General features: G+C 43.3%; 1 protein-coding gene across 1 annotated transcript; it reads left to right on the forward strand.

Annotated features, from left to right (window-relative positions):
• Nucleotides 1–20,712: 20,712 nt before the first annotated feature.
• LOC145349500 (uncharacterized) lies at nucleotides 20,713–114,797 on the forward strand. Its single transcript, XM_080198044.1, has 6 exons — nucleotides 20,713–20,840; nucleotides 47,811–47,964; nucleotides 73,232–73,344; nucleotides 76,579–76,681; nucleotides 100,018–100,131; nucleotides 112,190–114,797. Exons 1-6 carry the CDS (start codon nucleotides 20,786–20,788, stop codon nucleotides 112,254–112,256), a joined length of 606 nt encoding a protein of 201 aa, XP_080054170.1. The 5' UTR covers nucleotides 20,713–20,785; the 3' UTR covers nucleotides 112,257–114,797.
• The last annotated feature ends 29,382 nt before the right edge of the window (nucleotides 114,798–144,179 follow it).

Consider the following 144,179-nt stretch of genomic DNA (forward strand, 5'->3'; position numbering starts at 1 on the left):
GCAAGGGATCTAGTACCAAGTCCCACAGAACACCATTGGAAACGACCTTCCAGTCAGAAAAATTGTCATAGATTTCTGTTTTTACTTGTGAAGAAGTAGATTCTTCTACTCTATCACTCACTTCCATTGTGCTATTTACCTCCACCTTTTTTTATTACTCCCACTCATCCATCAGTATTCCTCTATCTTCCTTTCTGAAGTAATGCTTAAACCCTGCATCCTCCTCATTACTCACCCTTAACTGTCTATTCAAATTACTTGCCCCACCACCATCCCCTCCTGCCCCCACCGTCCCTATACTTTGAGGTCAGATGCCAAACCCAACTTCAGTCTGTTTCCATTGCTATTGTTTTTGACTTGAAGATGTTTAGTTAGCTTTCAGAATTGAGCTTCTCAAAAATGGATCGAGGAAAGATTGTCTACTTCCCTTTATCCCGATTCCTGTTTCAGGTAGCTAGTAATCAGGACATTAATCTTGCAAATGTACATACTCATATACAAGTTAGTCCAAGGTAGATAATTCATCCCCTGGAGCCAATTCTGAGATTTGACAAGATTATGGCTGATCTGATTTGTGGCTTGAACTTCCCTGTCTAAACTTTGTACTCTTTGATTCTCTTGTCAGTCAAAAATCTATCCAACTCATCCTTTAAAAGCAATCCAAGACTGTGCCTCCACTATTCTGTGGAAGAGAAACCCACAGACTAATGACACTTGGAGAAAGAATTTCTCATTGTCCCATCTTAAATGGGAGATCTCTCATTTTTAAACAATAAACTCTAGGTTGGGATTTTCTGGCTGTTCACATCTGTGGGATCTTCTGCACCTGCTGCAGGTTTCTTGGCAACGTAGTCAACAGAAATCCCATTGTCAGTGGTGTGACCAGATGATCCTGCTACCAGCAAACGGTGTGCCTCTGCTGCAATAAACATGCCGCAGGGAGGCCAGAGAATCATTCCCCCCACCCATAATGGGAAACATTTCAATATCCATCCTGTCAAGTCACTTCAGGAACTTAAATGTTTCAACAACATAACCCCTCATTTTCTGAGCACCAATGGATACAGGCCAAACTTTCTGCATTGAAATCAATTGGGTGAAGCTTTTGTGCATTGCTTCCAAGGGACAAATCGTCCAGTCAATACTCTGCCCTCCTTGATGCTCCACAATGTCCAAATATTAGACAACTGAGCTGAAGTTGTGCAAGCTGCAGTTATCATTATCGGGAATTACAGCGCAGTCCTCAGATACTCATGTTGCAGTCATGCACACCATCGGCCCTGCAATTTCTTCAAACTTATTAAATTGGTGGTGGAGTGGTAATGTCAGTGGACATCTAAAGGTTCAGGGGTGGTAATCTGGCAGCTGGTGGAATCTAAATTTAATAATCTGCAATTAAGAGCTAGTTTCTGTAATGGTGACCATCAAATTACTATCGATTTCCGTAAGAAAAAAAATCTTGTTCATTAATGTCTCTTACGGAAATCTGCCATTCTTGCCCTGTCTGACCTCCATATGACTCAAGTCTACAGCAGTATGGTTGACTTTTAACTATACTTTGAAATATCCAAGGAAGCCATTCAGTTCGAGGGAAATTCAGGATGAGTAACAAAGGCTGGCCTTTCCACGAAGGAATAATTTTTTAAAAGGTCAATTAGTTAACTTACATAGCTGAAGGAATAGAAGGTTCTAGCTGTGAGGTAAAGGAAGTAAAATCAATGACTATTGGAGACTGAAAGAAAGAAGAAAACCGAGTACTTATTTTACCCTGTGCACCAGATTCCCGCCTACGCACATTGTTTATGTGTCACTCTGACGTAGTCTCCCCTCCATGGACCACCTTACTTAGAAAACAGATTTTAAAATTCACAGCCAATATGATCCTCCTTTGGTTGTCCCACACGTGCAGTTTCCAGCAGGGGTCACTGTATAACAATCAGGAGTAGGAATCCTGATTGCTAAATTTCATTCCACTCAACAGGCGTCAGAGGAAGTCTTGCCAGTTGATCCAAGTATCTAAATGAGCTTTCTCAGTGTTGGAACATCATTAAATTGATGCAATTTGTCAGGGGGTGGGGTGGGGGGGGGTACATATTTATTGTATACCTACATGCGGCTTTCTCTGCTGGAAACCCGCACCCCCCCACCCCAATAAACCAAATTACTAAATGTACTGAATCACTCCCAAATACCAACAAGATTCCACTTCTTGTAGTATTTTTTATTTTTCAACATGATTGAAACCAATACAAAATGAACAACAATTAACAGGCAAATTTTGGTTTAAATATTGAAATAATACAAACATGTCTTCCACAACCATAAGAATCAGTGTCACTTCCTGCAGGCATGTGCCACAATACACACTTCAACAATATGCTGTCCCTTATTGGTGGAGGGGAAGTTAGGAGTCCTAGCTGTCGACCGCTTCTACCTCTGTGTTATATGGGTGTGATTATCATCAGTAAAGCATACTTCTTCAAACGCCTTCATCCTTGGGTCATAACAACTTTGGTGTAGCTTTCCTGAATTCCTTTTCAATAGACCAACCGGTAATGCCTTGATTCATGGTTTGGTCACTTCTGGGAAAACATACAGCTGTTTAGCATCTCTGAGCTATTCGCACAGCGGGTGGAATTTTACAACCTCATCACACCCATTTTGCAGCAGGAAAAGTTGTAAAATCGGGCGTGATGCAATTAACGGGAATGGTGACCATTATCACACCCATTCCCATTTTACCAAGAAAAATATTGGCATGATCGGGACCCTGCCCAAAACGGGCAAAATGTCAGTTTGCATTTTTTTTTGTTCCTCACAATGTAAATTAGTAAGCTTTATTCCCAATCATCCCAGCTCATCTGCCTTAACCATCTCATTCGCTGCAACTAGATCAGTCAGGAAAATATGATATATAAAAGTCACATTCAGGTGCTTGAGCAGAGAGGGTGAGCAAAGAGGTAATTCTCTGCTTTCAAACTGCTCTGTGCAGCTTGGATAGGGAGGGGGCTTTGTTTTTTGGCAGCCATGTTTGGGTTGGGGGGGGTGCTGCTGTTTTTCATGGAGTCCGATTTCAGCCCCTCAATGGACCCAGGTCAGAATGTTCAGCTCGGCTCTTCGTACTAACTCTCGGTCCTGGTGCAGGCGGCAAGCACTGTTGCTGGTGGGGGATAGACTGGAAACTCTTTGAAGTGGCAATGTTGTAGCCTCAGGACCTGTCTACCAGCAATGTCTGTGGCCCTGCTGCATGGGTTCTGGGTGTGTTTTTGTGAGTGGAGGGGAGAAATGGGATGGCTGTGTTGCCATTCTGGTGGTTGTGGGTGGGGTATGGGGAGTGTGTGTGTTGTGGGTGGTCTGGGTATGGGGGAGCGTGTGTGTTGCGGGTGGTCTGGGTATGGGGGAGCGTGTGTGTTGCGGGTGGTCTGGGTATGGGGGAGCGTGTGTGTTGCGGGTGGTCTGGGTATGGGGGAGCGTGTGTGTTGCGGGTGGTCTGGGTATGGGGGAGCGTGTGTGTTGCGGGTGGTCTGGGTATGGGGGAGCGTGTGTGTTGCGGGTGGTCTGGGTATGGGGGAGCGTGTGTGTTGCGGGTGGTCTGGGTATGGGGGAGCGTGTGTGTTGCGGGTGGTCTGGGTATGGGGGAGCGTGTGTGTTGCGGGTGGTCTGGGTATGGGGGAGCGTGTGTGTTGCGGGTGGTCTGGGTATGGGGGAGCGTGTGTGTTGCGGGTGGTCTGGGTATGGGGGAGCGTGTGTGTTGCGGGTGGTCTGGGTATGGGGGAGCGTGTGTGTTGCGGGTGGTCTGGGTATGGGGGAGCGTGTGTGTTGCGGGTGGTCTGGGTATGGGGGAGCGTGTGTGTTGCGGGTGGTCTGGGTATGGGGGAGCGTGTGTGTTGCGGGTGGTCTGGGTATGGGGGAGCGTGTGTGTTGCGGGTGGTCTGGGTATGGGGGAGCGTGTGTGTTGCGGGTGGTCTGGGTATGGGGGAGCGTGTGTGTTGCGGGTGGTCTGGGTATGGGGGAGCGTGTGTGTTGCGGGTGGTCTGGGTATGGGGGAGCGTGTGTGTTGCGGGTGGTCTGGGTATGGGGGAGCGTGTGTGTTGCGGGTGGTCTGGGTATGGGGGAGCGTGTGTGTTGCGGGTGGTCTGGGTATGGGGGAGCGTGTGTGTTGCGGGTGGTCTGGGTATGGGGGAGCGTGTGTGTTGCGGGTGGTCTGGGTATGGGGGAGCGTGTGTGTTGCGGGTGGTCTGGGTATGGGGGAGCGTGTGTGTTGCGGGTGGTCTGGGTATGGGGGCAATGGGGAGTGTGTGTTGCTGGGCTGGTCTGGGTATGGGGGCAATGGGGAGTGTGTGTTGCTGGGCTGGTCTGGGTATGGGGGCAATGGGGAGTGTGTGTTGCTGGGCTGGTCTGGGTATGGGGGCAATGGGGAGTGTGTGTTGCTGGGCTGGTCTGGGTATGGGGGCAATGGGGAGTGTGTGTTGCTGGGCTGGTCTGGGTATGGGGGCAATGGGGAGTGTGTGTTGCTGGGCTGGTCTGGGTATGGGGGCAATGGGGAGTGTGTGTTGCTGGGCTGGTCTGGGTATGGGGGCAATGGGGAGTGTGTGTTGCTGGGCTGGGGGCGAGCAGAGTTCTTTAACCTCTCCATCTGTCTCCCTCTTTCCTCAAATCTCCCTCACTACCTCCCTTCAGATTGACAAGATGGCTTTTGCACTGCAATCAATCGATCTTGCTGTTCTTTTAGTTGCTGCTGGAGCTGAGGAGGAGGAGCAGGAGGATGAATTGCAGGCAGAAGAGCTCCAGGACTTACCATTCATGGGAATAAAGGGAGATGAAGGCTAGAGCAGGGCATGGCTGCCATTCGTCTGGGCCTGGGGTGGGGGGTTGGAGGGCAGGAGACAGAGGAAGTGGAGACCCCATCAATTCCGCACTTGAGTGTCCTTTGAGCAACTGTCGGACGTTGTGTGCCACCAACGGCTCCAAAAGGAGACAGTGTGACACCTGTGCCATTTGTTGCAGGGCCTGGCACCTCGGGACACGAGGCGGGGAGGGGTGAAATGATGGCTGCCTTAAAGTTGGACACCACTGGTTCTTTCCAAATCCCCAGTGGAGACCTTTGTGGCATTTCCCAACTATCCGTCCACAAGTGTGTGAAGAAGGTCATGGATGTCCAGTATACCCGGGCTGGCCAGTGTATCAAATTTGACCTGGACCAGACGCAGCAGGAAGCCCGGGCTGCAGGATTTGCGGCCATTGCAGGAATGCCAAGCGTGCAAGGGGCTATAGACTGCACCCATGTCACCCTCAAGGCCCTGGTGAAGAATTAATGAACAGATGAGTTTTCATTCAATAAATGTGCAGTTGGTGTGTGACCATCACCTGAACATCATACACATCTACACCAGACACTCCCTCAGCACGCATGACAGTTTTAGACTGAGGAGTTCTGATGTCCTGGAGGTCTTTGAGGAGGAGCCCAGAGTGCAGGGATGGTTCATGGGGACATGGGGTATCCACTTCAGACTTGGCTGATGAGGCTTCTGCGGAGGCCTGAGACTGTGGCAGCAAAGGTCAGGCATTGTGAGGGCAGCGAATCTCCTGTAAGTTCTCGAGCCTCTCAGCCTTAGGCCACAGAATCTCGAGAAGCCTGTTCAGTCCCTCAGCTGTGGCCTGCTGTGACTCGGCCATCGCTTGGAGCCTGCCACTCATGGTGAGGAATCCCTGCCACCCTTGCAGTGTTTGCCTGGGAACCACGCAAGATAGGCAATAGCTGGTCTGCCTGAAAGCTTTGGGACTCCTTGCAACAGCTTTGTAGTCCAGTGTGGCCATTAGCCTCAGTCAGGTCTCTGAGATCACTTCTCCCTCAGCTGCTAGAGATGCAGCATCACAGCCAGGGGCCAGCTGAGTTCTCGCCTCCGGCAGGCACACCCCCGCCACGCCAGAGGCCTCAGATGTTCCCTCCACCACCCAATGTACATCTGTAGATGTGTCGTGCGCATCAGAGAATGACCCAGATGCCTCGCCACTAATGTGACCCACAGGTGAGAGTCTCTGGGATGATGAATTGCAAGGCAAAACTAGTGTCGACCTCAGAGGTTCCTTTATTGCCTTCCTCTGAGCTGTCAGGGGCAGGATGTGTGGGAGTGGCACTGGGGGCTATGATGCTAGATGACCCAGGCGCATTGGGGTCCCTTCCTGCAACACATAAGATGAAGTACAAAGGAGGGAGAGGAATCTGGGCTGTATGCAACTTAATTGAGATGTCTCCAACATATGGAGGATTGGCAGGTGCTCATTTCTATGCTCCAGCCCAACCATGCTGTCACTAACTGTCAGTGTCCCCTCCTCTCCCACAAGCTCCAGTGCCCACTCCTCAAAAGGAGTAAGGACCTGAATCTCAGGTACACCACCTCCTACTTTCACCCTCTTTCAGCAATCACGGTGTTCTTCTCCTGTGGGGACAGAAGGAGCCATGTAAAATCTGTTGCCATGAAACCTGAATAGTAACAGGAGTGGCTCTCAGCGGGCAAGGGTTGTGATACTCTGGGGAAGCAGGAGGGAGGTGCCCTGCCATGAGCTGAAGGCATGCAGAGTGCTGGGAGTGGGGTGACCTGAGGGAAGATGCTCGATGAGGTTAAACACTCACCCTTGCTGCCCGGATGAGGTCATTCAGTTTTTTGCGGCACTGCTTCCCGGTTCACCTGGCCAGTCTCCTGGCACTAATGCATGCTGCCACCACCTCCTAGGCTGTGTTTCCATCCCTTCCCTGGGATGGCACCCTGCTGGGGGGAAAGCGGACGTCCAGCCTTTCCTCCACCACCCTCAGCGGCCTGGCCAGATCAGCACCAGAAAAATGGGAGCTGTTTTCCTGGAGGCCATTTCTTCCTGCACTGCTGGCCTGTCTGTCCATTCTGGAGTTTTTATGGTGCTTTCTCTTGTGAGGGCAGGTCAGCTGCAGTCAGTTTGGGTGAGTCACGCACCGGTTAGATCATTCCAGTGAGTTTAATGCAGTTTGTCTTGTTTCCTTGGAGAGGAAGCCAAGACAGCACTTGCAGGTGTGCTGATGAAGGGAGTGGCGGTGGGGGAGGGGGAGGGGAGGGTTGGAATTTGTGCCTTTGTGATGATTGGGAGCAGGGGAGAGAGCGGGTCATGTTAGTCAGCTATCGGGGATGGGGGGGGGGGGGTGATGAGAGGACCATGTGCAAGGGGGTCTGGGAAGGTATGAGGGGTGGGGTAAGGGGGATCAGTAATGTTGGAGGGGTCTGTGATGGGGGTGGGGGGAGGGGAAGGCTGTATCTGGCCTGGGAGGGGCGGTGATGGGTGGGGGGAGGGGTGGATTAGATGCAGCTATTCTGTGAGGAGATCTGTTTATTTAAGCTTTTTCTGTGCATGCTCAGTTTGTGGCTTTGATCTGAGCTGCAGGCAGTCTGGTGAATTAAGCCCCACCCTCTGCCTCTAGTGGCTAGAAATGGTCTAGCCCATTATTTTCAAAGACTGAGTGCACACAATTGGGTGTGAAAACTCACCTGAAAAATGGAGCTAGCTGGACGCTGAGAAAAAAATCTTGTAAAATTTCACCCAGTATTCCATCTTTTATTTAGCCAACTCGCACATTACCTTCAGGAGCTTCTTTTTCCTTTATCTGCAGAAAAACTGACCACTTGCTGAGAATTGTTTCTTTTCCACACAAGAATTCAGTGCATTCCTCCTCCTGTTTCAGTAGGCTTTCTCTTTTTGTGTGTGTCTCTGTGCCCAGCTCCTTTCCTTTGTGTTTGGCAATATGGCACCCAGATCTTGACCTGGAAGCAATAACAGGAAGTTGAGTTGCCAGGTCATTTGGATCAGTATTACTTCTTATCGAAGTACTATTGATCTCTTCACAATTGATGTAAACTTTTAATAGCTCTTTTCAAACATTCTTAAAAACAGTGGCAGATTCCACAGGCATTGTTGGAAGATTGCTAACATGATTGGCTCTTGGAGTCATTCAACATTGATCTTTTTTCTGAGCTGTATCTTCATCTTGCACTGCTATTAGTGGAATTTGGTGGACATAGAGGAGTGGTCAGAATGGATAAGCCAGTGCAATTCAGCAGTCATCTCAGAGTCAGAGATGTTAACAGCATGGAAACAGGCCCTTCGGCCCAACTTATCCATGCAGTTCATTCTTTTTTAAAACCCCTAAGCTCGTCCCAATTGCTCGTATTTGTCCCATATCCCTCTATACCCATTGTACCCATGTAACTATCTAAATCCTTTTTAAAAGGCAAAATTGTACCCGCCTCTACTACCCTGGCAGCTTGTTCCAGACACTCACCACCCTCTGTGTGAAAAAATTGCCCCTCTGGACAGTTTTGTATCTCTCCCCTCTCACCTTAAACCTATGCTCCCTAGTTTTAGACTCCCCTACCTTTGGGAAAAGATATTGACTCTCTAGCTGATCTGTGCCCCTCACTATTTTATAGACCTCGATAAGCTCACCCCTCAGCCTCATACTGTGGCCAAATAGGCCACGTAAATGCCAATTTGTAAAGCACTCTGGGAAAATTGGACAAAAACTAAAACAACAGGCTGCAGCCTAAAAGACAGAGATAAACAAGCTGCAACCCAGACGATTGACTACACAGGATATGGGTCATCTCTAGAACAAAAGAGACTTTCTGGTCAAACTGGGTTGTTTACCAGACAGAGGGGTGCTGTAATCCCTTATTTGGAAGGGAGGTGTGTGTTCTACATGCTCCCAGCACCTACTTCATGGCCACTGGGGACACACCCAGAGAAGGGACACACCTGATTGCACTTAATCGATCAGGGTGATCAAGTCCTGCTCAATTGATTGGCAATGGCCAAAAGGGATGCGAAAGCTAACGGGGTATAAAGGGTGCTGCACAACCAAGAACCTCCCTCTCTGACCCCACGAACATGCTACAACAATGGTGACAATCGCCAGCGACGACCAGCACAAGGAGATCCATCACAACCGAGAAGGAAGGAAGACCAGAGCCAGAGTGCCAGACCAGACCAAAAGACCAGACTACGCAGAGGACAACTGAGACCAACGCACAGATAAAGGTCAATATCTTCTTGGGTACTTGCCAGTCACGCAAAATTAAGTCAAGGTCTTTGTATTCGACTTGAACTCTAGTATTTTCTGTAAGATAACTTATTGTTGGTTGGTGTGGGTGATTATTGATTGTGTGTCTTAAACAAATATTGGTTGAACTAACAAGACATCTACTCAGTTATTTGCCTACCATGTAAGGGTTAAAACAGACTGTGCGCAAGAACAACACTACGGTCCAGAGAAAAATGTCCCATTCTATCCAGCCTCTCCTTATAACTCAATCCATCAAGTCCTGGTAGCATCCTAGTGAATCCTTTCTGCACTCTTTCTAGTTTAATAATATCCTTTCTATAACAGGGTGACCAGAATTACACACAGTATTCCAAGTGTGGCCTTACCAATGTCTTGTACAACTTCAACAAGACATTCCAACTCCTGCATTCAATATTCTGACCGATGAAACCAAGCATGCTGAACGCCTTCTTCACCACTCTGTCCTCCTGTAACTCCACATTCGAGGAGCTATGAACATGTACCCCTAGATCTCTTTGATCTGTAATTTTCCCCAATACCTTACCACTAACTGAGTAAGTTCTGCCCTGGTTCAATCTACCAAAATGCATCACCTCGCATTTGTCTAAATTAAACTTCATCTGCCATTTGTCAGCCCACACTGCACTGGTCATTGCTTTAGTCTTGAGATTGGACAATGACAAAGTCAATTATGTGCTAGTGCTTTGATCATGCATGTTTCCAGGAAATCTTGAACTTGTTTTCTTGGAGGAACAGTGTATTAGTAATGACAAGCTGGTGTTCTGTGCATTTGGTAAGCAAGAGAACCTCACTGGAGTTGCGATTCGCAACTCCTTCCTTTCTAATGGCTCCTTTCCAGAGTTGGGAGTCATTTACAACCTTGGCATTAAGGCCTCCAAGGGGATGGCCTTATTTTCCTTAGGGATGTTACAGGGTATGCTGTTCAGAGTGGAGTAGAAGCCTGCTTTGGAGTCACCATTGGCATCAAGGGTTGGGATGTAGGCACTCATGATTGTTGCCTGTTGATTCTTGGCAAGTTGTAGACAGAGTTATGAGGTGCTCATTGATGCTGACGGGGATCTCTGAGAACAGTTGATGAGTTTGTTCTTGAGGGTGAATCCAATTCCATGGGCTGATACTTGAGTATTCCTGTCCAGAAGGTTTGTTGGTTTACTCTAGGTAGACACCTTGTGCGGGACATCTTTAAATATGAGAAACATTCATATGGTCCTAGAAAGAAGAGTAGGTCCAGTTCCAGTGACAAGGGAACCTCGATGACTGAGGTTCTCCTTACTGCTGAAACTTTCATTGGCCAGTGCAACCGTTGTTACCACACGAGTATCTTCTACTTGATCCACCATTGTTTTAGATTGTGCTTTGCCTGGGCTCTCCTCCGATCTTACTGTCATGGGTGACCCTGCCAGGAGTTTAAGACTCCCAGTGATGGGGCTAACGTATGAGGAGAGATTAAGTTGGTTCAGATTGTAATCCTGGAGTTCAGAAGAATGAGGGGGGATCTTATAGAAATGTATAAAATTCTAACAATACTAGACAGAGTAGACTCAGGAAGGATGTTCCCAATGGTGGGGGCATCCAGAACCTGGGGTCACAGTCTGAGAGTATCGGGTAAAACTTTTAGGACTGAGAGGTGGAGAAATTTCTTCAGCTAAAGAGTGGTCAGCCTGTGGAATTCATTACCGTAGAAAGCAATTGTGGCCAGAGTATTGTATGTTTTCAAGAAGGAGTTAGACATAGCTCTTGGGATCAAAAGGTGGGGGGGTGGGGGGTGGGGGGAGGGCAGTAGCAGGAACAGGCAGTTGAATTGGATGATTAGCCATGATCATGGTGAATGGCAGAGCAGGCTAGAAGGGCCAAACAGCCGCCTCCTGCTCCTATTTTCTATTTTCTGTTTGTTTGGTATGATTATTGTGTTGAGTTCTTTTTCTTGGGAGTGGCACAGTGGTTAGCGCTGCTGCCTCATAGTGCCAGAGCCCCAGGTTCAATTCCAGTCTCGGGTGACTGTGTGGAGTTTGCACTTTCTCCCCATATCTGCGTGGGTTTCCTCCGGGTGCTCCGGTTTCCTCCTACAGTTCAAAGATATACAAATTAGGTTGATTGGCTATGCTAAATTGACCCTAGTGTCAGGGGATTAGCAGGGTAAACGTGTGGGGTTATGGGGATAGGGCCTGGCTGGGATTGTGGTTGGCACAGACTCAATGGGCCTAATGGTCTCCTTCTGTACTGGAGGATTCTATGATTCTTCTATGAAAATGAATTGAGACAATGGTCAGGTTCTCAACTACAAAAGGCTACGGTGATAAATCAATAAAATGTGTGTTCAAAGATTAGAAGCATGGGAACAGTTAGTACTGAGCTGAATAAATGAGGGAAATGTTCTCATTTTCCTTCTAATGATTGTTAAAAATGGCACATGATTAAAAACAAGTTTTAAAGGGCATACAGTTCATCCAAGCCTTATTTATTTATAAAAACAGAGGTAGATGGATTGTGGTAAACTTGAAAGGAAGCAGTAAATGTAATGTGGAGGAGATGAGGCATGGTTTGTGTTCAAATATTGAAAACAATAGGAGCACTTTTGCTAAGAATATTTCGAGTGATTGTAGAAAGATTACTGAAAGAAATTACATTGTTTAGTAAGTTTTTAAAGATACTTTTATGCACTCAAGGGGTGACAAAGTCATGGTCTAATTGATAGTGGGATACTTGGATCAGATTTTCCATTTACAAATGCTAATCTATACCTGTAACTATTTTTGGTGCACTCTCGAAACCATCTCATGAACACGTGGTTCAGAGGCCCTGCTGGGGACCACGTACTGCAGCCAAAGTACAATGCATATGAAAGACTGGATCCTGAGACTATCAGCAGGAGCACCAGTCACACTAACAGCTCTTGACTAGGCATTGTCAAGATTGTTCTGTTGCAACTGCACCTCTCCAGGCAGGTGGTGAATAATCCAACATACGATACTCCCTGGCATGAGCTCTGTCAATGATGGCGGTCAGGAGATGAGCCACTCATTGTGTAGTTCCCAGCATCTGTTCTGCTCTTGTAGTTACAGTGTTGACTGGTGAGATATTGATGGGGGAAGGCTCGAAAATTTGTACTTCTGCTGAAGGTCAGAAGTTGCTTTGTCTAGTTAAAAAAGAAAAAGAATGATCTGCTTTTATATATTGCTTTTCGTGACTACCAAATGTCCAAAGCCACTTTACATCCAACAAAGTAATTTTGTAATGGATAAGTAGCAGCCAATAGATGCATCACAAAGCAACAATGTGATAATGATCAAATAGTCTGCTTTTGTAACCAAAGCAAATTACTGCGGATGCTGGAATCTGAAACAAAAACAAAAAATGCTGGAAAATCTCAGCGGCTCTAACAGCGTCTGTGAAGAGAGGACAGAGCTAATATTTCAAATCCAGATGACTCTTCATTGGAACTTTGACAAAGAGTCATCCAGTCTTGAAACATTAGCTCTGTTCTCTGCTTTTCTGCTGATGATGGAGGGATAAATACTTGCCAGGACATCTGAGAAAACTCCCCTGCTCTTAGCTGATATAGTGCCACAGGACCATTACATCGCCTGGGAGGACAGACAGAGTCTCAGTTTATTGTCTCATCCAGATAACAACACCTCTGACAGTGCAGCACTCCCTGAAAACTGCACTGAAGTTTCAGTTTTCCTTTTGGTTAACACGCCTGAGCACTTATGTGGCATAAATGTGATTTGCTCCCTCTCGGCCCTTTCCAGGTTGTGGTGTATGCTGAATGAACTGCTTCATATGCAAAGGAACTGAACACTGAAAGCATCAGTGAACTGTGCATTGCTGAAAGGACAATTATTGATGATTGGGCCTTGCAGATCTCTTAAATGACTAATTTCCAACAATCATTGCCATGTTCCGTTTTTATAAACTACATCTCCAGTCACTTGAGATTTTTCCTTTGTCTTCTTTCCCCTCAAACCTGCCCTACTGTCACATGTTTGTTAAAGCTCCTTGTGTCATTTGTAGTAGAATGCTGGAATCCAAAGAAACATACTTCATCAGCACTGTTTACATTCCTGATGCTTTTGGGAAATTATGTATAGCACAGGTAGTGAGAGTTCAAGATACTGGATAGGTGGCCATCTGGAAAAGTAGGACAGCAAATATATTTGGTGTGATGTGTGTGTCCTTCTCAGACTGGTACTCAGCATTGGAGGCAGTAGGGAGTGCAACACCTTGAAGTGCAGTCCAACTCATGGCATCAATAGGCAAGGGACTGCTCTGCAGCAAAAATGCAATGGTTATAGGAAATTTCAGGGGAACAGGCAAGCATTGCTGCAACCATCATGAGCCCCACATGGTGTGCTGTGTCGCTGGTGCCAGGGTAAAGTGCTCTGCAGGAGGGAGGGAGTGAGCCAGGAATTGCTGCAGTTGTTAGTATCAATGACATAGAGACATCAGATGTTCAGGTCCTACAGTCAGATTTTTAGAAGTGAGAGAGGAAACTAAAATGTAGGAATCTCTGGATTACTTCCAACTCCTTGTACTAGCAAGAGCAACCTGAGATTGGGGTGAATCAATGTGTGGTTTGAAACATAGTGCGGGAGGAAGGATTCCAGATCCTTGGAGCATTTGGAACAGTTCTGAAGCAGAAGGCATGTATACAAAAGGGACAGGTTAAACCTCAACAAAACTGTGATCAATGCCCATTTTGGAAGATTTACTAGTGTTGTTGTGGGATGGGCTCAGTGTATAGAAGCAGAAAAGAGGAATAAATAAGATGCATAAAGTGAGAGTGTTGAACTGCACTAGAAAAGGAAGTACAAAGAACAACAAAGAACCAACCCAGCACGGGAAACAGGCCCTTCGGCCCAACGAGCCTGTGCCGCCGCATCCTCCTCCACCTACCCGGCCCTGCGTGTCTGCGAGTGGAACCCCTAACTTAGCCAGATTCAGGGGCGAATAGTGTCAATTTGGTATACCAATCAGCCTAAGAGCACATCCTTGGGGTGTGGGAGGAACCCGGAGCACCCGGAGGAAACCCACGCAACCACAGGGAGAATGCGCAAACTCCCACAGACACAGGCCCAAATCCATGTATCTGCACAGCTAGCAGTGCTAGTCACTGAGCTGTTGCGGTGCCCGTCTACCGGTCCAGGATCAAGCACACACACCGACACGAAGTACTAGGCCACTCCAGGAACCTCCAAGAGCAGCCCACGCACGACCCACCGTGTGCAGGCCCCTTGTTTGACAACAAGGTGGACCGCCACCTGCGGAATAAAAAGACAAAAACGTTAACATGTAAGTCTGCATTTCCAGTGTCTCCCGAGGCTCTGACCCTATTTAATACCCCCTACTATAACCCTCCATCCTTGTTTCGCTCATGTGTCTATCTAAGTAAACCTTAAACAAGTCCAGCGTTCCTGGCTCCACCACCCTACTCGGTAGCGCGTTCCATACCCCCACGACCCTCTGTGTGAAGAACCTTCCTCTCACATCCAAATTATACTTCTCCCCCCTCACCCTTAGATCATGATTGTATCTCGTAATTTTACCCAATCTAGGGAGCAGCTTATCACTATTAACTCTATCTATTCCCTTCAGTATCTTATATACCTCTATCATGTCTCCCCTTAATCTCCGTCTTTCCAAGGAGAAAAGTCCCAGTTTCTCCAACCTTTCCTCATAACTCAGCCCCTCCATGCCAGGCAACATCCTGGTAAACCTCCTCTGCACCCTCTCCAGAGTCTCCACATCCTTCCGGTAGTAAGGTGACCAGAACTGGACGCAGTACTCCAAATGTGGTCTAACCAACGTTCTGTATAACTGAAGCATTAGACGGCAGCTCCTATACTCTATACCCCTTCCTATAAAGGCTAACATTCCATAAGCTGTCCTCACAACCTTCTCTACTTGTGTCGCTACCTTCATAGACTTGTGAACCTGCACTCCCAGGTCCCTCTGTATGTCTATACTCCTAATGAGTCTACCTTTTATCACGTAGCTCCTCTCTGCATTATTCCTTCCAAAATGCATCACCTCGGATTTTTCAGGATTAAATTCCATCTGCCACCTATCTGCCCACTGCACCAACCTATCTGTATCCTGCTGTACCACCTGACATTCCACCTCAGTATCTGCCAATCCTGCCATCTTGGTGTCATCCGCAAACTTGCTGATCACACCACGTACGCTCTCTTCCAAGTCATTTATGTATACTACAAAGAGGAGAGGTCCCAGTACTGAGCCCTGCGGCACACCACTGGTGACTGGCCTCCAGTCTGAAAAGGTCCCCTCAACAATTACCCTCTGTCTCCTATTGCCCAGCCAGTTCTCAATCCACCTAGCTACCTGGCCTCGTATCCCATGCGCCTTAACCTTTTCTACCAGCCTACCATGAGGGACTTTGTCAAACGCCTTACTGAAATCCATATAGATGACATCAACGGCTCTCCCATCGTCAACCGTTTCTGTCACCTCCTCAAAGAATTCCACCAGATTCGTAAGGCAAGACCTCCCTCTAACAAAGCCATGTTGCGTATCCCTAATCAGATCGCAACGCTCCAAATGCTCATACATCCTACCCCTAAGTACTTTTTCCATTAATTTCCCTACCACCGATGTCAAACTCACCGGTCTATAATTTCCAGGGTTATCCCTACTACCTTTTTTTAAACAGCGGTACAACATTAGCCACCCTCCAGTCTTCTGGGACCTCACCTGTGTCCAAAGAAGAGACAAAGATTTGTGCCAGAGGCCCAGCAATTCCATCTTTCACCTCCCTAAGCAGCCTGGGATAAATACCATCAGGCCCCGGAGCTTTATCCGTCCTTACGCTACCTAAAAGCCCTAGCACTTCCTCCCTCGTAATAGATATTTCCTGCCACTGATCTACAGCTCCCTCCAAGACACTGCACGACACCGAACCCCTCTCCTTCGTGAATACCGACGCAAAGTATTCATTCAGGATCTCCCCCATTCCCTCAGACTCGATACATAACTCCCCTCCTTTGTCCCTAAGAGGACCAATTTTCCCTCTAACTACTCTCTTGCTCCTAATATAGGAATAAAATGCCTTTGGATTTTCCTTAATCCTACCAGCCAAAGCCATTTCATGCCCTCTCTTCGCCCTTCTAATTCCCCTTTTTAGCTCCCTCCTACTCTCTCTATATTCCTCCAGCGCACTCTCCGTACCCAGTTGTTTCGACCTAACATACACCTCCCTCTTCTTCCTAACCAAGTCTTCGATACCCTCTGTAATCTACGGCTCTCTAATCCTACCTTTCCCATCCTTCCGCTTAACCGGAACATGCCTTTCCTGCAACATTTTCAGTTTGCCCTTAAAAGCCTCCCACTTGCCAACCGTGGACTTGCCAGCTAACAGTCCCTCCCAATCAGTGTCCTTCAGCTCCCTCCTAATCCGGCTATAGCGCGCCTTCCCCCAGTTCAGCACCCTCCCATTCGGACGGCACTCGTCCCTTTCCATTTTTATCCTAAAGTAGACGGATTTGTGGTCACTGTTAGCCACATGTTCGCCTACCTCTACCTCACCCACCTGCCCCGGCTCATTACCCAACACTAAATCCAGTATAGCCCCTTCCCTAGTCGGGCTAGTTACATACTGCTCTAGAGACCCTTCCAAAACACATTTCACAAACTCCTCTCCCTCCGTACCCCCAGCTCTAGGCCCCCTCCAATCCACTCCAGGAAGATTAAAGTCACCCACTACAACCATCCTATTCTTCCTGCACCTATCCAAAATGCCCCTGTAAATGCCTTCCTCCACTGACCTCGGGCTGTTGGGTGGCCTATAGTACACCCCTAGCAACGTAATCTCTCCCTTCTTATTCCTCAACTCCACCCACAGCGACTCAATCCCTAACTCCTCCATATTGTCCTCCCTCTGCACTACTGTGATGTTTTCCTTTACTAACAGTGCCACCCCTCCACCTCTCTTTAACCCTCCTCTGTCACACCTAAAACACTTATACCCAGGAACATTCAGCTGCCAGTCCTGCCCTTCATGTAACCACGTCTCCGTTACTGCCACCACATCTAACTTCCTCATAAACATCAAGGCCCTAAGCTCATCCATTTTTCCTGTCACACTCCTTGCATTGAAACAGACACAGTTCAACCCACCAGCGTCCCTCGAAACCTCCTTCTCCCTGATAATTTTCCTTTCACCCAACTCTCTCCCGGCCCCAGTGTCTAATGAGCTATCAGCCACATCCCCACCCCTCCTCCTTATTATTTTAAACCATTCCTAAACACACCAGCTAACCTCCCTGCTAAGACACTAGTTCCCCTCCCATTCAAATTCTCCCCACCCCTCCTATACAGTTGCCATTCTCTCATAAATACCTCCCAATGGTCTACAAAAGTAAAGCCCTCTACCCTACACCAATCCCTCAACCATGCATTCAGAACCATGTTAGATCAGATCAGACTGAGCAAGACTATACTCAGGAATACGAAGACAGATTTAGAATGCATGTACGTAAATGGACAAGCACAAATAGCCATGTCGGAATGTGATGTAGCAGCAATAATGGAAGCACAGCTTAAAAATGGTGAGGACTGAGCAATTAATACTTAAGAATAAAAAGCATTTTGAAAAGATAGGGAAAGAAGGAAAGGAGATAGTGCAGTAGAATTGATTGTTGAAGACATTGCAATACTAGAAAGAATGGACATCCTTGAGGGAGCAGTTAAAGTGGAGAGGCAAAAAGGGCATAACTATTTTCGGTATTCCAAAGGCCTCCAAATAGTAAGATAGGTAGAGAAACACATTGGTAGGGAAATCATGGAGGTGAAAGAACTAAGGCAACTTTAATGACCCAAATATCTTTTGGGATAATGTCAGAGTAAAGGGAAAGGAAGGGTAGGAATTTCTGAAATGTGCCCATGAGAACTTCCTTGATTAAAATTGTTGCAGGCTTTGATGTCAGTCTTTTAATTGATATCAACTTTACTTTTCAAGTAACCAGACAAGTAACAGAGTTCTCTTAAGCAGATGGTTTAATACAAGCTATGGCAAGGATGCTGGAAGCTACAGTTTCCAGCTAGCCAGAGTGGCATATTCCAAGATACAAAGGCAACTAAAGTTTTCAAAATCGATTACAATTAATTGCATAAACCAATTGCTTTATGCTTCATTATAATATCTAATCAGTATGAAAAATTCACAGTACAGTTCATTTCTGCATCTGTGGATCATTCCCATTTTCCAGTTACAGGTGACTGATTTATGTGCATTGCCAGACTAATGGCCTTGGTGTCTGTTGGTGAAGGCTCTTATAAGAAGACCTTTGTTGTTCAGCCTGTGTGATTTTTAAATTTGTGTGATTATTAAACCTTTCAAATATGTCCTTTGTGCAACTCAGAATGAATGGGTTCGATGCACTTGCCATCAGAGTGAAAGCTGGATATGGTGCTGGAGAATCAGGTACACCAAGAATCTGTGGGGGAGTGCTTGAGTAACAGCCATCATAATATTGTAAGGTTTAGATGAATAATAGAGAAGGGCATGGAACAATCTAAAGTAAAACTTCTAAATTGAAAGAGGGCTAACTTCAGCATGATGAGACAGGATTTAATCAGGGTAAAATGCAACAAGTATGCAGCCAGGGCAGCACAGTAGTTAGCACTGCTGTCTCAGTGCCAGGGACCCAGGTTCAATTCTGGCCTTGGTCACTATCTGTGTGGAGTTTGCACATTCTCTCCATGTCTATGTGAGTTTCCTCTGGGCACTCCGGTTTCCTCCTGCACTCCAAAATTGTGTGAGTTAGATTGATTGGTCATGCTAAATTGACCTTACTGTCAGGGGGATTAGTAGGGTAAATATGTGGTGTTACAGGAATAGGGCCTGGATGGGATTGTGGGCAGTACAGACCTGATGGACTGAATGGCCTCCTTCTGCACTGTAGGGATTCTATGATGAAATTTAATAGGAAAAGCTGTAATAGAGCATTTTAAGGACATTTTTGAGGTACAGGTTAGGTACATTCCAACAATGGCTAAAGGAAGGGGAAACAAAGCCATGGCTCATTGGATGACAAGGGAGATGGAGAATATAATGAGATGAAAAAATGAAGGTGTATGATACATGTCAAGTAAATTTCCAAGTGAGAACCAGGATCAGGTTAAACAAAATAACTCCAAGGAGAAGCAATGAGGAAAATAAGACTAGCAAAGAAAGGGAAGGAAAATAGAATGCAGTTAGGGAACCCAAGCATCTTTGGTCAGCATGTAAACAATAAGTGATGGGTACGTAAGGATAATATATGCTTCTAGGCAAGGGTAAGGCTAGAATACTCAAGTACTTTGTATTGATGTTTACTAAGGAAGAATAATCTAATAAAATATTGGCAGAATCAGAGATGGTATAGGTAATGGATGGAGTGAAAATTGTTAGGAAGGGTGTAGTGGAATGTTGGTTATATTTAAAGTTAATAAGGCACCTGGTCCTGAAGATTTGCATCTAGGTTGCTAAAGAAAGTGGCAGTGGAGATAGTAGAAGGTCTTGCCATAATCATTCAATCTATCCTGGATATGGGGGAGAAGCCAGGGGATTGGAGAGTGAGAAACGTAACACACCTATTCAAGAAGGTCTTCTAAATATGCTGGTCAGTTTAACATCAGGGATGGGTAAGGTTTTAGAATTAATAACAGGGAAGAGAACTGCAGGCACTTGGGTCACTGTCTGTGTGGAGTTTGCACATTCTCCCCATGTCTGTATGGGTTTCCTCTGGGTGCTCTGGTTTCCTCTGAAAGACGTGCTGGTTAGGTGCATTGGCCGTCTGAATTCTCCCTTAGTGTATCCAAGCAGGCACCTGAGTGTGGCGATTAAGGGATTTGCACAGTAACTTCACTGCAGTTTTAATGTAAGCCTTCTTGTGATACTAATAAATAAACACATGGGCGGCAGATTTTTGGATGGTAGAATTTACCGGAGTAAAAGGGGAGGCTAGCTATGAGTGCATTGAGGTATCTAGAGGAATTACTTCACCTGACCAAGGAACAGCGCTCTGAAAGCTTGGAATTTCAATTAAACCTGTTGGATTGTAATCTGTTGTGAGGTGACTTCATCTGGAGGTACAAGGATATAGCTGAAGCTTTTCACCAGATGAGAAGCAGCAGCAAGTTGCTCTGTGTCAGTGTGGTATAGCAGTCTGGGTGAAGAAGCAGAGTGGTCAGAAGCTCATCTTGAGGTCAACTATGAGACCGAAAGATAATGCAGAGAACAAGTTTAATTATGTTGGTGGAAGATTTACTTTATTAAAAATTTCAGTCACTAAAAAGCAGAAAGCAATTTGAGTACAAAAGGCAAGTATGTCCCGTTGGCCAGATTGTGGGATAACAAGTTTCCTGGAATGGTTTTAGTTTATGGATCATGTGGAATTTGTAGGAACTAACAGATTGTTACGACTGAAAAAAAAACATTTTTTTTCTAATCTTGCTCCGTGATATAGAAACGGTTCAGGAAGGTTCTCCCCGCCCTGCTCACTCAATGCTAAGGGGATGCAGTGGCAGTTCCAGCTCCGCCTCGCGTGATGACAGGAGGGGATGAGAGGGCCAGTGGCGCACGTAGCTGGCAGCCTGCCCGGGGGACGGCCAACAGCAACTGCCCGGAATGGAAGGCAAGCTCTCGGCAGCAAGAATACTCTCCACCGCGTCCCACACAACATGAGCCTGCGCTGCTTGCTCCTGCTGTCCTTAGCACCCATCGTATGCAGTGAAGGTAAGGGCTGAGCAAGCAATCTGTCTCTTTGTAGCAACACTACCACCCAGCTCACTCTCTCCGCTCAGCACAAAGGCGAAGTTTCCATCCAGTGGGGAATGATTGATGCGCTCAGTATCTAATTAAATAACTGACTACAATACAACGCCTGACACTGGACGAATGAGGGGCGAATAGGCGGGTCTTCCTGTAAATTTGTTACATCGCTAAACAACTGTCTAAAAAAATCTATCCCAGCAATTTTCACCGAGTTATTTTAGAAGTGAATTTCGCGTGCTGTCACTTACTTATACGATAGGCAGAATATTATAATTCCTTCCTTCCAATTAAGTTGCATGTAGAAACTGGAGGGGGAGATACAACCTCCACTCAGAACGCGGTAGATGTTAGAATCCTTGCATTGGCAGAGCAGTGATTGTATATAATTTACATCAACCTGTTTGGTGTGTCCTGTTTGAGTAACTGTAGACAATAATTCCACATGGAACACATGTTGGAGGCTCTTTAAGGATTAATATTTAGAAACAAAACCTCAATTTAATCTGTAATCTCTAGACCTGCAACGCTCTGAAGGTCCTTCAATTCTGGCCTCCTATGTTTCTTTAACCCCCAAGCTCTAGTTTCTCACGTCTCACCCAATAAACCTTGCTGCTTTTCCACCACCCAACTCCTTAAACCCTACCCCGACAAGGCTTTTGGTCATATATGTCCTAATACTACTTTGGGACAATCTTAATTATTTTGTTATATTACATCCTGTGAAGTGGCTCCTGATGCTTTGTTTTCATTCTTTGGATGTGGACGTCACTGGCGAGGCCAGCATTAATTGCCCATTCCTGGTTGCCCTTGAGAAAGGTAGTGGTGAGCTGCCTTCTTCGCAAAAACCCAGCCTGCAGGTGGTCAGGAAGGCGAATGGGATGCTGGCCTTCATAGCGAGGGGGATTGAATATAAAAGTAGGGAGGTCTTGCTGCGGCTGTATAGGGCATTGGTGAGGCCGCAGCTGGAGTACTGTGTGCAGTTTTGGGCACCGCACTTACGCAAGGATATTTTGGCCTTGGAGGGAGTGCAGAGGAGGTTTACTAGGCTGATACCGGAGTTGAGGGGGTTGAGCTATGAGGAGAGGCTGAATAGATTAGGCTTGTACTCGTTAGAGTTTAGAAGAATGAGGGGAGATCTCATTGAGACATATAAGATGATGAGTGGGATGGATAGGATAGAGGTGGAGAGACTCTTCCCGCTCAGAAAGGACAGTAGGACTAGGGGGCACAGCCTCAAGATAAAGAGGGGGCGGTTTAGAACGGAGTTGAGGAGGAACTTCTTCACTCAAAGGGTGGTGAATCTCTGGAATTCTCTGCCTGTTGAAGTGGTGGAGGCTGCCTCGCTAAATATTTTTTAGACGCGGGTTGATGGGTTTTTGATAAGAGAGGGGATTAAGGGTTATGGGGAGAAGGCGGGAATGTGGAACTGAGCCACGACAGATCAGCCATGATCTTATTGAATGGCGGGGCAGGCTCGAAGGGCCAGATGGCCTACTCCTGCTCCTATTTCTTATGTTCTTGACCTGCCCTAGTCCCTGTGGTGGAAATATATTCTCAAGATAGCTCAGTGGGGAGTTTCAGGATTTTGATCCAGCTATGATGAAGGAATGGCAACAAATTTTGAAGCCAGGATGTGTGTGACTTGGGGTTGATCTTAGTGGTAATGGAGTTCCCACACTCTTGTCCTTCTAGTTGTTGAGATCAGGGGGTTTCCAGGTGCTGTTGAAGGAGCCTTGGTGAGTTGTTGTGCATCCTGGAGATATTACCAATTGCAGCCACTGTGTGCCAGTAGTGGAGGGAATGCATGTTTAAATTTGTGGAAGGGCCTCTGATCAAGCCAACTGATTAGCCTCCCGCATTTACTGCTATCATCCTTTGTTTATGTTGTGGCTGTAGCTAGCTTTAACCCTGCTCTGACAAACAGTCATCCAGACTCGAAACCTTGGCTCTATGCTCTCTCTGCAGATGCTATCATGCCTACTGAGATTTTCCAGCATTTTTGGTTTTTGTTTTAGCTTTACCCTTGGCTGTCTATCACCACTCCACTCTTCATCTCCTTCCCTTCCTCTCTGTACTTGTGAAGAAAACTCCTATGGTGGATGATTGCATCAACATCATGGTTTTGATTGGATGTGTGAACATACAACTTGGCAATGGGAGCAAGCCAACTTGGCAATGGGAGCAAGCCTACTTGGCCTCTCAAGCCTGCTCTGCCCTTCAATTAAATCATGACTGACAAATCACAGAATTGTTATGATACATAAGGAGGCCATTTGGCCCATCGTATCTGCACCAGCTCTGCAATTCCAGATCCATTCTCCCACGCATTCTTTCTTTTCAGGATTCTTCAATTGAACTGATTGCCCCACACTCTTCGGCTGAGATTTCCAGGCATTAACCACTCGCTGGGTGAAAATGTTTTCCTCAGATCACTATTGTTTCTTTTACTAATCTGTGTCCTCTTGTTGTCGAACCTTTCATGAGTGGGAATAGTTTCTCCCTATCTGCTCTGTCCAGACTTTAATGATTTTGAACATCTCTCTCAAATCTCCTCTTAGCCTTCTTTTGTCCAAGGAAAACAGGAGTAATTTTTCCGATCTATCTTCCTCAGTTCCTCATCAAAGGAACCCATTCTTGTGAATTTTTTCTATACTCTCTCCAATGCCTTCACGTCCTTCCAATAGTGTGACGCGCAGAACTGGACACAACACTGCAGCTGAGGCTGAACTATTACTGATACAAGTTCAACATAACCTCTTTGTTGTTGTACTTTATGTTCCAATTAATAAAGCCCAGGGTACTGTATGCTTTATTAACCACTCCCATAACCTGTTCTGCCACCTTCAATGGCTTATGCATGAATACATCAAGGAGTACCTTTGGTCCTGCACCCCTTTAGAGTTGTACCCCTATTTTATATTGTCCATGTTCTTTTTACCATAATAAATCACTTCACATCTCTCTGCGTTGAACTTCATTTTCCACCTGTTCACCCATTATACCAACATGTCTATGATTTCTTGAAGTTCCTCACTATCCTGTTCACAATTCACAATGCTTCCAATTTTTCTATCATCTACAAGCTTTGAAATTGTGCCCTGTCCACCAAGGTCTATGTCTTGATCTGACTGTGATCGAAATTCTACTTTCCTGCCTACTCCCATTAGCTTTTTTGACTCCCTTGTCAGTTAAAAATTTATCTAACACAGCCTTAAAAGATTCAATAACCCTGCCTCCAATGTTTTCTGTGGAAGAGAATTCCACATACCAACAACCCTCTGAAAATAACAAAAATTCTGTTCATCTCCATCTTAAATGGAAACTCTAATTTTTAAACTGTCTCCCGTTGTCCTAGCCTCTCTCACAAAGGAAAACATCCTCTTAGCATCCATCCCATCAATTCCTTCATGATCTTGTATGTTTGAATTAGATCACCTCTCATTTTTCCAAACTCCAATATAGACAGCTTCAACCTTTCCTTGTAAGATAGTTCCCTCATTCCAGAAATCAATCAACTGAACCTTCTCTCTTCTGCTTCTCGTGCTATTATATCCTTCTCAAGTGAGATGACTAAACCTGTACACAATACTCCAGATATAGTCTCACCAATACCCTGTAATTGTAGCACAACCTTCCTACTTTTCTATTGTATTCCACCTGTAATAAACATTCCATTTGCCACCTTAATCATGTATTGTACCTGTGTACTTTTTGTGATTCATGTACCAGAATACCCAACTCCCTCTGTACTGCTGAATTTGTGATTTTGCACCATTTAAATAATACACTCCTTTATTATTCTTCCTGCCAAAGTGGATGAGTTCACATTTACCCATTATTCTCTATCTGCCATTTATCCTATCTAAATCCCTTTATATGCTCTTTATTTCTTCCTCACAACTTACTTTTCTATCAATCTTTGTATTATGTGCAAATTTAGCAACCATACACTCAATCATTTCATCCAAGTCATTTATAAGATTGTAAATAGTTGAGGCCTTCATACTGACTGTTGCGACACTCACTGGTTACATACTGCCAACCTAAATATGATCCATTTATTCCTGTTCTCTGTTTCCTGCTGGCCAACCATTCATCTATCCATAATATGTTATCCCCATGCCATGACTCTTATTTTGCATAGTTAACTTTGATGTGGCATCATATCAAATACCCTTTGGAAATCCAAGTACACCACATCTACAGATTCTCATTTATCCATATTACTTGTCACTTCCTCAAAGGTATCAAACAGATTGGTCAAATATGATTTCCCTTTCACAAAACCATGTTGACTGTGTCTCATTGCATTTACTAAGTGCCTTGCTATAACCTCCATGATAATAAATTCTAGCACTACTTAGATGTTAGGCTAACTGGCCTGTAGTTCTGTGCCTTCCTCTCTTGAATAGAGGAGTTACATTTGCTATTTTCAGTGGAGGTGTCTGTAGCCCCAGGAATCGAGGGAAATGAATGAGCATTGCCGGGGTCACAGGCTGGAGGGTTAATTCCTCCACTGGGGGGAGGGTTCCCCTTCTTTGTGTGGGAGGGGCATGTTTCCTTACCCACCGGGAGGATCCTGATATCCATAAGGGAGGCAGTTGGGGGGAGGGGGGGGTGGGGGGGAGAATGTCCATCGGGGGAGGCCCAATGACCATGGAGGAATTTAACAAATTTAACTGATTTCAGGGCGCCCTTTAAAAGAGATGCCCAGATCTCAGATTCCTGGTGTTTTTAGGCCCTGCCCTTCCAGATGGCTGTGTGATCCTCGTCAACTCTCTGAAATTGTACAGCGTGATAGAACATAGAGCAGAGAAAAACTACAGCACAAACAGGCCCTTCACCCCACAACTTGTGCCAAACATATCTCTACCTACTAGGCTTACCTATAACCTTTTATCTTACTAAGTACCATGTACTCATCCAAAAGTCTCTTAAAATTGATGTTTAGTCAGGTGAGAAAAGGTGGCTGTAAAGCTAACAAGTTTCACACTGTACTGTCGCCTGATCCAAACTCTGTGTAGTTTTGGGAGATTAACCCTCGGTTTCTGTTCTATGTAGCTTCTGCTTCCCTATGAATAGCATGCTCTACAAACATCAGTTTCAAGCTTGCTGTGTGACTTGGTCTATGAAATATGCTGCTTATTAACTCTTTTCAAGCCACAACCTACAGTGTGATCAATGATGTTATTGCATTCTGATTGGCCTAAATGAGGTGAAATTATTCTTAATTGACTTAAAGGGTGATGGTCATCTGTTGGTTTAATTTTCCATTGTCTCCTGACTGGCCTTCTATGGTGTCAATTAGTTGTGGGACCATTCCTCTCATTAAAGTTTGTTTCTGTAACTTCTTGCTCAGATAAAGTAACATTCTATCATATATCTTTTGCCTATTTGTTCAGAATAGGGGAAATATGCTGTCATGTCTCCATTAATGATACTTTGAGCTCATTGTATCAATCTTAGTTTCATTGGTATTAAATCAGACCTTTATCATTGACTCTTTGTTTTGTACTGGCCATTTACTGGGTGATGTTATTTATCTCTATGGTTACTTAGAATGAGATACTTTCCTTTTAAAACAAAGGACAGAGTGGCGAAGTTGCTTATAGCCTTAAAACTAGTAAAGGAGATTATAAAGTGGGTAGTACTTAGAAGTTACATAGGCTATGTATGGAATATAAGTGAGAATGGTTTTGACGTCTGCTGTATTTGAGAAAGTCATTATGTTGAGATGCCAGTGTTGGACTGGGGTAAACACACTCACAATGCCAGGTTAAAGTCCAACAGGTTTATTTGGTAATAAACAACACCAGCTTTTGGAGCACTGCTCCTTCATCAAGCGAGTGTGATGTCCCCACTCACCTGACAAGGGAACAGTGCTCCAAAAGCTAGTGGCGTTTACTACCAAATAAACCTGTTGGACTTTAATCTGGTGTTGTGAGATTTCTTACTATTTGAGAAAGGACAGCATGTGGTGTCTGGGAACATGGATTAATTGGTCCAGATATCTAATTGATCTGGAGGTATCAGTATGTCTCGTGAAACTTTATTAAAATAAGCACTTAATGTATTTTTGTTGAGAGAACTGTTTGCCATACTGTGTTTTTGTATTTGTCAGTGCTTGGTACAGGTTAATTAAAATACAGAATAGCTTTATAAAATTTACAAAGTTACAGGAATTACACAAATTCTATACAAAATACACAGAAATCAGTGCTTGAATGTGATTGGCATACTAATTTTAGCTCAACACATTCAGCTAACAGATTTTAACATTTAAAAGAACTGTAGAGTTGCAAAAGCTAATTATAGAACTTAATTCTAAACTTATAAATTCAAAGATGGTTACATGATGAGAAAGAAAGTGACTTCTTTTAAATATTGCAAGTTAAACTGCATTTAATTTAATGCAGTAGGTCTTTGAATTCAGAGAAAGGAGCTGATAATTTTAATTGCTATGGAGTTGGATGGTTCCACATCAGTAGTTGTTCAATCTTGATGTCTTGCATCACTGGCAAAAGAGCAATATGTTTTTTCTCCCTTATCAAGTGTGAGTATCATGCCAAGACCAAATCATGTGACACTGCTGCCCCAGAAACCATATTGGGTTGACATTCTTTGATCATTTGATGAATGCCCACAACTGAACTACAAACTAATTGTAAATAGTTATCAAAATTAAACTTTTCTATGCTAGCTTTAATTTCCTTAGTTAGCTACAGATGGTGCATCCTAGAGTCTTTCTTTCACTGGAATGTATCCTTGAATGTTATGATACATCTCCTTAAATGTCTGCCACTGTTTTTCTACTGACCTACCTCCTAACTACTTTTCCAGTTCACCTTGGCCAGATCCATCTCCATACCCTTATAATGGCCTTTATTTAAGTTTAAAACACTAGCCTTAAACCCACTCTTCTCTTCCTCAAACTGAATGCAAAATTCAATCATGTTATGATCACTACTACCTGGAGGCTCCTTTACTGTGAGATCATTAATTAATTTAGCTTTATTGCACATTACTGGTCAAGAATAGCCTGCTCTCTGTTTGGCTTAGAATGAACTGCCTTAAAAAATCTGTTCCAAAAACAGATTATGTACTCATCTTCCAGGCTACTTTGCTGATCTGAATGAATCATACCTATATGTAGATTAGAATCACCCATGATAATTGCAGTGCCTTTCTCAGCAACACCCATTATTTCTTTCTGTATACCTTATGTTGCTATGTTAGGAGGCTATAAACTATTCATGCAATTAGCTTCTTCACTTTGTTATTTCTTATCTCTACCCAAACTGATTTGACAACTTGATCTTTAGAACTAAGGCAATTTCTCACTATTGTACAATATCATCCTTAATTAACAAATCCACAGCCCTTTCCTAGCTTCCTAATCTTCCGAAAACATGAGGAAAGATTGACTGGGTTGGGTTTGTGTTCATTGGTGTTTAGAAGATTGGGAGGTGTCTAATTGAAACTTATGAGATCCAGAGGGTACTTGATAGGGTGGATGCTGAGAGGGTGTTTCTCCTTGTCGGAAAAACTAGGTCTTGGAGCCACAATTTTAAAGTGCTCCCTGGTGAGGTTCATTGAATAATTATAAGGTAGAGGAGGCAGGTAGATTCCTGACTAACAAAAGAGTTGAAGGTTATGGGGGGTGGGGGAGTGGTTGGGCAGAATATGGAATGAAGGCTGCAATTGAATCAATCATGATCTTAATGAATGGTGAAACAAGCTCGGGGGTCCAAATGGCTTACTTCTGCTCCTAATTTTTTAAGTTTGTAGAAAACGTCAAGTACCCTTGAATATTCAGGTCAGAGCCTTGGTCACCTTGCAGTCACTTGCTTATATGGCGATCAGATCATACATGTTTATTTCTATTTAACTTGAGAATTCATCTGTTTTTCTAAGACTTCTATGGATGTTCAGTTAGAAGGCCTTTAGTTCTGTCTTTTTTAATTATTTCTGTGACCTCTAGCTTTAGCTGTTGTCATATTTGAGGGTTTGTACCCTGTCCCATGTTCTGATTGTCATTACTCTTATTGTTACCTTGCTGCCTTGCCTTATCCTTTTCCTGTAATTTACCAAATCTTCCCTTGCCTGATCCCTCACTGCCACCATTTAGTTTAAAGCCCAGTCTATTGCTGTAGTTATAACTCACCAGAATACTGATCCCAGCATGGTTCAAGTGAAGGCTGTCCCAAAGGTACAGCTCCCACTTCCCGCAGTACTGGTGCCAGTTCCTCATGAATCAAAATCTATTTCACATACACCAATCTTTGAATCACACATTTAACTCTCTAATCTGATTTACCTTGCATCAGAGATCTTTCTGATATTATAACCCCCTTGCAGAATTTTCTCTATTATAACTTCTTCTTGTAGAAATTTCTGTTATAACTGCATCCCCTCACAGAATTCTCTTTCATAACCTGTGACCTCCCTAATGCACTTGCCTGCAGAAGCCTAGGATATGCCACAAAGGCCACCAGTGGAACCCTGAAATAAACCACTGGGCTAGAAATATAGGATGGCAATGACCTTCAGGATGACAGGCAGTGGGTGGCCACCAAGCCCATGTGGCACCAACTCATGAAGAACCGGGCAAAGGTGAACAACTGTGTGGCGGGATAGTCATGGGCAATTTTACCGTTCCACCTGCCATGAGAATCGGAGTGGGTGAAGGGTGGACCATGGAAAGGTCTGTTGACCTGGGGCGCTCTGTTTTCTCTCCACAGAGGCTGTCAGACCTGCTGAGATTTTCCAGCATTTTCTATTCTTGTTTCAGTTTCCAGCATCTACAGTATTTTGCTTTTATCTTGGAAGTAACTGAATGGGGAGCTGGTTGTGAAAAGGGTTAACGAGTGAGTGGCAATCAGTGGCGCTAGTGTACATCAGAACTAAATTAGTGGGCATCATTGACTTGTCTTTTAAAGTTTTAAGAAGTTTATTTATTAATGTCACAAGTAGGCTTACATGAACACTGCAATGAAGTTACTGTGAAAATCCCCTACTCGCCACACTCTGGCGCCTGTTTGTAAGAACATAATAAGAACATAAGAAATAGGAGCAGGAGTAAGCCATCAAGCCCTTCGAGCCTGCCCCGCCATTATGATATATTGAGGGAGAATTCAGCATGGCCAATGCACCTAACCAGCACATCATTCAGACTGTGGGAGGAAACTGGAGCACCCAGAGGAAACTCACACAAATAAGGGAAGAACGTACAAACTCCACACAGACAGTGACCCAAACCGGGAATCAAACCTGGGTCCCTGGTGCCATGAGGCAGCAGTGCTAACCACTGTGCCACCCTTAAAAACTAAGCAGTGTTACGTGACTAGTGGATTTCTGACCTGGTAGGACTGTTTCTGCAGTGTTTTAATGTTTGATTTATATGCAAAAAGGTTGCTTGGTCTGAAACCAGTCAGAAACACTATATCAAAACCTTTTACTGGCTGTAGTCATGACTGAGTGCCGAAGGTGTGAATTTGATATCCATTGGGATTCCCCAATGCAGGTTCAAATCCTACCAACTGTGTGTCTCAACATTCATCTCTGTAGGTACCTTTGATGTGGCAGCCAAATGTAACCTTGTTACTGTCATGATTCCATATAAAAGCTTGTATGATCAGTCATTACATCTGTCAGAGGAATTTCTGAGGTGTGCCCTGGGATGCCCTGTATTTCTTGATCTCACTCGACCAATACATAGACTGCAAAAGACAGTATATGGTTAAAGAATAAAAAGGAATTTATTTGTTAATGCATGCGTCAGGAGGGAGACAGTCAATGAAGGTTGACTGTCCTCTTTGAGCTAATATTGCAAGGTAAAATTATTATATTCTAAACATTTCAATATCCCACCCAGTCTCATCAGTCAGGCTAGAGTGTCCAATCACAATATTAGATATTATTACCTTAGCCAATAATGTTCCACCTGTCAACAGGAATACATAAGAACATAAGAAATAGGAGCAGGAGTAGGCCATCTAGCCCTTCGAGCCTGCCCTGCCATTCAATAAGATCATGGCTGATCTGAAGTGGATCAGTTCCACTTTCCCGCCCTCTCCCCATAACCCTTAATTCCCTTGTCTGTCAAAAACCTATCTACCCGTGACTTAAATATATTTAGCGAGGTAGCCTCCACCACTTCAATGGGCAGACAATTCCAGAGAATAGGTGGTTATTAGCTCATTGCCCAGGTAGGTTCTTCCCCTGTTACCAAGGAAACCTAACTCATGTCATTACCAATGGCCAAAGCCATATCTAACATCTGTGATTTTTAATTGGCAAAAGGAGTTACTCTCTCGCTGGAACTGGGGTCTCCCTCATCAGCTTGAGAGACTCCTCCAGCCTCGCTACCCATGAACGAATGTATTCCTTTAAATACCAGGCTTATTAAATTTGATTTTGTGTATTAAAAACAGATAACGGAAGTTGCCTTTCTGTGCTCCATGGTATTAAAAGAATTCGGTCTGTCTACCACTGTGTTTCCCATCATGCTGCATTCAGAACGAAGCTGGCTAAGGCACACGATAGATATATGTTGAAAATACAGTTTAAGCTTATAATACTTGGGTAATTTGTGGTTATACAGGTTACAATACCTTTGCGTATTTTGTTCCAGGCAGATTGTGAGTTCTCACTATATATAAGGCACTTTATAATGACCTTAACCTTGTCTACTTATTATAGTAAAACTAAAACAAAAGGCTTCATACTAAGAAGTCTATAATTCCCCCCATTCCCCCCCCGCCCCCCCATCAACATCACTGGTAGCTCCTCAGCCCCCAACATTGTGGCTTCTCCAGGCTTTGCATTCTGGACACCCGTGCAATCCAGCTGCCTAGGCTTACCGGCCTAGTACCAAACACCTTGCAGAAGGCAGAGGCCCTTAACTTGTGGATTGCAGCCTCAGGGTGGCTTTAACGCTCTCTCATCGCTGAGTCCCCGCCCCCCTCCACAACCCCACGAAGGGGCTAAACCATCAATGCCTACCTCTCAGAGTCAGGCCAGTGGCAGATCCCATGCAATTGCCCTCCACCAGCACCCCCGCCTGTTAAGATTGCTCTTCCCCCATCCCATGAACACCTGTAGCCCTGTGGAGGGGCTGGCCTCTTGCACCCCTTGGGACTACTCATAGTTCTGCTGAGGGTTGGCCTCACTTTACCCCACCACGAACACTCACAGCCCGGTCAAGGGGCTGGCCTTGTTTCCCCACCCAAACAACCACTGCCTCTTTCCCACAACTTGCTGCTTCCATCTCTCAGATCCCGCAGCATCTCGCTGATCCTGTGACACCCTCAAACCTGCAGTCCCCCTCCCTAGGCAGAGCAACCCCTTTAACTAGTTTGTCCCCATGGCTCTCAGGTGTCTTTTCCCCCAGTGGACTTCCTGGTGGGTAGTGGCAACCTGCTGCTCACTTCTGCATGAGATGAGGTTGCAAGGTTTCCACTTTTCAAAACCTGGTGTGAATGCTGCTGGTGTGATGGTCGGACATTGTAATGAAGGGGGAAGTTACAGCGGGACTGCCGCTAGTTGGATCATAATGAGCTCAAATGCAGGAATCTCATTACATCAGTGACAGTGGGACGGGGAACAAAGGCATCATAAGATTCATTTTCTGGCTGCGCGTGAGTCTGTAGTTTCAGGTTTTGACTTGATTTTGATTTTATTTATTATTGTCACGTATTAGTATACAGTGAAGAGTATTGTTTCTAGTGCGCGCTATACAGACATTCATAGAGAAGGAAAAGGGAGGGTGCAGAATGTGGTGTTACAGTCATAGCTAGGGTGTAATAGTGCATTGTTAGAGAGTTTAAAAGAGTTAGAATAGAGTTTTAGAGGCACAAACGAAGAGCAAAGGATAGAATTAGAGAATATGCTGGGCACAGCTTGTAAGAAGTCACCTCGCTCTGGCGCCATCTTGAATCTCCTCATTTAGTGTGGCATTTGTACCTCACCTCAGGAGCTTCTGTTAACTTTTCATTTATAATAAGAGGGGTCATCACTTCATGCTGTCAGTAATTCAGATTTGGAAGGACATGACAACCAGAGGAATTCTAACATTAACATTTTTTAACATTTAACATTTATTTATTAGCGTCACAAGTAGGCTTACATTAACACTGCAATGCAGTTGTGAAAATCCCCTAGTTGCCACATATCCATATCTGTTTGGGTTCACTGAGGGAGAATTTAGCAAGGCCAATGTACCTAACCAACATGTGTTTTGGACTGTGGGAGGAAACTGGAGCACCTGGAGGAAACCCACGCAGATATGGGGAGAATGTGCAGATGCCGCACAGACAGTGACTCAAGCTGGGAGTCGAAGCCGGGTCCCTGGCGCTGTGAGGCAGTAGTGCTAACTGCTGTGCCACCAGAATTCTGGCACAATGCCAACAAGCGATGTTGTGACTTTCCTTCTTCCTGGAAATTCAGGTTTTGCTGTTGGTTTTACATAATTGGGGACCAGTTAGCTCAGTTGACTGGACGGCATTTAATGCAGAGTGATGCCAACAGCATGGGTTCAATTCCTGTATTGGGCTGAGGTTATTTATGAACCTTGCCCCTTGTCTGAGCTGTGCTGATTCTCAGGTTAAATCACCATCACTAACTCCCCTCAAAGGGGAGAGTAGCCTTTGGTCATCTGGGACTATAGTGACTTTCACGCTTCAATAACAGTTTGCAGCAACTGTATTTCTTAAACATAGTGCTAAGGCATAGTTTAGTGTAATATGGTACCTCAGTCATGTTAAAAATATTCTAATCACTGTGTGATTGTTCATTGTATTATGTATAAATAGAGCTCATAGGAAAGTTTCACGTGACAGCCACACCTACCCAAAAAATGTATTGATGCAGCATTAAAGTTTTGTGTACTGAGGTTTTCAGCATCAAAATTGCTTTCAACTTATCATAGAATCCCTACAGTACAGGAGGAGGCCATTCAGCCCATTGAATCTGTACTGACCACAATTCCAACCAGACCCTACCCTCACAACCCCACTATCTGCTAATCCACTGACACTTGGGTCAATTTAGCATGGCCAATCAACCTAACCTGCACATCTTTGGAGCGGAGTAGGAAACCAGAGCACCCGGAGGAAACCCATGCAGACACGGAGGATGTGCAAACTTCACACAGACAGTGACCTGAGGCTGGAATTGAACCTGGGACCCTGGTGCTGTGAGGCAGCAGTGTTAACCACTGTGCCTTCATGCTGCCCCTATATATCCTAGAGCTTCTTTTCCCGGAGGGTGGAGAATGGTGGGGGAATGTGTAGTGTGAAAGCATCCTTTTTTACTCAAATGAAAGGTAGCTTACAAATAAATAATGTGTAGAAATCTTCTCCAAAAAGCTTGACCTTAATGTCCTTTGCAAGGTGCGGCAGGTGATCAAGAAGGCAAATGGGATGCTGGCCTTTATAGCGAGGGGGATAGAATATAAAAGCAGGGAGGTCTTGCTGCAACTGTACAGGGCACTGGTGAGACCGCAGCTGGAGTACTGTGTGCAGTTTTGGTCGCCGCACTTGTGCAAGGATATTTTGGCCTTGGAGGGAGTGCAGAGGAGGTTCACTAGGCTGATACTGGAGTTGAGGGGGTTGAGCTATGAAGAGAGGCTGAATAGACTGGGCTTGTACTCGTTGGAGTTTAGAAGGATGAGGGGGGATCTTATTGAGACGTATAAGATGATGAAAGGGATGGATAGGGTAGAGGTGGAGAGGTTCTTCCCGCTCAGAAAGGACAGCAGGACTAGAGGGCACAGCCTCAAGATAAGGGGGGGGGGCAGTTTAGAACAGAGTTGAGGAGGAACTTCTTCACTCAAAGGGTGGCGAATCTCTGGAATTCTCTGCCCGTTGAAGTCGTGGAGGCTACCTCGCTAAATATATTTAAGACACGGGTGGATAAGTTTTTGGTAGGCAAGGGAATTAAGGGTTATGGGGAGAAAGCGGGAAAGTGGAACTGAGCCACTTCAGATCAGCCATGATCTTATTGAATGGCGGGGCAGGCTCGAAGGGCTAGATGGCCTACTCCTGCTCCTATTTCTTATGTTCTTATACAAATAATCAAAGAAATCCACAAATTCTGCACAAAAGTTAAAAGATTAATATTTGCTCATCTGGAAGTTTTGTGAGGTTTTGCTGAGCTCTCAGTCACACTTCTGGGGTTTCTGCTGACCTTCTGTTGGGATGTATGGGTGGAACAGTGGAGAACCCTCACTGATATCCATAGTCCATGTCATTGTAGTTTATTTTGTTATTTTCATTTAGCTTGCTTTGTCATGTCCAAGCAAATGGGACCGGTCCTGTCAGATCAACGTTACACAGAGATGTTAATATTTCAAGCAGAGAATCCAATTTACCAAATTAACATGGTCATTTGGAATTTCCACAAGGATCTTTCAACACTGACCTTGTAAAATGGCAGAAGATTGAGAAAACCCCTTGGAAATGTTATCCTAGAAGCTTCAGGTTTTTAGAGGTTTCTATGAGTTTGCAGTGTGAAATTTCATACACATTAATGACCACCCTATCACCTAGGTAACGAGGACACCTACGTCAGACTCCTATTTATTGACTACTGCTCAGCCTTCAACACCATTATTCCCATGAAACTCATCTCCAAACTCTGTGGCCTGGGCCTCGGCACCTCCCTCCACGACTGGATCCTGAACTTCCTACGTCACAGACCACAATCAGTAAAGATAGGCAACACCTCCTCCATGATCATCCTCAATACTGGTGCCCCACAAGGCTGTGTTCTCAGCCCCCTACTATTCTCCTTATACAGCTATGACTGCGGCCAAATTCCCTCCAATTCGATTTTCAAGTTTGTTGATGACACCACTGTAGGGGGCCAGATCTCAAACAATGATGAGACAGAGTATAGGAATGAGTTAAAAAAATCTGGGGAACTGGTGTGGCAACAATAATTTCTCCCTCAATGTCAACAAAACAAAGGAGATTGTCATCGACTTCAGGAAGCATAAAGGAGAACATGCCCCTGTCCACATTATCAGGGATGAAGTGGAAAGTGTCGAGAGCTTCAAGTTTTTAGGTGTCCAGATCACCAACAGCCTGTACTGGTCCCTCCATGCTGACACTATAGTTAAGAAAGCCCACCAATGCCTCTAGTTTCTCAGAAGACTAAGGAAATTTGATATGTGAGCTACAATTCTCACCAACTTTTAGAGATGCACCATAGAAAGCATTATTTTTGGTTGTATACATAAGAACATAAGAACATAAGAAATAGGAGCAGGAGTAGGCCATCTAGCCCTTCGAGCCTGCCCCGCCATTCAATAAGATCATGGCTGATCTGACGTGGCTCAGTTCCACTTTCCCGCCCTCTCCCCATAACCCTTAATCCCCTCTCTTATCAAGAACCCATCAACCCGCTTCTTAAAAATATTTAGCGAGGTGGCCTCCACCACTTCAACGGGCAGAGAATTCCAGAGATTCACCACCCTTTGAGTGAAGAAGTTCCTCCTCAACTCCGTTCTAAAATGCCCCCCTTTATCTTGAGGCTGTGCCCCCTAGTCCTACTGTCTTTTTTGAGCGGGAAGAGTCTCTCCACCTCTATCCTATCCATCCCATTCATCATCTTATACGTCTCAATGAGATCTCCCCTCATTCTTCTAAACTCTAACGAGTACAAGCCTAGTTTATTCAGCCTCTCCTCATAGCTCAACCCCCTCAACTCTGGTATCAGCCTAGTAAACCTCCTCTGTACTCCCTCCAGGGCTAAAATATCCTTGCGCAGGTGCGGCGCCCAAAACTGCACACATCACAGCTTGGTATGGCTCCTGCTCTGCACAAGACTGCAAGGAACTACAAAAGGTCATGAATGTAGCCCAATCCATCACACAAACCAGCCTCCCATCCATTGACCCTGTTTACACTTCCCACTGCCTCAGTAAAGCAGCTGGCATAACTAAGAACCACACACACCCCAAACATTCTCTCTTCCACCTCCTTCCGTCGGCAAAAAGACACAAAAGTCTGAGGTCACGTACCAACCGATTCAAGAACAGCTTCTTCCCTGCTGTTGTCAGACGTTTGAATGGACTTACCTTCCTTTAAGCTGATCTTTCTCTACACCCTAGCTATGATTGTAACACTGCATTCTGCACTCACTCTTGTTTCCTTTTCTATGAATGGTATGCTCTGTCTGTATAGCGCACAAGAAACAATACTTTTCATTTTATGTTAATGCATGTGATAATAATAAATAAAATCAAATCAAGGTTGGCCTGTCAATTCAGAATTTGGAGTGTGGCCTCAGGATCCACACACTGTAGGAGCCACGTGAAATGTACGTGCTGTGGAATCATTACTTTGGCTGAGGATATGTCCATTAAATGAATAAAGGCACTACAACAACAAGAATTTACATCAATATAGCACTATTAAAAAAATTAAAACACATAATTGTAGGCAGACCAAATTCAATGAGGTTATCCATTCTTGGAAAATTGGACCAAAGATTGGCAGACAAACTGTAATCGAACAGTGGACTGCCAAGAAAGAGAAGGTGATTCGGGTACAGTCAAAGAACATTACTATGAGGGGGAAAGACAGGGCAACCCAAACCCAGGGCTCCCTGAATGATGAAAGAGATAGCGAGCGAGATGATGCAGAAAAAAAGTGTTTATGAAGATATTAAATTGATAATAAAGTGAGAAACAGGCTGAATATAGAATGTCCTGAAAAGGGAAACAAAAGAGGAAAGCGAAAGTGTGAGAAGAGACTGCCAGCTAATATAAAAGGAAATCCAAAAGTTTTCTACTGTCAGGTAAATTGTGAAAGGGTGCAAGAGGAGTGGTGGCCAGGTTTGGATGCTCAGATTGAAGAAAAAGTGAGACAATGTCAATCCTGTGCACAAATGAGAAATGCACCATTGTTGTGACCTTTACATCCTTGGGAGTGGCTTACAATACCATGGCAATGGTTGCATGTAGGTTCTGTTGGTCCGTTTGAAGGTTCCATGTTCTTGTTCATAATTCTTGCACATTCAAAGTGGCCAGAAGTTCTTATCACAAGATCTACTGCAACTGAATGAACCATTGAAAAATGGTGGAACTTTTGCAAGATTGTTAGCGATAATAGTTCACTGTTTACTTCACTAGAGTTTGAGGATTATCTCTAGGTAAATGGTATTCAACATAACAAATCTTACCATACATCAGTCAAATTGGTTAGCTGAAAGATTTGTACAACTCTTGAAACATTTTTTAAAAGTTTCAAGAGAGCAAAGTCCATTATCGTGTCATGAGATTAGCTTTTTGACATTTTATAGAAACATTACGCATGCAAGTATCCAAAGTTTAGCTGCATTCCTGCTCTTAAAGACAAAATTGAGAACTATGTTTGATTTGTTATTACTTCCAGAAAATTCAGAGATAGTCGAGTGTCAACCACAATCGCAAATTGCTAGATGCGAAGTGAGGGCAAAACAATGCTCACTTCAACAAGGAGATTAAGGAGACTGGGGCTGGAATTCTACGATCGTGCCTGCCCTGATTCTGGGGATGGGCAAAGCACGGAGAGCGGCATTCTCCATTGGCCTCAGAAGGGATCATACGAAACTCGGGCGGACGTGCCGGTAAAATTCTGCCCTGGGTGTTAGCGCGTAATTATGCCAAGAATGAGAAATAGGTACCAGCAATAGTTTAGCAAAAACAGCTCCAAATTCTTACGCAGTTGAAACTGAAAATTAACTAGTTTGTCGATGCTTTGCTGACCAATTGTTGTAATCTTGAAATAATTTCCCGAATCATCTCCAGGAATACCAACTTCTTTTGTCCCTAGTGTTCTGAATACTACTTTGGAAGATTTAGTTGGATCTAAATTGCCTGATGCTTGTGTCTATAGTACTATACAATGTGAGAATGATGCAGAATTAGTTCCAAGAGAAGAATTGTATGCTGAAGTTCCAAATTATACTTATGGGATCAAGGATCAAATTCCAGAACATCGTATTCAACCAAAGACAAATAAATGTCCTCCTGATTGGTTTTCTTGACTATGTATAATGATTAATGATGCATAGTACTGTGTGTAGAGTATTACTGATTCTGTGTACAAGATTGTAGTAATTTGTTATCATGAGGTAAAGGGGAAGGAATGTTATATATTTAAGTAGTTGCATGACTGTTTTAAGGGCCAGTCACATGGTTTTATGTTGATATCATTGGGGTGTTTCACAGGCTTTTGTTTAGTTTCTTTTTCCACTCTGTACAAGTAATAGCTCTTACAATAAACCTTGTTAATTTGAATCTACATGTGCAAACCACATCTTTTTCTTTTTGTTTGAAATCCACAGCCTCTAACATAGATGGCACAGTGGTTAGCACTGCTGCCTCACAGCACCAGGGACCTGGGTTTGATTCCCAGCTTGGGTCATTGTTTATGCAGAGTCTGCATGGTCTCCCTGTGTCTGCATGGGTTTCCTCCAGGTGCTCTGGTTTCCTCCCACAGTCTGAAAGATGCGCTGGTTCATAGAGTCATAAAGGTTCACAGCATGGAAATAGGCCCCCTGGCCCAACCTGTCCACGGAGCTTCCCCTTCCCAAACCCCAAAGTTAATCCCAATTGCCTGATTTGGCCCATATCCCTCTATACTCATCTTATCCATGTAACTATCTAAATGCTTTTTAAATGACAAAATTGTATCTGCCTCTACTACTACCTCTGGTAGTTTGTTCCAGACACTCACCACCCTCTGTGTGAAAAAATTGCCCCTCTGGACACTTTTGTATCTCTCCCCTCTCACCTTAAACCTAATTTTAGATTCCCCTACCTTTGGGAAATGATATTGACTATCTAGCTGATCAATGCCCCTCATTATTTTATAGACCCCTATAAGATCACCCCTCATCTTCCTACGTGCCAGAGAAAAACGTCCCAGTCTATCCAGCCTCTCTTTATAACTCAAACCATCAAGTCTCAGTAGCATCCTAGTAAACCTCTTCTGCACTCTTTCTAGTTTAATATCCTTTCTATAATGGGGTGGTTATGTGCATTGCCCTTTCTAAATTTTCCCTCAGTGTACCTGAACAAGTGCCAGAGTGTGACAACTAAGGAATTTTCACAATAACTTCATTGCAGTGTTAATGTAAGCCTACTTGCGACACCAATAAATAAACTTTAAAAACTAGCTAGGACATTACTGTCCTCTTAGTGCGTGTGGGAGCAGGATGGGAAGGATGGGGTCGAGAGGGTATTTTCTTTAAATGGCGCCCCAACCTGACCCAAGATTCTCAGCAGTTGGCTTTTTCTGGTCTGACCCTGCCAGCATGATGGCATGAGCCACACCTGCAGATTTTTTTCTGTACCGTGGGTTGGATTATCTGGAGAGTAAAGTCAGCGAGGTGGGTTCTTATATTGCGTGCAACAGGCCATAATAGATAATATACTTTACCAAATTATTTACAAGTTTATTACAGAACTAACATACAGTACACTTTAAAGTGGGTAAATACATCACAATATTAATGACTATAAGAGATAAAAAACATAGTGTTAGTTCTAATGCAGGATTAAATACATTTCAAAAATACAATGTCACGGCTAGTTTCAATTTAAAAATACCCATCAATATTCAAAGTAATGCTTTATCTGAAGTCCCAAGTTTTGATTTTGTTTTGATTTGATTTACTACTGTCACATATATTAGTATAAAGTGAATGAGTTGTTGGTTTTTTGGATATAAAAGCTGTCTGCTTTATGATATCCAACCCCCCCGCCCCCAACAACCAGAAAAACACTGGGGGGTGTGGGGTCGGCTCCAGTACCCTTCTACAATATTCCTGACTTTCTGAAAGGAAACTAGAACAGTTATATCCTTCTAAACTAGATTATATCAATTCTTAGCAACAATGGGTGTTAACTCTTTAATTAACTCCTCCTCTTGGATGTGTCCTTATTATTAACTTTTATTTAACTGTTAAAATGGTTTTACTATTCATATTGTGAGTCAGATATATAGTCATAATGTTCTTAAACATGCCCTTAATATCTTTCCTGCTCACCTCTTTTTTTTCTATTTTCTGTAGAAGTGATTTTAAACTTTTAATAGGGGAATAGATTTCTTAAAGTCTGTTTGCCTAATTTGCCGAGGTAAAGATCTAAGAATAACTTTAGGATCGATAAAGAGAGACATTTGTAAAAACTTTTAAAGTGCCTTTGAAAATAACTTCAGAGCTTTTTCTTATCTTTGTTTAGTGTGAAGAAAACTTGAAAGGCCCTTGTGTTACTTTATGTGTGACACAGATGAAATCTCTTTAACACCTGCTGAGACCAAAGCTGTCAGCTAGATTTGCCCATGCATGTGCTTTAAGGCTTCTAGGTAAAAATTATACACATGAATATGTATCCACGTTCTCAATTCTGAAGCATAATATCCTAAATACTTATTAATTCTACCTATTTACTCACCTATTTCCTTCACAGTTACAACACAGGATTACAGGTATGTCAAACAGAGAAGTCAGCATGCAGTAGACAGAGCTAAGCAATCCCTCAACCAACAGATCATATCTAAGTATTGCAGTCCTGGACAATTAAACAACTCACCGGAAGAGAAGGTTTCACAAATATCCCCATCCTCATTGATGGGGTCCCAGCACATTAGTGCAAACAATTAAACTGAAGCATTTTGAGCAAGCCTCAGCCAAAAGTGCCGAGTAATTTATGTATCTGCCTCCACTTGAGGTCCCCAACATCATAGATGTCAGTCTCCAGCCAATTCAAGTAATATCAAGAAATGGCTGAATGCAAAGTCTGCAAAGTCTTTGAGCCTTGACAACATTCCAGCAATATTATTGTGCTCCAGTACCAGCTTCGCCCCACCCAGGCTGTTCCAGTCCAGCATTGGCATCTACCCAGCAACATAGAACATAGAACCCTACAGTGCAGAAAGAGGCCCTTCGGCCCATCGTGTCTGCACCGAACACAATCCCACCCAGGCCCTACCCCATATCCCTACATATTATACCCACTAATCCCTCTAACCTACACATCCCTGGATGCTAAGGGACAATTTCTTAGCATGACCAATCAACCTAACCCGCACATCTTTGGGCTGTGGGAGGAAACAGGAGTACCCGGAGGAAACCCACGCAGACATGAGGAGAATGTGCAAACTCCACACAGACAGTGACCCAAGCCAGGAATCGAGCCCAGGACCCTGGAGCTGTGAAGCAGCAGTGCTAACCACTGTGCTACTGTAGCGCCCTCGTGGAAATTGCTCAGACACATCCTGTCCACAAAAAGCAAGATAAATCCAACCTGACCTATTACTGTCCTATCGGCCTACTCTCAATCATCAGTAAGTGATGGAAGGAGTTGTCAACAGTGCTATCAAGTAGCACCTACTTAGCAGCAGCCTGTTCCCTGACATGCAGTTTGGGTCCTGCCAGAGCCACTCAGCTCTTGACTTCATTACAACCTTGCTCTAAACATGGACAAAACAGCTGAACACAAGAGGTGAAGTGATGATGACGGCCCTTGACATTAAGGTGGCATTTGACTATGTCATCAGGGAACCCTACCAAAACAGGAGTCAATGGGAATAGGGAGAATAACTCACCACTAGTTGGAGTCATTCATAGTCATGCCAAAGGAAAATGATTGTGGCTGTTGGATGTCTATCAAATCAAACCCAGAACATTGCTGCAGGAGTTCCTCAGGGCAGTGTTCTAGATCCAACCATCTACAGCTGCTTCATCAGTGACCTCTCTCTATCATAAGATCTTGGTTGGTGACTTCACAGTGTTCTGCATCATTTGTGAGTCCTCAGATTCTGAAGCAGTCTATGCCCATTTGCAGCAACACCTGGACAATATCCAGGCTTGGGCTGACAAGTTGCAGGTAATACTCATGCCACACAAGTGCCAAGCAATGATCATTTCCAACAAGGGAGAATCTAACCATCTCCCTTTCACATTTAATGCCATTACAATCACTGAATTCCCACTATCAGCTTCCTGGAGATTACCATTGACCAGAAACTGAACTGGACCTACCATTTCATCCTGTGGCTACAAGAGCAAATCAGAGGCTAGGAATTCTGTGGAGAATAATTCACCTCCTGACTTGTTAGTCTGTTTTCCATCTACAGTGTAAATCAGGGGTGTGATGGAACACTCTGCACTTGCCTGGATGAGTGCAGCTGTAACACGATGTGGGACAAAGCAGCTCGCTTGATTGACACAACATTGACGACCTTCAACATCCACCCCCTTCACCACTGGTGCACATTGGCAGCAGGCTCCTTCGACCGTACCTTCCAAACCCACGACCAAGAGACGGTCATAGAGAGATCATAGTCTTAGCATAAGGGGTCACAAATTTAAAATAGAGTTGAGGAGAAACTACTTCTCCCAAAGAGTTGTGAATCTGTGGAATTCAAAGTGCAGTGGATGCTGGATAGTGAGTAAATTTAAGAAGGAGTTAGGCAGATTTTTAATTGGTAATGGACTGAAAGGCTATGGGCAGAAGGCAGGAAAGTGGGGATGAGGAGCATCTGAATGGCAGAAAGGAATCGACGGGCCTAATTCTGCTCTGATATCTTACGAGCTTATAAAGGGCAGAACAAGGGCAGTTGATGCATTGGAACATCACCAAATGCAGGTTTCCCTTCAAGCAACACACCAACCTGCCTTGGGACTATATTGCTGTTCCTTCAATGTTGCTGGGTCAAAATCCTGGAACTCTTCCCAAACAGCACTGTGGATTCAAGCGGCTCAAGTTGCAGTTCACTACCACCTCCTCAATGGTAACTAGGGATGGGCAAAAAAAGTGCTGGCCTAGCCAACAACCACTATGTCCTGTGAAAGAATAGAAAAACAGTGTACAAATGTAGGTGCAAAATTGTCTTCCCAATGTGTAAGATTTTTCTTCCCAATGTGTACCAGATGGGCCATGTTCTCAATAGATGGAATTTAATGAATTTTTCTCCAAGGTGTTTTCTTAGGTGAGAAAAGGAGCCATCAGCCTGTCAGCTGCCTTACTGGCTTTTCCCGCCGATTTTAAAACAATTTGAAAGAAAAGTGGAAGTGCTGGGACCAAGGACCCATCCCGCTGGCAAACTCAGCCCCTGACAGATCAAAGGCCCTTTCTTAAAGGTGTCTCAATCTGGAAGACACAAATTTACAAAAAGGATCCTCTCCATAGGAACAGAACAGCGCCTCTCAACAAGGACCTAGGAACCCCCACCTGTCCTGAACCTTCCCAACAGAAGAACACCCTAATGGACGCACCACCCCAGGAACCACCCCCAGCCCCCCACCCCCCCCCCCCCCCCCCCCGCTGCATCTTGAGCCTCTCCAACTGAATCCCCCTTTCCATTAGAGAAGAGGACATAGTCTTGGAGTAAGAGATGTGCTATTTGGGACTGAGATGAGGAGAAATTTCTTCACTCAGAGAGTGATAAATCTTTGGAATTTTCCATCCCAGAAGACTGTCATTGAGTACATTAAAGACAGAGATTGGTGGATTTATAGATATTAAAGATAGCAAGGGATACTGGGATAGTGCGGGAAAAAGACAATGAAGTTGACGATAGGCTCTGATCTAATTGAATGATGGAACAGGCTCAAGGGGCCAAATGGCCTGCTCCTGTTCTTGCCCCTATTTCCTGTGTTCCTACGCATAAAGCCAGTGGAATGCCAAGCCACAAAGCCAAAGCAGTAAGGTCTAAGTAGGTAATGATCAAATGCTATTGTGCTCTGGTCACAGAGACAGGAGTCTGAGTTATGAGAAAAGACCGGAGAAACTTGTGTCTTTGCAGCTTGGAATGAATGTGTTGGAGAGTTGACCCGACGGAGCAGTTTTAAGGGCTGGGAAAATGTTGAACCAGAATGTAGCATTAGATTGATTTACAAGAGTAGATCTCGGTAACCCAGGTTTAAACTAGGGACGAGTACCTCTGTGATAGATATTGGGAAGGTTCTTTTCGCATACAGATTGATCTAGATGTGGAATTCACTTCCAGACTCAGGCAGAGGCAAAACCCCTGAAAACATTTAAGAAGTGATAAAAGGGATGCATCTGGATTTCTCTGGATGGGTGAATTAAATGGACTAAATTTCCTAACTCATCTGTAATTATCTAGTTATAACATAGAAACACTGCAGTGCAGAAGGAGCCCATTTGGCCCATCAAGTCTGCACCAGCAACTATCCCACCCAGGCTCTATCCCCGTAATCCCACATATTTACCCCACTAATCCCTCTAACCTACACATCCCAGGACACAAAGGGGCAATTTAGCATGGCCAATGCATCTAACCCACACATCTTTGTATTGTGGGAGACTGACATGGGGAGAACGTACAAACTCCACACAGGCAATGACCCAAGCCGGGAACCGAACCTGGGTCCCTGAAGCTGGGAGGCAGCAGTGCTAACCACTGTGCCACCATTCTGCTCGTATCTTGAGAAATCTTGCAAATTCGACTGCTGCCTTGGCAGATGCAGCCTGACCTGCTGAGTGTTTTTAGCATTTTTAAAAATGTTGCTTCAGGTTTTTCATGTTGTCTCACACTTTTTGTTTCCGTTTTAATTTAGATGGTTTACAGCATCACCTAGTGGCCAGGATCAGATATAACATCAGGCATGCAGAATGGTGGGAAATTGGATTCATTGAGAGGCATGTTACCGTGTGGTCAGCAGAATATTGTTTAAATCAAATTGAATTATAATCTCTAATGATTTTATCACTTGTAAGTTATGTAGGTAATCATATGATTAAAGAGATATGAATACAATCACACTGTTGGCCAAAATGAATGCAATTCACGGACACATAGCTGCCCGTTAAGTGGTGGCCTTGCTAAAACAACTAAAACCACAGAAAACTAAGTCATTCAGTTTCATCCAGATCTCACTTTTTTAGGTCATTTTTTGGATGTGCTGAGAAAATGATCTCAATTATCAGATGGAAGTTTGCAAAATTATGAGAGATATGGATAGAATGGATAATCAGAGTCTTTTTTCCAGGGTAAAATTGTCAATTACTTGGGGACAGAAGTTTTAAAAGTAAAAAGGGGAAAGGTTAATGGAGGTATGAGAGGCAAATCCTTACACAGAGAGTGGTAAGTGCCTGGAATGCACTGCCAGAGGAGGTGGTAGAAGCAGATACAACAGCAATGTTTCAGAGGCATCTTGACAGATACACGAAAAGACAGGAAATAGAGGGATACTGGCCTCGTAAAGGCAAAAGTTTAGTTTAGAAAGGTGTCATGTGTCGGCACAGGCTTGGTGGGCTGAAGGGACTGTTCCGGTGCTGTACTGTTCTTTGTTTTTGTTCTTTGTATCTTGCTTTGGAGTATGTTCCCATCTCTATAATCTTGGTTTAATCAGGGATTGGTGGATAGAAGATATTGACCTGGAATTTCTTGGAGATTGTAATGATGCAACAATGTAGCAGGCACTGCCAAAAGCTCCAGCAAATTGTCTTGTCAGTAAGCTCCATGATGACTTACTCCACTCGCTATTTTCCTCAGATGTTTACACCACTCCATCATTTCCCCTGACTGGAACAGTTGAAAGCTAACTATCATGGCTCAGCACCCCATTAACATCAATGGTGAGATCGAGTTCACTGACTTAAAGCCACTCTGATTGCCACTGCCAATTAGACCATCCCATTGCATCTTGCACTGCTCTCAGTAGCAAAGAAAAACGGAGGAGTGGCAGTACAATGTAAGCCTAGGGTGCCACACCGTGAGTGTGTGAACTGAAAAATTAAGTGAAAAGTCTAACAGAGACATGCTGCTGTGAGTCACTGTTTCAAATGTTCCATGTACTGCTTCTCTCTCAATGATATCAATCTAGTACCTAAAAGGTTAACAAGGGAAACAGTATCATCCACATGGTGATATAAGAAGGCACATGATCTAGAGCTAAGTAGCAATATGTAAGGAGCTCATATGCTCTCTTCTCCATATATTTACCATAAATGCATACTTGGTTCAGGAATGTGAATGAAGATTTATTTTTAACTTCAACAAGACTGCTTCATGATGTCCACAAGTAGCAGCAGCAGGACAGATCATTTACTTTTGAGTGCAAAGTTATTCTGCAAAAAGAGTAAGAGTGGGTTAGTGTGTGACATGTGAAAAGATTATGAAAATGTGCAAGACATCTTAACAGATTGTGATCACTAATAGGAAGAAGCAGGAAACGTGTGCAAGGGAGTGAGGGAGAGTCAAAGGATGAGAGGAAGTGGCACAGTGTGAAGTATAAGAAAAATGTGAAAATGAATGCAAGTTCAAACAAGGCAAAAGCAGAGTGGTATTTGTATGAGTAATGAGGGCAATAGCAGACGTTGAGTTTGTGAGCGTAGGCAGAAGGGAAAATACCCAGTTGTGATTGGAGGTGATGCTTATGCATTGGAAGAGGAATTGATTGTAGTGTTTGTTGGGAACCTGTGACATTATCGGACTGTATTCAGAGCAAGGGAAGTTTTAACTTGGCAGTTCTGATACAGTAAGAGGTCTCACAACACCACGTTAAAACTCAACAGGTTTATTTAGTAGCACGAGCTTTCAGAGTGCTGCTCCTTCATCAGGTGAGTGCAGGATTGGGTTCACAAACAGGGCATGCTCATGCTACCAAATAAACCTGTTGGACTTTAACCTGGTATTGTGAGACTTCTTATTGTGTTTACCCCAGTCCAACACCGGCATCTTTACATTACAGCTCTGATACAGTAATTGAACCTTTTCTTACACTGCAAAATCACTGGAATGTGGGGTGAGGGGGGTTGGGTGGTCAGTGGGGGTGTGATGGCCAAATTATTACTCAGTTAAAAACAACTAATATGACCAATTCTCGTAATTAGTCAGGCCCACCATACCTCCCTGATTGATTCTGCAGATGATTTAACCTAACTTCAGATTTGAATGTGTGTTACAGATGTCATGGGACCTCATGTTGATGTGCAGGTGGAAGTGGAAAACTCTACGACCATCCGTATTAAGTGGGACTCGCACCTGCATTCCGTATTACAATGTGTTCTTGTCGTCTTCGTAAAAGGAAGCAAGGAAGATGAGATATTTTTATTGCCCAGGTAAAACAATGCACAGAAGGAGTTGAGGGAAGGAAGGAAACATGGAACCTTTATGCCCTTTAGATTTTTTTTCTTAATATTGCTCTTTTACTTACCAAAAATTGATTAAGTAAATGCTTCTAAAACTGGTATAGATTATGTAATTAAAGGAAATTTTAGATTGGTGACGCTGAATGACAAAATATTTTAACGTCAAAGTACATTCTATAGATGCTTCATGATAATTGTATTTTGTGATTATATGAGTGCCCTAAATCCAGGTTTTTATGAAGTTGCAGTGGTGGAACAGGAGCCGCTTTGGCAGCATTCCCACTCAGAAAAATACATTGAAATCATAACACAGAAACAGGCAATACTAGTGCGAGCTTGGATTTATCCAAGTTTCAAATCAATTAGACCATGTACCAATGTCCCTTCATCTTTGTTTCCTCATCTATCCAATCTAATTTTCAATTTTAAAATAGCTTCTATCCTAACAAATGACTTTGGAATTGAATTCCACAGCTATACAACTTCCTGTATAATGAGATTTCTACTGCCCCTGTTCTATTGTATCACTTTGTACTTCTTCTTGATCCTTCAACTATTGAAGACAGTCTACTTTTATTTCCCTTTGACTATACCTTTATCATTTAAAACACTTCTATTATAGTGATTTGTAATTGCATTGTACTAATTTAAAAGAAAACTGATTTCCAAGTCTTTCATCATATTTGCATATCCTCATGTCAGGTAGTATGCTTGTGACTGTGTTGTACCTTCTTTAATATCTCTTTCCGGAATGTTCTATTTCGTGGAGCCCAATATTGCCCAAAGTTCTCTGATTGAGGTCATATGAATATTTCATATAGGCTCATCATTAATTTTTATATCCTGTTTGGGTTAAGTTGGCATCCCAGCACGTGAAGATGATGTTCAAGATGCAAGTGTACATTTTGAGCCCTGGCGGCATGTAGAGCAGACAGATCATGACTTATGACTTTGGCCTGGAACCCATTCATGCATGCGCAGCAGGGATATAATGAGAACCATGGTGCTGCAAGGAACATTCTAGAGCACCCTAGCAATATCCTCAATCAATGCTTCTGCTGCATTGGAGGAGTTTTGCAGTACTCAGCTGAACGGCTATCAGGTTGTCTATTAGTATTTTACATGCTGCACTACCTAACCACGATGAGAGATCAGCCTTTGTCACCACCTATCAGATAAGAAGCTGAGGAGCAGGACCAGGAGGAGGAGGAGGAGTTGAAAATGAAGATGAGAAAGGGAGGTGAGAATGTGACAAAATTATCAATGAGAGTGATGTTGGTACAACCACAACTAATAGTCTCACACTCTTATCTTCCCTGCATCAGTGGCCATTAAATCACCTCTTCTCACTGTAAAAAAATTAGAAAATGCACATTTATAAATTCATTCAGTACATAATGCAAACAAAAATAAGCTAGTGACCCTTGAACATTCCTTTTGTCACTGTCTTCCTTGTACCTTTGTCTATCTTAGTGCTACCCTGAAACACCAACCCAGTGGTTGGTGAGATCGGAGCCAATCGGAGGACTGGCAGCTCTGTTGTTAAGTTTGCAGATGATACAAAAATATGTTGAGGGACAGGTAGTATTGAGGAAGCAGGGGGGCTGCAGAAGGACTCGGACAGGTTAGGTAAGAAGTGGCACATGGAATACAAGGTGGAAAAGAGTGAGGTTATGCACTTTGGAAGGAGGAAGGGAGGCATAGACTATTTTCTAAATGGGCAAATGGTTAGGAAATCAGAAGCACAAAGGGACTTGGAAGTCCTTGTTCAAGATTCTCTTAAGGTTAACATGCAGGTTTAATCGGCAGTTAGGAAGACAAATGCAATGTTAGCTTTGAAATGGGAACAGGTTTAATACTCTGAGAGGTCTAGAATACAAGAGCAAGGATGTACTTCTGAGGCTGTATAAAGCTCTGGTCAGATGCTATTGGGAGTATTGTAACCAGTTTTGGGCCCCGTATCTAAGGAAGGATGTATTGGTCTTGGAAAGGATCCAAAGGAGGTTCACAAGAATGATCTCTGGAATGAAGAGTTTGTCATATGATGAACGGTTGAGGACTCTGGGTCTGTACTTGTTAGAGTTCAGAAGGATGAGGGGGGATCTTATTGAAACTTGTGGATACTGCGAAGCCTGAATAGCATGGACATGGAGAGGATGTTTCCACTAGTAGAAAAAACTAGGACCAGCAGGCACAACCTCTGGCTAAAGGTTGTACCTTTAAAACAGAGATGAGAAGGAATTTCTTCAGCCAGAGAGTGGTGAATCTGTGGAACTCTTCACCGCAGAAGGCGGTGGAGGCCAGGTCTCATAGAGGTAGATATGTTCTTGATTAATAAGAGGATCAGGGGTTATGGGGGAAAAGGCAGGAGAATGGGGATGAGAAAAATATCAGTCATGATTGAGTGGCAGAGCAGACTCGATGGACTGAGTGGCCTAATTTTGCTCCTGTGTCTTATGGTCTTCAGTCCAAGCTGGGACTGCACTCAGCACAGAGGACGTAGTGATGGACACTGATCTCACAGCAAGGTAACTGAGGTCAGGGGATGGTCAATAAGGAATGCCCAGCGAAGAGTGGGTGGGTGGTTGGTGAGGGTGGAAGGTGTTGTTCATTGCTGCAGTGAGGTTCCTCCATGTGCCATGCCACAAGGGATTTCCAGATGGTCTCCCATATAGTAGACAACTCAGTCATTGCTGGTAAAATGTCAATGCCAGTGGGAAGAGGCCCTTAATTGGCTGTTTAGGTGGTGCTCTGGATGGGTGTACCTCTCTCACCTTCACCATCATTGGCAAATGCCAGCCGCAAACAGAAGCAATGGAATCCCAGCCGGAATTCATCGCTGAGGAAGAACTACCTCCATGATACTGCAATGGTCATCCAGAAAGAGATTCTCGCTGATCCCACCCGACTAGGTAGAGTATGAAATAGAAAGAAGACCGTGGGCCAAGAGAGGAAGAAAGCCCTGGAGCAAGAGGGAGCCTCGGACTTGGAAAGGGAGGGGTATGATAATCCCCAGGATTTGCATTGGGAATCATTGATTGACCTTCCTGTAGGACTCATTGAATAGGAGCTCTCTGGGAATTCACCAGGTGGAGCTAATACACTGAGCCCTGTATAAAGCAGGCCCCTGATGGTCCATTATTGTATTTTCTGCTTGTGGCTTTTTTCAACAGTGCAATAAAAGCACTATTCTTTATTAGCCAACTCCTGGAGTTATTATAGACATGGCATCCTGTGGGACTGTGTGGTATATACCTGCTCCTAGTTCTTATGTTCTTAGAAGGTGGCTGAGGGTACTGCAGTTGGGTTTGTGTTTCTGGACTTCCAAAGGGCATTTGAAAATGAATCACGTATTAGGCTTGTTAATGTAATTAAAACCCATGGGATAACAGGTAGTATTTATGCAAAATTAACTAAGGGATAGTAAAACAGAGATTTGTGGTGAATAGTTGTTTGTCAGACTAGAGTGAGGTTCACTAGAGTGAAGTCTCTAAGGCCCCACATTTAAGACCATGGCTGTTTTTGACACATTTTAGTTTGAGTCTAGTTCTCAAACTATCTGACAACAGATTGTTCTTAAAAAGCAAAGATGGCCTAGCCTTCCTCTGCAGATGTTGTCTTGTTGTTTTTCTGCAGTCGCCAAGGCCTCTTCTGGCTATTGGATAGTATGGGATCTCAGTAGCAGAAGGAAGTTTCAATCACATGGTCAATGACTACTGACCAAGGGGTCAAGTGACCTTTACCTATTCGACACAGACGATCAAGCTTCTGGAAAGTTCTGAATTGAATAACCAAGAATGGAGGCCTTTATTATCCAGGACCTAGAAGAGACCTGAACACCAACAAGGCAGCAGCTGCAGAGAAAGGCTACGAGGTCCTTTAGGTATCAGTTAGCCTGAGAACCAGAATGGGACACTAGCTGTAATAATCAAACAGCCAAAGTATTTAACCTGTTCCCATTTCAAAGTTCACCCAAGAACCAACCTCCTAGATATTCAAGTTCAAGAACCCTCACAATCTGCAGTGAACCCCCTGCTTTACAATGTCCTCATTCAACTTTATCATCAAATCCACTCAAGAACCCACAGGCCTGTCATGTGGGAAACTGAAGATCGTAAATCAGAGACTGAATTAACTGTAATCTGTAAAAGTGCACTATCTTTATCTGAATCCAATCTCTGTGTATGTGCAAATGTGTAAGGGAATGCGTAAGACCAAGTGTGTAATGATGTGTTGATTGAGGATAATTGTGTGAGATTAAACAGCCATCTTTATATTAAACTCACAAAGTTTACTGCTGAATTTTTAATTGGAATAAACATTCCCAAAGGCAAGAGAAGACGTACCTCTTCCCATATAAAACACACTGCTTATGGGAAGTAAAGGAACAGATACAGGCTGGAATTCTCTGGCCACTCGCACCATCCCACCGCTGCTGGTGAGAACAGAGAATTTGCCACTCAGCCAAATCTCGGTTCACTGCAGCGGGACGGATAATCCCAGTTGTGGGCGAGGTTGGAGAATCTGGCCCACATTCTCCCTGTGACAGAATGATATAAGGTGACTGGCAAAAGAGGGAACAGGGGCGGCGCGGTAGCACAGTGGTTAGCACTGCTTCACAGCTCCACAGGGACCTGGGTTCGAATCCCAGCTTGGGTCATGTCTATGTGGAGTTTGCACGTTCTCCCTGTGTCTGCATGGGTTTCTTCTGGATGCTCTGGTTTCCTCCCACAGTCCAAAGATGTGCGGACTAGGTTGATTGGCAATTCCAAATTGCCACTTCATGTCCCAGGATGCATAGGTTAGAGGGATTAGTGGGTAAATGTGTAGGAATATGGGGATAGAGCCTGGGTGGGATTGTGTTCGATGCAGACTTGATGGACCGAATGGCCTCTTTCTGCACTGTAGGATTCTATGAGGCCCATTTCATTAACTTAATGAGTGGTTAGGATTTGGAATGCACTGTCTGATAGTGCGGGGGACACTGATTCAAAAGGGAATTGGATAAATAGTTGAAGTAGAAAAGGTTGTGGGAGATTTGTGGGAGAGATCAGGTTAATGGGGTATTTGCATTGCTCTTTGGAGAGTCGTCATAGACATGATGGTCCTTCACAGACTATGCTGTACTGTTCTATGATTAGGGAAATAATGTACTTTAGAATCACAGTTTATCCACACCTTTCAATACCTTTCCATTGAGTGTATATGCCCACGCCTTTTTTATTTCCCAAAAGTATATTGCTGCATACTTATCCACATTAAATAGTATTAATCATCTGTTTATCCATGCCATTCACCTGTCTGACTTCCTACAGTATTTACCAGACTGGCTAATATTTACCAAACTGCCTCTTTTTATCCTATCAGCAAATTTCATGATTATTTTCCCTGCACCGAAGTCCAAGTCATCCACGTACACTGAGAATATAAGAACATAAGAACTAGGAGCAGGAGTAGGCCATCTGGCCCCTTGAGCCTGCTGCGCCATTCAATAAGATCATGGCTGATCTTTTTGTGGACTCAGCTCCACTTACCCCCCGCTCACCATAACCCTTAATTCCTTTACTGTTCAAAAATTTATCTATATCTATCCTTGCCTTAAAAACATTCAATGAAGTAGCCTCAACTGCTTCACTGGGCAGGAAATTCCACAGATTCACAACCCTTTGAGTGAAGAAGTTCCTCCTCAACTCAGTCCTAAATCTGCTCCCCCTTATTTTGAGGCTATGCCTCCTAGCTCTAGTTTCACTCCCCAGTAGAAACAACTTCCCTGCTTCTAACTTATCTATTCCCTTCATAACATTATATGTTTCTATAAGATCTCCCCTCATTCTTCTGAGTTCCAATGAGTATAGCCCCAGTCTACTCGGTCTCTCCTCATAAGCCAAACTTCTCAACTCTGGAATCAACCAGTGAATCTCCTCTGTACCTCCTGCAGTGCCAGTATATCCTCTTTCAAGTAAGGAGACCAAAGCTGTACACAGTACTCTATGTATGGCCTCACCAGCACCTTATACAGCTGCAACATAATCGTGCTGTTTTTATACTCCATCTCTCTAGCAATGAAGGACAAAATTCCATTTGCCTTCTTAATTACCTGCTGCACCTGCAAACCAACTCCTTGAGGATCCTGCACAAAGATACCGAGGTCACTCTGCACAGCAGCATGTTGCAATTTTTTACCATTTAAATAATTGTCCATTTTGCTGTTATTCCTACCAAAATGGATGACCTCACATTTACCAACATCGTACTCCATCTGCCAGATCCTCGCCCACTCACTTAGATTATCTATATCACTTTGCAGACTTTCAGCGTCCTCTGCACCCTTTGCTCTTCCACCCATCTTAGTGTCATCTGCAAATTTTGACACACTACACTTGGTCTCCAACTCCAAATCATCTATGTAAATCATAAACAATTGCAGTCCCAGCACTGATCCCTGAGGCACATCATTAGTGACTGATTGCCAACCAGAAAAATACCCATTTATCTCCACTCTTTGCTTTCTGTTAGTTAACCAGTCCTCTAACCTTGCTAATATATTATCTGTAACAGTGTGCACCTTTATCTTCTGTAGCAGTCTTTGGTGCGGCACCTTGTCAAATGCCTTCTGGAAATCCAGTTACACCACATCCACAGGTTCCCCATTATCCACTGCCCATGTAATATTCTTAAAGAATTCCACCAAAATAGTCAAACATGACCTTCCCTTCATGACCCATGTTGCGTCTTACTAATGGGACAATTTATATCCAGATGTCTCGCTATTTCTTCCTTGATAATAGATTCAAGAATTTTCCCTACTACAAACAACTTTTACAGATGTTAAACTATAGTTACCTGCCTTTTGTCTACCTCCTTTTTTAAACAGTGGGGTCACATTTGCTGCTTTCCAATCTGCAGGAACCACCCTAGAGTCTAGCGAATTTTGATAAATTACCACTAGTGCATTTGCTGTTTCTCCCGGCACCTGTTTTAGTACCCTGGGATGCATTCCATTAGGACCAGAAGACTTGTCTACCTTTAGTCCCATTAACTTGCCTAACACAACCTCTTTCGTGATAATGATAGTTTGTAGGTCCTCAGCTGCCATAGTCTTCCTGTCATCAATTTTTGGCATGTTATTTGCGTCTTCCACTGTGAAGACTGACACAAAAATACCTGTTCAATGCCTCAGCCATTTTCTCATTTCCACTCATTACATCCCTCTTCTCGTCCTCTAAAGGACCAATGTTTATTTTGCCACTCTTCTTCATTTTATATATTTGTAGAAACTTTTGCTATCTGTTTTTATATTCTGAGCTAGTTTACTCTCATAATCCATCTTACCTTTCTTTATGCTTTTTTCATGGCTTTCTGCTGATCTTTAAAGATTTCCCAATCCTTTAGGCTCCCACTAGTCTTTGCCACTTTGTGTGCATTTTTTTTTCAATTTGATACCCTCCTTTACTTCCTCAGATATCCAAGGCAGATTATCTCTTTCTCTTTTTTTATTTCCTTCCTTATCACTGGTATATACTTTTGCTGAGCACTGTGAAAGATCGCTTTGAAGGTCCTCCATTGTTCCTCAATTGTCCCACCATAAAGTTTTTGCTCCCAGTCTACCTTAGCCAGCTCCTTCCTCATCCCTTTATAGTCTCCTTTGTTTAAGCATAAGACACTGGTATTGGATTTTACCTTCTCCTGCTCCTTGAGAACAAAATCCAGCACTGACCGACCCAGTCCAAGCAGAACCCATGTACTCCAACTTTGTCTCAGGTTTGTTAAATAATGATCCACGCTACTACAATTCCTCTTGTATCATATTTCTGAACTTCCTAAACAGCTTATTGTGACATACCATATCGAGCGACTTTTGAAAATCCATGTGCGCCACACGTTCTACATTCACTTTATTTATCGAATTATTAATTTCTCCAAAAAACTATTTTTAATCTATCAAGCACAGTTTGCCTTTGACAAATCCTTGCTGTCTGATCTTGAATATACCATGTGTTTCAAAATGTTCACTAATTTTATCTCATGTCACAGATTCTAAGCGTTTGCCCGGAACTGATACTTTCTAATGGGTCTATAACTATCTAGGAGTACACGCTGAGGCAGATTGGAATGATCTACCGAAGGGTCAGCATGAATTGCATACTCCACGTTTACTTCTATATGTATTCTGAGTTAATATTCTTGAAGATTGGTTTGAAACTGTTTTGAAATTTCTTTATTATCACCAAATCCCTCCAGCATTTCAGCCGCAATCAGTGAAACTAAAATTACAGAGGCACCTGGGTCAGGGTTTCAGTTTTACAGCCGTATATTAATTCAGAGCCTGCAGGCTCTCCCTGCCCTTTGTTTGTCCTTAAACCTTCAAACGGGGAATGATGCTTTGGAAATTGCACATGAAATTCCATCCAGACTTTAACCTTTTCATGGTAAATGTCTGTACTTCATCGAGGTTTAGACAGTACGAAATTACTCAGTTATTCTTTTCTGTTTCAAATTTTAAAAAAATATGTTTTCCAATTTTGCATTCTATTGACAAGTGGGACTAAAGTTTAATTTAGTACAGAGAACAATGATTTTGCGTTGTAACCTTCAATTGTGTTCCTGGCCAGTTAGTTATTCAGTTTGGTCTTCTAGTCTGAGGAAGGACATTCTTGCTGTTGAGGGAGTCCATTGAAGGTTCATCAGGCTGATTCCTGGAATGGAAGGATTGACATTCGAAGAGAGACTGGATCGACTTGTACTCACTGGAATTTAGAAGAATGAGAGGGGATCTCATGGAAACATTTAAAACCCTGTTGGGACTGGACAAGCTAAATGTGGAAAGAATGTTCCCCATGTTGGGGAAGTGTAGAGCTCGGGGTCACAGTCTAAGAATAAGGGGTAAGTGATTCAGAACTGAGACAAGGAAGAACTTCTTCACTCAGAGTTGTGAACCTGTGGAATTCTCCACTGCAGAAAGCTGTTGGGGCCAGTTTGTTAGAAATGTTCAAGAGGGAGCTGGACATGGCTCTTATGGCTAAAGGGTTCAAGGGGTAAGGAGAGAAAATGGGAGTGGAATACTGAATGTATGATCAGCCATGGATTGAATGGTGGTGTGGATTCAAAGGGCCAAATGGCCTACTCCTACACCGATTTCCTATGTTTCTATGGGATGGGGAAAGGCCTTTTGTCCCTGTATCTGTATTTTTAAAGGAAAATGGTGGAGGAGAAGATGTTTCTTCTGATCTCTTGAGTTTGGATAGGGATTTTAATTTAAATTTGTGTTTTCCAGTTCAGTGCTAACGTGCCCGTATCAACATCATCTGTGCCTCTCAGCATTCTGAATTTGAAATGAAAGGGTTGAGGGAGCTTTCTCCAATAATTGGGAAGGTGGCAGATGTTGCATCCCCTGAGTCTAAACTTGTTGATTGGGTATAGGGTTGATGAAGTGAAAGCTCTGAATGGGCACTCTGAAACAGCCTGGAGGCCTGGAAATGGGCTGACTCCTATACTGAGCAGCTGACAGAACGCATTTGGTGAGAGGTGACTGGGAGGAGTTGCACAAGGACTTTCAGTCGATCGAAATACTTTTGTTTTCCCTGGTCCCACAAAATTGCAAAGATTCCTTCCCCCTCTTTTGGAGTGGCCTGCTGCTTTAAGGACTACTGGCTAGGCTGCACCAAGTCAGGGACCAATGGGTTGGACTTGAGTTATGTAAACTGTTCCCATTGGCCCACAGAAATCATATCAGGATCCTACAATTAGTGTTGGACGCTCATGTAAATATTTAAGGCTCACACCTTTATAGAGTGTAAGTGCTAGAGGCCTTTAATAAGGTTTGCTGCTGGATTACACGAGGCAGACTTCTCGCAAGGTCACATCAGATGGAAACCTCAGTGATTATTCAGCCACTGTCATCTTTTCAGGTTGGGTAACCGCTAAAACTTCAGATGAAAATCAGACTCTAATACCTCCCTCAATCTCCAATTGTCATCATCACATAGGGAGAGATTGAAATGGCTCCTCTCTTCCCCTGCTGCTTATTTGGTCGCAATGGCTGTGTTCTTCAATTCAGTGAGTGTTGTTTACGTGCTGTGACTATAAAAGGTTTCCTTGAGTTTTCAAAAAAAAGAGAATAACATTGATTGTACTTAGCCTGATGGTGGCAGTGCAGCAGACGGAGATACGCAGCGACATAGGGTGAGTTCGGGAATGTGGATGGCAGTGGAGATTGGGATTGCGAGCATGGAGAGGCAGTTGAACGTGAGTCCAAACTCGCATTCTGTGAAGGTGGACCGTGAGTCCAAGCTTGTGTTGCGGCAGTTGAAGGGTGGCAGTTAGAGATCAGTGGTTGAGCTTGGTGGTTGACCCTCAGGAGTTGGAGAGTATGGAGGTTTTTGCTGTCCTCTTTTCTAAATAGTTCTTTCCGAATAAATAAATCAATAACTTGCTCCTGCCAGGCAACTGTTGAACCTTGCAATTAATACATTGGTGATAAGGTAAATTGGGACCACAGTTGCCAGTCATTGGAATCGAGGGGGGATAAATGTCTGTCTATTACAAAAAAAAATTTCTGCAGCAACAGTTAAGTAAAAAAAAAGCCCCTCTTTGGGAAAATCAATCCTTTTGACCCAGAGACTGAACACTGGGTTCAATATATTGAAAGACTATTTCTTCGTTGTGAATCATGACTAGTCCTTTAAACTGTAGTCCAGGTGCCATGGATTGTGAGGGTGAGCGAGGAGGTGAGTACTGCTTGGCACTAACCTTCAGGGTGCAGGGCCTTGCGGGGGGTGGGGGGGGGTGCGGTGGGGGGGGATGATGGAAATTGGGGTGCGGCTCGGGCTGGGCTGGAGGTCCTCAGGTCAGGAGCACTGCAGTGTTGGGGCTCTGTGTGTCAAATATTCTCTCTGTCTGCTGAAAGACATTAGAGGGATTTCATAAGAGGTCGGGTTCAAATCCTACTAATGTTGCAAATGGTTACTCTACTCTCTGTTAGAAAGGCTCTGTAGTTTATTGTTGACATTCCATTCCAGGCCCTGCTAACAGTTACAAGCACTGGCATGATTGTCATGCCAGATGTGTTCAGAGGCCATTGGTTGGGGATATGGCTGGGCGTTGCCAGCTTGGAAGTGCCAACAGGCATTCTGGGACTGCCAGGTGGGCACTGCCAGGGTGTCAGAGCAGTGCCAAGGGGCTGGGGCTTGAGTAGGGGTCATGAAGGAGGGGGTTCATGACAAGGTGGGCCATGAATGGGGGGTATGGAGAGGGTCATGAAGGAGAACCCAACATCCTGATGCCAGCGAATTGTGCTGGGGAGGGGCTGGGGAAACATGCTGTCGATGAGGTGAGGAAGGAGGTTCCAATGTCTGTGCGGGGGAGGGAGGGGTTCTTCCGGTGCACTGTGAGATCAGGCACCCTTTCAGAACGGCGTCTGTCACTTTGCAGCTGGGCTCACCGGTGTGTTTAGTTCCTGGCTCTTCCAGAACTGGTGCGTAACTCACCATTCTCCCAGAAAATGACTGAGTGTGGGATAATTGTGATCTGATTCAAACCTGTTTTCTCGTCCAAAGTGGCGCTTAGTCATTTTTTGAGCAAATTCTGGCCAATGTTCTAATAACAGAGTTTCCCCAGAAGAACATTTGGCAAACGTTGAAGAGATGCTCGAGAGATTTAAAGAGGCCAGGGTACGACTTAAAATAGGGAAGTGTACCTTTCCGGCCCACGAGGTCACTTAGCTTGGATTTTGAGTCAATGCCAAGGGGCTACTCCTTCTTGAAGAAGAAGGATAAGTTATAAAGAAAGCACCGGCACCTAGAAATGGGTCAGAACTGAAATTGTTTTTGGGTATGGTTAATTATTATCGTCGGTTTATACCAAATCTATCAACATTAATGGCACTGTTACACCCCCTTTTAAAAATATATCAACATCGGTATTGGAGGGAATCACAACAAGAAGCTTTCGAGGAGTTAAATTTACAACCTTCAGATTTACTAGCCTATTTTGATCCAAGAAGTGGAATAATCTTAATGTGTGATGCTTCACCAGTTAGCATAGGGGCAGTTTACGGAGTTGAGGAGGAACTTCTTCACTCAAAAGGTGGTGAATCTCTGGAATTCTCTGCCTGTTGAAGTGGTGGAGGCTGCCTCGCTAAATATACTTAAGACGCAGGTAGATAGGTTTTTGATAGGCAAGGGGATTAAGGGTTATGGGGAGAGGGCGGGAATGTGGAACTGAGCCACGTCAGATCAGCCATGATCTTATTGAATGGCGCGGCAGGCTCGAGGGGCTAGATGGCCTACTCCTGCTCCTATTTCTTATGTTCTTATGTTTTGCCTTATAAAATGGAAAAGGCGTAGAAGTGCCCATCACTTTGCTTCAAGAACCGTAACTGATGCCAGGAGAAAATGCTCCAAAATTCAGAAAGAAGGACTGGCCATCGTTTACAGAGTTATAAAATTCCACCAGAATGTTTAAGGGCGTCACTTTGTGACAATCACCGATCACAAGCTATTGTTAGGATTATTTAACGAAGGCAAGCCTATTCTTATTCCACCAGCCAAAGTCCAACAGTGGGCTTTACTTCGAGCAGTGTATAACTACATGCTCCAACACAAGCCAGGCACCAGAATATCAAACACGAATGCTCTCAATTGCCTTCTGCTGCCTCGAACAATATCACCAACAACATTACCACAATAATAGTGTTAGCCTCAGCTTTTTGGATATGCTGCTGGTATCATCTAAGCCAATTTGGAACTGGACTCAAAGAGATCCAGTCCTGTCCAGATTAAAGTGGATGATTTTCCAAGGATGGGACTTTAACATGTCACAGCAATTCCACCGTTCCCATCTCCCCAAAGATGAATTCACCCATGATGACAGATTGTTACTGTATGGGTCTGGATTAGTGGTCCCTGGTCCAGCAGAGTGTGATGTGCAGCGCAAGGTCAGGAGCATGAGCGGTGGTGGAGTGCAGGGCCAGGACTGTGGAGCAGCAGTTCAACATGAGCCCAAACACAGGTTGAAGCGGATGAAACATCGCAGTTGGAGGTTGGAAATTGAAGAGTATGGAGGTCTTTGCTGCCCTCCTTTGTAAATAGATCTTTCCGAATAAATAAATCAATTACTTTCTGCTGTAATTGTAGATCCCTGCAATTATTACACCGGTCTAAAAGAAATAAAAATTCTCTAACTTTCACACATACACATAGCCGCACACACACACACACACACACACACACAGACACACACACACACACACAGACACACATGAACACATACACACACTCTCTCTCACACCCTTCTAGGCTGGGTGTTGAGGTGGTTTGAAGTTGTAGATGAATGATTGATGTGTTCTCCTAGAAATAGCAGCTTCTGGATTGAGTTCTTACCAAGATCTGTGCCTGCAAACATAGGTGAATCAGTGAACAGAGGTGGGATTCCCCACCACCACGCCCAACCCCGTGGCACATTCCGCGGCGACAGTGGCAGCTTACTATTGGTTTGGTGGGGTCTTGTGCTCTGTCAACAGGGTTTCTATTGTAAATTCCCCTGCTGCCAGGAAAATCACGGCCAGCAGCTCACCGTCAGTGGGGCAGGTTGGAAAATTCCAGCCTGGGTTTAAAATTTGCGATTAAATGGAGAGAGAAACAGAGGGAAGCCAGTCAGGGTTTTTCTTCTTCACAGTTTCACTTACTTATGGCTGGTCTACAGAGAAAACAAGTGCTTAAACACGCTAAACATTAGCTGGCTTATCACTCGAATCTTTCTGTCCAACTGCCCAGTGACCTAAGTATGGCCATGTCTCATGGATTCCAGTTGCCTGGCTTACATGATTAGATTAAATTGAGATGCTTCCTTTAATAGCCAGAGTCCCATTGTCCAAGATTGCATCTAACAGTTTGCCTCCACCCAGTTGTGTACCCAGGTATGGCTGCTCTGCTAATGGGATTGGAGATGGGCCCCATTCATATCTCTTCAAGACAGTTGTTCCTGTGAGGTGTTACAGGCAGGTTGTCTCCACTTCAATGGTTTTAGAATGTAGTAAGTGCAGTGATGCAAATGTTGAGCCATCTTTGATTGTCATTCTGAGGCATTGGGGCATGGCTTTAGTCTTTAAAAAATCAGTTACTGGTTTCCAGTTAGTAATTCATAATGGCATATTTTTTAAAAAAAGCATGGCTTCATAACACCTTAGAAATAGCTTCAACACTCAGAGCCCCCATAAACCCATAGTTTTGAACACAGTCATCCATCCATTCTCTGAACGTATTAATTCTTCCTAAGGCATGGAAATTTCACAAAATATTCCAAGTCTGGCCCAATTATTATTTATATTTACTTCCTACACAGAGCATTGTTCCAGGATTTTGTTCCCAGCATAGATTAATTCTTAATTTCAAAGAGGTCTCAAAATAAATATTTTTCTTCCAGATTTTCATTTCCTCTCAAAGATCACTAGGTGGCACTGTTGCCCTCTCTGCTGATTCTAGCTGAAGTGTGTGAGAAATGAGTTGATATATTTTCAGGAACTGCAAGCTGGCAGCCAAGCCTTGTAAGAGGAAGCCAGATATGTATCCCGCATAGCTTGACCCTATTGAAAAAGACAGAGCCCCAAGCCACAGGCCTGCAAGACAGAAATGATGAACATGTATTGAAAGGCCTAATATCATAATATTAGTCTATCACACAAACCAGCCTCCCATCCATTGACTCCGTCTACACTTCCCACTGCCTCGGAAAAGCAGCCATCATAATCAAGGATCCCATGCACCCCGGATATACTCTCTTCCAAATTCTTCTGTCGTGAAAAAGATACAAAAGTCTGAGGTCACGTACCAACCAACTCAAGAACAGCTTCCTCACTGCTGCCATCAGACTTCTGAACAGACCTTCCACAAATTAAGCTGATCTTTCTCTACACCCTAGCAATAACTGTAACACTATACTCTGCACTCTCTCCTTTCCTTTTCTATATACGCTATGCTCTGTCTGTGTAGCGTGCAAGAAACGATACTTTTCGCTGTATCCCAATACATGTGACAATAATAATTCAAATCAAATCAAAGCTTCTATGAAAGTTAAATTAACCAAAACAAGGTTATATGCAAGAACCTTGAATGTGATCATTGAATCATTGGGGCACAGAAGTGGGCCACTTGGACCATGCTGAAAAAAATGAACTGCTAGAACTGGTGGTGTTAGATGCTTAGATTTTACTGTTCCTGTCAACTGACACTATTCCATCTGTCTGGAAAGAAGAACACTTTAATAAAAGAGGTTGAAAAAGGGAGAATAAATGAACTAGATGAGAATTTTTATAGCAAATTGTACTAAACGTTCTTCATATGGTTTAGAGAATGGAAGCCAAAATGATTCCATGTGGCAAATTGTAATTCACAAGGAATTTGACAAAATGAAAAAAAATCTAATCTGGACATGACCCAGTTCTTAAGATGTTAAAAAGCATTATCATAAACAGATTATTTCAACATAAAACCAAATGTGGATAGATGCAAAATTAACAAGACAGATATTAGAAGAAATCTATTAATATTAACAACCAGGTACATCATGAATATTTATAACTCCAGTGCCACATGGGAACTTCAGGACAGTTCACATGTCTCGGGTGACCATTGCACCAGAAACGTCTCCAGCTGCTCAAGCTCAAGTTTAGGATTTCTCAGCTGAGAGGTAACTGGAGTCACTATGGAGCATCAGGGAGGATGACAGCTTCCTGGATCACATGTTCCAGGAGGTGGGTCACTCCACTGTCAGTGAGAGGTCAGGATAATCACTGGTTGACTTTCCGGAAAAGTAAAAAGAGGCAGCTAGTACAGGAGTCTGTGGCATGTGTGTCACCCGCAAACAGGTACTCAGTGTTGGAGACTGCTGGGAGTGACGATGCCTTAGAAGAGTACGTCCCACACCATGGACAAGGGACTCTACAGGAGTGAACAGCAAAGCATTGAAATACAATTGTTATGGGAAATTCCATAGTTAGGGGACAGCAGGCATTTCTGTAACCACCGTTTTGCATTCTGCATTGTGCGTTATGTTCCTGGTGCCAAGATAAGGTACATCAACGAGAGAGTGCAGAATATTCTTCAGGAGAAGGGTGTGAGCCAGAGGTTGTTATACACATTAGTAGCAATGATATAAAGTATCCAAGTCCTATGGTGAGATTTTCAGGTGTTTGCAAGGAACTTAAAAATTGGACCCCAAGCATACTTATTTCTGTATTATTCCCAGTGTTACAAGCTAGCCGGAATAGAAATAAGAAAATAGGGAAGATCAGTGTGTGGCTTGAAGCATGGTACAGGAGGGGAGGGCTTCAGATTCTTGGGGCATTGAGACCAGTGCTGGAACAGAAGGCACCTATTTAACAGAAATGGGAGCAATCTACTCATCTTCGTGTCATCAGCAAATTTCGTTACCCTACACTCAGCCTCCTCCTCCAGATCATCTATGTAAATGGTAAACAGTTGATGCCCCAGCACCGATCCCTGTGGCACTCCACTAGTCACCAACTGCCAACCAGAATAGCGCCCACTGATTCCAACTCTCTGCTTCCTATTAGACAGCCAATCCTCTACCCACGCTAACACCTTACCCCCAACTCCGTGCACCCTAACCTTCTGAAGCAACCTTTTGTGAGGCACCTTATCAAACGCCTTCTAGAAATCTAAAAACACCACATCCACCGGTTCCCCTCTGTCTACCGCACTAGTCACATAAGAACATAAGAAATAGGAGCAAGAGTAGGCCATCTAGCCCTTCGAGCCTGCCCCGCCATTCAATAAGATCATGGCTGATCTGTCGTGGCTCAGTTCCACACTCCCGCCTTCTCCCCATAACCCTTAATCCCCTCGCTTATCAAAAACCCATCAACCCGCGTCTTAAAAATATTTAGCGAGGCAGCCTCCACTACTTCAACGGGCAGAGAATTCCAGAGATTCACCACCCTTTGAGTGAAGAAGTTCCTCCTCAACTCCGTTCTAAACCGCCCCCCCTTTATCTTGAGGCTGTGCCCCCTAGTCCTACTGTCCTTTCTGAGCGGGAAGAGTCTCTCCACCTCTATCCTATCCATCCCATTCATCATCTTATACGTCTCAATGAGATCTCCCCTCATTCTTCTAAACTCTAACGAGTACAAGCCTAGTTTATTCAGCCTCTCCTCATAGCTCAACCCCTTCAACTCCGGTATCAGCCTAGTAAACCTCCTCTGCACTCCCTCCAAGGCCAAAATATCCTTGCGTAAGTGCGGCGACCAAAACTGCACACGGTACTCCAGCTGCGGCCTCACCAATGCCCTATACAGCTGCAGCAAGACCTCCCTACTTTTATATTCAATCCCCCTCGCTATGAAGGCCAGCATCCCATTCGCCTTCCTAACCACCTGCTGCACCTGCAGGCTGGGTTTTTGCGACTCATGCACAAGGACCCCGAGGTCCCTCTGCACCGTCGCCTGCTGCAGTTTTTCGCCACATAAGTAATAGTCCTTCCTACCATTATTCCTACCAAAATAGACCACCTTGCACTTGCCAACATTAAATTCCATTTGCCAGTTCCTGGCCCATTCGCCCAGCCTATCTAGATCCTTCTGCAGACTCTCCACACCCTCCGCGCAATTTGCCGTTCCACCAATCTTGGTGTCATCAGCAAATTTCGACACCATACACTCGGTTCCCTCCTCCAGATCATCTATATAAATGGTAATCCTCATAGAAATCCAATAAATTTGTTAAACACGACTTCCCCTTCACGAATCCGTGCTGCGTCTGCTTGATCAAACCATTCTTTTCTAGGTTTCTTGCTATTTCTTCTTTGATGACAGATTCTAGCGTTTTTCCAACTAGGGACGTTAAACTAAGAACATAAGAACATAAGAAATAGGAGCAGGAGTAGGCCATCTAGCCCTTCGAGCCTGCCCCGCCATTCAATAAGATCATGGCTGATCTGTCGTGGCTCAGTTCTACATTCCCACCCTCTCCCCATAACCCTTAATCCCCTCGCTTATCAAAAACCCATCAACCCATCAAGGGCAGGAGTCTTAGTAGTGTTGAAGAGCAGAAGGATCTTGGGGTCCGGGTCCACAGGACTCTTAAATCGGCCTCGCAGGTGGAGGATGTGGTCAAGAAGGCGTATGGTGTACTGGCCTTCATTAATCGAGGGATTGAGTTTAGGAATCGGGAGGTAATGCTGCAACTTTATAAGACCCTAGTCAGGCCTCATTTGGAGTACTGTGCGCAGTTCTGGTCGCCTCACTATAGGAAAGATGTAGAAGCTATTGAAAGGGTACAGAGGAGATTTACAAGGATGTTGCCTGGACTGGGAGGCATGCCTTATGAAGTTAGGTTGAGGGAGCTGGGACTCTTCTCCCTGGAGAGACGAAGGTTGAGAGGCGACCTGATAGAAGTTTATAAAATGTTGAGAGGAATAGATAGGGTGGATTCTCAGAGGCTATTTCCCCGGGTTGAAATGGTCGCTACGAGAGGACACAGGTTTAAGGTGCGGGGAGGAAAGTACAGAAGTGATGTTAGGGGTAAGTTTTTCACTCAGAGGGTGGTGAGTGAATGGAATCGGCTGCCATCAGTGGTGGTGGAGGCGAACTCGCTGGGGTCTTTTAAAAGACTTCTGGATGAATATATGGGGTTTAATGGGATTGGGGGTTATAGATAGGTCTATAGATTGGTAGGGGTTGAAGTGATCGGCGCAACTCGTGGGCCGAAGGGGCTGTTTGTGCTGTAGTGTTCTATGTTCTATGTTCTATGTTCTATGTTCTTAACCCGCGTCTTAAAAATATTTAGCGAGGCAGCCTCCACCACTTCAACGGGCAGAGAATTCCAGATATAATTCCCTGCCGTTTGCCTGCTACCTTTTTTAAACAGTGGCGTAACATTAGCTGTTTTCCAATCTTCTGGCACTTCCCCAGAGTCCAGCGAATTTTGGTAAATAATTACTAAGGCATCCGCAATCACCTCTGCCATTTCTTTCAGAACCCTGGGATGCATTCCATCCAGTCCCGGGGACTTGTCTATCTTCAGTTCTGTTAGTCTGTCAAGCACTACCTCTCTACTGACAGTAATTGTATTAAGGACCTCATCTCCTACCATCCTTCTACCTTTAATATTCGGCAAGCTATTTGTGTCCTCCTCCGTGAAGACCGACACAAAAATTTATTTAAACCCTCAGCCATTTCCTCGTTACCCACTGCTAAATCCCCCCTTTCGTCCTCCAAGGGTACAACATTCACTCCAGCCAGTCTCTTCTTTAGATATTTGTAAAAACTTCTACTATCATTTTTTATATTTAGAGCTAGTTTAGCTTCATACTCTATCTTCCCTTTCTTTATCGCTTTCTTAGTCATTCTTTGTTGTTTGTTAAATCTTTCCCAACCTTCTAATTCCCCACTATTTTTAGCTGCTCTGAACGCATAAGCTTTTAATTTAATACTCTCCTTTATTTCCTTCAATTACCACGGCTGGTTATCTCTTCTCTTACATTCCTTCTTTACCATTGGAATATATTTCTGCTGAGTACCGCAAAAGATCTCCTTAAAAATCCTCCACTGTTCCTCAGCCGTCCCACCAACCAATCTGCACCCCCAATCTACATTCACCAATTCCGCCCTCATCTTATCATACTCCCCTCTGTTTGAACAGAGGACACAGGTTCGGGACCCTACTTTCTCATCCTCCATCTGCATCAGAAATTCAGCCATACTATGATGGTAGTATGTTATCCAGAAGAGTTTCCTTGATCAATGTGTTCTTGGCCTAATGAGAAAGGATGCATTGCTGGATTTGGTGCTGAGAGGTGAGTGAGGTAGGCCAACTGGACCAAGTATATTTGGGGAAACATCTGGGTAAGAGTGATTATTGTATCATAATGTTTAGATTAGTAATGGAGAAGAGCAAAGGGACAACTTAATGTACAAATTCTTAATTGGAAGAGAGCTAAATTCAATGTAATGAGAAGGAACCTGGGTAAATAGAACAGGAAAACTAACAGAACGATGGGTAATCTTTAAGGAAGAGAAGCTTCAGATAGGGGCTAGATAAATTTCAACAAGTGTGAAAGGTAAGAGAACAGGGCTGCTTGGATGACGAGAGAGATAGGCATTCTGATGAAACAAAAAAGGAGGGTATGTGATGCAAAGCAGATTAAGTTCTTAAGGTGAGAACTACTCCAAATAGACTAGGTTGAGAGGAGATGTGAAGATGAAAATAAGGCTAGCATGGAGAGACAGAATGAAAATAAAATAGCATTCAAAGCAAAAAGGAACCATAAATCTTCCAGCAGCATTAAAATGGTAAGTGAGTAGTGAGAGATGGATTGGGTCCTAATAGGGACAAAGTGGGTGCTATATGCTTCAAGACACAGGACAAGGCTAGAATGCTTAATGTGTTTTTTGTACATGTGTTTACTACGGAAGAGGAATCTAGCTAAAAACAGTATAACATGGTTAGTATGAAAATGAGGTGGTACTGGAAAAGTTGGCTATGCCTGGGGTCAATCTGTCATCTGGTTCAGATGGCTTGCATCCCAGGTTTTTGATTTGATTTATTATTGTCATATGTATTAGTATATAGATGAAAGCATTGTTTCTTGCACACTATACAGACCAAACATATTGTTCATAGAGAAGGAAACGAGAGAGTGCAGAATGTAGTGGTTGTTAAAGGAAGTGGGCATGGAGATAGTGGAAAACCTTGCATTAAGTTTTCAATCTAAACTTGAAATGGGGGAGGTGCCAGAGGCAAATGTGACCCCTCTGTTCAAAAGGTATGAGGACATTCCTAGTAACTACAAGTCCGCTAGTTTATCAGGAATGGTGGGTAAATGGTTGTTTGGAAAATCAAAATCAGGGAAAGAAAATCCACAGACCCTTGGAGAGGTTGAGTTAATTATGGAATGGCAGCATGGATTTGTAAAAGGCAGATTATGCTTGACTAATCTAATTGAATCTTCAGATGAAGTAACAGGGAAGATTGATGAAGTTAATGTAGCGAATGTTGTCTCTTTGAATTATTGACAAGGTACCAAATAAAGGCTTGTTAACAAAATTGAGGCTTATGGAATCGAAGGGTGAGTGCTAGGATCACTGCTTTTTTGCTATGTGTAAATGATTTGGACCTTGGAATGCAGAGTAAATTTTCAATATTTCCCCGTGATACCTGACCTGGAGGAGTGGTAACAGTGAGGATCATACTGATTGCCTACAACCAGACATGGGTTGGCAGGTTGGGCAGACAAGTGACAGATGAATACAGAGAAATGTGAGGTGATGCATTTTGACACAAAGGATAGGGAGAGGCAATACAGATTTAATGGGCACAATTCTAAAAAGTACAGAGGAAGAGAGGGTCCGGGGGATGTGCATACATTGATCTTTGAAGAAGGCAGGACCTGTTAAGAGTGGTTAGCAAAGCATATGGGATTTTGGGCTTCATAATTAGAGGGATTGAGTACAATAGCAGGTAGTTTATACTGAACCTTTATAAAGCAGCTCGAGAATTGTATCCAGTTCTGGTCATCATACTTCAGGAAAAATGTGAAGGCCCTCGAGAGAGGGCAGAGGAGATTTACCGGACTTGTTCTAGGGATGGGGGATTTTAGTCACAAGGGTAGGTTGGAAAGGCTGAACTTATTCTTGAAGGCAAGGAGATTGAGGTGAGATTTATTAGGGATGTACAAGATTATGACAGGTTTAGATAAGCGAACAAGGTAAAACTTTTCACATTAGATGATTGTATAAGGACTAAGGGACACAGATTTAAGATTTGAGATGAGTGAATCAGGGGGATGTGAGGAAGAACCTTTTTAAACAGTGAGTGGTAATGACCTGGAATTCACTGCCCATGAGGGTGCTGGAAGTGGAAACAATCCATAATTGGATGAACACTTGAAGGAAGTAAACCTGCAGGGGTACAGGGATCGAGCAGGGGAGTGGGACTGAGTGGATTGTTACACAGGGAGCTGGCATGAACTCAATGGGATGAATGGCCTCCTGTGGAATAAATGACTTTGATTTTAAGAACAGCAAATAGAATTAATCTTTTGCAGTTATTTTAGGGTATTTTTATTGCTGTTGCTTTCAAAAGCTCGACTTATCTAACAATAACTAACTTATTGTGGGTTTATGAAAGAAATCATTGCTTGAATTTGTGGTCTTCGCCAAGAGTTAGCAAGTGTCTCTGTTTATGGGGAATGTACAGTGCATGTTGCTAATGTAATCGAAAAAATTAAGGTAGATGTTGTAGGAATGTGTTGGACACTGCACTGGTATTGCTGATGAAGGTTCAAATTTTAGCACAAACTCATTTGTGTAAACATCAAATCTCCCATAAGTTAGTGCATACATCCTTGTGATTGATCAGGACTTTCCGCTGTATCATCAAGGGGTGTCGAAGGGGAGGAAATGACCCATTCCTACTTTATAATTGGCATTAATTGGCTGATTTGATCTGCTCTTCAATCATAAGATTTGCAAGCAGCAGGCAATTGAAGACACACAGGTGTGCCCTGCTTTGCTGTAAGTGACTGAATTTGGGCTAATTTAAACTGAATTGAAAGTAACTTAAAATAATTGCAGCAGCAACAGAAGAAAAACAGACTTGAGTTAGACTTCAACTAAGTGCTGGTTGGTGCAGGTCCAGGTGACTAATGCTGGATCGCTGTCCACCCAAGCTTCTGAGCACAATGTATGAACAGCTTCAAACAGGCACAATGGGTGGAAACTCACCACTCTGAACTGGGAGTGTAGTCATGTTTGTCAGCAAGAACTGCTTTGGGAAAATGGATTTTTGAACTGATGTAAAAGATTCTCAAATAAAGTCGTAATTTTATCCCATCCAAAATATCCCAATTCAAATTGAATCCAATTCATGGTCCCCACATGAGGGACAAATAATATCAGGGGTAAGTTTTTCACTCAGAGGGTGGTGAGTGAGTGGAATCAGCTGCCATTGGTGGTGGTGGAGGCAAATTCGATAGGGTCTTTCAGGAGACTTCTGGATGAGTAGATGGGATTTAATAGAATTGAGGGTTATAGGTAAGCCTAGTAGGTACGGATATCATCGGTGTAACTTGTGGGCCGAAGGGCCTGTTTGTGCTGTAGTTTTTCTATGTTCTATGATATCACATCCCATCGAGGGCGTGATAAAAGAAGATCCAAGCTGACAGGATGAGGTAGTGTGCCCTGACCCAGGCTTAATCTAACGCTTTATCTTAGCCAAAAGGCCGAAGATGGCTTTGAAAAATTGCACCAGGTAAAGTCTCGGTTCAGCCTGACGGGCTACCCTGATCTTTTACTCTACCCTAACTTAGGCAAACCATGATCGCGGGCGTCAGCACACCCCCAGTGCAATGGGTTAGCCTGGTCCCCTGCCTGAGCGTGGTTTCACCTGTTTACATTTAAAATTCTGCTGTGTTGAGAGGTATTTAGAATCATAAAATCCCTACTGTGCAGAAGAAGGCCATTTCGCCCATTGAGTTTGCACCAACCACAATCCCAACCAGGCCCTATCCCCATAAGAACATAAGAACATAAGAAATAGGAGCAGGAGTAGGCCATCTAGCCCTTCGAGCCTGCCCCGCCATTCAATAAGATCATGGCTGATCTGTCGTGGCTCAGTTCCACTTTCCCGCCCTCTCCCCATAACCCTTAATCCCTTCTCTTATCAAAAACCCATCAACCCGCTTCTTAAAAATATTTAGCGAGGCAGCCTCCACCACTTCAACGGGCAGAGAATTCCAGAGATTCACCACCCTTTGAGTGAAGAAGTTCCTCCTCAACTCCGTTCTAAACCGCCTCCCCTTTATCTTGAGGCTGTGCCCCCTAGTCCTACTGTCTTTTTTGAGCGGGAAGAGTCTCTCCACCTCTATCCTATCCATCCCATTCATCATCTTATACGTCTCAATGAGATCTCCCCTCATTCTTCTAAACTCTAACGAGTACAAGCCTAGTTTATTCAGCCTCTCCTCATAGCTCAATCCCCTCAACTCCGGTATCAGCCTAGTAAACCTCCTCTGCACTCCCTCCAGGGCCAAAATATCCTTGCGCAGGTGCGGCGCCCAAAACTGCACACAGTACTCCAGCTGCGGCCTCACCAATGCCCTATACAGCTGCAGCAAGACCTCCCTACTTTTATATTCAATCCCCCTCGCTATGAAGGCCAGCATCCCATTCGCCTTCCTGACCACCTGCTGCACCTGCAAGCTGGGTTTTTGCGATTCATGCACAAGGACCCCAAGCATTTACCCTAGCTAGTTTCCTTGACACTAAGGGGCAATTTAGCTTGGACAGTCCACCTAATCCGCACGTCTTTGGACTATGGGAGGAAACCGGAGAACCCAGAAGAAATCCATGCAGACACGGGGAGAATGTGCAAACTCCACACAGACAGTGACATAATCGAACTCAAGCCACTGGTGCTGTGAGGCAGCAGTGCTAACCATTGTGCCGCCCCGAATGAGTGCAAGCTGTTTTTTTCCCATTAATTACGCAACCGCTTCAAGTTTTTCATTCGTCACAAGTAAGGTTTACACCAACACTGCAGTGAAGCCACTGTGAAACTCCTCCAGTTGTCGCATTCCGGTGCCTACTCGGGTCAGTGCAGTGAACCAGCACGTCCTTGGAATGTGGGAGAAAATCGGAGCACCTGGAGGAAACCCACGCAGACACGAGGTTTCATTTCATTCACTTCATTTCATTCTGCTCAGATTACCATGATATCTGTTCCTAAATATTGTAGGAACTCTCATTGCTGTCTTTTGGTTGAGCTGTCATGCTGAAATCCTGTCAGATAGACAGAAAATATCTCATTACACCTTTCTGAAAAGAATTGAAAGCTGCTGGCTGAACAATATTCCTCTCTCAACAAATGTGTCGACCCATTGATCTAGCGCCTGTCTATATATCTTCTATCAACCTTGTTTATTATTGTTTAATTTCTGAAAATTCCAGTGGGATCTGAACAGTTTGTGTTTTGTTACATTGTGCAAGATACAAAGTTAAAGAAAAATATGACTTATTGCCACTTCTTAATTGTAATGAAATATCTACAGTGTAAGTACATTGTTGAGATATATTGATGCTTTGATTTTTTTGAAAATGACGAAGTATCAGACACCACAGTTGTGGTGCTTCCTGTTTCATGTTTACACCTACTGTTTTACAATATTTTACAGCTGCTTGGTGTCATGTCGGTGTATTAAATTAACATGTTCATTAAAATTTCAGAAACGGAAGTTTGAAGCTAACAGATCGAAAGACTGGGACTCTTTACACAATCAGTGTGAACTGTTTTAACGGTGAAACAATTCTCAAGTCTTCAAATGTCAGCATTGATACAGGTATAATAGTGTCGCTTTTTAAAAATAATTTCGGAAAGAAGACATCGTTTTGATGTAAACACAAAAAGGAAAATGCAGGAAATGCTCAGCGGATCTGATAGCATCATGTAGAGAAAGAAACAGAGTTAATAAGCTGAGTTTTCCCAGTTCTGTCTTGGAGGACTTGGCACTAGAGGGAGTGATGGGGATCAAAGGTTGCAGGAAAAAGGCAGGCGAATGGGGTTGAGAAACATATCAGCCATGATCGAATGGTGGAACAGACTTGATGGACCAAATGGCCCAATTCTGCTCCTATCTGTTAAGATGTTATGGTCTTATATGTGCATACCCAGCATCGAGGAACTTGCCCGGGGTTGCCTGGAAATAAAATTGGTTGCAAGCTCCGTGAAGATGGACAGCAGAATTTACATAGTTAGGGCTCTTATTAGGACTGATTTTGTTGTCTTGTCATTTTTTCAGGAGTGGAGAGGCCCCTATCATGCGCAGAGGCAAACAGTTCAATATAACATATTTAGAAAAGATAGAAAGGGGAGATACATTAGGTGTGCTTATTCTGGATAACATAATGGCAGTCAAAGAAAAGAGATGCCGCAAAATGAAAATAGAATCCTTGCAGATACAGATCAAAGATAATAAAGGATCAGTCACTCTAATAGGGCTAGTCTACAGATCACCTAATAGTGGAAGGAAAGTGGAGGAAGAAATGTGTGGAGAAATTAGTGAAACGAGTAAAAAATACATTGTAGAGTCAGGATTCAAGTGGCAGAATGATTTGCCAGCAAGCTTCAAGACAGGATTTGGGAGTGAGCTAAAGGGTAGTTATTCAGACTGGCAGAAAGTGGAAAGTGGAGATCCACAAGGGCCACTGCTGTTCACAGTTTATATTAACAATTTGGGCTTAGGAATCAAAAATACAATTTCTAAATTCATGAAAGACACCAAATTGAAGAGATAGTCAATATTGAGAAGGACTCCAGCAAATGATAGGACATTAATAAACTTGTAGGATGGTAAATAATTAATCGGAAGAATAGGAAGCTGATTTATTAATTGGAAGGTCCAAACTTAGGTGGGGTAGAGAATCTTGGAACAAATATGCCAATCACTTAAATAAGCAAAATACTGCGGATGCTGGAATCCGAAACAAGAACAGCAGATGCTGGAAAAAACCCAGTGGGTCTGGCAATATCTGTAGGGAGAGAGAAAGCAGACCCAACATTTTGAGTCTGTATGACTGTTCATCAGTTCTGTTCTTACGCCAATCACTAAAAGTTGTACCACAGGTTAACAAGGTCATGAAAAGCAAACCAAACACTAGCCATTATTTCTAGAGATAGAGACTTGAAAAGTACGAAAGTTATGCTAAACCTGTACCTAACCTTGGTTAGGCCGCAATTGGAGTACTGCATGCAATTTTAGAGACATTGGAGATTCACAACGATGACCCTTGAAATTCATGGGTATACACATAAGGAAAGAATTGACAAGCAAAAGAAAGTGACCTAATAGAGACCTTTATGTAAGGTTTTGACAGAGTGGATGCAGAGGGAATAAGCAGAATTTAAGCCACTTCCCATTTAACCTCGGTTCTGATGAAAGGCCGTTTTGACCAGAAATATTCATTCTAGGCCCTATTTTATCATTTTGATTCTAAGATCTGGGGAGACTTGAAACTGGGAGTTTTTCAGATCTGACTTTTAGACCCGTTCTGTGACGCCCCCATATGCGCTCTGCCTGAAAAAAGTATCAGCAATTCCGAATCGTGCTGCAGAAGCCTGTGGGCGGGGCTTATCGTGCCCGAACCCTGCAGCTCCGATTGGAGCCTTCAACTGTGCATCCACAGTAGAGAAAATAGAAAATCGCTCTCTGCCACATCGCTCTCGGGCTGGATAATGCTTCCCCCTAGTCCCCACAGACGTAGTCTCACCCCCACAACATTACTGACTCCCTTATACCCCGACCCTCACGCCACCGAGACCGATTGCGGGCCTCTTCCCCTTCCCCCCACCATGCTCACATGCAGCGTGGCAGCAGGCCCCATCGCCACTCTCACCGAGCACACGTGGAATGGCAGAGGACACCCCATTCCACCCCACCGATCACAACCAGAGTGGCAGTAGACATCCCCCCCCAACTAGACAACCATCTGACCCGTCTCCCTCCCCCCAACCAGAGAGCCATCTGACCCGCCTTCACTATCACCCCTCTCCCCAAACCACCGATTTGAGTCAGAGAGCTGCTGGAAGCTCGGAACTCACCTCCTCAGAAGCTGGAGCGCCCAAATCGGACCTTTGCGGACCACGTCTGTTTTGTGCCGAATCTGGACGGGCGAACACGGTGGTAATTGGGGGAAGTGCCGGTGAGCTTGGGTGTGCAGCCATTAAGTCAATTTAAATGCATGCAAATTCAGTTAAATTGACGTCTTGTCCATTTCAGGTGTGGTCCCGTGATGACCATTTTCACCCCTTGGTAAAGTGGGAACTGGTGTGGAGGGGGTGTGGATCACGCTATTTGCCTCACGCCCGACTTTACCAAGTTGTCATGCCCAAAATCGGGCGCAACTTGATGGTAAAATCGGGCCCTCTGTTTCTCTGCACAGATGCCACCTGTCCTGCTAAGTAATTCCAGCAAATTTTTGTTTTTACCTGCGTTTTCCAGTATCCGCAGTATTTTGCTTTTGTACTAACTGTCCTTTGGTGATGATATCTCCATGCTGTACTTGAATGCTCATGATAATGGTCCTTACTCTTGCTGTATAGCAAAGCCTGCCCATCTCCATGAATGAAACCATCCACACTGCATGTAAAACCATCACATTTTAACACATCTGGGCTATTTCCAATATCTCTCTGGTTTCAGTCAGATCTATTTTGGAAATGTTCTCTTGCTGCTTCCCTACACTAAACTGACGTTCTACAGATTAATAAATAAGTGATCATGGTTTTCATGGGGAAAATTGGTTTTATCAGGAAATGAAAATAGATTCCCAATTTGTCAATTCCATGAGGACTGTTTTAAACTTCTTGCTGTCTCCATATTCCATTCTATCCTTTGAATCAAAACTTTCATGATTATATACTTAATAATAAATTGTTTAATAACTGAAACTCATTCAGGATCTTTGTCAAAGAAAAATAGAGAAGGGTGCAAAGCTCTGTACTCCTAAAATTACATTATGCAAAACGTAATCTTCTTTATTTGTCTTGCATTCAAATATCACTTCTTGCATTCCAGGTATAGAGTCAAGTTTTCACCCTTCAACGTCACCATCCACGTCAAGAATAAAAATACAGTCAACTTTAGGCGGCCACCTGAACCATGCCAAGTTATTCAATTCGTACGTATAGCTTACATATTGGTTCCAAAGTGGAGTTTTGTACAACTGTTGTCCTCTAACAATTTAAGTCAGAAGTTTTTTGAAATCACTGATACTTAAACATGTCAAGAGAGTGCTAATCCTCTGCCATAACAGCACGGTGGCACAGTGGATAGCAGTGCTGCCTCACAGCGCCAGGGACCCAGATTCGATTCCTGGCTTGGGTCACTATCTGTGTGGAGTTTGCACTTTCTCCTCATGTTTGTGTGGGTTTCCTCCGAATGCTCCGGTTTCCCCCCATGGTCCAAAGGTGTGCAGGTTAGGTTGATTGGCCATGCTAAATTGACCCTAATGTTAGAGGACTAGCAGGGTAAATACGTAGGGCTACAGGGAACGGGTCTGGGTGGGATTGTAGTCGGTGCAGACTTGATGGGCTGAATGGCTTCTTCTGGCACTTTGGGAATTCTGTGATTCATAGGGGCTCTTGCTTCCATGGAGCTGGATTTGTGTTCATCCCCTCTGCCCTGTCGAGGGTGATGTGACTGAGGAGCAGGTATTGTGTGCTCCTACCTTCTAAGTTTCTAACGTCTATGCAGCTGAGGCTGTTGTTGGAATTCGTGTTGCTGCTCCTCACATTTTTCATCAGAGATGCTAAGGTAGCACTTCACAAGTTACTCTCATGACTGTGTTCACTGCAACAGTGAAATGTAGCTGTAGGTGAGTGAAGTGCAAGGCAGGTGTAACTGACTTCCAAGAAGTTGGAATCGCCTGTCAAGCAGTCAAAGCGTATCCTCAGAAGAAGTTCTGTTATTCCCAGCCTCTCACCTGGTTATGGCTACAGCTCTTCAGTTTCACTATTCAAAGCCTGGCTGACCCGTCAGTTTCACTGAAAAAGCACCCCTCGACATGCAGTTAGCTCAGTGACCCTGGTAAGTTACTGACGGCTCAGAAAGTAGGTGTGCAAAGCCAGGATAGATGGCTAAAACAGTAGCTAATGGTAGATTTGGATAATTTTGTTGCTTGCCAAAAGCTCCAAGGGGATTCTCCATTCATCTCCAAATCCACCTAAATGTAATGCAGAAGTGGACCGAATGATGCTGGAAACCCAACCCTAAATTACTTTTGGGGTATTTAACTACATGCATGCACTCATGCACACACCCCAAGTCCTCCTCCTCTTTCCTGTGATTTCACAGCTCTGCAACTAAGAATATTTTTCAAACTGATTACCAGCAATTTTTTGCTTTCCATCTTCTATCATCAAGTCCTGACCATGGATTCACTGCGTTGCTTTATATGATCTTGTAACAGAGACAAAGCAGTAGAATGAGGTGGTGACAGGCCAGCAGCTATGTTAAAGGAAAAATAAAGAAATACATTGAAGTTACAACTCAGAGTCTGACCATTTGGTCCATCATGGCCGAAGGAAAATATAATTCAATTCACATCCCCCTTCTGTTTCTCCATGCACTTATTCAACCAATCTAGTTGTGAATATTTACAGCTTTTTTGGCTCAATTACTAATGCTAGAAGGAATTGCACAGCCACACAGCTCTATCCTAAATATTTTACTGTCTACTGGCCCTTTGTCTTTGACCTGTCAAATTACCGGAAGCAGTTTGCTTCAATCTAACCAGCTCCATCCTTCCATAGTTGTAAACACTGCGGTCTATTGTTCTGCAATCTGCCAATGAAAATGAAAAAAGTCTCTGTTCTTTCTGCATATTTATAATTCAATTTTCTCACGCCAGAGAACATCTGAGTGAATCTACATTGTTTCCTCTGTAAAGCCCAGATTTGTTTATGTGTCGATGCAGACTCGAGGAGCTGAAGGGCCTCTTCTGCACAGTATATTCTGTGATTCTGTGAGGCCAGTACTGCACACAGTGCTCTTCCTGAAGTTTTATTAAGATTTTATATAGGCTTATTTTGGTTTTTACACTCTGTACTTCAAGATAAAATCTAGTATTCTATTAGCAGTCAGCTCAATCTGAAGCCCTATGTGCCTGTCTTGCTAAGTACCTCTGCTGTTCCACAGCATCAAGTTTGCTTCCATTCAGAATATATGTACTATTTTTGTTTAACTAAAATGCATCATGTGATGATCACTGATATTTAATTTGTCACTTTCTTGTCCTAGCCCCACTTTAGCAATATCCTTTCATAGTTTTCTTTGATTTTCTAGAGAATAAACTACACTTTCTACTTTGCTATCCTCAACACCACTGTGTCAATAGATTGGAAAATTGCAAATATAAAGCCATTATTTAAAAACAGAGCTGAAAGCAAACCAGGACACCAGGAATTATAAATCTGGTAGTCTGTTCTGGGCCCCGCTGGTCTGTCGTGTGATCTGCTGGTTTGTTGTGGGCCCTGCTGGTCTGTCGTGGGCCCTGCTGCTCTGCTGGGGGGTCTGCTGGTCTGTCAGGAGGAGCTGCTGGTCTGTCAAATAATTAAGCACTTAGAAAATTTTGAGTTGAATGGAGAGAGCGAACATGGGCGTGTAAAGAGTAGGTCATGTCTGAACAACCTAACCAATTTTTTTGAGGGATACGAATGTCTATGAATGCAGTTTATATGGACTTCCTGAAGCATTCAAGAAGGTTTCACAGAAAAGACTGTTTTCTGAAACGAAAGCGTATAGAATTGAAGACAAATTGTGGACCTGGATACGAGATTGATTAGGCAGGCAAAGATAGAGCATAGGGATAATCAACATTTACTTTAGTTGTGAAGAAGTGGCCAGTGGTGTCACACAGCTTATTTGTGCTGGGATCTTAAGAGCTCACTGTACTTATTAATGACTTAGATAACACAAAAGACACCCGTATATACTAGTTTGCTGATGACAGAACTTGGTGGCATAGTAAATTTTGTAAGCATCAGATTAGAAAATGACATCAATAGATTAATGAAGAGGGCAAAACAGTGGTAGTTGGATTTCTACACAGGCAACTGTCAGGTCATCCATTTTGGACTAAAAAGAGGATCAAATTGAGTATTTTGTAAATTGTGAAAAACTAGGAAAAGTGGTGTTCCAAAGACATTTGGGAGTCCTTGTATGCATGTCACTAAAATAAGTTTATTTATTTATTAGTCACAAGTAAGGCTTACGTTAACACTGCAATGAAGTTACTGTGAAATTCCCCTACTCTGGTAACTTTCTGAGTCAATGCACCTAACCAGCACGCCTTTCAGAATGTAGGAGGAAACCGGAGCACCTGGAGGAAACCCACGCAGACACGGGGAGAACATGCAAACTCCACACAGACAGTGACCCAAGCCGAGAATCGAACCTGGGTCTATGGCGAAGTGAGCAGCAGTGCTAACCACAGTGACAAATGTAGTCATATAATCAAAAACAATATTGAAATGTCACCTTTTTAATGAGTGGGCTAGAATATAAAAAGAAGGAAATTTCATTACAGCTATACAAGCTACTGGTTAGACTAGGATACTGTGTAGGGTTTGAAATACTGACCATAGAAAGGACCTGGTCACCTTGGAAAGAGTGCAGTGCAGATTCACCAGGCTCCATGTGTTAGATTGTGAACAGTGAATTCGTAGATAAGACTTGTTTTTCTTGGATTATAGGGAAATACTAGGTGGTTTGATTGATGTTTTTAGGAGTTTTAAAGGAATTGATGTGGATTGTCTAAATAGAAACACTTTTCATTGGGGAGGGACATAATCTTGAAATCAAAGTCATTCAGGAGAGAGTTCACTGAAAGTGTGGAACCCTCTCTCACAAAAGGCAGCAAATGCCAAGTCAATTAATTCTGAGATGTTTTCTAGGCAAAGGTGTTGAGAGATATGGCACCATGTTGGGTGGGTGGAGTTACCTAATAATTGGCCATGATCTCTATGAATAGTGGAACGGGCTCCAGGAGCTGTACAGTCAAATATTTTTATATGTCCCATTTCAGATCGCTGGTTCTCTTTGTTGCCATTTTGCTAAATAAGGGTAAAGGGACAACTTGAGTGACAAAGATCAAAGAAAATTACAGCATGGGAACAGGCTCTTCGGCCTCCAAGCCTGCACTGACCATGCTGTCTGTCTGAACTAAAACAGTCTACCCTTCCGGGGACCATATCCTTCTATTCTCATCCTATTCATGTATTTGCCCATTAGAAGTCACTATCGTATCTGCTGCCACTACCTCCCCCAGCAGCGAGTTCCAGGCACCCACCACCCTCTGTGTGAAAAAACTCACCTTGTACATCTGCTTTAAACCTTGCCCCTCATACTTAAACCTATGACCCCTAGTAATTGAGTCTTCCACCCTGGGGAAAAACTTCTGATTATTCACTCTGTCCATGCTCCAGTGTGTTGGGATGTGATATGAGTCTTGCCTGCTGGCTACAGAATCAACACCGAGTTGCCTCCTTTTGGGAGGCAGTGCTGCCTTAAGTGTCTCCCAGGCACTTCTCTGGGATCAAGGATCCTGGAAATGGAAATCTCACCCATGAGATCTACCAGCCAATCAGAGGCAGCAGCTGTGCATTGTTCAGCAGCCACCACCTTGGGAGCTGTGGCATTGCTGGTACTGCACCCATCTGAGGCTCAGGGTTACTGAGAGATCCAGGCCACAGGTGAGGGAAGGCAGGATGGAGGTGGTGGGTGTAGGAAGGGGGGATTGGAAGGAAAGGCAAGTGGGGTTCTGAACCAGCTGCCCCCTTCCCAATGCTGGATCCCTTGATCACAGTGGGTAACACTGTTGCCTCACAGCACCAGGACTCCAGGTTCAGTTCCAGCTTTGGGTCACTGTCTGTGTAGAGTTTTCCTCATGTCTGAAGGGGTTTCCTCCAAGTGCCCTAGTTTCCTCCCACAGTCCAAAAATGTGCAGGTTAGGCAGATTGGCCATGCTAAATTACTCCTCAATGTGCAAAGATATGTAGATAGGGGAGATTTGTGGGGTAAGTATGTGGGATTACAAGGATAGGGCCTGGCTGGGATGCTCTGTTGGAGAGGCAGTGAAGACTCGATGGGCTGAATGGCCTCCTTCACTGTAGGGATTCTAAATCCGCAAGGAGCACTGACAGGGTTTGCTTTTCAAGCTTCCTGCATGGTGATTTGTTGCTGCCACTGGGTGAATGCCAGTGGTGATATGGAGATGCCAGCGTTGAACTAGGGTAAACACAGTCAGAAGTCTCACAACACCAGGTTAAATTCCAACAAGTTTATTTGGTAGCAAAAGCCACTAGCTTTCGGGCCTCTGACCCTTCGTCAGGTGAGTGGAGAGTTCTAAGTGAATGGAGAACTCTCCATTCACCTGACGAAGGGTTAGAGGCCCGAAAGCTAGTAGCTTTTGCTACCAAATAAACTTGTTGGAATTTAACCTGGTGTTGTGAGACTTCTTAATGTGAATACCAGTGGCACAGGAAGAAAGCCCCTTAAGTTCATACCAGTTGCAACTAGCCACCCTCGCATCCGATTAGACACCCTCCCCCCACTTCCCTCCGCCACTAAGCTTGTCTTGGTGGAGAGATTTTCACCCCTTATGTGTGAACTGTAATAACCTAGTTGCCTTTAGCAGAAACTATTTCAGCCTCAGGTCTAATCTAGAACATTGACGTCAAAGGAAAAATTGCTGTTTCTTTTCTGAAAACAATCTGTGCTCTCTGATCGCTTTCAGACAATTTGGCAAACTCTTTCATTTTTGTTTTCTCTAACAAAAGATAACTGAACAAAAATATTTGAAAGAAATAGTTTTTCATAAAATCCAGGGAAAATAAAGTTTTTTTTCAGACAATCACAAGTTAAGGAAGTCATTTCTATTTGGAAGTGGTTTTGCACTGACTGACAGTAATTAAGCTTGCACCAATAGGGGGCAGCAAATCATTACGTTTGAAATATCACACATGCTTCAACATCATAGAAAAATCACTCTTGTTTTTAGCCGTTCCATTAGAATCATTGAATGGTTACCTCACAGGAGGCCATCTGGCACACCAGCGTCCACCTAGTCCTGCTCCCCTGCATTTCCCCTGCGGCCCTCAAAGTGTTTTCCCTGTAGATAACGATTCTGGGGATGTGGCTGAGTCTTGTCTCACTACCCACCTGTCTAGTGTTAAAAGCAGCTAGAAAATTGCAAAGGAGAAACCATTAGTGACATTTGATAAAAGATGCTGCCTGATAACCTGGCAAAATCACCAGGAAAGAAAAGTGAATGAATTGAATTCCTCAAAAGTAGATTCATCCACTATTTCTTTCAGTTACTGATACTTATCCAGAGTAAGTTTTAAATTAAATAAATTCAAGTATTAAATAGTAGCATTTTTCAATTAATTGAATAATATTTTGTGTGCCTTTTGATTCCTCCTTTAAATTTATTATTTTTAAGACCTTGCCTACATTATTTGCTTATTTTCCCCAGAACAATGGAGCTTCTTCTACATGTTTGCATCTCCTACACATGCGGGTTTGGAATTTTATCCGTGCGTCGGATGTTGAGAATCAGGAGAATTCCTGACTCTGCAAATCCAACTTGTATAAATGTGGCCCTGAGTGTCTGATTGTCAGTCTGCGGGGGTTGGCCTATATTTGGAACCAGGGTGGGCAACCGCAGAGGTATGATGGGGTCGGAGATAGGCCTGATGCAGTTAGGGCATCTTGGGTGCAGTTTAAAGGTGGGCCTTCATAAAGATGCATTTAGAGGTTGGGTGGTCCAGTGTTTCAGAAGAGACATTATTGACTTGTCAGATGAGTAGGAACTCTGAAAAGTCCCAAGGATGATGCGTCATGGACTTTCCCTAGGAAAGAACTATCATTGTCACTGTACTGAAGCACTGAAGTCATGGAATGGATTCACAAAACAGACACATGGAGATGGCATCAGCTTGGCTTCGTTACCTGGTAAAGACATTCTGAAATAATGTAGTTAGCAACCATACCTCTGTGGATGAACAATGAACAATGCCACGGTCATGAATCTAAACTCTTGCCACCTATCTGTCAGGCTGCACTAACACAATTGACCTGTGACCAAGCCCCTTTCAGCTGCACACTGTCATGGCATAACCGTGTGACCAAGGGGCAGTAAGTCAGTCGCGCTGCCAGTGGTTGTGGAGTACAACATGTTTCCTTAGAGTCACAGCTGCAACGTACATGGCACCAAGCATAAGTTGAGAACCATTTCCTCCACGTCCAAGAGCTTCTCAACATCCTCATCTTCTTCTGCCTCCCCAGCCCCCCTCCCAGAGCCTTGTCTGCTCCTTATGTAGCAGGGACCACCGCTGCCTATGCAGAGCCGGCAGTTTGACGGAGGTCCTGAACAGGTGCCTGCATGACAAGGCCAGCTGGCGCGCTTCTTAATGCAATTCTGACCAAGAAGTGACTCAAGCTCTCCCAAGGCAACACAGTAGGTGACAGGGACACTTTGTAAGAGTGTGTGTGAGCATAGGACACCTGCTCACTTGAAGCAGTAATGGCAACATTTGAATTCCAAATGAGAGAGATGTGCTTTCTGAGGGGAAGCCGAGGTTTATGGAAGTCTGGAATGTTACATATGGCACCCACTCCAGAAACTGGACCATTGGCTGGAATGGATGGTGCAACGTTAATTCAAAGAAATTTTGTTGCACAGTTGTGGGTTCATCCTGCAGTATGTGCTTAATCTGACTGTATGTTCGCACATACAAACATATCAGGCTGCATTGGATTGAGGCCTTAAGCTATGATGGCACGAGCATTGTGGCCATGGTTTGAGTGTGCACAGGGTAATGGATTTCTCACTTCACACACATCCACTGGTGTTTCTGTGAGGGGCCTGGTTGTGAAGGATTTCTTACCATGCGCATTTACAGTATACTGAGGTCTGTGGTTGTGATGGTGAGGATTGCAAACATTTTATTTTGTCTAAGTTAAACTTGTTGATGTTGTTCTCCTTTGTCAGGGTTGGGCATTGCACTAAGTGAATGTTGCATCAATGTCAAAAAGTTCTTAATGGGAATTTGCTCACCAGGGACTGGCTGATGGAAAGTGTGAGATTGGAGGACTTAGGAGATTTTCACAGTAACTTCACTGTGTTGTCATTGTAAGCCTGCTTGTGACTAAAAAAAAACTAAACGAAACTATGAGACTCTATTCTGCACAAGGACATGGCTGATGATGATTCCCCTCCTACACAGAGTCAGCCCTGGCTACATGGCCAGGCTTTCCAGCTTCTCTGCTATTGGAGGCTTATACATTCCCTTTTGTTTCAGAATTGTCTCAATGGACAGAGGCTGCCACCCTGAAGTAAAAAGTAAAAGTAAAAGTTTAAAGTTTATTTACTATTTGTCACAAGTAGGCTTACATTCACTACTGTGAAAATCCCCTAGTCGCCACACTCCAGCGCCTGTTTGGGTATGCTGAGAGAGAATTTAGCATGGCCAATCCACCTCACCTGCACATCTTTGGACTGTGGGAGGAAACTGGAATACCCAGAGGAAACTTTAAACCCCCCTCCTAATCATCTTTATTGACTTCACTATCCTCATTGTCTTCTTTCTTATCATCATCCTCATCAAATTCCTTCTCCTCAGAGTTTGGAATTGGATCATGGCCTCTTCCTCTTTGAGTATGTGGGCTCTTGTGCAACACAATGTTATGCAGCATACAACACACCACTGCTTTCTTGATCCTATTGCTGGACCATACTGAAGGGCTGCACTAAATCACATCTGTAGAATTTCAGTGGCCTGCTCGATTGTACGCTTTATGACAACATGGCTGTTGTAATAGTTGTGCTCAGCCTCAGTTTGAGGTTCCTAAAAGGGGCCATTCGTCAGGTTCTTAAGGGATAGCCCTTTCTCCTAGAAATCAGGTCTGCAAACAGAACTGATGCAGCTGAGGAAGTTGGGAACTTCTTAGTATTTGAGTTACCAGGGAACCTTGCCCTAGATGAGAGGTGACTCCCCAGTTGAAGAAATGTTCCATGGTTAGGAGGGTTTCTCCATCGATCTTGATGGAGGAAGAGATTGGATCTTGCTCTGGAATGTGTTGGTAAAGGATTTGAGTCTTCTCGAGGTTGAGGCAAAGACTGGTTCTTCAGTATGTTTCCGTGAAGATGTCAAGCATAGCTTGGAGATTCTCTTCTGAGAGTGCGGAGATAGAAATGTCATCCACTTACTGAAGCTCCATGAGAGATGTCAGTGTCATTTTCTTCTTGGATGCCTAAGGACTAGAGTCTTCAATGACCACAACATTTGTGCTGATGCCAAGATCCTCGCGCACAAGGCAGTCATCCTCTAACACTTCTATATGGTCAGAAACTTGGACTACATGCAGATTCCACCTCAAGGCCCTGGCCAGATACCATTAATGCTCTCCAGGATGGATTCTCCAAATCAGCTGGGAGGACTGACATACTAACATCAGCATCTTTGAAGGAGCTAAGAACACCAGACTGAGGCCATGATTATCCAAAACCAACTCCGCTGGGCTGGTAATGTGCTTAGGATGTCAGAGTCCCAACTGCCAAAGCAAATCTTCCTCATCCAGCTCAAGGAAAGCTCCTGAATATGAGGAGGATAGAGGAAGGACTTCAAAGACCCCCTGAAGGCTTGCCTCAAGAAATGCAATGTAGATGTCACAGCCTTGCAGACCTTTGCTCAGAGATGACCTACTTTGGAGAACCTCCCAATTGAAGGGGCACAATTCTTTGAGGCGTTCAGTGGCAAGAAGAGGCCCGGAAAAGGAGCCTGAGAAAGGAATAACAGTGATTTAGAGTCCAAGAACCAAATCCAACTCCAGGAAACACCTACCAGATGTGCAGTGGAAGATGTGGCTCTAAGATCAGGTTCATCAGCCACGCAAGGATCCACAGAACTCATGACTAGTGACAGAGTTTCTTAGGTGGACAGTCATACTTGTTAGAGAGTGAATGCTGAAGAAGAACACAGTTGCCTGCTGTTGATTGGGATTTACCAGTCAGGTCATGTGCTTAGCCCTGGAAAGAACCTAAGACATAAAAACTGAGAGCAATGGTTACCTTTAGAACTCACTGGCTGGACATGGGTGTCGAGAGTGTGAATCGAGTTGTTGGTGGACTGTGTGACGAATGTGATGACGCTGCTTCTCCATCAAATTGAAGTAGGACATCCGGGGTCAGCGCATCGTTCAAATCCTGTTAGTCCTTCCACTGTTTCTTCTTCACATGACACTGCCTCTGCCTCTTGATCTTACTCTGGCCTCTGCCTGCTCACATGATTGGCTTCTTTGGTCTAAGTCACATCCATAAACAAATTCCCTTTATTTGGATGGTTCTGATTTGTTTGTGAGATTTAATAATAGGTATTGATGTGCAAGGGTGCCATTGCCCATCTTGCATCTTCTTTTGCACAAAGCACAATGTGCCCTTCTCAAGCACAACCCTTTTCCTGGCATCTGGGGGCAGGACTCAGGAAGGGCAAATGACATTGTCCTGCCAAGTCCAGCATCTTCACTCCACTGCATTTAAGCCAGACAGCTGGCAACATGATTTTGCCTTTTCTTATAAAATAAATACAACTTTAAAACAAAGATAAACACATGAATCAGACACAAGAGTACGTCACTCATCCCCTTGAGCCTGCTTTGCCATTCAAAAGGATCGTGGCTGATCTGATTGTAACCTTAACTCTGTATTCCCATCTACCCTGATAACCTTTTACCCCCTTCCTTATCAAGAATCTATCTAGCTTTGCCTTACAAATGTTCAAAGTCTCTACTTCCACTGCCTTTGTAGGAGGAGGAATCCTCTGAGAAGTAAAAATTCTCATCTTTTGTCTTAAATGATTGACCCCTTATTTTTAAAGTCATTCCTAGTTCCTGATTCTCCTACAAGAGAGAAATTTCTTCCCATATCCACCCTGTCAAGACACAGAGGGAGGCAAGAGAAAGGTGGCAGGCAAAAAGACATCAAAGGAAATATATAAATTAAAGGTCAAAAGATTCCCAGATTAATTTGGAAAAAAAACTATAAACTGAATTAATATAGAGGGCACACTATTGCTCACTCTGACAATCGGGACCTTTTAGATTTGCATGCAGTTTGTTTGTTTACAGATATTCATTTTGGTTGAACTTTTGTGCAGATTCATTGGACACAACCTTATGGAACATTGTGCTTTACTGCTAGATAACTTGACACAACACACAATGTCCATCCTTCGCCATTTGATTATGGTAATCTTGACATTGCCCACAATTATATCATGGGCTCTTACCCAGAAGGAGTGGGTGAAGTGGTCCAAAATGCTTAGAATGTGATTCCTGTTCTTATAGAAAAGTCATGATGTGGAGATGCCGGCGTTGGACTGGGGTAAACAAAGTAAGAAGTCTCACAACACCAGGTTAAAGTCCAACAGGTTTGTTTGGTAGCAAAAGCAATTAGCTTTCGGAACGCTCGCTGCCCCTTCGTCAGGTGACTCACCTGACAAAAGGGCAGCAAATTCTCTGAAAGCTTGTGGCTTTTGCTACCAAATAAACTTGTTGGACTTTAACCTGGTGTGGTGAGACTTCTTACTGTGCTTAAGAAAAAATGGCATTTTATACTGGTGCATTTAATAAGCACAGAAATTCTCAATACCTTTTATATTTTTATTGAAACATTTCTTTTTTCATTTCTGGGGGTGGCACAGTGGCACAGTTATTAGCATTGCTGCCTCACAGCGCCAGAGACCCAGATTCGATTCCCGGCTTGAGTCACTGTCTATGTGGAGTTTGCACGTTCTCCCCATATCTGCGTGGGTTTCCTCTGGGTGCTCCGGTTTCCTCCCACAGTCCAAAGATGTGCAGATTAGGTGGATTGGCCGTGCTAAATTGCCCCTTTAGTATCAGGGGAATTAGCAGGATAAATACATGGGGTTACGCGGATAGATCCTGGCTGGGATTGTGGTTGGTGAAAACTCAATGGGTTAAATGGCCTCCTTCTGCACTGTAGGGATTCTATGATTAAGAAAAAATTCAATTTTACACTTTTTTGATCCATAATACCAAAAGCGACTTCAAAATTTCACCATTTGATTTCAATTTCTGAGTGGCTGGGCAGACTTGTTAACAATTAAGTTTAAAGATATTTGTGTTCCAACAACTTAGTCACATTCAACAGCATGTCATTATGTGGATTGCATGAGTGATTTTACTTGAAATTCTTTGCAGGCAGTTAATTTGCACACACCACTTCTAAAAGTTGTGTAAGGCCTCTTGGATAAAACTTTAAGCAATTTCTCTATGAATCAGAAGTTTGTTTACAATGGACATTTGGGTCCACATATGTTTCAGTTTAGATTGAATGTGACGCAAAAGATAGGGTGTTGACGTTTTTAGATTGTGCAGTTTGTACTTGAGTGAAGATGTGATGTTTCCCAGTATTTCGGTTAACTTTAAAGAGAACAACAGTTTGCACAATTTGTAGTTCCTTGCAGTCTTGAGCAGGGCAAGTTGTAGATTACAGAGCCAAAGCTGGATGGTGCTATTGAACTGATCCAATGCCTCGAGTTTTTATAATGCTGTTTATATGATGTTGTTATTATAAATTAAAATACAGCCAATTGATGATTATACAGTGATATGTAATTAAGGCACTGGAGGAGTGCAAAGTTTAGCAATATAAAACATTGCAAGTATTTAGAAAAGACTTATATCCCCAAAACCTCACTTTATTCCCAAATGCAAATTGTATATTACCAATCATTGCCCAGCCCACCATTTGGTTTGAGGTGTACCAGACACCGATTTCCAAATCCAGTAACCTGCATCGATCCTTCGATTTTCTTCCTCATCTTTTCCTGTGACTGTTATTTTAGAGGCTTCAGCAAACTTCATTTAAATTTATCCGGTGCCAATGTCAATGTCAACAAAATGAACGAGATTGTCATCGACTTCAGGAAACATAAGGAGAACGTGCCCTTGTCTATATCTATGGGGGCGAAATAGAAAGGATCGAGAGCTTCAAGGTTTTAGGTGTACAGATCACCAACAACCTGGCCCGACCCCCCCATGCCAACACTATAGTTAAGAAAGCTCACCAACGCCTCTACTTTCTCAGAAGACTAAGGAAATTTGGCATGTCAGCTACGACTGTCACCAAGGTTTACAGATGCACCATAGAAAGCATTCTTTCTGGTTGTATCACAGCTTGGTATGGCTCTCGCTCTGCCCAAGACCGCAAGGAACTACAAAAGGTCATGAATGTAGCCCAATCCATCACACAAACCAGCCTCCCATCCACTGACTTTGTCTACATTTCTTGCTGCTTCGGCAAAGCACCCAGCATAATCAAGGACCCCTTGCACCCCAGACATTCTCTCTTCCACTTTCTTCCTTCGGGAAAAAGATGCAAAAGTTTGAGATCACGTGCTAACCAACTCAAGAACAGCTTCTTCCTTGCTGCTTTTGAATGGACTTACCTTGCATTAAGTTGATCTTTCTCTAGCTATGAATGTGACACTACATTCTGCACTCTCTCGTTTCCTTCTCTATGAACGGTATGTTTGGTCTGTATAGCATGCAAGAAACAATATTTTTCACTGTCTGTAATAGATGTGACAATAATAAATCAAATCAAATCAATCATAAAATAATTGTGGATGAAAAAGGCCATTTGCCCATCCTAATTTTTTGGGCAGAGTTCACTGGTCTCCCTGGTGGTGGGTTCAGAGGCTGGGTATAGTGTGTGATCAAGTGGGAAGATGCAGAATGGAGTAGCACTTAAAGGCCACAAAAGGGCCTCATCCCAGCACTGCTGGTATTTAACCAGTGATTGGTGGATGCCATGCCACATGGATAACTCACGAGGTAAATCCTGGAGAGTATGACTGCAGCTTGGGTGTTCTTTCATACTCAGTGGAGAGATCCATCAGGCCATGGCCTACCCACAGATGAAGACTCATGCTGCCCTAAATACTAACCCTCTTTCACCTCCGCTACCCCCCCCCTTTACCTGGACTTCCTATTTGGGCCCAGCAAACCCCTTCCATTTACCTTACTCCTGCTGAAGCTTTGCCTGGGTCTTTTGAAGTCCCGGCAATGGCCACTGTTCCCAGTGATGCTGCTGGTACTGGAGAACTGCTGCCATCTGATTGGCCGGTAGCTCTTGGGGGCAGTATTTCTACAACTTAGTGGGCCTTCTGGGAGAAATTTCCTCTCAGTGGAGCAGGGAAACCCAATAGTGGGAAGATAAGTGCCCAATCAGGCACTTCCACTGAGTTGGAGTTGCCACTGGATTTCCAGGTGGTGGATGGACCTCCCATTGTAGCCCATAAATTCTGCCAATCCTTCCGGAACGTCTCTAACATTCTGCCCATTGTAGTAAATGAATCAATTAAAAAAATTATGACAAACGTTTCACTTTTACTGCTCTGTCCAAGAGTCCAATCCATATATTGATAATTCTTTCCTGTTTTCAGTCCCAGATTTTCCATTTATAGCATTAAACCATGTTGCCTTATCCCATCTTGCCACTTACTTGTGGAATAATTTTCCAGATTCACCTTTTCCATACTACTGGCTGTTATTTGCTCAAATGCATTCCACATTGCCTTGAACATCATCAAACCTATCAAATGCCTTTTGAGGACCCACATACACTATATCCATTCCATTTCCTTATTAGCTGTACATTTCATTATTATTTTCCTGCAAGTTAATAAAAAAAGTATAAAAGTGAAGCTTGTATGCATTTTAAAGTTGGATAGTACTTCATATTTGGAAGGATTTTCATAGCAGTTAGCCTTGTGAAGGGATTCACATTATCCTGTGAAGATTGATTTATTTTTGTCACAGTCCCTCAGTCTTTAGGATCACAGAATTGCTACCTTGCCTTCATCTAAGTGTTTGAAATAGGGATTGAATCTGTTTTTAGGTTGATAGCTTTCTCTCACGGCATCATAGCTGCCAGGGCAATGTTTATATGTAACGCAGAGCCTAACAGATTGACATTTGAAATATGCAAATTCAGTGAATGATGACCTTGGAAAGAAAGTAGTGTATATATTGTGTGCATTTTGATCGTACCTATAAAATACCAACTATGAATGTCTTTTATCTGCACAGCGTGAGCTGAACATGGATTGGATTAGCAGCATGTGGTCTGCAGAAATGTAGTGAATGAAAAGAAATGAAATTATACAGAAGCATAAAGTATATAATTAAGCAGCATTGACCTGAAAGCAACTGTGTAATTTATCCACAAGCTTCCCTTCATGATGATTCAATACACAGATATACTTCTACATCTTACATGAGGTCAGCATTGCTGCCTCACAGCGTCAGCGACCCAGGTTTGATCCCAGCCTTGGGTGCCTGTGTGGAGTTTTCCCCGTGTTTTTGCTGGTTTCCTGTAGACACTCCAAAGATGTGCAGATTAGATGGATTAGCCATGGTAAATGCACTGGGTTATGGGGAGTCAGTGAAGACTAATGCGCTGAATGATATCCTTCTGTACTGTATGGATTCTATGACTGAATAGTTCATTGAATAGATCTTTCAATTATCCCAAATCTATTTACATGCTTTTTGCCTAAGTTTGTTTCATTTATTCTTACACCCCTATGTTGCTGATAAGTTCAGCCATCCCTACTTGCCTACGTAGATGACGATGGGCCTTCTTCTACTTGATAGAACTGAGTAGTTTGCTGTCTACTGTTTGCTATCTACTAGTTTGCTATCTACTGAGGGCTGTTAGCAGCCTACTATGTTGGTATGGGACTGGAGTCTGTCTGTATCATACCCAGTGCATGGGATAAATCAAAGCAGGCATGGAAGCAAATTTCCTTCCCAAAGGTGAACCAGTTAGGGTTTTTCGACAAAGCAACTACATCATAGTCACGTTTACAAATTCCAGCTTTCTAAAACTTAAGTCAAATTCTCAAACTGCCACAGGAGATTGGAACTCATTTACTGGATTATTTGTCCAGGCTGCTGAATTACTGCTCCAGTAACATAACCTCTGTAGACTAATGCACTCCAATTTCAGCTAATGCACTCTAATTTCAGCACATGCTGTTTCAGAGGAAGGGTATTAAGCATTTAGTATTTTAGAGCATTGCCCATTGGGAGCACAAATGTGGCGTAGAGATCACCTCTGTCAGCAATTCTTTAATCTGAGTATTGGTCAAATGAGATACCTTAAACAGGCTTTCCCTATTTTGGGAATTAATAAGGAACTTGCATTTATAATGCACTCCAGGATGTATCGAAATACTTGACAAACAGCAAATACGTTTTCAAGTATGGCCACTGCCCTAATGTAGGAAACACTGCAGTTAATTTGTTCACAGCAATGTCTCACAAACAGCAACGAGACAACTGAGTAGATAATTTGTTTTACTCATGTTGATTGAGGAATAAGTGTTGGCTGGTACACTGGGATAACTGGAGGACATAGCTCTTGGGACATAGAGTTAAGGCAATTGGCAAAAGAACCAGAGGTGAACTTCTTTACGCAGCATGTTATTATAATCTGGATTGCAATGCCTAAAAGGGTGGAGGCCTTCAGTAGTAACTTTCAAAAGGAAATTGGATAAATACTTGAAAAGAAGAAAATTGCAGGGCCCTGGAGCGACTAATTGGATAACATTTTAGAAGAATGGGCTGAATTCCTGCCTTCTATGATATAAAATTCTGTAAACACTTCTGTCATGGGATCTTAAAGAGATAGAACGTTGTCATCGACTTCAGGAAGAGTGGTGGAAGACATGCTCCTGTCTACATCAACGGGGATGAAATAGAAATGGTCAACAGCTTCAGGTTTCCAGATCACCAACAACCTGTCCTGGTTCCCCCATGCTGATGCTACGGTTAAGAAAGCCCACCAACGCCTCTATTTTCTCAGAAGGCTAAGGAAATTTGGCATGTCAACTACGACTCTCACCAACTTTTACAGATGCAACATAGAAAGCATTCTTTCTGGTGTATCATAGCTTGGTGTGGCTCCTGCAGTGCTCAAGACCACAAGAAACTACAAAGAGTTATGAATGACTCCAGTCCATCACTCAACCAGCCTCCCATCCTTTGACTCCGTGTACACTTCCCACTGCCTCAGAAAAGCAGCTATCATGATTAAGGACCCCATGCGCCTGGACTTACTGGCTGGAATTCTCCCCAAAAAAATCCAAGTGTCAAATTCACGTGAAAACTGGAGTAAATTACGTTGGTTTTTTTCAGTGTGTTTCCCGAAATGAATCTCCCACTTTCTGCACTGCAGAGTGATAATCATTAAATATCACGGGGCAGGGCATATTCCTGTCGGAGAAGATGGCAGCACGGCGCTGAGCGGGCCACTGCGCTTGCGCTGATCTATCAGCGGCAAGATTGGTGCATGCACAGTAGTCTTGCACTGTTAGCCTCCAATCACTGACCAGTAGTGTGATCCTCACAATGCCAGCTCCCCACCCATCCACAGCCCGATTGCTGGACCTCTGGCAATGTGCGGCCCATTCTCAACCTTCCCAGCAGCCTTGGTCTCCCAGTAGCCCCTAGTCCTGAATACCCCAGTGCACTGATCCCACCCCCAACCCAATGGCCAGTCCCGATTGTTGGCCTCCCTACCTCTGTCACTCATTCCAAATGCAAAGTGGCAGCGGGACCCACAAACCCCACCAGTTGCTGGACTGCCCCATTAGGCTCCGCCTCTTGGCACTGACCCATGCCCAATGGGTGGAGCAAATGTGCCCCCTGGGCATTTGCACTTTGTCACTCGGGCAAGGGGTACAGGCTACCAATGCCAAGGTGTCAATGTAAAGGGGGCATCCCCCCAGCACCTGACCCCCTGGGGGGCCTCGATTGTGCCTTCCTTCACTCCAGTGGGGTCAGGCCATCAGCTCCCCAAAAATGAGGAGCCACTGTAAACCTCAGTGGAGTGAACCACTCCTGGCCGAGGGTGGGGGGTGGGGGGAGGAGGCTAATGGGCCTGGGATTATTCTCATTTCCATAACTTATGCATCTCCCCATCGATTTCTGGCATGGATCTGGTGCCGCCAGAAATTCGAAGCTGGGAGATGCTAGTGGGCTGGGCACCCAGCACAAATCCCACGCCTCTGGCTCTGCTGGATCTCCCAGCCTGGATATTCTCTCTTCCACCTTCTTCCTTTTGGAAAAATATACAAAGGTCTGAGGTCACGTACCAACCGACTCAAGAACAGCTTCTTCCCTGCTGCTGTCAGACTTTTGAATGGACTTGCTTTACATTTAGTTGATCTTTCTCTACACTCTAGCTATGACTGTAACACTACATTCTCCATTCTCTTGATTCCTTCTCTATGAATGGTATGCTTTGTCTGTATAGTGCGCAAGAAACAATACTTATCACTATACTTATACATGTGACAATAATAAATCAAATCAAAATCAAAAGGCAGTTGAAGGGGAATTCACTTATGCATAATTAATGAGGGTCCAAGCGCAGACTCTAGTGTGGGATTCAGCCATTCTGACCATTGGGAAAAGCACCGCCAGAATTGCCCGCCTCCGCACTTAGTCTCTAATCTGAGAATGTCACTCTGCACGTCTCTAATTATTGTAGTTGCCATTAAAGGAAACTCCAAGCTTCATGCAACTTCAGTTTAATACACTCTTTCAGTACTTAGTTAGCAATATGCTATTCATTTTAAAGTTTAATTTACAGATTTAACATGAATTTCAAAGTGGATGATTTCTGGTGACTAAGAGCACCATTCTTCTGATCTTGTGGCGCAGTGGGTAGCGTCCCTACCTCTGGACCAGAAGCTCTGGGGTCAAGTCCAATTCCGGAACTTGCTGGCCATGGCAAGAGTGCTCATAATGTGGTTCAATGGACTGATAATCAACAGAGAAATCCTTCCACCACTTCCCCATTATTCCCCAAAGGGAAAAACAGTGTATGTGTGAAGACAGTTTATAGTATTCATTGATTGCCATGGAGAGGATGTTAGCAATGTTTTCTTTTGAATTATTAATTTTCTGAAATGGCATTTTGCCACTGAAATCAGTGGGAATGAAAATCGAGGAGTTTCTCCAATGGATTGCTGATCCACATTGCCAGCTTTATATTTAGGCACCAGGTTGTAAATCTAGCCATAGGCTGTCAGATCATATTATTCAGACTGCAACTACAAAATGATTTTAATATCACAATCAAAATATAAAAACAGTAGAGCAATATCTAACACACATTGTTAATTTTCCTAGACTTGAAAATCACTGTACTCAGAAGTCTTGAAGATGCATATTCCCAATAGGGAACTTTATCTGGCAGGAGTGCATGTCTATAATTGCAGTCACTTGACCCATAATTTTTCAGCCATTAAAATGGATGATTGTCTACTGATGTACATATTCAGCAGGTGAAGCTCTCCATGAAGAACACGCAAGCAAGGGACATTTCTTACACTACTTCTCAACTCAGAAAACCTAACATGATGCCCTTTCATCTTTCAGTAATATCTGTCTCCTCTCTTATACCCGTGAATTGAATATCCTCGGGCTATCATCCAGATCAATCCCTCACACTTTAGACATCACACAACTTGCTCAATTCATTCCATAAATTATTTCTTTCACCCAAGTAGATAGGGGAATGGATACAGCCCCGTTGCTGCAAATAGGTTTGCCAAGTCAAGTTTCAAATGAAGTTGTTTTGAAAATTGTTGGCCACGCTACCTCCTTAATAGTTATAGCAATAATAAGTTATGTTTCTTGAAGAAATGATAAACATGCCCACACCATCACTGTACTAAGGTGATATACTAGTAAGACAGCTTTCAACTGATTACATGCTGTTTATACGTTATACAGTAAATAGAAATGAACTGCCACCTCTTGAAAAGACAACTTTTGTACAACAGTATTGTACATTGCTTAAAACTCAAAGCTAGGATAAAACAGTGGAAATTGTTTTCAAAAAATATGATGAGGCTCCATTTGGAGCAATCTGTTGGATAAGATATAATTTATGTGAACGGGATAGTTTAAAGGTAAGTTTCTAAATGGATGGAAAATTGTAATGGATCAACACCCACATTTCCAACATCTAATTCTGGCAGTTGAAACGTGGGCTGCCCACCCCGGCAGGTGTCATGGCGGGTAGGAATGGAAGATACGTATGAGAAGAGATTGGCTAGGTTAGGATTGTTTTTGCTGGAGTTCAGACGAATGAGGAAGGATCTCATGGAGACTTATAAAATTCTAACAGAGCTAGACAGGGTAAATGCAGGGAGGATATTCCCGATGGTGGGGTGTGCAGAACCAGGGGTCACAGTCTGAGGATTCGGGGTAGACCATTTAGAATGGAGATGAGGAGACATTTCTTCACCCAAAGAATGGTGAGTCTGTGGAATTGATTACCACTGGAAGTAGCTGATGCCAAAACATTGGATGCATTCAAGAAGCGGCTAGATATAGCACTAGGGGCAGATGGGATCAAAGGTTATGGGGAGAAAACAGGAATGGCTATTGAGTTGGATGATCAGCCTTGATCGTAATGAATGGCGGAACAGGCTTGAAGGGCCAAAAGACCTCCTCTTGCTCCTGTCTTCTATGTTTCTATGTATTGTGAGATGAAAAAAGTCAAGCAGTAGAACAGGTGGTTAACAAGGCACATGGGATATTTGCCTTTTTTAAGCAAGACATTGAATACAAGAGCAGGAATGTTATGATGGAATTGTATAAGACATTAGTTAGACCACAGCTAGAGCGCTGTGTGCAGTTCTTATCGCCACCCCATAGGAAGGATGTGATTGCATTAGAAAGGGTGCAGAGGAAATTCACCAGGATGTTGCCTGGGCTGGAGCGTTATAGCTATGAAGGGAGGCCAGATAGATCTTAGAGCAGAGATGGCAGAGGGGAGACCTCATTGTGGTGTACAAAATTATGAGGTAAATGGATTGGGTAGATAGAAAGAAACTTTTCCCCTTAGCAGAGGGATCATTGACTGGGGAGCATACATTTAAGGTTGGGGCAGGATATTTAGGGGGAATTTGAGGGAAAGCTTTTTCACCCATATGAGTGCTTGAGTACCCCTGGCAGACTCCTTCAGGAGAAGGGGTAGCTGGATTGAGATCAAAATGACCCTCCCCTCTCTCATATAGCCACTGATTAATGCCACCAGGACCAATATCCTGGACCAGGGTCACCATAGCGACCCCAATCCCACCTGTGTTGACATAGGTGCATTGGCATGTTGCCACTATGATCTCAGACCAAACACAGATGGATTTACCCATCATCTGTTGCCAGCTGAGGTGTACAGCTGACATCCCTTCCTGATAGAATTTGTACATTCTCCCCATGTCTATGTGGGTTTCCTCCCACAGTCCAAAGATGTGCGGGTTAGGTTGATTGGCCATACTAAATTGCCCATGAGTGTCAGGGGGATTAGTAGGGTAAATACATGGGGTTGTGAATGTAGGGCTTGGGTGGGATTGTTGTCAGTGCAGGCTCGATGGGCCAAATGGCCTCCTTCTGCCTTGTAGGATTCTATGACCCTCTGATTCTTGCGATTATTGCTGCAACTCCAGCAGTTGACTTTAGAACCAAAGCCACAGGCTTGACATCTGACTCAGCAGAATTGTGCCCACCAGCAGTCCTCTAAGTATAGACTACCTTGGATGTTCCTGCCATGCTGTGGACCAGATTGTGTGTGGTACTTATCAGATCATGACCCAGACGCTGCTGTAGAACTGGGTCCCATCTAGATGTGTGTCGCTGCACTGTGGAGGGTGTGATTAAGTGCCGTGACTGGTTTTCAACAGTGCTGTCCTCAGCTTTCTCAACTGTGGTGTCAACCGAGGCTGAGATGAGGGCCTGGCAGGCTGAAGGCTGCTTAGGAAAGGAAGTGGAGATGATTAGTGCATGACAAGTGACTTGAAAAACACTCAGTTGATTCACAGTATGGTTGTCTGAGGGATGAGATGGTGCAGGATCCTCACTTGGGTGACTGTCACTGCCTACTGAATGGTTCACATTCTGAATGGTTCACACTACTGAAAGGTTCACATTCTCTCCTGCCAGCTCAATGACTCTGTTGTATTACTCTGTGAAGACTTTAATGTTGGGGGCTCCAACCCTGGGCTGGGACCTCTTCCTGTGATTGTGCACAATCTCATCCTACGTAAAGACAGATGGAGAGAATATGAACAAGACACCCATCAGGGTCAGTGGTAATGATGCTTACCTTGTGCAGGTGCTGTGTACAGCCTTGTGCAGGATGAGGACGTGAGCTTCAGAGGATATGAGGCCAGATCGAGGTGTGAAGGTGCATATGAGAGGGTGTGTGGTGATGTCCCTTGTACTGGCAGTGTGTGAGATCCCTGTGGAATGTCATCCCCCAAATAGCTGATGGGCTGGTGAGTGTGGGGGTTGAGACTGATGACCTGGTTGACTTACCCTGGCATTATGGATGAGATCATTTACCTTCACTCTGCACTGGATGGCTGACCCTAGCACTGACTGCCTCTACCACCGCCTTCCAAGCTGGAGTGGTGACGTTGGTGGACCTCTTGCAGCCAAAGTTGGGTTAGAGGACATCACGGCAGTCCTCCACAGTAGATGGCCCAGCGAGGAGTTGCTAAACTGTAGGGCTGCCATCTTTTTGCCTTTTGGGGCTATATCTTTAAGTGCAGGAATCTTGTGCTGTGTGCAGTGAGACTGCTCCGTAAATATGGAGTCTGGAGTGATGGATTGGTGAGCTCACAGCAGGGTGGATAAATCAGAGGCTGCCTAGCCTTGATCCAGTTTATTACCCATGCACACATTATTAATGAAATAGGTAGCACACAATATGGTGTTACAACCCACCGTTGTAGCTGGAGAGGAAATGGTCATTCTTCTACCTGCCAACGCACTTCGAGCACAGATTCGAAAATCCCAACCTGACTTGGAATACTGATTTAGAAAATAAATTCTTTTGTGATGTGACACAGGAGAAAGCTCCACTCCAACACAATATTAGTACCCTATTCTGCTTGTTATGATATGTTATTGTAAACTGCAGTTACATATTTGAATAGTCGTTTTTAAATTAATGGTCCTGATATATTTTAATGGAATTACAATCTTACAATTACTGGAGCACCAGGAAGTAACGCTACTCTTCTATTATAAGTAATGGAGCTTTATAATTTGAGTATTGCTGAAAAAAGAGACTTACTATCAAAGTTTTTCAATTTGTATTTATCAGGACAGAGATTTTCTGGTTTAGGCGAGCGCGGACAGAAATTCCCGCCCCATGTCTCTTTTGTCAGCAAAACTCAAGTTCTATATTACCAAGTGACTACTTGTTTATTTTCATGTGATTTTATGTACAAGTGCACATTCTCATGGCATACATGCAATGCAAACACTGCTGTGTTTCTGACAATGTAATGTTTGAACTTCATTTCTTTAAGGACAATTATGCTTTCTTTTCTTGGTAAGGGATGTGCTAACTGGAGCTGTGTTCGGCTGTATTGGTGGCGTAATCCTGATATACCTATCCTATTCTTTTTATAAAAAGTGGAGAATAGATGAAAGACTACGAGCATTCTTAAGGTAAGGCACGTTTAGTGAATTCAAAAGATATTGGTATCTTTGTTAATTGGGAAAAATTATAGACCACAAGTTCTTGATAAATCCCTGGTATTAAAAAGAGTAACTGTAGAGATATCTTCCTTTATTTCCAAAGATTAAGCAGATTTTCACATAGGGTCCCCATATTTTGTTGTGGCCCTAGACTTTCAATTAAAAAACAAATCAGAATTTGCATTTTGGAGGAGCAATTGTTCATTAAATAATGAGGCCATCTGGAGAAACAAATAGCTTCCTTATGAATGCTTGGCTGAGATACCAAAACTCACTAATGGCTTAATTTAGCAGGTGATTTGTTTTCACAAGATGAAGTGGAGTTTTCACTTTGATTCATTGACATCTTCATGAGGCTATAATATATTATACTTTCTTTGAACTGTTGTTTTCAATGATTGTATGTTTATTTGGACAAGATAAAGAGGTATGAAGTGAGGTAAAAAGAGATGTCTCTGTAATGGAACTGGCTAGGTTGAGAGTGCTCCTCGCATCCTTATCCTGTGCTGGTACAAATTGCTCTGAATAGAAACAAAGACAGAAAATGCTGGAAAATCTCAGTAGGTCTGACAGCAGTATCTGTAGGGAGAGAATAGAACCAACGTTTCGATTCGAGATGACTCTTCGTCAAAGCTTTGCTCTGAATAGGGCTGGGAGTCCCCGATACGAGTTCTGCTCTGCATCCACCCGCATCTCCGCCCCTCCCCCCAGTTTTAAAGGCCCGTAGAGTTGGCCTGACTCCACAAAAATCTATCCTTTTGCATCAAAACTTAACGATCAATGCGACTGTTCTGTATTTTGTGCATAAAGGTGCCAAGAACCATTGGAAGTTCTTTGTAAGAGCTATTTTATTGCTGTTGAACATTAGCTTTGTTGAATGAACTAGCAGCTGGGCAAAAAGAAACCGGCTGCCAAATATGTAGAGTGCAAGATAGGATATGCGCACACTCCTTTGTAGGATGTGCTATAAGGCAGCAGTCAGTGGGGAAAGGAGGGGAAGTAATGTCAATATTGGCCCAAAAGTTAAATCAGCTGTCTTCATTTTAGTTATGAAGATGCAGAGAGAGAGATGCAGTGGTGGCCAGGGGAGGGGAATGTTTAAGAACACATTTGTCTGTGAATTAGAAATTACTGCTTCTCAAGATATCTATTGACAACAGCTTCCGCCATCTAATGCCATGTTATTAATGGCATTTCAATGCAGCAGAGGCTAAGCTGCATTCTCTGCTTATTGGGCATGTATTTTGAGCAGCTGTTGACAATTATAATGTCTGGTGATAATGCATGAATTATGGACATAGGAAGTAATAAGTTCAGTCTGCCTGTTTGATGGGCTGACAAAGCACACGATTTGAAATGGATAATCAAAGAAGTGTCAGAGAAGATTGACTGCAGGACGCATGAGAATAGGGTGTTTTCTAAGCATCTAAGTAAAAACCCAGTTGAAAGGATGAGATCACTTGGAGATTAAGCAGATTCTTGGATATGATCAAAAGAAAATAGCTGAAGATGCTGATGTGTTTTGCACGATTTAAACAGTAGAAGATCAAAATAGGATTGTAGGGAATTTTGAGGAAGATCAAGAACAGCCATTGCCGAAGGCTATTCAAAAGATTATTAAAACCAATCTGGAATAAATAAAGCAAAGTTATCAATACTTTTAAGGGTTCTGCCATTTACTGTAATGTCCCATTGAAGGGGTCAGCAGCATAGCGCTGAGCAGGCCACTGCGCATGTGCCAATCTGTCATAGCGGAGATCGGCGTATACGCAGTAGCCCCGCACTGCCGGCTTCCTGATCGCAGCCAGTTCAATTGCTGGCCAGCCCCATGACAAACCCTGGCCCCCCATCGCTAGCCATGTGACACACCTCCATGCCGCAATCGCTGGCTTCCTGGACATATCTGGGTCAGGCTAGCCCTAACCAGCAACACCCCCAAAGACCGCCTTGATCTCCCCCCTCCTTCCTGCATTCCTGACTCCCCCCCACCACCCCAGCAGCCCCAATCAGTGGCCTCCCTCCCTTTGTCACCATCCAGCACAAAATGGCAGCAGAGTCCCTCACCCCCACTGATCCCCCCCACAGAGGCCCAATCCCCATTAGCTCCGCCCCTCTTGGCACTAGCCAATGCATGGTCGGTAGTGACAAAGTGCCCCCTGGACAGGGCCAGGCTGGCAATGCCCAGGGGCCCCACCCCTTACACTCAACCTTCTCGGAGTGCCTCCGTCACTCCAGCAGTGGTGGAATACCAGCACCTTGCAAGTGGGGAGCTATTGTTAACCCTGCTGGAGTAAGCCACTTCTGGCAGGAGATGAGAATCTCGCAGGCCCGGAGACTTCATTCCCAGGCCCATCAATCGTATAGTAATCCTCATTACCATAATTTATATAGTTCCGCACCAATTTCTGGCACGGAGCTGACAGCACCGGAAATCCATTAGTCAGACACTCGTGGAGCTTTAGCAGCGCAATTGCTGGCAGAATTGCCCCTGATATCTGAAAAAGCAGGTTGAGCTTCATTTAGAACCCCTACAGTGCAGAAGGAGGCCATTCGGTCCATCAAGTCTGCACTGACCACTATCCCACCCGAGCCCTATTCCCGTAACTCCACATATTTACCCTGCTAATCCCCTGACACTAGGGTCAATTTACCATGGCCAATCAACCTAACCGGCACATCTTTGGACTGTGGGAGGAAACCAGAACACCCTGAGGAAATCCAGGCAGACATGGGGAGAACATGCAAATTCCACACACACACACACAGAGTGACCCGAGGCCAGAATCGAACCCAGGTCCTTGGCGCTGTGAGGCAGCAGTGGTAATCACCTTGCCACCCAGTGCAGAAATTCTGTGATTTCTTCAAATCATAGCATATAGAGAAGGAGAATTCCATGAATATTAAGTGTAGATCTAGGGTAACATTTGACTTCAGAATAAGAATGGTGGAGGCAATTGAGTGTTTTCAGGTTGGTGAGATTTGAGTAATGGCATATCTCAGGGCTCTGTGCTTCAGTCATTTTTTCTAAGATTCATTGCTAAATGTTTGTGGGCATTACTGACAAGGCCAGCATTTATTGCCCGTCCCTAATTGCTCTTGACTGGCTTGCCGGGCTATTTCAGAGGGTAGTGGTGAATCAATCACATTGCTGTGATTGTGACCAAGTTAGAATAACAGATTTCCTTCCTCAAGTGACATCAGTGAACCAGATGGGTTTTAACCACAATTGATGATTGATTCATAGACACCATCACTGACCAGTAGTTATTTGAGACCAGCTTTTAATTCCAAATGTTTTTTAATTAATTGACTTTAAATCTCATCAGCTCCTGTGGTGGGATTCGAACCCATACCCCCAGAGCATTAGCCTGGGCTGCTGGATTACTAGTCCACTGACATTGCCACTACACTACTCACCCACCTCACCTTTCAAATAGCATGGGAATAATATCAGAGTATACTGCTGATATAATGTTTATGGTTATAGGAAACTTTATGAGGAAATGGAATGAGTGAAGTGGACAGATAGTTAGATGTTGCTCAATGGTGAGAAATATGGAGTGGTACCTATTTTTGTGGGGACAGGGGAAGTGAAGCATTAGATATACCTCCAAATAGTAAGATTCAGAGCTGAGAGATGTACCAGGAAAGAGGGAAATAGAAACATAAAGATAGGAGCAGGAGGAGGCCATTTGGCTACCCCGCCTTTCATCACAATCATGACTGATCGTCCAATTCAATAGCCTAATCCTGCTTTCTCCCCATAACCTTTGATCCCATTCGCCTCAAGTGCGATAATACAGAGGTGTATAGGGAGGAAACTGATGATCGGAATGGCTGAATGGCAGGCAACTGAGAGATGTCATTCAAAGTAAAATTGAGTGAGATGTGAAATGGTCAGGTGATCCAATCATGATAAGTTTAAAATGATCCAAAGATATCTAAAGATGTGCAGGTTAGGTGGATTGACCATGCTAAATTGCCCCTTAGTGTCAGGGGGAACTATCTGGGGTAAATGCATGGGGTTACAGGGATAGGCTTAGGTGGGATTGTGGTCAGAATTGATGGGCCAAATGGCCTCCTTCTGCACTGTAGACATTCTATGGTTCTATCTCCCCAGTGATCGTGATGGCCATTTTCCCCTGAATTTTCACCTTTAAACAGGGCAAGGGAGAATTCTGGGTTTACAGAATGAGTAAATATAGAAAGGAAAAGGTGAATTTGTACAAACATTTATTCCCACCGATTGCCAAATTAGTGACAAGAGGGAAAGACTAAACATTATCAGCAGAAGGTAAAGTGCGCAGTTAGAACAAATTTTCACAGGGGTTTAGCAAAACATGGAGCCATTTGCTTTAATGTGGCTATTGAGGCATGGAATATAATATCACTATATCACTATAATATCACTAAGTATTCAGAAAAGAAACATATAAAATGTAATGGAAAAGGGCAGAGATTGGAATTAGTTGGGTTAGCTCCAGTTCAAAATCTGCACTAAAATTTCTATGGTCTGGCCTGTACTCAAACATCTTACAACGGTTACTTTAAAATGGTGCATATATTTATTTAAAGAAGTTTGAGAAACCTTTGGCTGCTTGTGTAAATTTCTATGTTGTAATTTCAATCTTAGTGTAACGAAAAGGGTAATATAAACATGGATTTTTGTGTATTTCAAGAGAAGTTATGGTTGCTCCAAGTTTCTGATTTCCTGTTATTTGTTTGTGTAGTAATGCAGAGCATTACTAATAGTTTGGTTTGGACACTCATATATGGCAATGGCTTTCCGGCTGCCCAGAATATACGCTTTATAAATGTTGATGTGTCACATTTGTGTGTTTCAACTAATGTGTGGGTGTATATTTCAAAAACCAATTTACTTATTAAGTTGTGTCATCCATGTCATTGTTATTGGCAAGTGAAGACTTTTTTAAAAAAAAGTTTATATCCTAAATTACAGTGCCACCAGCAATGAACAGGCCAAGAGATGTGGTCTTGGATTCTACTTGTGTGCTTAGCAAAGAGAAAAACATATCCGGCAGGAATCCTGTAAAAAGAGTCTGTGCTATTCCCCTCGACAATAAACTTGAAGTCCATAAGAACATAAGAGCATAAGAAATAGGAGCAGGAGTAGGCCATCTAGCCCTTCGAGCCTGCGCCGCCATTCAATAACATCATGGCTGATCTGAAGTGGATCAGTTCCACTTTCCCGCTTTCTCCCCATAACCCTTAATTCCCTTGTCTATCAGAAACCTATCTACCCGTGACTTAAATATATTTAGCAAGGCAGCCTCCACCACTTCAATGGGCAGAGAATTCCAGAGATTCACCACCCTTTGAGTGAAGAAGTTCCTCCTCAACTCTGTTCTAAACTGCTCCTCCCCTTATCTTGAGGCTGTGCCCTCTAGTCCTGCTATCCTTTCTAAGCGGGAAGAATCTCTCTACCTCTACCCTATCCATCCCTTTCATTATCTTATACGTCTCTATAAGATCCCCCCTCATCCTTCTAAACTCCAACGAGTACAGACCCAGTCTATTTAGTCTCTCTTCATAGTCCAACCCCCTCATCTCAGTATCAGCCTAGTGAACCTCCTCTGCACTCCCTCCAAAGCCAAAATATCCTTGCGCAAGTGCGGCGCCCAAAACTGCACACAGTACTCCAGCTGCGGCCTCACCAGTGCCCTGTACAGTTGTAGCAAGACCTCCCTGCTTTTATATTCTATCCCCCTCGTTATAACGAATGGGATGGAATGAGCATCCCATTCACCTTCTTGATCACCTGCTGCACCTGCAGACTGGGTTTTTGTGACTCATGCACAAGGACCCCCAGGTCCCTCTGCACTGTAGCATGCTGCAGCTTTTTGCCCTTTAAATAATAATCCCTCCTACTATTATTTCTGCCAAAATGGATAACCTCACACTTGCTAACATTGTACTCCATCTGCCAGGTACCTTGTCCACTCGCTCAGCCTATCCAGATCCCTCTGCAGACTTTCCACACCCTCCACGCAATTTGCTTTACCACTCACCTTTGTGTCATCAGCAAATTTCGTCACCCTACACTCAGTCCCCTCCTCCAGATCATCTATATAAATGGTAAATAGCCGAGGTCCCAGCACCAATCCCTGTGGCACTCCACTAGTCACCAACTGCCAATCAGAATAGCACCCATTGATACCAACTCTCTGCTTCCTATTAGACAATCAATCCTCTAACCACGCTAACACCTTACCCCCAACTCTATGCACCCTAACCTTCTGTAGCAACCTTTTATGAGGCACCTTATCAGTAACTTTTCAAAAAGAAATATGAAAGACCAATTATTGACTACAAGAATGGAGTCACAGGATTCCATGGTTTAAAAACAAAGAACTTTTACTACATGAGAGTCAAACAAAGCAAACATTTGATACAACCTTAGCTCTATTCTCAAACATCAAGAACCAACATAAGTTAAACATGAATTAACAGTAAATTGTGATCAATTATAAACTATGAATTGCACATTAAGTAGCAAATGCGACTAAGTAAGAAGTCTCACAACACCAGGTTAAAGTTCAACAGGCTTATTTGATAGCACAAGCTATCGGCGCACTGCCTCTTCATCAGGTGAATGGGAATTGTGTTCACAAACAGAGCATATATAGACACAAACTCAATTTAGAAGACCATAGTTGGAATGTGAGTCTTTACAGGTAATCAAGTCTTAAAGGTACAGACAATGTGCGTGGAGAGAGGGTTAAAGACAGGTTAAAGAGGTGTGTATTGTCTCCAGCCAGGACAGTCAGTGAGATTTTGCAAGCCCAGGCAAGTCATGGAGGTTACAGAAAGTGTGACACGAACTCAAGAAAATGGTCCCAGTTGAAGCCATCCTCATGTGTGTGGAACTTGGCTATCAGTTTCTTGCTCAGCGATTCTGCGTTGTCGTGTGTCGTGAAGGCTGTCTTGGAGAATGCTTACCCGAGGATCAGAGGCTGAATACCCGTGACTGCTGAAGTGTTCCCCAACAAGAAGAGAACACTCCTGCTTGGTGATTGTCAAGCGCTGTTCATTCATCTGTTGTCAAAGCGTCTGAATTGGTCTCCCCAATGTACCATGCCTCAGGACATCCTTTCCTGCAGTGTATCAGGTAGACAACATTGGCCGAGTTGCAAGAATATGAACCATGTACCTGGTGGATGGTGTTCTCACGTGAGATAATGGCATCCATTTTGATGATCCGGCATGTCTTGCAGAGGTTGCTGTGGGAGGGTTGTGTGGTGTTGTGGTCACTGTTCTCCTGAAGGCTGCGTAGTTTGCTGCAAACAATGGTCTGTTTGAGGTTGTGTGGTTGTTTGAAGGCAAGAGGTGGGGGTGTGGGGATAGCCCTGGTGAGATGTTCGTCTTCATCAATGATATGTTGAAGCTCTGGAGAAGATGTCGTAGCTTCTTTGCTCAGGGGAAGTATTGGATGACAAAGGTACTCTGTCCGCCATATCCCATGTTTGTCTTCTGAGGAGGTCAGCTTGTGCTATCAAATAAATTTGTTGCACTTTAACCTGGCATTGTGAGACTTGTTACTGTGCTTACCCCAGTCCAATGCCAGCATCTCCACATCATAAATACAACTAAGGCGGATCTTACGAATTTGGCTTGGCAGTCCTTGTTCTCTGGCTTGATGTGCTGAATATTCCAGACCCTACCAGGTGGCTTACTGCTTTTGGTTGTCAGAATAAATTTGTGGGAATTTCCCACATGGATCAGGAGTGTAAAGTCGTAAATATCCCATTGCAAATCGTAGTAAAGTAACAAACCCCAATCCCTCCCTCTTCCCCACCATTGTTGACAGTGTTTCAACTCCTTAGGTACCAGGCTGATGACACCCTCTCCCTTTTCACACCAAGGATGTGGGTTCGATTCTTGGCTTGGGTGACTGTCTGTGTGGAATCTGCATGTTCTCCCCGTGTCTGCGTAGGTTTCCTCCGGGTGCTGTGGTTTTCTCAAATCAGTGTGAAAGATGTGCTGGTTAGCTGCATTAGCCATGCTAAATTCTCCCTCAGTGTACCTGAACAGGTGCCGGAGTGTGTCAACTAGGGGATTTTCACAGTACTTCATTGCAGTGTTAATGCAAGCCAACTTGTGACACTAATAAATCAACTTTTAGCTTATCAAACTCAGTCACAAAGTCCTTCAAAATTGTGCGTGGGAATTTTTGTCCCTGCCCACTGCTGGGATTATCCAGTTCCATTGAAAGGGAATGGATTGTTAGCTGGGCTGTTGAATCCCCCGTAGCCGATCCCACCATGATGGACTGGAAAATCCCAACTTCTGTCATTCTCGTGATGAATTTCAGCTCCTGTCTTTCCAGGAGCTAGCTGCCAACAGCAGTGCACAAACAACCCAATTTGCAATAGTGGCATACATCTGCAGGACCTCCTCAATTCAGTCTGGGTGGCATAGATCCATCAATGCTATCTTCAAATTACAGAAGCAGCTGCACAACTTATGAGTCACACCTCTGTCTTCTTCAGCTTGCCTGTACTCTACCATTGGACCCATTAGCTACAACTAGAGAGATCGGATACAGCTGCCCTCACTTTTGTATAGTTACCATGTTTTGTGAGGAATGGTAAAAATGACCAGCTGGAATTAAATATGGAATAGATACAAAATTTGAGAGACATAACGTAATTTGAATATTTAAATAAGCAGTCACCTCCTGGAAGCAGATTGGTTGCTGGCTGACCATTTGGTTCTGTGAAATCAGAATTGAGTGGGGTTGAGGTGGTTTGAATCTGAGCTTTTTAAAACTTTAATACCCTAACTGACTTAGAACACAAATAGTTGGGTTTAATACCCCCCTTGGTATCTGAACTGTTGAAAACCTCAATTTTATTGATTTATCTTTGACATTACAGGATATATTTTCTTCGTCCAAACTGTAAGCATTTCTAATTATCCTCAAAAATCATTAAAGGAAAATGTAGCCATGTATATTCAGATGGAGACAATCTCTTTGTATTTCCATAAAGATTTTGACTAGCAGTCTAAAAGTAGCAATTTTAATGCATTAATTAAGTTAATTCCAATGTTTGCCTGATCTTTCTTTGAGGGAAGGTTTAATCAGGGATATTATTGTTCACACAAGTGATCATCATGGCACTATGAGCAATCACGAATATATTTGATACAAGGTTCTGTGTTTTCCCTGCTGGACTTAATTTACATTGTACTTTCCAGCAAATCTCTCAATTTGGAGGCAAGTGATATGTTCTCATTTCACATTTCCTAGTGAGTAATACACTTGTCCAAGAAATAAGGCTGAATAATTCTCTTGCAGTGGAACCTCAATTTAATTTTTAATTGCCTGCATTTGTCAGGTTTGGATTTTCAGCAAATGTTGAAATATTTATAAATGCTTTGTAATTTGGAAAAGAAAGTTTGCAGTATAATTGTATTCTGAGTGCTTTTCTTTAGTAATTTACAAAAGTATGGGACTTGCATTCTGATGTCTCTCAATGGGTGTAGTGTAGCTGTCCAAAGCAGCATCAATAAAACACTGTGTGAAGATCCACATCCCGGATACTCCGTCAGTGTGAAGATCCACATCCCGGAAATCCCGTCAGTGTGAAGATCCACATCCCGGAAATCCCGTCAGTGTGAAGATCCACATCCTGGAAATCCTGTCAGTGTGAAGATCCACATCCCAGAAATCCCGGCAGTGTGAAGATCCACATCCCGGAAACTCCGGCAGTGTGAAGATCCACATCCCAGAAATCCTGTCAGTGTGAAGATCCACATCCCGGAAATCCCGTCAGTGTGAAGATCCACATCCCGGAAGCTCCGGCAGTGTGAAGATCCAGATCCCAGAAATCCCGTCAGTGTGAAGATCCACATCCCGGAAACTCCGGCAGTGTGAAGATCCAGATCCCAGAAATCCCGTCAGTGTGAAGATCCACATCCCGGAAACTCCGGCAGTGTGAAGATCCACATCCCAGAAATCCCGTCAGTGTGAAGATCCACATCCCGGAAACTCCGGCAGTGTGAAGATCCACATCCCGGAAATCCTGTCAGTGTGAAGATCCACATCCCGGAAACTCCGGCAGTGTGAAGATCCACATCCCGGAAACTCTGGCAGTGTGAAGATCCACATCCCGGAAACTCCGGCAGTGTGAAGATCCACATCCCGGAAATCCCGTCAGCGTGAAAATCCACATCCCAGAAATCCCGTCAGTGTGAAGATCCACATCCCGGAAACTCCGGCAGTGTGAAGATCCACATCCCGGAAATCCTGTCAGTGTGAAGATCCACATCCCGGAAACTCCGGCAGTGTGAAGATCCACATCCCGGAAACTCCGGCAGTGTGAAGATCCACATCCCGGAAACTCCGGCAGTGTGAAGATCCACATCCCGGAAATTCCGTCAGTGTGAAGATCCACATCCCGGAAATTCCGTCAGTGTGAAGATCCACATCCCGGAAACTCCGGCAGTGTGAAGATCCACATCCCGGAAACTCCGGCAGTGTGAAGATCCACATCCCGGAAACTCCGGCAGTGTGAAGATCCACATCCCGGAAACTCCGGCAGTGTGAAGATCCACATCTCGGAAACTCCGGCAGTGTGAAGATCCACATCCCGGAAACTCCGGCAGTGTGAAGATCCACATCCTGGATACTCCGGCAGTGTGAAGATCCACATCCTAAAGTATTTGGTTTGTGAAGAAATTGACTCTAGTGTACACCAATGAACTGTTAACTCATTCAGATTAAATAAAGTGCAGACCTAACAGAATAAACTCTACCCCAATATATTTGACATATTAAAAGCAAATTTACCATATTTCAGCTGCTTTTCATGTGACATCAGATAGGCACTGGAACTGGAAAAGAACACTATGTCCTCCCTTAGGTAGTAATTAATTACAACACATATCTTACTGTTCACTTAAAGAAGAAAGAAGAGTTTTTATTTCTCTCACAAATGATGCTGTTAGTCTATAGAACATCATGTTCTGACACAATGTTCGGGAGTTTGAAATGACAGTGGAAGGATGCACTCTCGCCCATCATAGTGGGTCACCATTCCCATCAGAAGCTGGTATGGAGCCATTTTCTATCCCGTTATTGGGATGCAGGTAATAGGCTGACTGGATCTGTCACTTGCACCGCATCCATACAATTATCCGTGCCACTGAGAGGGATATCACACCAGTGATATCGGACCAAGGTGGTCTGAACATGTCAGGACTCATCTGTAAGAAGGCCTGGGGCAACTTCCAGACAGGAACTTCCAGATGTGAACCTTCACACTGCCGGTGTTTCCCGGATGTGGATCTTCACACTGCCGGAGCTTCCAGGCTGCAGTTTGCACCAGAGTCCAATGCAATTGTGCAAAATAACACCAAAGACCATGGTGTTCACTGAGCTTTTCAGCTGGTTCAGATTCAGTTGAACTGGACCAGGCCCCATCCGTAAAAGTGGCCGTGCCGCTCAAATGAAATGAAGGGATTCTGGTCAGGAAAGCTTTTCAAATTGTTCCCATTTTCTTGGGCAGACAGGCACTAGTAGCGACATATCCTTAAGTATTTGGTTTGCAAAAAACTGACCCTAGTGTACACCAATGAACTGTTAACTCATTCAGATTAGACTTTAAAATAATTTTCATTTGATTTTAGATTATGTTATTCACAGATGGAGGACTGGACACTCTTAGTGAAATGCTTGTTCTAATTCCATTCTATTATGTTGCCCTATTGTGCTGGTATGTTGAAGATTTTATGTTTGTGATTAAAGAATGAATGTCAGTCGAAACACAGCTAATGCAATTGCAAACAGATTTTGGGATTTGGGCACAATTCTCCACACAAAAGAATTTATATGGCAACCTGTTGCTTTCCTGATGCAAACTGATCAAGCATAAAATAAAAATGGAAATGTGTGTTATTTCTATTTTGGAAGCTAGAGGATTTTTATTGCATTTGTGAAGAATACATAAGGAGTATGTAAAAACAAGACAAAAGACTGTTTAAGATATGTCCTTTTTATTTCCAGACTCCGTCGCAATGCCGAAGTGGCACCTTACTTCATTTTTGGCGAGAATGAAGAGAATGCTGGGTGAACTAGTCATCATCCTGAAGAGACTGACAAATGCCTTTTTTGCACATTTTACATTTTTGGATTGTTAGTTTTACTCATCATATTAAGCCTATTTTTCAGAATTGCATATGCCTCCACCATACTCTCGGTCAGCCCGTTCTAGTTCCTAACTGCCTGCTACGTGAACACATTTCCTCATGACATCATTGCTTCTTTTGTCAATCATCTTAAATCTGCGCAATCTGGTTCTCCTAATCCTTCCACCAATGGAAACAGTTTCTCCCTATCTGTCCAGACCATTCAAGATTATGAAAATATCTCTCTGTATTCTTTCTACCAAAATGAATTACTTCACACATCTCTGCATTAAATTTCACTTGTCTGCCCATTTCACCAACTTGCCTGTGTCCTTTTGAAGCTTATCATGTCACAATGCCTTTCAAATTTTGAAATTGTGCATTGTACATCAAGGTCTAGGTCATTAATAGATATTACAAAGAACAAGGACCCTAAGATCAACACGAAGAGAACTCCACTATAAACCTTCCTTCACTCCGTAAAACATTAAGGTATCCACTATTCTCTGATTCCTGTCACTCAGCCAATTCCATATCCATGTTTTAACTGTTCATTTTATCCCATAACTCTAACTTTGCTCGCATGTTTATTGTATGGCACTTTCCCAAATGTCGTTTAGAAATCCATGTCCACCACAACAATAGCATTACCCTCTGTTGACAATAATTTCAAGTAAGTTAGTGAAACGTGATTTGCCCTTAACAAATCCTTGCTGACTTTCCTTAAATAACCTGCATTTGCCCAAGTGACTATTCACTTTGTCCTGAATTACAAGGCAAGATCCTCTGGCCTCTCAGCAATTTTCTCACTGGGTGTGCATTGTTTTCTGGCCCTGTCCCTGTCAATGGAATTCTCACTAACTCCAGCCCATCGATGGGAAACCAGAAGATCCCACTGAAGTGAACGGCTGGAAAGTTCTGACCGTTGTTTTGAGAAGCTTCCTCACCACAAAGGTTAAACTGTCTGGGCTTATCTTTACATCATATTTTGAACTAGAGTGTAACATTTGGAATTCTCTAGTCCTCTAGAACCACCCCAGAGTCTAAAGAAGATTGGAAAATTATGGCCAGTGGATCTGCAATTTCCATTCTCACTTTCCTCAATATCCTTAGATGCATCCATCCAATCCATATCGTCTTAAAGTGCAGACAGCCCATCCAAATCCTCCTCTTTGTCAAAGTTTTTATTCATTCATGAGACAAGGGCGTCATTGGCTGGCCATTGATTGCCCATCCCTAGATGCCCTTGAACTGAGTAGCTTGCTAGGACATTTCAGAAGACAGCTGAGAGTCAACCACATTGCTGTGTCTCTGAAGTCACATGTAGGCCAGAACAGGTAAGGACAGCAGATTTCCTTCCCTAAAGGACATTACTGAACTAGAAGGGTTTTTTCCAAAATTCGACAATGGTTTAATGGTCATCATTAGATTCTTAATTCCAGATATTATTAATGAATCCAAATTCCACCATCTGCTGTATTGGGATTTGAACCCACATACCCAGAACATTAGCTGAGTTTCTGGATTAATAGGCTAGCAATAATACCACTAGGCCATCCCTGTCAATTTTAAACCCTTCAAGTGTCTTAACTACCTCTTTTCTCACCAAGACCTGGGTAGCATCTTCTTTCTGAGTGAAGGCAGATGGAAAATATTCATTTAATACTTCAGGCGTGCCCCACTGTACACTTGAACCAATCATAGTGCCTTTGGACTGGCATCTGGCTGCATTCCCCAGATTAACCATTCCTTTCATCAGCATTCAGAAATGCACTCTTGGATCCTTAGACTACCTGCTTGGTTCTTCCTGACTGCCTGCTATAAACATGCCATTCAGGAAGCTGTCCATCTCGTACTTGGCCCGCTGTGACATTAACTGCTGCTCATGCTTTGAAACTCAGGGCTGCTGTTGCTTCAACTGACAACTCTTTCTGCACCTACCATTATCCAGGACGTAGGAATTCCCATATTGAACAAGATTAGCATTTGAGAGCTAGGAGCTGCTCTGCCATTCCTCTATCTATTAGATAATAAACTTTGAGAATAACCCAACTACTAATAGACCTTACTATTTAAAAAAGAGAAGGAATTACTAACTTCCTTTCTGTTGATGCTACTTCAATATAGGCAAACTAAATGCCTTATTTAGAATCATAGAATCCCTACTGTGCAGAAGGAGGCTGTTCAGCCCATCAAGTCTGCACCGATAACAATCTTACCCAGGTCCCATCCCTGTAACCCCACGTATTTACCCCCCTAATCCCCCGACACTAAGGGGCCATTTAGCATGGCCAGTCAACCTAACCCACACACCTTTGGACTGTGGGAGGAAACCAGAGCACCTGGAGGAAACCCACTCGACTTGGGGAGAACGTGCAAACTCCACACAGCCAGTGACCCAAGCCGGGAATCGAACCCGGGTCCCTGGTGCTGTGAGGCAGCAGTGCTAACCATTGTGCTAATGTGCTGCCCAATTTAACCCCTTTTTTAAAAAAATGAAACTTTGAATTTTTCAGCTACTTAAACTAGCATCTTAATTTCAGAGAAAGGGAGACTTAGGAGCAGTACTCACCAGCCAATCATCTCAGTCTTCCTGTAGTGTCATATTTTGATTTTCTTCACTTTTTCAAACTCCAGCTGCGTTGCTAATCCACTTCCAGTTCCCAATTCCCTCTTCAGGTAAGTGACAGATCAAAGCTTGGCCTTCAGTTTATTTTCTCCGCACCCCCCCCCGCCCCCTCACCACCACCACCACCATTTCTTCGAGGTATGCCTCAGCTCCTGATTCTCTGATCCGGTATCTGGGCATGTAAGAATATAATATCTAGAAGCAGGAATAGGCCATCTGGCCCCTTGAGTCTACTCCACCATTCAATAAGTTGAAATGTTCATGCCAGTTTTTCAAATACTAGGGGTGGCATTTTCCCAAAAATATTAGTCATAGAAGTTTGAAAATGGGTGTATCCCACGCTTGTTTTTTTGATTGAGTTTGGCATGGCAGACTTCCCACATTCTGTCAGCTTTTCTGGCAGCAGGGAGAGGGGAGTGCAGAGCCTAAGTTTGCCAGCGAAAGGCTTCAGAGCATTTGTGCGCCATTGCGCAGGACACTCAGTAAACTGGGAGACCAGTAGTGATTCTCGCTGGCGTGGCCTCATGCTGGCAAGGGGGAACATACCCAGAAGGCTGGAAATCCAGAAACACTAATAGGATTGAAATTAATACAATCCTATGCATATCAGCTTCGCACCCTGACCGGTCCCACCAGCAAATCAGGACTGAGAACGCAGGCATGACCCGGATTTTGGGCCCTTCACTGGTAATCTCACCAGTTCGCCATGCCGATTGACCACACAGCGAGCTGGTGGGATTGCATCCTAGGTTTCTGATGTTCACTATAATATTCACAATCCGCCTACACAACTTTTGAAGCGTGTTTCTGTTCTGTTTATGAATTTTGACATTCTTTTTCACTGTAAGATTTTACTTCTGAATTTCTTTTGAACAAAAGGTTTCTTTGTGATGACGTTTTGAGATTGACAAGTTTGTAACTTTTGTATTTCTGTAATTTTGTAGTATTTTGTACAAGGCTAAATAAGTTGTAAGAGTCGTGGACTCTCTGATGGATGTGTGGTAATGTTTCATGTGAGAAATGTAACACAGGAAAATCTTGGGTTTAGCTCTTAATCCTCTTCTTCAGACTTCAGCTGGGGCAAGGGTAGGGTCTGCTATTGGTCTAAATACCCCAGAACTTTGCAAGTGAAATTAGCCAAAGTTTTACTCCTGATTGCTGTAATTGACCCTGCTTAAAAATAAAAAGTGCAGATATTCTGTAATTTAGGAAGCAATCTTTTGCTTGAAAATAGATGATGGTAGTGAGGAAATAGAGGGGAAATTGCTCCTGCTTACTTTATGGCAGTTTCAGGGAATGATGAGCTTCCTGGGAGTTTGTTTGTGGCATAGGTGGGAACTTCCTACTCGTATAAAGGTTACTTTGACAGTTTTAGCCTACAATCATTCTGAAATTCCCAGAGGAGTCTTTCTTTTCTTTATTCTTTCATGGGATGTGGGCATCATTGGCAAGGGCAGCATTTATTACCAATCCCTGGTGGCTTGCTATGCCATTTCAGAGGACAGTTAAGAGCCAACCATGTTACTCTGGGTCTGGAATAACATGGAGGCCAGACTAAGCAGATTTCCTTTCATCGAAGAGCTTCCAGCAACTATTGATAATAAGTACGTGGTCACCATGACTAGTTTTCAATTTGTGATCTATTAATTAATTGAAATTAGAATTTATCATCTGTTATAGTGGGATTTAAACCTTTGTGCAGAACAAAAGCCTGACCTCGAGTTTATTAGCCCAGTAACCCATTACTCCACTGCCTCCCCAACTCTACGTTTGTCAGAAAGGAGACCTAAAATGGACCTACAGATTTTAACGATAACTGCTTTGTAAAAGCCCTCGTAAAAGTATTATTTTCAAAAGCCAGCACAAATTCTTGATAATGCATGTACCAAGTCTTAAAATGCTGTACAGTGAAGCCTCTTATTTAAAGTGGTTGTGAATGCACTGTTCTTTCTTAACCTAGTCACATGTGTTGTTGAAAAGCTAATTATGTTTTATGGTGATTCACAGAAGAGTTCAGCTATAGGCTGGTAGATATCCAAAGTCAATATTGACACACTGGGGTTATAGTGCTGCCAATCAGAGATTTGCTATATACCTTTGTAATGAAAATGTGTAATTATTTTAATGTAATTGTTATTAACTTGCTGTCATATTGTATGTCGGAACACCTTACAGAACTTTGGACAACATCCATCCATGAATAAGGAAGATAAAATCACATCCCTAGTGGTTGCAAAATTCCTAAAGTGAAATGAATGTGGTTCTGCAGACTAATGTCAAGTGCTGAGGCCGAATATCTTTTGCCAAAAACCTGCAGGACAGCAGTGGACAAGGCATTATTGAGCTAATGGTTTTCTCCTAGTTAGTGAATGAAAGAGACTAAGCACCTACTATTTGAAAATTGCTTCATCATTGAAAGACACTTCGCTATTTGCTGTTTTCACACGTTCAACTAACACAGGAATCTGGAAAGTTGAATACGAATGATAAAAGGCAACAATCTCCTCATTCTGTTCTCAAGCTGGCTCATATCTATCTCTACTTTGAGTGCCTGAACTAAGTAATTTCCAGTCACCTGTGGAAAACATTCAATAAAAGAAAAGTGCGGACAAATTCACAGGAATATGCATCTTTTAAATGTGCAATTTGTGAAAATTCTGTTTCGTTAGTGACTCTGAGGAAGTCACAGCTGCAATTATGATCCTTCAACACTTCTCAAACAGCAAATGAATCAGTTAATGTGTGTAATTTTCACAGTTTGATTATCTTGCTTCACAGCATAGTTGTTGGAAAAAAATGTTTAAGTGCCAGCAGAGAGAAAGTTAATTAGCAGTTTCTGAGGAGCTGACTAGAAGTTGGAGGAGGGGGGGACGTGTGTGTGTGTGTGTGTGTGTGTGTGTGTGTGTGTGTGTGTGTGTGTGTGTGTGTGTGTGTGTGTGTGTGTGTGTGTGTGTGTGTGTGTGTGTTTCTATGTATGTATGTGAGGGAAACGGTGGGGCGGGGGGGGGGGGGCGGCGGATGCGGTTGGTGCAGTGGAAGGGTTGGAATGTAGGTAGGGCTGAGTTGGATACCTCGGGGAAAAGTTGGGTGATTGAACACATCTGAATAAGTAGACCACTCAGCCACGCAGGCTTGCTCTGCTGCTCAATAAGATCATGGCTGATTTGATTGTAACTTCAACTCCACATTCTTTCCCAGCCCTGTAACTTTTCACCCCCTTCTTAATCCAGAATTGATCTATCTTTGTCTTAAAAATATTCAAAAGAGAATTCCAGAGACATCCAGCTCTCTAAGAATTAGTATTTCTCCTCATCTCTGTCGTAATGAGTGACCCTTAAATTTTTAACAGTGAACTTTAGTTCTAGATTAGGGTTGGGGGAGGAATGGTAGTGATTGGACACCCCAAAGCAAAGGTGGGGAGTTCATAGGCCAGGGACGGGTGGAGGTTGAAAGCCTCATAGTGGGATTACAGGTTTCAAGGGAATGGTTATTGGAAGCCTGCCAGATTTCTGAGGCTCCTCAGACTGGTACCTGGATTCTAGAGTACGTATCAAGGCACTTAACTCCTGAAGCTCCAACGTCCTCACTTTGATGAAGATGCTGGATTTCCTGATACTTATCAAATCTTCCCAACCAAAACCTGAAGTATTTTTAATGTATCAACCTGTAGGTTATTAGCCCGCCAACTTCCAGTCTCAATTAAATCCAGAAATTAGCAAGATGAAGGTGGATTTGGATGGGGAAAAAGATTTACCTGACCTTTGTTGTCCATTTTTCAATGATAACGTGACTGGGTAGCTATCCTTGGAGCTGGACTGCTCAGTTCAAAAGTGAATAGATGGTCTTTCTTCAGCTGGCAGGATTTGGAACAAAAGCAGTTAGTGGAGCTAAGCACTTCTGGCTTCCATTTCTTCAGTGGAAATTTTAGTAATCATAACATTGCATCAGTCAATAGCTTGAATGCAATTCCAATGAAATTTAGAGTGTAATGGCAACACTTTGTGGTTTTAATTAAAGTCACGATGTTCTTGCATAATAAGATTACAGGGTTTAGTGAGAAGGAGGAAATCAGACACACCACATATCGGAAAAAAGCTGACAAGCCTCAAACACACTTGATCATAGTGTGAATCTGATCCATGCTGTCAAACATTGCAGCTCAATATGGGTTATGTTTTATTTATTCACTCACAGGATGTGGCTGTCAGTGGCAAGGCCAGCATTTATTACACTTGCGAAGGTAGTGGTGAGCAATTAAAGATGGGCAATTAATGCTGGTCTTGCCAACAAAACTCATATCCCGTGAAAGCATTTTTAAAAATGTCATTATTGGGCATGGGCTGTAGTTACTCTTTTATAGTAAACGCATGATTGCACTGTGTTCTGAGGCTAGGTAAGTGTTCCTTTATAGTCTTCTGCAGAATTATAGAAATAAAAACATTTTTATCATTCAAAGCAGAACCAGTGTTCCAAATTACTTTTTTACATCTTTTCAAACATATTAAAACTTTTAGAGTTACTCTCTAGAATATACAGACTCAACGTTAACTTCAGATGTGAAGTGGCAAGGACCAGGGCTTGATTCCCGGTTTGCATCACTGTCTGTGTGGAGTTTGCACATTCTTCCCATGTCTGTGTAGGTTTCCTCTGGGTGCTCCGGTTTCCTCCCATGGTCCAAAAGATGTGCTGGTTAGGTACGTTGACCTGAACAGGTGCTGGAGTGTGGTGACTAGGGGAATTTCACAGTAACTTCATTGCAATGTTACTGTAAGCCTTACCTGTGACGAATAAATAAACTTAAGATGTGGATGAGAAAGAACTCCCGTGTCTCACAGGATGCTAGCCCATGTAACTAATTTGAGATCTATTCTGCCTGTTTAGCACTCAATTTTTCGCTGAGATTTCTGAGCAGTGCCAAGAATTTGCCACTCGAACATTTAAATGAAACCCCCATCTTGTGATTTAGACATTTACACATTTTCCTCCAGTTTATGTGGAAATAGCACTGTCATGAACTTATCTATTTAAAATGAACATCTGGTTTTACTAGAGATTGTGTTATGGTTTTTTGGTGAGGTCTGAAGAACGCCTTTTAATTTCCTGAGGTTTTTATTGCAGGTGTGTTTTCTCTTTACTGTTGTTGCTGTGAAGTGTTTTTGCCAAGTGATTTTACACGCCCAAGTATTTTCAATGTTCACCATATTGACACAAAGGATTGGCCCATAGGGTCTTATTTCCTTTCTGCTTTGTGAGGAGGAATACTGGGGGAGTAGTAGGCAGGTTGGGCTGTTCCTGAACTAGAACCCACTCACGTGGTGTTATCATTGCAGCCATTTTACAAGCAACCTGAATCATTAGTAAGGCAGTAATGGAGGTGGGCCAGTTCCTGCAGGAGAAAGTACAACTGATGTGTACTTTAGGGCTGGAACTGCCAGTGGAAGTCATTTCAGTTGTGGCCTCTGCCTCCACTTACTTCCTGGCATACCAAAATTGTCGTCCTGTGGGGTGGTACTCCTGAAATAACAAACAAGGCCACTTCTCACTGTTGCCACATGAAGTATTATGTCCACTATGTCAGCTATTAAATACTTGATTTAAGTATTATGTTGCACCGTTCCTTAGAGGAAGTCTCTGCTTCCTGTCTTCACATTCACTAGCTACTAACCTTTGGCAGTCATTTGTTATCCAAGTACCTTTAGAAAGTCAGAAATACACATATACAAAAAATTAGGAGCCTTTTGTAAAAGCTGCTAAAAATTTGCACCTGTACTTAGCTACCCATATCATTTTAAGTTGTATCTATTACCAATGTTCCCACAAAATTGTGTGGGTGTGTGGCTGCAGTAACCTGGAAGATACTGCACAGGACTTGTTTTGCTATAAACACTGCACAAAATAATTGAAAGGGATCACACAGTGGAAAACCTAGCTACATAGAACAACTAAATTTTAAAAGGAACATTGCAGTTTGTATGAGCAGACCTTCCACAACATTCCAATTGCTTCCTAAATGACACCAGAGTTCTGGTCTCTATTTTCCCCCTTGGGAGATGAAACCAAATAGTGGTCATTCCTCTGAAGTCCTTTCTGAAATGCTCACTATGATCAGCTGGATGCACTACAACGGACTTCTGGTGTGTTCTTGAATATTTCTATGTTCTCAATCCTGAACTTGCTTTTACTAGTGTGTAATAGAATATAGAAGCCCTACAGTGCAGAAAGAGGCCAATCGGCCCATCAAGTCTGCAATGAACACAGTCCCACCCAGCCCCTGTCCACATAACCACATGCATTTACCTCAGCTAGTTCCCTTGACACTAAGGGGCAATTTAGCATGGCCAATCAACCTAACTCACACATCTTTGGAGTGTAGGAGGAAACTGGAGCACCAGGGGGAAACCCATGCAGACATGGGGAGAATGTGCAAACTCCACACAGACATTGACCCAAACTGGGAATCGAACCCAGGTCCCTGGCACTGTGAGGCAGTAGTGCTAACCACTGTGCCACCATGTGTACCAATAATGCTTTCGCTTTGTCTGCTCCTTTTAATTGAAATGAAACAAAACTTGTCTACTTCCTTTCCTAAGGGCTGCAGTGAATCCAAGACCACCACACCACTATTTCAGACTTAAAACTGTCTGTAAAAGTAAGTAGTTCCTGGCAGTTAACCTAACTGTATCCTTTCACAATGGGTACTTAGGCTCCCACATCTTCCCTGTTTATCTAAAATAATCTGACCATTTAGAATCTAACCACTTCATTATTTAAAGTTTCTCATTTGTATTCTTTTGGCATTTAGATGTTCCCAGAATAGTTAAAACACTTTTTACTGGCACAAAGGAAGATGATTGCGGTTGCCAGAGGTCAATCATCTCAGCTCCAGGGCATCACAGCAAGAATTCCTCAGGGTAGGCTCAACCAACTTCAACTCCTTCATCAATAACCTCTCTTCCATCATAACATTAGAAGGGGAGAATGTTCGCTGAGGATGTTCACACCATTTGTAACTCCTTAAATACTGAAATAGGCCATGAACAACTGCAGCAAGATCTGGACAATATCTTGTCTTTGGCTGATAGGTGACAAGTAACGTTTGTGCCATACAAGTGTCAGACAATGACCATCTCCTACAAGAGACCACTACCCCTGTGGCTACCAGTGCAGGTCAGAGGGTGGGAATCCTGTGGAGAGTAACTCACCTCCTGACTCCACAAAGTCTGTCCATTATGTACAATGCACAAGTCAGGAGTGTGTACAGATCCCACACCTTCTTACCATTTGCCTGGATGGGTGCAGCTCCAACAACACTCAAGAAGCTCGACACCATCCAAGACAAAGCAGCTCACTTGACTGGCACCACATCCACATTCACTCACTCCGCCTCCAACACACAACAGCAGTAGTGTGTATATCCATAAGATACGCTGCAGGAACTCACCAAGGGTAGCATCTTCCGGTCCCATTGAAGGTGAATCCCGCAATGGGTTCCACTGTGTCGGGACATAGAACATAGAACGTAGAACATTACAGCGCAGAACAGGCCCTTCGGCCCACGATGTTGCGCCGACCAGTTACAAAAACAATGACCCACTAGCCTATACCAATCCCTTTTCGTCCATAAACCTATCCAGAGATCTCTTAAACGCCCCCAAACTAGACGCATTTACAACTGCAGCAGGCAGGGCATTCCAATCCCTCACCACCCGCTGGGTAAAGAACCTACCCCTGACATCCGTCCTGTAGCTACCCCCCCTTAATTTAAAGCCATGCCCCCAGGTGAGGCATGCAAAATGCTGTTGACACTGGGACTGGAGGATCCTGCTGGTGGCCAATGGCAAGCTGCCTTGGTCACTGGAAAACATGCTGTCGGGGGGAGAGAGGGTGGAAAATCCCGCCCACTTAGGCAGCACCTTCCAAATCCATGACTAATACCATTTAGAAGGACATGAGCAGCAGATACATGAGAACATCACCACCCTGAAGGGCTTCTCCAAGTCACTCAACATCCTGACTTAGAAATAGATCATCATTCCTGCACTGTCACTGGGTCAAAATCCTGGAACTCCCTCCCTAACACCACTGTGGTGTATCTATACCATGTGGACAGCAGCAGTTCAAGAAGGCAAACCATCACCACCTTCTCAATGACAGGTAGGGATGGGCAATAAATGCTAGCCTGGCCAATGATGTCCACATTCCCTGAAAGAATTTTCATAAAATAAATTTTCCCTCACTTTGTTTCCTCACCATGTGCTGCAAGTAGATTAAAGGGGAATTTCCATGTGGTAGTATTCCTATGCATCCTTCTAGATTGCAGCAGCCGTGGGTTTGGAAGGTGCTGCTAACGGCCTTGGTCAGTTCCTGTAGTGCACCTTCTAGATGGTGCACATTGCTGCTACTGTCAGTGGTGGAGGAAGTGAATGTTTCTCAATAGGGGGCCAATCAAGCAGGTTGTTTTGTTCTAGATGGTGTCAAGCTTCTTGAATGTTGGTGAAGCTGCACCCTTCCAGCCAAGTGGGGACTATTCCATCACTGGCTTTGGGAAAGCAGGAGGTGAATTATTCACTTCCCACAAGTTGTGATGAGTTACTCACCATAAGATTCCTAGTCTTTGCCCTACTGTTATCACCACAGTATTTATATAGCTAGTTCAGTTCAGTTTCTGGTAATCCCCAGGATGTTGAGAATGGGGGATTCAGCGATGGTAATGCCATTGAATGTCAAGGGGCAATGGTTGGATCCTCTCCTGTTGGAGATGGTCATTGCATGGCACTTGTGTTATGTGAATGTTACTTGCCACTTGTCAGCCCAAGCCTAGATGTTGTTCAAGTCTTGCTGCATAATGACATGGACTGCTTCAGTATCTGCAGAGTTGTGAATGGGGCTGAACATTGTGCAGTCATCAGCGAACATCCCCACTTATGGTGGAAGGAAGGTCATTGACGAAGCAGCTGAAAGTGGTTGGGCCTTGGACTCTTTAGTATTTTTTGTCTCTATTTATTAAGATCTTGTATGCTTTATTAACTGCCTTCTTGTTTAAAAACCATTAATATATGTAAATATTGGGCAGAAAGATGGCAGATGGAGTTTAATCCGGACAAATGTGAGATAATGCATTTTGGAAGGTCTAACACAGATAGGAAATATACAGTAAATGGCAGAACCCTTAGGAGCATTGATAGGCAGAGGCTATCTGGGTGTACAGGTACACAGGTCACTGAAAGTGGCAATGCAGGTGGAGAAGGTAGTCAAGAAGGCATACGGCATATTTGCCTTCATTGGCCGGGGTAATGAGTTTAAAAATTGGCAAGTCATATTGCCGCTTTGTAGAACCTTAGTTAGGCTGTACCTGGAATATAGTGTTCAATTCTAGCTGCCACATTACCAGAAGGATGTGGAGGCTTTGGAGAGGATACAGAAAATATTTACCAGGATGTTGCCTGGTATGGAGGGCATTAGCTCTGAGGAGAGGTTGGAAAAACTTAGTTTGTTCTCACTGGAGGTTGAGGGGAGACCTGATAGAAGTCTACAAGATTACGAGAGGCATGGACAGCATGGATAGTCAGAAGCTTTTTTCTAGGGTGGAAGAGTCAATTACTAGAGGACATAGGTTTAAGGTGTGAGGGGCAAGTTTTAAAAGAGATGTACGAAGCAGATTTTTTACACAGAGAGTAGTGGGTGCCTGGAACTCATTGCCAGAGGAGATAGTGGAAGCAGATATGGTAGTGACATTTAAGGGATGTCTTGACAAGTACATGAATGAGATGGGAATAGAGGGCCCCTGGAAGAGTAGGGGGTTTTAGTTAAGTCGTGCAGCATGGTCGGTGCAGGCTTGGAGGGCCGAAGGGCCTGTTCCTGTGCTGTAATTTTCTTTGTTCTTTGTAAAGAAATACGGTGGTCCTAACGCCGACCCCTGGAGAATTCAACTGTATATCTTCCTCCAGTCCAAAAAAATGATTGTTCACCACTACTCTTTGTTTTCTGTCATTCAATCAAAACTGCCATTAGCAAAATCCTGCCCTCTTTAAAAATGTTACTGCCACAGATTGGGAATTTGAATTCAATATAGAAAAATTGTGTCAATAAAAGAAATGATCAGATTTTTCTAAGAATTCAACTGGTTCACCTGCTATCCTTACCTGACTGGCCTATCTGTACCTCCAGATCTACAGCACAAACTGCTATTGCAATCATCCAGGAAGGAGGTGGGTCACTCCCTTTTCAGGATAACCAGACTGGGTCAATAAATGCCTGCCTTGCCAATGATGAGACCAACATAAAAATAGTTAAAGAAAACATGCTCTATGTTTAACAATTTAATACAATATAAAATAATGGCTCCTCTGGAGGGATCTGGAAAGATGTCCTGTGAATATGCTTGACCAATTTGAGCATCATCCAAGCTAAGACACTGAATCATAAGTTAGCCCCTACAAATATCTTTGATTTTGTACATAAATAAGTTGCCACAGCAAAAGGATTCTGCTATTGTTACGGGAGTGCTGCAACAAGTGCTCCTGCTGTGAACTCAGCAAAAGTGACATTGAAAATAACACTGGTTTGGTGAGCCATGTGTAACTGGTAATTATTATACTGTAATAATATACCTAAATTGCATGTCACCAGGTCACTCAATTTATATCAGGACAATTGCACATTTGATTCTTTGAAACAATGTTTTAGTGATTTCTTTTACTCATTCATGGGATGTGGACGTCACTGACTGGGCCAGTATTTATTGCCCATCCCTGAGGGTATTTAAGAGCCAACCACATCGCCGTGGGTCTGGAGTCATACATAGGCCAGACCAGATACGGATGACAGACTTCTTTCCCTAAAGGACATTAGTGAACTGAATAGGTTTTTATGACAATTGACAATGGTTTCATGGTCATCATCTGACTTTTAATTCCAGATTTTTTTGTTATTGAATTCAAATATTAGCAACTGTTGCAGTGGGATTTGAACCAGGGTCCTCAGAGCATTACACTGGGTCTCTGGATTACTAATCCAATGACAACACCACTAGACCACTGCCTCCCCCCTATTAAAATGCAACATTCTATTTAATCAAGTCTCAAACTAGCTGACAAAGTCCTAGTCGCAAATAAGAGCATAATTACAGAATAAATGGGCATAGGCCATTCAGTCTTCAAACCATCTAGTCGTTTCACACCATCAAAACTGATCTTGTACCTCAACACTACTTCTCATAAATCCCATATACCTTAATTTACTCAGGGTGGGATTTTATGCACTCACCCACTCCCTACCCCTCTCACCCTGTGCCATGTTTTGCAACAGCAGAGGCAACCCATCATTGACCAGCTGTGGGATCTTCTGATCTTGCCGCTGTCAGTAGGTTTTCCTGTTGTTTGCATCCTTTACCATTAGGGAGCTTGCCGTTGGTGGGATTGGAAAATCCCACTGGTGGGAATGGCGGGAAAGTTTTGACCTTAGTCTCCGAAGATCTATCAGTTCTATCCTGAATATATTCAATGACTGGACACCCAAAGCGCCCTAGGGTAGAGAATTCCAAAGACTGCCTCTTGAATAGAGGCTTTTTTCTAAATCTCACTAATAATTATGGATATATATAGGATTTTGCAAAATGATCCAGATTTTCTCACATAACAGACAACTGTATAAAGTTAAAGCATGTGGGATTGCATGTAATGTTGTGTCATGGATAGAAAGCTGGTTAGCAAATAGGAAGCAAAGAATTGCCATAAATGGGTCTTTTTCTGATTGGCAGTCAGTGACTAGTGGGGTTCCACAGGGATCTGTGCTCGGACCCCAACTGTCCACATTACATATTAAAGATCTGGAAGAGGGAATTGAATGTATTACCTCCAAATTTGCAGATAATACAAAGTTGGGTGAGAGGGTGAGATGTGAGGAGGATGTAGACATGCTTCAGCATAATTTGGACAGGCTGAGTGTGTGGACATCTGCATGGTAGATGCAGTATAATGAGGATAAATGTGAGGTTATCCACTTTGGTAGCAAATAATAGGAAGACAGATTATTACTTGAATGGGTGTAAATTGAGAGAGGTGGGTACTCAGCAAGACCTTGGTGTCCTCGTGCATCAGTTTCTGAAAGTAAGTGCATAGGTACAGCAGAGAGTAAAGGAGGCAAATGACTTTCAAAGCGAGAGGATTTGAGTATGGGTGTGGGATGTTTTGGTGCAATTGTATAGAGCATTGATGAGGAGTATTGTGTGAAGTTTTGGCATCCTTACCTCAAGAAAAGATGCTGGGGGAAGGGGGGACTCAGGATATTGAATTCGACGATCAGCTATGATCAAAGTGAATGGCAGAGCAGGCTCGAAAGGCAGAATGGACTCGCCCTGCTTATGTTTCTTTGTGTATTTTCAATACATATATTTTGATTTATCTTGCATTATGGGTTTAACTTATAAGTGCTATATAATTACATAATTTTTTAAACATAAAATACAAGGTGTGCTGGGCAGATTATATTTGATGAATGTGGATAGAAAGCAAACATTTTGTTGAAAATTCATAATGGAAGTTAAGAACTCCAGAAAGAAAATGGGGTCCTGACTCTTAAAAAAATGCTGTTAAAATTGTAATGTTTTGGATTCAGCGCATTCCAATTAAAGGCTGCAAAAAGAACTGTTCTGTTCACCCTTGTGCGGATGAACAAGTTCATTTGAAATGTTGAACTACTGAATGTTCAGCCTTTTGTCCTCTGTGACTGGAGACGAGTTAACATGCATTATTTAACGATGCCATACAGCAATCATATTGTAAAGGTCTCATACTGTTATTTTAGTGTATGTTCCAAACGACGTTCATTAATCAGTCTGCTCCTTGTCTCAAAATGCTATAAACAGGGCCAGGCTGATGTAACCTTATATAAAATTAAGATCTAATCTTTTCGGGTGTAATTCATTCTGAGAGTTGGCTGAGGCCGACGCTGGACATTTTAATTTAATCTATTATTTTGTATTTTACAAGCCTCTTGGTAAAGTCTATAATATATGAACATTGCCGTCACCATATGCATTATTTAACCTTCAGTTTCACAAGTGACCCATTTTTGCCAATACTGGGCTGTATCGGAACTTAGTAGAGTTAACAGCCCGGTGTCAGGTTTGTAAGGAACAGAGTTAAAACAACTTGACAGTGTAGTATTCTCAGTGGCTCCTTCAGTTTTAAGTTGGCTGTTACCTCAATAGAACAAAGAACAAAGGAAAGTACAGCACAGGTACAGGCCCTTTGACCCTCCATGCCGATCATGATGCCCTAACCAAACGAAGAAAATATCTTCAGCCCTTACTCAGACCATATCCCTCCATTCCCTCCCTATTCATGTACCTCTCCTAACTCACAGACCACAATCAGTAAGGATAGACAACAACATCTCCTTCATGATCACTCTTAACATCACTGCCCCTTATACACCTATGACTGTGCGGCCAAATTCCCCTCCAATTTGATTTTCAAGTTTGCTGACGACACCACCGTAGTGAGTCTCAAACAATGACAAGGCAGAGTACAGGAATGAGATAGGGAATCTGGTGAACCTGTGCGGAAACAATAATCTCTCCCTCAATGGCAACAAAACGAAGGAGATTGTCATCGACTTCAGAAAGCGTAAAGGAGAACATGCCCCTGTCTACATCAATGGGGACGAAGTAGAAAGCGTTGAGAGATTCAAGTTTTTAGGTGTCCAGATCACCAACAGCCTGTCCTGGTCCCCCCATGCCAACACTATAGCGAAGAAAGCTCACCAACGCCTCTACTTTCTCAGAAGACTAAGGAAATTTGACATGTTAGCTACAACTCTCACCAACTTTTACACCATAGAAAGCATTCTTTCTGGTTATATCACAGCTTGATATGGCTCCTGCAGTGTCCAAGACTGCAAGAAATTATAAAAGGTTGTGAATGTAGCCCTATCCATCATGCAAACCAGCCTCCCATCCATTGACTCTGTCTACACTTCCTGCTGCCTTGGCAAAGCAGCCAGCATAATTTAAGGATTCCGCGCACCCCAGAGGTTCTCCCTTCCACCTTCTTACTTTGGGAAAAAGATAGAAAAGTCTAAGGTCACATACCAACCGACTAAAGAACAGCTTCTTCCCTGCTGCTGTCAGACTTTTCAATGGACTTACCTTGCATTAAGTTAATCTTTCTCTACACCCTAGCTATGACTGTAACACTACATTCTGCATTTTCTCATTTCTTTCTCTATGAATGGAGTGCTTTTTCTGTATAACACACATGAAACAATACTTTTCACTGTATGTTAATACATGTGACAATAATAAATCAAATCAAATCAAAAATCTCCAGATACCTCTTAATCTACCTGGCTGCCACACTGATTTGCTGCACTGAATTCAATTGCTTTAAATTTATTTGCTGATAGGCTGTAAAATGTTGTGCTGCAATTGGGATAGCATTCCGGAGGTGAGACTTTAATGTCATCCTTCACTTCATTGTAATCCTGGAACTGCCTACCTAGCATTGCTGCGGGAGCCACATCACCACATGGTCTGTATCAGTTCAATAAGAGGACTCAGCATTACCTTCTGAAAGACAGATAGGGATGGGCGATGAGCACCAGCCTTGTTAACAATGCTGCTATGAATTGTTTAATTTTTTAAATGTTGCTTGTTAAATTAAAACTTATAGTGATTCGACAGTTTTTGAAAGCGCAGCATCCACCTAAATTCTTGTACAAAATTCACAATTTCTTTGTTCTTTTGCTGAAATGGAAGTGTGTGTATTTAATTAGCCAGTTCCACTTTATCTTAAAGGGACTAGTAACTGAAATAGTTAAATGACATAGACTGAATTATACCAGTACTGTTTGATAGCATTATTCTAATCACAATTTGCTGGATTCTGTTCAAGTCATTTAAAAAATCCATGCCTAAGGTGGTCTATTGATGAAATTAGTGGATGTGTTATTGAATGGGAGTTTAACAGGGTCAAATGCTTTTATCTTATGAAATATTGTTCTATATTTGATACCTGTGCTTCCTCTCGGAATTGTGTGAAAATGGGCATTCACTGCATTGAGGGTGACTAGGTAACCTTCGGAGATCTAATGCATTCTACCTCTCTCAAAATCCTGGACTCTACCCCTTGTAAGAAAATAATGAAGTAATCCAGAAACTACTGGAGGCGAAACATTGCCTCTACAGGGTTTACCTTAATGAAAAATCATCACTATGCAAACCCAACACCTACCAACACATCCTGAGGACTGTCCAATATGAGCTCAGAGAGATACAAGACACTAGGTTGAATGCGAGAGCAGACAAACATCAGTCATATATAGAGACAAAGACTGGGAGAGATTCTAAAGTTCCCAGAAATCTGTTTACAGATCCCGGCCTCATAATTCATCACTAATTTCTGGTACAATGCATCAACACTGCTCATAGAAAATGCCCAAATTCTACCAAGTTGGGCAATGCACTTAACCATATCTTTTCAGCTGACCTTCACCCATGAATGAAGAAGCTGTCACAGTTCACTAAAAGCTGTTCTCTTGGTGATCTTTCTACACTGTTAGAAATGACAAGTGTAATCAAACTCCTGACTCAGATCAAAGTTCCAGGAGCTGGTACAATCCCAGCTGAGATTCACAATGCTGGAGCCCAATGCCTGGTCAAGAAGATCACTGAACCCTTTCAGTCAATATGGGAGCAAAGAACCACCCAGCAAGAATAAAAAGATATCCCCATTGTCCACCTACACAAGTGGAAAGGAACTTGCCACTCATGCAGCGATCATAGATGTATCTTACTCTTCTGCACTACCAGATCCTTTCTGGATCTTTGCTTGACACCTTCTGAACTGCTTAGTGCACTTAATGCAACATCTTGGTCAGGATCTACTCAGTGTGGCTACAGAAAAGTTTGAGGAACCCTGGATAGGGTGTTTCAACTATTCAGCTCCAGGGGAATTGCCAAGAACATAACATGGATCTCTGCACTATGTTGACCTGACCAAGACCTTCGACACAGTTAGCTTGGGGGCCATTGGAAGGTAATGCAGAAATTCAGCTGCCTTGAGAAATTGATCACAATAATTTGACATTTCCAGGTTGGCATCTGTGCCCTAATGGTGATCTGACCCACTCTGCCCAAATGGAGTTAAAGAGGGCTATAAGCCAGTGTAAACTCTTTCCAGCATGTTTTTTTCTGCCATGCTCTCTGATGCCTTCTAAAGTGAGGGACAGGAGATTAAGGGGGAAATGTGAGAAAAAGCCTGACTACCCAGAGGATGGTGATTGATGGTCTGGAATGTGGGGGGAAGGGGGTGGTGCTGGAGGTGAGTTATCTCACATCCTTTAAAAAGTACCTGAATGAGTACTTGGCACATCATAACATTTAAGGCTATGGGCCAAGTGCTGGTAAATGGAATTAGGTAGGAAGTCAGGTGTTTCTCGCATGTTGGTGCAGACTTGATGGGCTGAAGGGCCTCTTTTGCGTTTCCATGATCCTGTGATGATCCTGGCATTGGTATCAGGCATCACAAGGATGCAAAGGATGCAAGGATGCAGAAGGATCTAGATAGGCTGGGCGAATGGGCCAGGAAATGGCAAATGGAATTTAATGTTGGCAAGTGTGAGGTGGTCCACTTTGGTAGGAAGAATGGTAGGAAGGACTATTACTTACGTGGCGAAAAACTGCAGCAGGCGACGGTGCAGAGGGACCTCGGGATCCTTGTGCATCAGTCGCAAAAACCCAGCTTGCAGGTGCAGCAGGTGGTCAGGAAGGCAAATGGGATGCTGGCCTTCATAGCGAGGGGGATTGAATATAAAAGTAGGGAGGTCTTGCTGCAGCTGTATAGGGCATTGGTGAGGCCGCAGCTGGAGTACTGTGTGCAGTTTTGGGCGCCGCACCTGCGCAAGGATATTTTGGCCCTGGAGGGAGTGCAGAGGAGGTTTACTAGGCTGATACCGGAGTTGAGGGGATTGAGCTATGAGGAGAGGCTGAATAAACTAGGCTTGTACTCGTTAGAGTTTAGAAGAATGAGGGGAGATCTCATTGAGACGTATAAGATGATGAATGGGATGGATAGGATAGAGGTGGAGAGACTCTTCCCGCTCAAAAAAGACAGTAGGACTAGGGGGCACAGCCTCAAGATAAAGGGGAGGCGGTTTAGAACGGAGTTGAGGAGGAACTTCTTCACTCAAAGGGTGGTGAATCTCTGGAATTCTCTGCCCGTTGAAGTGGTGGAGGCTGCCTCGCTAAATATTTTTAAGAAGCGGGTTGATGGGTTCTTGATAAGAGAGGGGATTAAGGGTTGTGGGGATAGGGCGGGAAAGTGGAACTGAGCTGCGACGGATCAGCCGTGATCTTGTTGGGTGGCGGGGCGGGCTCGAGGGGCTAGATGGCCTACTCCTGCTCCTATTTCTTATGTTCTTAAAGCTACTTAATCTGATACGGCTCCAAGCCAAAGACCAATGTTTCCAAGAACATATTACACTATTTCCAGTGTAGAGCTGGGCAAACAATGTTGCATGGACTTGTTCTCCAATTCATGTGGCAACTTCAGCCTTATGATCAGCACAAAGAAAATTGAAGTAATGTACCAGCCTTCTCAAGCCCAAGATTTCAATCCATGACCAGAACTTGCCAGCAGTGGATAGGTTCATATATCTTGGCATCACACTGTCTTGAGCTACCTACATTGACAAGGAGACTCTCGCAAGAATGGGAAAACAAATGTAAGCTTTGGCACAGCAAAAGTTCCTGCCCATGAGCTCTATGAATGTGAGACCCAGATCTTGTATCAATGTAAGCCAAGAATCTCAATAATTTTCACTTCAGCTGCCTTCAGAGGCTTCTGAACATCTGACAAAACACCAGACAGAGAGGTGTTCACCCAAGATTAGCTGATCATCTAGCCAGAATGGGAACATGTGTTTACCAAGCGAATCTTCAATGGAAAGCTCGAGTCTGGGGTGCACTCTCATGATGACCAAACAAAGTGTTACAAGGACACTCTGAAGATTTGCTTGGTTTGATAAGGAATTTGGGTCCTGGAAGAAGCTCACCCAGGACCACAAATAAGAAGCATACACCCTCTTTCATATGCAGCAGATACCATAGGCTGTGAGAAAACACAAGGAGAGGAAAACCCTAGCCAGCCACATGTTCAAAAGCATCCTATAGTGCTTTGTTCTATTTTCTGCAGAACTTTCTGAGTGCAGATCAGCTTTAGTGGTCACTTATGTATTTACCAGAACTTACCAAACATGGTCATCTTCGCCTTTGTGATAGCATGGCCCCTTTAAGGCGTTGATCCCTGAGGGTCAGATGATCAGGCCAGACCCTATGGAGTGTTGAGGCAGGATGTGAGCCAATCGGGTGCAAGGTCATGTATCCTGGGTTGGGGAGGATCCTCAATTGGAACTGGGGAGAAGTGGAGAATTGTTGCACAGTTAATCCTGTTAGATTCTTGTTTGTAAGTAACTGTTTATCCTTTTATACTTTTATACTTTGATCCACACCAGGTCACCCTCAGTTTATTACACCCTTAAAGGATAAACCTGATTGAATTGTGCTTCCTATTGGCCAGTGCAGGGATATTGCTGAAGACATCCATGAAGAGGAGCAGGGCAAAATGATTCAGGGCTTCTTGCTTGAGCAAGATGTGAAAAGCTGGGCAGATAATGCAGAGAAAAATCTCTTCATATTTGATTCCATTTGCAGAGGCAAGAAAGGACTAGTACCTTTTTTTGTTTTTTGTGAGTGTATGTTTTTAATTCAACGGATTTGCTTTAAGTATTGAGAAGTGGAAGTAATTTTTACATGTAAGATTGATATTTGCATATATTGCTTGAAAAATGAAAACTTGCTTCAGAGAAAAACTGAGCGGTACTAATTTACTCTTAGGGAATATCTAAATTTGTCAATCTACTGAACAGACGTGCACATCTGATCCCCATTTCCATCTAAAGATGTGTACGAAATGATGAATGAGTGGAGAGCAGTGATTCCCATGGGATCAGAGAGAGAGGATAATCAAGATTGGGAACAAAGGGACCGCAGTAAGTCTCACTGCATGACTTTCCCTGCAGTTTCCAAATCTCTCATCCCAATCTGGAGAAAACCCAGGCCAGAATCTTCTGTCATTATTCTTGAAACAAATGTATCAAGATTCTTTTTTAGAATCAGGGACTACTTGATTCAGAAAAGAGCCTAAAGATAATAACTTCTAACACAGAAGAAGCGTCAGTTTCTAATTTCACCCAAAGTAATAATTGCTCCTTAAAGGTGGCAATGATATTTGCTTAGTACTGATGTACACCCTACCAAGAGATGTTGCCACAGAATAAGCAAAAGATCATTGTGCTGCAATTTTGTTAACTCCATTTTTAACCTTCATAGCATTAGTAAAGAATAATTCAATCAGTTGTACGCTGATATTAATGTGTTATTGATGTTTGGATACTGATAGATATATTTTTTCTTGCATAGAAATAATATGAACCTGCAGAATAACTCATTTTGTTGGCTCTGCATCTGTTGAAACCATAACAACTCTCAAATGACACACATATGATGAAGATTCATGACCTTTTCAACATAAATGTAGTGGGAATCCCATGGAAAGGTTAAGTTGAGCATGATTGTACAAAAATGCCTCTTACATAAGAACTCCAGATATATGTGACAAGTAGACTGCTGTAGAAAACAGAGCCACTTACTGATTAAATAGCATTGTTGAAAGGTTGACTTGTCTTCTCTCCTGTATGTGTATAATTAAAAAATAAATTATCCCCATGGGAAGAAATGTCTTAACCCATCCAATGATTGCGTTCCTTGGATGATAGATATTGGAGGTGAGAATGGAGCACTCGTTACAAAATAGAGCACGCCCAGATAAAGTACAACATGATCAGATACAGATCAAAGCCCTCTTGATTTTGTTCCATTTTCAGAATCAAACATTTGGGTGAGATCACATGCGATCATAGATACTGTGGTTGAGGAATGCAATTTGATTCATCTTAATTCATCCGTCCAGAACAAGCCTACCCTTCGCTCATTACTGAAACAGGCTTTCTTTTGTATGATTCCAAGTTATTCATCTCCACTACTCTATCTGGAAGTTGTCCAAGTGTTGATGACTCTCTGTATGAAGAAGAATTAACATGCCAATATCAGTCCTGCTGGTTATCTTTACTAATTTCAATTTGTGTCTATTTGTTCCACTTCTACAGTTTAATTGAAAGTGGTATTCCATTGTCAATTCAGTTCTGTGCTGCGACTTTTGCTCACCAGGAACTGGATTGAAATTTTCCAGATACATTTTAGTATTGGATCTTTTTAGTGAGCAGATTTCCAACCATTCGAATTTGAACTCAGAAGTGAAAGGCCAGTGCCAAACCTATTGCAGCATCTAACCCCGTCACTCTGAAAAATAAATCCAAGTTCTCCTAAATGATCCATTTATTTTATTTATTCAGCTAAATATTTTTATGGGATCTGTTTTATATAATGGACTGCTGTGTGCTGTGCCTATTGTGTGTACTTCCTGCTCTAGCAAGATGGTCAATGGAGCTATTTTCATTTATTTGGCATATCCTAGATCAGACCCACTGTTAAATGAATTGCTGTAGTATATTTGACATGGGCCAGAAGCAAAATGACATGGGCCAAAAACCAGCAGGCCCTCCCACCCACACCAGACATGTTACAAACACTGAAGCCTTTGTGCATGTTGTGTGGGAGAGCTCTGAAAGCAGAGCGCTATGGAGCAGAACTGTTAATGGGTTCTTGTGTTCTTGGACAAATCTGATACACATTGGAAATACATGAACCCTATATCCGCAGCAACATTTGCCACACTCAACTTCTTTCATGCATTAAAGTTTATATTTACTAAGTAAATGAAAACATTACATTTAACAGAGCTAGTAAGATAAACTATTGATGACACAAAAATAGTGATGTCTTCCTACTTGAGTTGTACATATGTAGGAACAGCAATAGACCATTTTGTTTTCAAATCAGTTTAGCCATTGAACCAGATCATGGCTGATTTGCACATCCATTCCATTGACCTGTCCTTGCATCATTTGTCTAACAAAGATCCCCATTTCAAAAATATCAACTGATTCTGAGGAGAAATTCACAAACATTAATCTGGGTTCAAAGTGGAATGTGTGTACCTGACCGTTGCCAATCTGTGTGCTTAAAGGGACTTCATGTTAATGGCACTACCAGAAGGACGTGGAGGCTTTGGAGAGAGTGCAGAGGAGGTTTACCAGGATGTTGCCTGGTATGGATGGTCTTATCTATGAGGAGAGATTGGGTAAACTGGGATGTTCTCCCCGGAAAGACAGAGAACGAGGGGAGGCCTGATAGAGGTGTGCAAAATTATGAAGGGTATAGATAGGGTGAATAGTGGGAAGCTTTTTCCCAGGTTGGAGGTGACGATCACGAGGGGTCACAGGGTCAAGGTGAGAGGGGCAAGGTATAACTCCGATATCAGAGGGACGCTTTTTACACAGAGGGTGGTGGGGGCCTGGAATGCATTGCCAAGTAGGGTGGTAGAGGCAGACACACTGGGACCGTTTAAGAATTACCTGGATAGTCACATGAGCAGCCTGGGAATGGAGGGATACAAATGAAAGGTCTAGTTGGACCAATGAGCGGCACAGGCTTAGAGGGCCAAAGGCCCTGTTTCCTGTGCTGTATTGTTCTCTGTTCTTTGAGAACATTGTAGTTTAAGATGTACTTTTTAATCCATGTTAATCTTAAAACTGGTGTATATTTAAGATAAGGGGGAATAAAGGAGTTTTGTATCATAATCCAATTTTTTCATGTTTAATGAATGTTTTTTCCTTTGTTGTTTAAACTAATTAGCGGTCCGTGGCTCTGTTCCTATATGTTTTATAAAAAAGTAAAAGTTATGGTCTTTTGAGCCAGGGTTCCATTCTGGGATCTTTACATTCAGTTATAACATCAATTAGGATTGTAATACCTCCTCCTTAGGTCTCCAGGATCACAGATACCAGTCTTCAGCCAATTCGATTCACTCCAAATGATATGTGAAATAACTGAAGTCACTGGGTACGACAAAGGCTATGGGTTCTAACAACAGCTTGGCAGTACTGAGGAAGACTTGTGTCCCTTAGCCAAACAGTTTCAGCATCTCCCTGACAATATGGAAAATTACCCAATGTGTCCTGTCCATAAAAAATAGGACACAGCCAATCCAGCGAATTCCTACCTCACCAGCCTACACTTGCTCATCAGCAAAATAGTGGAAGGTGTCGTCGACGGTGCCATCTTAACTAAGTAGTGGGGGGAAGGGATTGTGTGAGAGGAGATGTAGCAAATCAACTGATAACACCAAGATGCCAGAGCAGAGTAGCAATTTAGGTAAAGTTAATCAGGGTGTGGCATGAAGGACTGCGAGTAGTAATGCGTGGATCAGTAGCAAAGCCCAGAGATTGCAAAAATGCCAAAAAGACGAAGTTAAAGTCATTGCGTCTGGATTACTCATCATTCATAACAAAAGAGATTGTCAACACAGACCATAAATATATATGACCTGATAGCCATCACAGATCCAGCGTTTGCAGGGTGACTAAGGCTGGGACCTGAATATCAAAGGGTATTTAACATTTTGAAATAATAGGAAGAGGAAAAAGTACTGGGGTAGCTTTGCTAATTCGAGATGTCATTATTACTGTAGTGAGAGGTGACCTTAGCTTGACAGAGCAAGAGGTAGAATCAGTTTTTGTAGCAATTAGAAATAAGAAAGTTAAGAGTTCACACACAGCAGTAATTAATGGGCCCTTTAACAGTAGTTAAACTGTAGGACAGAGAATGCAGGAAGAAATAAATGGGTCAGGTAAGAACGGTGCCACAGTAATCATTGGTGACTTCAGAATCATAGAATCCTACAGTGCAGAAGGAGGCCATTCGACCCATCAAGCCTACACTGACAGCAATCCCACCCAGGCCCTATCCCTGTAACCCCATGTATGTACCCTGCTGATCCCCCTGAAACTAAGAGGCAATTGCCCATTCCAATCCACCTAACCCACACATCTTTGGAGTGTGGGAGGAAAATGGAGCACCCGGAGGAAACCCATGTAAACATAGGGAGAATGTGCAAACTCCACACAGACAGTCACCCCAGTTTGGAATTGAACCCAGGTCCCTGGCACTGTGAGGCAGCAATGCTAACCACTGTGCCGATGTGTTGCCCCACTTAAATTGGACTAATCAGATTGGCCTGTAAAATGAGTCCGTGGAGTATATACGGGACAATTTCTTACCTGGTAATAGTCATGGTTTGTTCACTTGAAAACAGTTTAATAGTAATAATTTCTGATCCTCAGTGGTGAACAAGGGGGTTGGTTAGTCCAGTTGGCTAGATGGCTAATGTGTGATTCAGAATGATGCCAACATCATGGGTTTGATTCCAATTCTGGATAAATTAAATGTGGGACCTGCCTCTTTGCCCCACCCCTGGAAGTGCATGGCAGTGGCAAAACCAACACTGCCAAGGAAATGGCTCTGGATGAAGCATCAACAGACAATGGCATTTGGGCAAGGCACATGTAGTCTATTTGGTAATGAGTTGGATCATGACACACCATAAATGTTCGCAGTTGCCTAATTGGCAATGGTCCCTGTAAAATGGCCATTGTGAGAGCTAGGCATATTTACAATGAGACATGTGCAGCATAGCACGCTGCAGAAATACTGAAGCTGACAATCAGGGTATTTTATAGTATTACTCAGTCAAAATGTTGTGGGTTATCGTGGTCTGCTGAATTCCTAATAACATTCCAATTGAAAGAGGCTTTCACATGTCACAAATACAGGAAAAACCTGTCAGAGGAGTAACTGGAGGAGATATCAAACATGACTTGACCAAGAGAGACCCCAGCAAAACTGAAGCTCATGGACATCAAGGGGAATAGTCTGCAGAGGCTGGAATAATTTTTTTAAAATTTGTTTTTGGGATACGAATGTCACTGACAAGTTGAGCATTTGTTGCCCTTCCCTAATTGCCCTTGAGAATGTATATGCAAGATGATAATCATGATTGTTGGAATCTACTCAACGCAGTTCCAGGAAATTATTGTGGAACTAACTAGGGAGAGGATGGTGGATCTAAAAGTGTTCAGTTGTTTCAGTAATATCATTTGTTCCACCACAGGGTCAGGAATGCAATTGTTTATTGTTGATTCAATGATCTTCAACTCCATCCTTAACTTCCTGGGTAATGTCACAGGCCATGTTGGCCTAATGTAGGACTTGGAAGACATCCAGGCTCGGGCGGACAAGTGACAGGATAACATTTACAGCACATACATGTTAAGTAATACCCATCTCCAACAAGAAAAAGACCAGCCAGCTTTCTCTGACTTCAAAAGTACTATAATTGCTGTGCACCCATTATCAGTACCTTTGGGGGTCATCTGGGCCTGGAAGCTTAACTCAACAAAGTTTATTGGCATAATACCCACAGCCACAGAGCTGAAGTGGTATCTCCTGATTATAGAGAGCCTATTCACCAATCAATCTATTTACTGTGGATCACTCTCTCTCAAGTAACAGCTTGACTGTAACCAGTGCAGGAAGTAGGGATTAGAAAGGACACCTGTTTGACCTCGGCTGGCATGGTCATGATGAGCCAAATGGCTTCCTTCTGTGCTGTAACTTTGCTATCATTCTATGGTTCTAAGCAGCTTGGTATACCAGTTTGTGATTTGTCAAACACAGTAGTCAGCAGAGGCAGAACTTATATCTGGCATTCTTCACAATGTTTGAGTTCCTTGGGGTAATATATTTTTCATGGAATTATGATATCATGCAAAAATTCAATTCCCCAGTGGATGGCCCTTAATCATCACCGGCTGAAAGTAGGAAACTTTAGTTTGTGATTGACGTTTCTTATCATTTGGACTTTCCTCTGCGTGCACAGGATGCTGCTGATGTTTCTTGTCAGCTAACAGCCTTACCAGGCAAAGTAAAAACAGATTCAATGGTTTCTCTGTGAAAGCTTGTTTATCAATTTAACTGATTGGTTGTCATCAAGGGAATATCATACATGGTGTTTAAAAAAATCTTTGTAATGTTAGCCTTAATGGGGAATGGAACACATACTATCCCTTTGTGCCATCTAATACTTTGCTAATGAACAACGTCACAGAATTACAGAATGACTACACAGAAGGAAGCCAATCGATCTGTCATGTCTTTGCTGGTTCGCCAAAGGAGTAAATCACCTAGTGCCACCCCACTGCCTTCTTTCCATAACCCTGCACATTTCTCCAGGGGTCTCAAGTTTATTCAGCAACAGATTTACATTTAAAAGGGTTGCATGTCAAACTAGTTCGTGGAATGGATAACAAACTATTTTGAGATTAGACTTTACATGAAGACTATACCGTCAGTGCACCCGGACTATCCCTCTACATCTTCCAGACTTACCCTGTTCACAAACTCAATATCTCCAAAGGAGTGAAGTACTCACTTCATGGTTTAGGCATGAAGCTACAGAATGGTGCATATAATTCTTACTCATGACCTTAACAAGGAATTAACAAGCGTACATTGGCTTTTACTAACTTATGCTAATGTTAAAAATAGAACATAGGAACAGGAGGAGGCCATTTGGCCCTTTGAGCCTGCTCCACCATTCATTATGACCATGGCTGCTTGTCTAACTCAATAGCCTAATCCTGCTTTCTCCCCATAACATTTGATTCCATTTGCCCCAAGTGTTATATCTAGCTGTCTCTTGAACACATTTGATGTTTTGGCATCAACCACTTTCTGTGGTAATGAATTCCATAGGCTCACCACTCTTTAGGTGAGAAATGTCTGCTCCTAAATGGTTTACCCCGAATCCTCAGACTGTGACCCCTGGTTCTGGACTCCCCCACCCACTTTTGGAAAAATAGACATATTTAGAGAAGCACTTTCTATTCAGCTTTACTCTAATTGGGGCCAGGATTGTCCAGTCTTGCATGCCACACCACTACTACCAATGAGAACAGAGGGGGATAGGAAAATCCCAGCCGTAGGCGAGGTTGGAGAATTCCAGCCTATAGGTTAGGGAATTTACAGAGCTTTCCACGAACTTCTTGCCATAATAGTAGTAGAAGATAATCAGAAACTTTCTAGATATGGCGCAAATGTTTATTTTAAACCATTTAATTAGCTTCTCAGATCTTTCACTGATTGCCTGCAAGAGAAGTTCTATGAAAATCTTGCACAATACAAATTTGGCTACTGAGCAGTTTTACTGGTGCCTGTTTACAAATAGAAAGCTTTTCTCTGAACTCTGTGTATAATGAGTGCTTGCAATGCAGAGAATAACATGTGTGCATAAACACCAAGATTTGAACTCCATCATTGACAAATGTTTACCAAAAAGGATTATCAGAATGTTTGGTAATGCTAGCTAATATAAAGATCACATGTGTTCACAAATGCAGATGTAAATAAAGTTAACTTTTATAGTTGGTTGCTATATCACTAAAAATCTGCATTGGTTGACATTTCCCAGGTTTAACACTGTAGTGAATATTTACAAAAAAGACCAGTTTAGCTAATTATTGGACCAAGAGGAATGGCCTTTGAAGGGTTAGGGTTGCCCCACACCAAAGAAACAGAAAAAAGCACCATGGGTTTGCCAATCTGAAGATGAGAAATGTTTGTTTTCACCAGAAAGGGGGACAGGCTTCCAGCAACTGGCAGCACTGAAAAATTATTAACCTGATATTCACTGACTCATGTTGACCCCACCTTTTCCAGTTACCAACCAGATACGCCTAATGGGATCAAACTTATGATTTTCTGAATCCTAACTGAGGAACTTCCAATTTGGATCATCCCCACCATCCCTTACTTTAATGACTATGTCAGGGCAGATGGAAGTTAGGTCCCCAGAAGGGGCAATAAATTCAAGGCTGGGACCAGAAGTACCCATTCTACCATAATGACATGTAGACTGGATTTTGCTGCCATAAATATTGAGAAAACAAGCATCAGGTGGCCAAAAATAGAGGTGGCTGGACAGCAAATGTAAATTTCACATCCAATTTCTGCAAGCCACAATTTTGCCCGGCTCTGATTTGATTTATTATTGTCAGACGTAGAAGTATCAGTAAAAAGTATTGATGTTTGCACGCTATACAGATATAGCATACTGTATACAGAGAAAGAAAAGAGAGGCTGCAGGATGTAGTGTTATAGTCAGCTAGGGCATAGAGAAAGATCAACTTAATATAGATCCAATAAAAAGTCTGGTGAAAATGAGTTAGAGCTGAGTTTTTAAAGCATAGAATGAGAGTAAAACATAGAGTGTATGTTGGGAACAGCTCGCAAGACATTGCCTTACTCCAGTGCCATTTTGGGGCATTGGAAATGTGACAGGTCACCTGATGTGGACTCAGTGTGATATCAGGTTCAACTTTTTAAATCCCTGCCTCAATTCTGAACTTCCCTGAATTTGAGATCTTCATTGAGGTAGATGGATTCTAGGAGCCTATACAAAACATGATTGAAACCTGTTGTGGAATTCAAAACCTTTTGACAGGTAATTTTCAAAGATGCCAACTTTAAGTGTCATAACTAGATGTCGTATCATGATTAAAATATCTTTTTAACACAATGATCAGAGGGCTCTATCTAGAGGAGGAAAGTGACCATTAGATTGGCCAGTAAGTGGTCAGGTATAAGAGTGTGCTTTCTCCTGTGGATAAAGCGTTCTACTGCATTCAACAGTGTTGAGAATCAGATATTAATGTGTCACTTGGACATTTTGAATTTGACATTGAATCAAAGTCTAGATATCTGCTGAGCCTTTGAAAAGACAAACCAGATGGCCAAGCAGCTACAAAGAACAAAAACGGCCCAGGAAACAGGCCCTTTGGCCCAACGAGCCCGTGCCGCCATCTTAACACCACCAGTCCCCCCTCCACCCATGACCCTTATCTATTGTTTATGGCATTCCACATTGAGGGAAACTAATTTAGGGACAATTTATTACTGCCAATCAGCCTAATAGCACATCTTTGGGGTGTGGGAGGAAACCGGAGCACCTGGAGAAAACCCACGCAAGCACGGAGAGAATGTGCAAACTCCCACAGACACCGGTCCAAATCCATGTGTCTGCACAGCAATCAGTGATAGTCACTGAGCTGTCGTCTTGCCCAGTATCTTGTCCAGTTTAAGCACACACTAACGACATGAAGCACTAGGCCAATCTCGAACAACCAAGAGCAGCCCAAGTACGACCCATCGCGTGTATGCCCCTCGTTGGACACAAGGCGGACCGACTTAAAACCTGTGAATGAAAAAGAGAAAAAAACACATTATTATTGTACCATATCCATTTACCTTACCAGGGGCACCCCAATGCTTATTTAAACAATCTCCTATATCCACCTATCTCCAACCCACTCATAAGAACATAAGAACATAAGAAATAGGAGCAGGAGTAGGCCATCTAGCCCTTCGAGCCTGCCCTGCCATTCAATAAGATCATGGCTGATCTGTCGTGGCTCAGTTCCACTTTCCCGCCCTCTCCCCATAACCCTTAATCCCCTCTCTTATCAAGAACCCATCAACCCGCTTCTTAAAAATATTTATCGAGGCAGCCTCCACCACTTCAACGGGCAGAGAATTCCAGAGATTCACCACCCTTTGAGTGTAGAAGTTCCTCCTCAACTCCGTTCTAAACCGCACCCCCTTTATCTTGAGGCTGTGCCCCCTAGTCCTACTGTCTTTTTTGAGCGGGAAGAGTCTCTCCACCTCTATCCTATCCATCCCATTCATCATCTTATACGTCTCAATGAGATCTCCCCTCATTCTTCTAAACTCTAACGAGTACAAGCCTAGTTTATTCAGCCTCTCCTCATAGCTCAATCCCCTCAACTCCGGTATCAGCCTAGTAAACCTCCTCTGCACTCCCTCCAGGGCCAAAATATCCTTGCGCAGGTGCGGCGCCCAAAACTGCACACAGTACTCCAGCTGCGGCCTCACCAATGCCCTATACAGCTGCAGCAAGACCTCCCTACTTTTATATTCAATCCCCCTCGCTATGAAGGCCAGCATCCCATTCGCCTTCCTGACCACCTGCTGCACCTGCAAGCTGGGTTTTTGCGACTCATGCACAAGGACCCCGAGGTCCCTCTGCACCGTCGCCTGCTGCAGTTTTTCGCCACGTAAGTAATAGTCCTTCCTACCATTCTTCCT

Source organism: Carcharhinus amblyrhynchos, chromosome 1 (assembly GCF_965287045.1).
Source record: "Carcharhinus amblyrhynchos chromosome 1, sCarAmb.v2.hapA, whole genome shotgun sequence".
Taxonomy (NCBI): Eukaryota; Metazoa; Chordata; class Chondrichthyes; order Carcharhiniformes; family Carcharhinidae; genus Carcharhinus; species Carcharhinus amblyrhynchos.

What these genes read in the sequence shown, in the direction of transcription:
- LOC145349500 (XM_080198044.1), top strand. Translation starts at nt 20,786, where the DNA reads ATGAGCCTGCGCTGCTTGCTCCTGCTGTCCTTAGCACCCATCGTATGC. An exon ending in GAGATATTTTTATTGCCCAG is followed by an intron (nt 47,965 to 73,231) that starts GTAAAACAATGC and finishes TTAAAATTTCAG; the next exon opens with AAACGGAAGTTTGAAGCTAA. An exon ending in AAATGTCAGCATTGATACAG is followed by an intron (nt 73,345 to 76,578) that starts GTATAATAGTGT and finishes CTTGCATTCCAG; the next exon opens with GTATAGAGTCAAGTTTTCAC.